The sequence below is a fragment of the Hetaerina americana genome, unplaced genomic scaffold (assembly GCF_022747635.1).
Source record: "Hetaerina americana unplaced genomic scaffold, ioHetAmer1.1.p SCAF_106, whole genome shotgun sequence".
Taxonomy (NCBI): domain Eukaryota; kingdom Metazoa; phylum Arthropoda; class Insecta; order Odonata; family Calopterygidae; genus Hetaerina; species Hetaerina americana.
The window spans coordinates 917,235-1,061,413 of record NW_027286137.1 but is presented as its reverse complement, the minus strand read 5'-3'; the positions used below and the strand labels follow the sequence as shown (position 1 = coordinate 1,061,413).

Sequence of the window (144,179 nt, the reverse complement as noted above, 5' to 3'; positions counted from 1 at the left end):
CAACCAGAAGTCCTAAATTATCTAACAAGCCGACCTGAAACACCAACCTACAATGAAAACTTTGTCATCGGAAGAAAATTATTATCTCATCGAATACCGGTTCCTTTCGTGACGGAAATGAAGTTTTGCGACGTTTAAATTGAGATATGCAAGGCCTTCCACCGGATATCGTCAAATTATTTTTCCCATGACAGAAGAATGAGGAGAAGAACAAACATGACAATATGGCAGTTTTTCAATTGAAAACTTGTCATACATTTATTTGACGCTTGATCCATCTGCACCGAGAATACTAGTTTTTCAATTACATTACAAAATTCAATGTCGACCTTTGCATAGGTAGATTTTCAAAGTCATTACAACGTCCACTCCATTAAACGGTGGGCCATTTTTTGTAGAATTGGGAATGCTAAAAGTTTTACTCACTCCCATCTTCGGGATTTATTACCATAACTGTTAATGTCCCCTTCCTCTTAACTATAACTACATGAAAATGAAAAACAGAGACTCGAAATTAATACGTCCCAGAGCGTAATCTGGCATCTGCTCAGACTGTCAGAACAGTTTTAATTCGAGTCCAGGTATGCAATTAAAGTAAGATTTAAGAGTTGATTTATTAGGGGTAATTGATATTTTAAAGAATACACAGAACCAGCAATCATAGGATTCATGAGAGTAGCAACGCTTAATGCACAAATATTCGGTAAGTAATGAAGATGCTTGTTTTGAGCGACATCACCCAAAAGGAAGAAATTATTAGCCATTATAATTCAGTGTACATAAATGTTTTGGTAAGTTTAAACGAAGTGTCTAATTTTTACAAAGGCAGAGAAAAATATGATGGCGAAGCGCAACGTGTTTTGATTAGCATTTTTTGAAACACCTGAGATGCTCTCCATCCTTTTGTTGATGATCCTAAGAACCACTTTAGATATATAGGAAATCAAACATTATTGTTCTGTAGTCCTCAAATGATGCAGCCTTTATCTTTTTCGGAATAGAAACTAACACTGATATCACAAAGTATTCCAGTCAGATTCATTCCTCACAGATGCCACTAATCAGTCCATAAAGACTCTTCCTCCCACATTTTCCTAAAACTTTTAGTAGTTCCGCAGGAATGTTGTCTACCCCCACAGCCTTATTTGATTTCATCTCCCTTAATGGCCTTTCTATCTCATCGTCTGGTATGCCTGGACCTGAGCTATCTTCCTCTGCGTCAAGTTCCTTTTCTATGTCTAACCTTGTTGGCCTAAGTTCTTTATCATACAATCCTCCTATATATTCCTTCCGTCTCTCTTGGATCTTTCCTGTGTCAACTTTCATCTTACCCGACTTATCTCTAACTGTTAGCACAGATCTAACCTTCTTACTTCACAGTTATGTTTTAATCTTCTTGTACAGCGCACCAATTTCACCCTTCCTCTGCAATCCTTCCATATCCTCGCACTGTCTTTTCCACCACGTTTATTTTGCTCTATTTGCTACACGTCTCAATTAATTATTAAACACTTTGTACTTCCTTCTGCCTCACTCTGTGTTTACATTCTTCCATTAACTTCCCTCATCTGTCTTTCTAATCATCTCATCCTTGATCCATGGTTTATTTGTCCTCATCCTATTAACCATTCCCATAGTTTCCTTTGCGGCTTTCGATATCCTTTTTTGATATAATGCCATTTTTCCTCGATAGTACTCCGCTCTTTTCCCTTGCACATGTATTTCTCCACAGCCAGCAGATACTTCTTCCTGTTCCTTCCAGGTAACGCTTCTACACCCCATTTCCTTACCCGCCGCCACTGCCTCATCTTTTTGAATCGGACGCTTCACTTAATGAGCAGTAAATTGTGATCTGAGTATGCATCTGCTCCCTGGAAACTGTGCGCATTGGTCACGCTGGTCCTAAACCTGTCTAACCATAAGGGGGATCGAGATGGGGCGGTGGCTATCGTACTGGCTTCCAACCCAGAGGGCCCTGGTTCAAATCCCGGCGGTGTTGAATATTGTTCAGTGGTATCTCGATCCCTACTTGAGGTGCTTTGTGGAGGGCACTTTGAGTGAGTTCGTTGTCCGTCGGATGGGACGTTAAGCTGCGGACCCCTCGGCGCCTTTCGCAAAAAGTAGGCTAATGCCGACGCCGGGTTTCTCTCCACCCTTCATCCTTTCCAATCCATCCCTAATGTCGCAAATGACCTCAGCTGTCGGTCGCCTCCCCTAAATACTACTACTACTACCCATAATTTAATCTAACTGATGCCTTTCTGAGTCACCTGGCATTTTCCCTGTACACCCACGTCTTTTGTGTTGTCTATACCAAGTGTTTGTGAAGACTAATCCCTGTCTCCTGCAGAACTCAATTGTTTTCTCCCCACGGTCATTCCTCGTACCCAAACCGTGGTCCCCCACCTCATCACCACCTCTTCCTTCGCCTTCATTCCAATCCCACATCACTATCAAATGTATCCCTGCATGGACACTCGCAATTATGCCCTCTAACTGATTGCAAATCCTATCGACTTATTCCTCCTTATGGTTGCTCGGAGGCATGTATACTTGAGCAATGGCCAAATTCGTCGCTTCTGCTTTTATATCTACTATTAATATTCTGTCTGTTACTTTCTCTATGTTGACTACGCTTCTTCCTACCTTTTTTCAATATTATGTATGGCAACCCCGAGTTAGCTCTCATTCTCTACGCTGTTAATTACTCCATAACTTGTACTCCATTAATCCCCGCTATCCTTCATGTTATAATATATATATATATATATGTATATATATACACACATATATATATATATATGTGTGTGTGTGTGTGTGAGTATATATGTATATATATATATATGTATGTGTATATATATATATATATGTATATATATGTATATATATGTATATATATATATATGTATATATATATGTATATATATAATATAGTTAAAAGGATTATTAAAAAGTGTTGAAAACACATATGTATATTTAAAACGAATGCACAACTAATATTAATATATTGTCTGAAAATTTAATAACTGACAATCAATTAAATTAAAATGTTTGAAAGAGTTTCAATTTGTAGGAAGTTAATGTATGCCATATCTCAAATACAAAACCACCAGGAAAGTAAACAGTCACTAAGGTTTGCAGCTGCAGCTGCAGGTGCAGTAGTATTTGCAGCCTAATGAGTTGCAATAACAGTCAATATGGATATCATGGATTTCCCGTATAACCTGTGGATCATAGGAAAAGTTAACGAAACCTTTACAATCACTCATACAATGTAACTTTTGAGGTTTGTGCCTTATCTATAGTATAATTTCAAAACAAAAATTACACACCAATTCAAAGATCAATAGATTAAACCAGACAAATTCAATCTAATCTGAAAAGGTCAGAACCGCATATACGTTGATGGAGTATCACATTCTCGCCATCATTTTGCGCAAGCAAATTACATTCATCAACGTGTAACGATCCATTTCCACGCCATCGCTCCTCAGGAAATCTTGTGAGACCATGGGCACATAGCTCACTGTCTGAGGCCATAATTATCATCAGGTCCTCTGCCGTCATCCGTAAGAAGGTTAATGAACTCCCGCGAGATGGTTGACTAGCGAGGCGTGAAAACTCGGATGTCGATCACGTAACGAACATTCCACCATCCTTCCTCAATGAAGTTCATCGTCTTTCAAGAATATCAGAGGAGAGAAAAGCCTTGAATTTGAAGCCCGGAGGAAGGATTTCCGGTGGTGATCTACGTTTTTTGGGACAGCATACTATATAGTGAATACTCGTATTCCGGGTAGTTCGGTATTACAAGTAAACGTCCCTCTATGCATAAGAACTCCTTTGGGATGCCTATTTGACCCGGGATTTATGAAGCGAAAAATTACAACATAATTGATTCTAAATATCAGTTAAATGAAACCGTATAGTATTTCGCGAATTCACATTTAAAAAGACCAACCTCAACAAGAATCAACTCTCAAAATGGTACGACACCGCTCTCCACTTGACTCTTCTAACCGGCATTTTTCTATTCATGAGTTAATATTAATTTACTTCGGCGGCTTTCATGACTTATTTCATGTATAGCATCCGGGGTCTCTTTAGTCCTTTCCTTTCAATGTGCCTTTCACAATTGTCACAAGCGCGCTATGGTTTTCGGTCAGCACATCCTTTGTCACCTCAGTGATTTTAGCTGTTAACTTTCTTCCCTCATCCTTCTTGGGAATTCATTGGTTTCTCACTACATCTGTGCCACTACTCTTTCATCGTTTTCCTGCGCCACCACATTACAATTTCTTTCAATATTCTTTATTCTGCTGCTATTCCATGAATAATTTCTCCAGAGAGGTAGATAACATATGCATAACCGAGTTTTCTAATTACAAAGTTAATGCTTTGTGTCATGAGTAAATTTTTCTTCTCATAGAATATCTTCTTGGTTAGGTCTTCACATGACGCTTCAGATGATGAAGATAACATTACTTTACAGTTTTTAAATTTATTTAAGAAATTTCACTCGAAAACTTTACTCATTTTTTATTCCTTATCTTAGGGTATTCAACCAACAAAAACATTAGACAGACTTTTCTCAAAGTCAACCTTATCGTAAGGGTGAGGCGTTTAACAGACCAGGGCGCCGGCTTAAGAGGAACAAGGTCCTTCGCCTTTTCGGTTTCGTGACCAACTATAGCGTGAAATTGCGAGAGACGCCGTAATTTGGAATGAGTCCGCCATGAGGCAGGGGTGGCAAAAATATATTTCGCCTAGAGCCTGGAACTTTCTACCACCTGGATGAAGTCGCCCGATACCCACCTCTTCCATGCTATGATCAAGGAAACTTCGGAACGACATCGCAATTTGCCACGTGCTTTGATCTGGCAGCGTCCTGATTGTCCAGATTTTGCTCGTGTTTCGCTTTTGAGCCTTATAAATTTGGTAATTGAAAGGCATCTTCTTCATCATTCCGCATCCTAGTACTTTGAAAACATTCCTTACTTGTGCATTTGGGTATACGAACTAAGTTGATATCTTATTCTTACATTTAAATTATAAACAAATTTATAAATTGATTTAAAAAATTAAACTTTAAAACTAAATTCTAAAAACTCTTAGTCTTTAAATTTGGAAATAAAATAAATTCCTTAGTTCTTGAAATAGATTTGTATTTCATTTACAAAGCGCGAAAAGTGAAATTAACCTTGATCATGGAAGTAAAACAGGTTTCTATTGTAAGAGGGAACAAATCGGATTGAATTATTCTGCACGTGATAAGTTTTATACTTTGAGCATACTTAATGACTAAGTGATTTCTATTTCATAAGTAAGACCAAATGCTGCGAAACGCATTTCTCAAACTTGATGAATCATTGCTCGATGTATCCTCGCCTTTAGACTTATTAAAAAGTAAAGAGAGAGTATTGAAATTCTTTCTAGTGAATCCGTTTCCTTAGACATTATTCCCAAAGAATTACAACCACAATATAGGGCACATCATCCCTACACGAGTACCTCCCGCCCATTCCGCTCAGGAAATCATTCCTATAAATCCCCAATATGTGAGCGTGCATTAATATCAGTCTTTAAATAATTCATGAGCGAACGTAAATCATGCAAACGAAAGTGCTCTTCAAGCAATCTTCGAAAATTACCTGGTATTGAGTGCCATAAGCCTTATTGCAATGTCATCATATCAGCAGTTATCCATCCGATGACTGGTTTGCTGCAGCTCTCCACTCTCTTCCTTTCTCAGCTTGCCTATTCCTTGCTTTGCTAACTCACTACAATATCATTTCTCTAGATCTACTTAGTGCATTATACTCTTGGTCTTCTCCGGTTTTCACCCTTTCTTCATCCTATTATCATTTGCAAGTGGTTTGCTTCACTTTAAGAATATGTCCGATGACTTATAGTTCTTCTTCGTAGCAGTTAACAGATTTTTTCTTCATTTATTCTTCGAAGGACTTCATCATGAGCGATAACCGCTGTCATTAGGTCTTCGCAATTATTCTGTAACGTCACATTTACATTCCCTGCAGTCTTTGCTTCCCTAACGATGTTGATTTCCCTAACTAACAATTAATGTTCTATATAAGAAAACATAGCTATCAATCATCCATCGTACGTTTTCTTTCCATGGTTGCACGATTAAGAAATTGGTAGCAATAGAATTTATTCTTTGGAAGAATACCTTCTTTCTGCTTCCTTTTTGTTACTTTGTTGCTACTTTTATGGTAAAGAATATTTTTTCTGAGATTAAAAATATTTTACAATTATTCCAGTGCCCTCATTTCTTCATTGCTAAGGTTTCTCTTCTTTCATTATTTCCAAAACTTTATTTTAATTTTTTTACAAAAACTTAATTCTTTTAAAGCCCCTTTATATATTTGCTACACTCTTTACAACATTTCTATGGGCGTTAACCCATCAGGTAGCATTTGATATGGTACGCTTTAAATCCCATAATGAAACCAATGCAACAGCAAAACTTTAAATGCCTTCAGGTGAATGCTTTGTGGCGTCAAAGAGGAATCGCAGTGGATCTAATTGTCGATCTAATTGTCGAGATGACTACTACACTAGATTTCAACACTGAAGTTCAGGGCTGTAATGATAACGGTGGGGCACTATCCATTGCTTCGATCTCTAATTCTGTTCTGTGAGGAAGTTTTCTGCGTCCACTAGTGCGGTAAAACTTTGGTACTCTCGAATAATTTTCCAGACTTATCTTTGATTGACTGCTCTAGAAATATATGATTTTATTTATTTATTTATTTATCGACTTAATTGGGCGAGGTTGAGACTAATAGTCCCTTCTACCACCTAACGCAGCTGATTAAAGAAGATGAATGGAGTCATGTTATATATTACGGACGTTGACAATGGGAATGATAAATGTAACTATATTTAGCACACTCGTAAATTCTAAATGTCTAGTTTTAACTATGCAATGCGGAATACGGAAAGCTAGTGATAACATTACTTGGCGATTTAATCCTTCTATTTATAGTCTCGCGTATAATTTACTATCGCCGCACACATTAGAAAATTACTTTCAACGCGGATTCCGCTAGGATATCTTTAATTCAAAAGCAAAACTTGGCGATACCTCTGAGTGCATCTCTGCATAAAAAAATAATAAGTTCTATTATGTTTTACCAAGCTTAAAGACAAAAAATGAAGAAAATTATAACTACATATTATTTTAGAGCAATATATCCGAAACTTATTTATAGATCTGCAGCTAATTCTTGAATCAATATTCAAGTGAAATAACAAGCCCTTCGTGGATTCCCTGCTTGCCTTGCACGAGAACATATTATCAGAGAAGCATTACCACACTGATAATACGAAGGTGGAATTTATTATTACTCTACGCTAGATAATTATTGATAGCAGCGACCTTCGCCCTCCAAAAATTATTTCATTGTATTAATATCAAACTTTGAGGCTCTCAATCTGCCCCCACGTATAACTGTCTTGACAAGAGCATTTGTCTTCTCTGAATACCTGAATATGGGGAAATATTATCGACGTAAATTATTTGACGAGCCACCACAAGGGAATGTCATAACACCTATATCTCCAGCACCTGAGCCAAAGGCCGTTAATGCGATATGCACGCAAGATGTGTAGGGAAATATGGTAGAACATTCATTGTAAAGTTTATTATCTAAGCGAGGAGAAGAAAGTAATTATCGAGGCTGATTTATGCATCTAAAGAAGTCTCCAGGGGTCAAAGCATCAATTTATCATTACTTTATCCACAACAAGGTCTCGAGAGTCAACGTCCTCACTATACAAGTAATGTATGAAACAATAATGTCGATTAAGTTCTTCGGCGAACGTTTTGAACGGTTTTGAGAGAATATGCAGCAACTATGGAATGCAATAAATATCATTCGTTAGAATAGCAAGGCAAGTCTAAGAGTGAATAGGACCTGAGTGCCTGTTTTCACATTAATCATGGCGTGAAACAAGGATTCGTGATTTCATCATGACTGTTTAATGTGACAATGGATTAATTCACAAGTTCTATGAGACAACGATTATGTACTCCTGGTGAGAACACACCTGATCTAAAAGGAAAATTGACAGCTTCAGTGAGCTAACAGCGAAAATGGCATTGAAGGTATATGCGTCCAAATGAGAGTAGTTGTATTTAATAGGCAGAATGGGAAGAATAAGTGTATGTATATTGAGGTTAAACGGTGAAATTATTGATAATTTGACTGTATATCTTGGTACATTGACCGAGAACGATGCAAGGGTCATCATCATCATCATTTCATCATCAGCATCAGGATTTCCATTCTAAGATTGGTTCACTGGAAACATCCATTTCTCTCTATTTAGCGTTAATTCCCTCGCCACCTGATAGCTTTTCTATGTTATCTTCTTCTTATTTTGTCATGTGTACTTGTTTATCGGTCTCCCTCGCGGGGTCTTCACTTAAACATTCCGTTCTACTATGTTTCTATCTAACCAATCGTGCCTCAAAGGGTGTTCAACTATAGTCCATCTTCGCCTTAGAGTTCATCGATGTTCTTTTTCTCTTCTACTTTTCTACATAGTGCTTCATTTCCTCACTTTGCCTCTCCACTTGATTTTCAAATACATTAGGATAGACGAGAACAAAAGGCGTGAAAATTCCAACAGTAACGATGCTGATATTTTGCGCAGTATATAAAAATCGAAAGTTTGTATAGCGTAGCAAAAATCTGATAGCAATAAGAATATCTCCTAAAGCGTTTAAGTGTATACCTTACCGCATTACTGCATGCCAATTAAATTTGGGCAAACCAGACTAAGAAAAATGTCAACTAAATGCGATAGGTATGTTTTTGTCCGTTTTACCATGCATTTGAGGCGTGTTTGCGTTAAAAAAACTATAAATAGGGTGAGAATTAAGTGGGTCATGAAAGAATGTCGAAAAAGAAAATGGATGAAAGTAAAACATCAAAAGGAGATATGAGAGGGGAGTCAATAGTAGTTTGAGAGGAAGGAGCACATTGGGGAAATCATGGTGGATATAATCGAAGGTTCCCGAGCCGAGAAATATCATAAGTCTCCAGAATTGAACAGAATTTATGAAACGACTTATAAATGTGAAATAGACGAAAGGAATGTGCAAGGATATATAAGCATGGAAGAATCTGGTAAATGAGTACATGTATTCTTGTGAAACTTAAAATTCGACTTTATGACTTTGCCTTATCCGAAAAGGAACTGCGATAAGTTGAATACTTGAACAGATGCATACGTATGAAAGTAGCTGTTCACGTATTCATGCCGCTCTCTCCGTTCATCTCAGTCATCCCAGATGGTGGCGTGCCGAAAGAACCAAGTCACCCTCTTGAGGAGTTTTAATGGTATGACAAAACAAACCACAGACCCCACAATGACATGCGGATTGGGGGATTTTTCGAAAATTTCAGTCACCCCGAAGAAGACGCGAGTTACCCAGTGAGTGGAGCATTTCGTGGAACGGCAGACATAAAATTTCACGACATGCTTTGCAAACGGCATAACTCCATCGAACCCACATCACCACAACAAGAGTTTCATAATCAATACATGTTACGTTCTCCTTTATGATGAAACAAAAATATTTCCATAGAGACTAATCCAAATCCCTTAATAGTTGGGAAACTTTAAACCAAGCATAGACATATTATTTATTAAAGAAGAAGAAACGGACACGACGAATAGGATAGGTCAACAGGGCCTCTCAATAACTCCACGAAAAGTACGACAGTATTGCCTTCTGTAAGCTAAAGAAAAGGAAATATTTCGGAGAAATGGGTATAGAAGTACCCCTGCATACAAATTGCTCTTAATTGATAAGAGCTAAATTTGAGTACCTTCTCCGTACCTTTCCATACCCATACATCAAAATCATCATGAATATGGTCATCCTTCTCTCTAACGTTTTCAGAGTCATGCAATACTCCGCTCTGCATTAAACCTTATCTAACCCTTTTGCCCTTGCCATCTAATTCCTCCTTTTCGACAATCCTTCTCCGAATTTCGTCATTACTACGCCCATCTTCGCACAAAATGTGAACTCTCCTATCTGATACAATCCATGCTTTCCCGCTTCAATGCTCCATTTGCATTCCTGCCTACTCATAACCTCGTTATTTAATTTTCTTAAGATTTTCCTTCATTCCATACATGTGACGGTAATCTCTAGTAGGTGTGTGGTCTATTTAGCAGAGGGATAATCTAGTAGGTTTGTAGCGGGCAGGATATTCGGGCGCTGCAGGGCGTTTTTAGATATAAGTGTAGAACAGCGTGAAGGTCAAATAGTGGTCTCTAAAGTCCACTTAGCCAAATAATTTACCCTTAAATGAAATGAGGATCAGTGCTGGAGATGCATACAATTGGTCAATTAACGTGAATCAGATAGCATCGGACAGAAAATATTATAACAGATTGGATATTAATAAGAAAACGTTCCCCGTTAAATATTCAATCTTATCTTTCGATGGTTAGGTCTAGTTTAGGAAATGCTACTAGTAGCCGGCCTCAGTGGCGGCGGGGTAACGTCCTCATCTGCCAACACAAAGGTTGTCGCGGGTGCGATTCCTGCCTGGGTGGGTTTTTCTCCACCTAGGGCTTTGGTGTTTGTAATTGTGTGTGTCCAGTGTTATATTTTTCATTGTTAATGTTCCGAAGTAACTGCCAAAAGGGCAGTTTTCAGATTCAAGCTAAATAAAAAGCTAAAAATACATGAGATCCTCATTAACTTGGATCGATTGCCGCATTAGATCACGTGCAGTGGAGAGGAGCCACATTTGTAAAACATTGTTACAATAAACTGAATAACGCATCAATATTAGTATAGAAGCTGGGTTTAAAATCACTCACGGAGTAAGGATTAGATAACAGATTGAATCTCTAGCATAAGTTGGATGTCTCTTTGGCAATGCTGTTGAAGTGTATCGTTGGCCCCATCGTACAGGGGTGGTAGAGATCATGCCCATAAAATTGGAGAGATTATACCTAGAACAGATAGATCTCGTTAAGATGTCATTTGTCCCACGACTTATAAAGGATCAGAATAACATTGTCCGACTGTGCTAGGGGGAAAAAGTATTTGCGTCCAAATTAGCTTGCTGTGGAATCATACCCTGGCGGTGGCTTGCGAGGTATTATGCATGCACGTATGCAATAAGGAAAACTCTGATTAATAAGCAAAAATATCTGAATAACATTGGTGAAGTGAAAAGTATGCTAAACTCTACTCGGAATCAATATTTAAAAATCAATAGTCTCTGGTGCCAATGATCTATTTTATGGCTCAATTTAAAACTTGTACGTTGTGAGGGTTCTTGGAAACTAAATCATGCTAATAAAAATTCTTGTAAAAATCTTTTTTTAATTTTAATTCTTTTTCAGGGAAGTAATCACCTTGTAAAACTTCACCTTGCTGAGAAGGAACAGTAAAAAGTCACGCCAGACAAAGAATATTTTAGCGAAGTATTGACCCAGTTTTGTAAATTACAAGCTTCGAGTTCTCACGCAGGGAAAACTACCAGTCTCATAAAACATCGCTTGCCGTGCACAAATACATCTACCATGATGAGTAAAGGAAAGGAAATCGCTAGGCTCATCAGTGACATTCATTATCTTTGTGTACTATACAGGAGATATCGTAGAGAGATAGAGAGAGAGAGTAAGATCGCCGAATAAAAATTTAATTTTGTCAGAGCCCTAAACCCCTAAAATGTATTCTTAATTTCCCTGTATTCTTAATTCCGCCCCCGATTTAGTCACTCAGAGGTGAATTGTTCGTAACTATTTTGACATTCCGCATCGAGGTAATAGAGAGCTCGATCAAGAGCATCAAAAAATTCCCTTATCTTTGCCGTGGCTGGGATTTTTTTAAAACTTTCTTGAATAAGATATCGTTATTCCGTAACCCGTATTGCATGATAAGTAAATTCAGCTCATATTATTCCAACAGACTGCCTCGAGATAAAAGGGAATTTTTTTATGAATAATATATATGATACAACATGGTCATCGTGGCTGTTAAATGAATATATTAAGCGACAGAAAAAACTCGCATAAAGTATTCCAACGAGTGACCATCAAAGAATCAGGGTGTAATTATTACACGTAAACCTACATGAAACGAATCGTTTCACATTTTGCAGTTTTAAAAGCGTGTCCATTTAACAAAAATTTGAAGGGGTGATGTATGATATAAGAGAATAGCAGTTGACCCAGCGTCCATGACGATTCGTAATCCATCCGAAAACCTTCGTGTTGCTTTCCACACTTACAACCTGCCATGAATTCGAACACCCTGCTCGGAGTAATTTAAAAGTCAGTCTAGGAATCGCTAACGTACACCTTGGTCCTTCTTTGCCCTTTTGTCGAGGTGGGTTCCATCTTAATCTTTCTCAATAAATTAAGTAGCCGGCTAGATACTTTACCTTCTCGTTTCCCGCATATACCCGCTCGATCTTTTAACCATTTTTGTGCTCAGAGTGCATGCAACTTAAAGAAGGTACAGACAACAATTATTGGATATTCTTAAATATAGCTCGCTCTAACTATTTTTCATTATTTTTAAACGATAAATTATGCCTCCTCTTAGGAGCGGACAACGTAGCAACGCCAAGAAGTAAAAAAACTATTGCGGTATTAGGTTTAACTTTCCTATTTATATGCTAAAAACTATGCAGGCCACGATTAGTAAGCCATTTGCCAAGAGTAAGAATTGGTGAAAGGAAATTTATCTCAATCGCGGTAAAATGGAAATTCGCTGAACCTTCTCAATTGAGCCATTAGACTTGGCATTATAGGACACACTGGGACCCTTACAGTTTGAAAATCATACGGAGGACAAATAAATATCGTTTCAAAACCACCGGATCAGTAAGATATTTTTTTATATTAATTATGATTAATGGTGCAATCGAAATAAACAACAAAATAAATTCCTTCAAATCCATGGTCTGGAATCATCGAAAATTCTTCCAAATTGGCAACCGAGTTTGTGAGCCAGGAAGTGAAACTGCTTCACAATACCCGCGACATTGTTAGTCGCGGTCCGGAAAATTCCCGCCATGAACTCTATTAAAATAACGGAACGATTGAATCCCAATCGAACGGAACAGGTCGTTGTCTATGTCCCACGAACCTTTAAACGGTTTTATCTTCTGTGCGATTGGTTGAAAATAACTCGGGGAGGTAATTCCACCACAATTTTCCATGCAATCCCCTGTTCGAGTGGATTGGGTGTATGTCGTCTGTGCCTATTCGTTCCCCGACGCGACGCCCAGATAATTTTTGGTTAGGGTACATGCTCGCACAGGGGAAACAATACAAATTGATCGTTGAAGGCGCCTCTCTGCCTCCTCTAGAGGGAATGAACCATTCAGCGATTCTCGATTCAATCTCCGAGACCCATTACCCTACAAAAAACCTGGAGACCCATTGTGGGTTCGTACACATGACACGCCATTAATTTATCAACGAAACATTAGCATCACATGCAAATGGTTTGACATACTGTCTGACTTGTAGTTGAGCTTAAAGCCATTGAGTGCATCCACTGAATTGACGATTATGGGACAGCCTCTCACAAGACGCTGGCTGCGAAATAGTTTCTGTACTCAACGAATATGCAGTCACGAACAATGAGCGGAGGGTCGCAGGAGACTATCTTCAAGTGAAATTACTTAAATGCCACCAAATCCAATTAAGGTTCTGTGAATTGAGAAGTGGCTTCCGCTTATCAAAGTAATTGGAGGAAGGGGCAGTAACCTTCCCACGAGAGTGAAGGTGGAAACTGCGGTGGTCGATACAGCAACATTCACTTCACGGTGGGCGTGGTGAAAATTACTTTGTCCCCTGCATTGCCGGAAAATTAATCAATCCAAAGAGTAGCAGCTTATCAATTCAAATTGGATGGATGAAAGACAACAGGACATAATATCCTGACTGAAAACACTTCACCACCCTAACAGACTGTTACCAATATCATAACAAAAACAAAAATAAAGAAGAAAAAACTAATACGTATCATCTATCCACTTCATCTTCGCCCTCGTAATCCCCTTTATAATGCCTATCATCCATTAGCTATATACATATACATACATATATGGATATTCTTTTTATTACCACCATGACTAAGTCAGGTTCTCAAATGGTCAAGCAACAGTGAGTCGTATGGCCACGGGATTTCAGTTATCATATAGTACTTTAAAGGAACAATGAGAGAAGTATGGGATAAGGATCAACCACAAGAATTCAAAAGCAACGAAAATATCGAGAAGTAGGAAAGCTAAGTTAAACATTAAAATAAGAAGGAATAAACTATAATAAGTGGAGCAGTTCACGTATTTGAGCCGTATTTTAGAGGAAAAGGGGAAGGGGAAAAGGCATAACGGTAGGGATAATAGGGGGAGAATAACATTAGTGAAGGAAGCATTTACAAGGAGAGAAGCGATGACGACTACACTGAGAAAATATTTTTTATTTTTGATTTAGTACGCTGCAAGCCACCGCTAGGGTGTGCGGCAGGAGAAAGATGAGAAAAAAAATATATAAAGACTTTGATTTAGAGCGAATTGCTCTATGGATGAGATATTTGGTCTTTGAGACAAGAGGAAGAGGATAAAAGGAGGTTTTAAAATGCGAATGTGACGGAGAATGAAGAAAATAAGTTTGACAGAAAGAAAGATAAACGCCGAGGTTTTAAATAGGGTGGGCAAAGGGAAGAAAATGCAGGGGGGAGTCAGAAAAAGGCCGAGGAAATGGATGGAGGAAATGTAATGTATTGGCAGTGTTTATGTTGAAAGCCGTCGTACAAGGGATAATGTCTGGTAAGCGAGGTAGATGAAGGATGATGGTAGCCTATTCAGAAAGAATGAATGGAAGCAGACGTTACGAAGTAATGAAGAAAAAATAAGGGGCAAATAAAGCGGAAGTTATCGCAATATTTAGAAATAAATACTTGTGGACCGTCCGAAACCTGCCTTAAAATTGGTAGAATATCTTTAATGAACGAATTACCTACGTCACTACCGCTTCCATAAATACCACGTGTAAGTACGAAAAAATAAAGTATCGATGCGATCACTCACAAATTATCAGAAATGTGTGAGTCTGACTTTACTACGTATGTGTACCAAGAAATCGAAAGTCGACAAGACCAATTCAATAGCTTTCTGATGTGACGAACCAGTGATTTTTTCAGAGGTTTTTTGGGTTGAGGGTTGGGGCTTGTAAATGCCTTTCCAAGTAATCTACCCAAGTAATCTACCACAATATAGGCACTTGTGTTTCGGGGACCGCGACAATGACACAGACCACATATTGGAAGCGCTCGTTTTGAGGTCACGGCGGACTCAACTTCGAGTGATCGATTCTGATGCGGCTGTAATTATATAAGTAGCGTGTGTTTAGTATTTCCTATAGATTTGGAACTCGTTTTCAACAGAACGAAACCTAAGAAGTCATATCTCAGCAGGGAATACTTCCAGTCACCCATCTAAACCACATAACAATTAAATGCTAATTTCGTAAAAAAATTTCTATTACGTTCCCCTTTCAAATGACGCTATTTTCACAATTTTTAATGTATTATATAACGTATTAAAATAAAAATAATATAAAAAACTTCGCGTGAAACTTGTAATAATCATGCAAGTATTTATATACAAGCATACATGTGTCTATATAGTAAATTGAAGTCATTTGAGAATTTAACAGCTAATGCAGTTTTGATACAGCGACAATATCCTCAACGGCGACCGATGCTACCGGGAATCTTGTAAACCACTAATCCTCCTTAAGAAAACGTATAACAGTTACTACATGATGGTAATACGAGGGTCATCCGGAAAGTAGTACCCGTTCGTGAAATAAAGACACAAAAGTAAATATTAACAAACATAAAAAATTTTATTTGAAAGAGGATACTTTAAACTACTTCTCAACATAATCTCCAAGCAAATTAAGGCATTTGTCATAACGTGTGACAAGTTTCTGTATTCCTGCTGCATAGTCCTTCGCCGCCAGCTCATTGAGATACGCGAGGGACCCATCTTGCACAAATTTTTGCATAATGCAGATGGTGTTTAACAATTTCATGAACAATTGTTCGAGAAACATTGGGAAAATGCTCACAGATGTCATCAATTGTGACGCGCCGATCGTTCCTCACGAATTCGTCAACTGAGCTCACCAGTTGGTCTGTAATGACAGACGGTCTCTCCGAACGCTCATCGTCGTGTGTGTTCCCCCTCCCCATGTTGAAGTTGCGACACCACCGCCGAACAGACGACTCGTCCATTACATTGTCTCCATACACCTCCTTTAATTGGCGATGAATATCACATGGGCGAACGTTTCTTGCATTGAGGAATTTAATCACTGCCCTCACTTCACAACTGGCGGCGTTCTCAATTTTTTTAAACATTGTAAACAATCACAGAAACAACACAGGCAATGCTAGCGTCACGCAACTTGGCTCAGAGAAGGCAGACAAGCCACTGAAGCTATCTGACCTCGTCCAGCGGCTACTCGCGTCGTCAGCACTTCTTGCGGCACGAACGGGTACTACTTTCCGGATGACCCTCGTATATAACTGCTGAAACATAAGACTGACTCGTGAATCATTTGGGAGTTTCCATTCTCAGTGTGTTTACTTTGAAAGACGCGGAACGAAATATGATACCAAGGAAGACGTTATCTCTCTTTTAAGAATAACCCATGTTTTTGGTGACATGATTATTTTTGTCAACAGCAATTCCCATGATTGTTCTATGAATAGGCTAAGGGAATATACAAATTTTAATGGTATTATTTATGGAAATAATCACAACACATTAAAGTCATTACAGCTCCGTAAGCATTCGTTGCTGTTTTAGTTTCGTCTTTAGAAGCTAGAAATGTGAGGATATCTCACGATATCTATAACTAAACTATCTAAGGCTAAGTAGATTCCACCACTATCCTCCATCATTAAACGGAGTTATAAAGAGTGTAGGCAGATTTACTGATGCACAATTATTTATTTTCAGTTGAGTTTAATTTACGTTTCACATTTTGTACTGAGTGCATAATTAAATACTTGGGGCAGAGAGTGAAAAATAAGTTGAGCAGAAAAAATAACTTCTATGATAGAGATAACAAGTGATAATCCATGACAGTGATTGCATTTCCCAACGTCATCATGTGATTGTTACTATTCTTTTTTAATTTTAGTTCCAGTAAAAGAAAAGTACCTTGAATCTAGAGGCCGAAGCCCTATTTTCGTATTGGTACTACCACAGCAACGACACGCAAACCAGTTATGAAAAAAGATATTCAGGTGTGCCTACTACGCTCCCGCTATTATTGACATCATCTCAGTAAGCTTTGCCCTCCATTCTGAATATTTCCTTTCGACGGAAAACTTAATAATCCCACTGAATATACTAAGCGTTCGAATATGCGTCGCAAAATCCCGGCACCTCCAACGGCACTGAACAGTAATGTCCCTCTGGAAGTTTACCTGCTGACTAATGCCCGAACCCATGACCGATACGTTGACTAAAGCAAGAAAAATCACTAATTCAAGGTAGTAACGACTCATTGGCGAGAGGTAAGACGGTGAATGAGCTTCGTAAATGTCGTACCAATTAGAGTCTAAAGAGGTTTTTGCGCTCGGCCGTAACTTTCGCAACCACTCAAACAATAGTGGCTTACAGCCTAGCTGCTTGCCGACGCTCGGGTTCTGTGGGAAGAACAAACTTCCTCTTTGTCTTTGCGTTGCAACACCCAACTTCCTGCATCCGTAGCCGAAAGCTAGCGGTTCATCCAAAATGCGTGGGTCTCCGGCATTTTCTCTCAACCACCACCACCCTTACTCTCTCGCTCTTTCGATCGCCCGTGGGGTCAGATTAGACCTCATCCCATTCAGATGGAAGTCACTGAGCACGGCTGACGAATCAGAGAAGGATCGAGGTAAGCTTGCTTGGTACCGAGAACATATTTTTTTAATTACTCAAGCGTCTAGAAAAATCCAAAGATCGAAGTTTCTATTTTATCAAATCTCCTCTTTCCCCTTCTTTCCTTTTCTCCCCTTCCCCGTGCCAAGTGACCGATGTGAAAACGGATAGTTTGAATCGGTCTGTTCGGTTTTACGGTCACGTTACGAGACGCGGAAAACGGTAAGGATGTTGATTAATGAATAAGGAATGGCCATCATTTTATATTCATGAAGTCTCCTCTTAAAATGCACTTACTGACTATATCCCCAGCCTAGCACACATACGTACATTTGAGAAATCTTTCGACGGATGCGCTAAGATGCCAGTTCAGGATATGCCATTGATTCGTGAGTGTGCGAATTCAAACGTAAAATTACAACATTAGAATACTACCTTGATCAAAAAGTTCCCGGAATAACCACCGTGTGGCGCTCCCATCGTTCCGATTTGAGTTCTGTTTTTTTGTTAAATTGGTACATCTGTTGTTGATATTCCCTTTAAATCTTAGTGTCATAACTTGACATTTGCAAAAGTTACGTAGCCAAGAGTACATCTATCTCTGTGTGTGTTGGCGATTTTTTACAATTGCAGAAATGGATTTAAATTTGCAACAACGAACTTGTATTAAATTTTGCGTAAAAAACGGATTTAGTGGCGCACGGACGTTGGAAATGTTGGAAAAGTGTTTCGGCAACGATTCTCTAAAAAAAAACGGTCGTTTACCAGTGGCACGAGCGGTTCAGAAGTGGTCGTGAGTCAATCGAAGATGATGAACGCAGTGGCAGACCATCGACATCGAAAGTCGGTGAAAAAATTGATAAAGTAAAAGAAATGTTGGTCAATAACCGCAAATTAACCATCAGAGAAATAGCGGAGGACTTGAACATTGCCTATGGATCCGCCCAAGACATTGTGGTTAATGATTTGGGTTTCCGTCGTGTAGCAGCAAAGTTGGTGCCAAAAGACCTCAATTTCATGCAAAAAAGGTACCGTGTTGACGTCGCAAAAGACATGATTTGCGAGGCTGAATCCGATCCCACATTCATCAAAAGGATCATTACTGGAGACGAGACGTGGGTTTATGAGTACGACACGCAATCCAGACATCAGGCAAGTGAATGGCGTTCACCAAATGAGCCGAGACCAAAAAAACCACGTCGTTTTCAGTCAAAAAAGAAGGCAATGCTGACGGTTTTCATGGATTACAACGGTGTAGTGCATCATGAATTTTTGCCAGAAGGCCAGACAGTAAACAAAGAGTATTATTTGGGCGTTATGAGACGTTTGCGTGAAGCAATTCGCCGAAAGAGACCAGAAATGTGGGCAGAAAACTCGTGGATTTTGCACCATGATAACGCACCGTCGCACAGTGCTATCATTATTCGTAATTTTTTGACGAAAAATGCAACAAATACCATCCAACAGCCACCGAATTCACCTGATTTGGCTCCCTGTGACTTCTTTCTGTTCAATCGAGTTAAAAAACCATTACGGGGAACGCGTTTTAGCAGCCGAGAGGAAGTAATGGAAAAATCGCAGGAAGCACTGATGGACATACCGAAAACCGAATATAAAAAATGTTTCGAGGATTGGATCAAGCGCTGGCATAAGTGTGTTGCAGTCGATGGGGATTACTTTGAAGGGGACAATATAGATTTAGATGAATAAACTTGTATTTTTAATTTTCTGAATAAATTCCGGGAAATTTTTGATCAAGGTAGTATAAGCACCCGAGGAAAAGACTTTCTTGAGGACTGGCAATTCAAATGCTGGATGCAATACTTACACCTAGTAATCAAAAACCATTAGATGCTCCACCTTTATTTGATATGTTACAAATTATGAGGATTTCACTAATGAATTATGAATTTAGTCTTTAATGCTGCTATATCTTTATCAGCCCTGCCATTACACACCCGTAACCATTCTGGAATGCAACTGAAATATCTTTAAAAAGTTACGCGAACTTGTATAGAAAATGGCAATGGCTCAGAAAATGTTCGCACCCAAGCGTAACTTTTACCTTCAGAATACAAGTACTGAAAATGCTATTCATTAAGGACTGAAAATGAAACTTTTGAATGCAAAGCACGTACTAAAATCGATGAGCCACTCCGTCTAAAATTGCCTGACTCGCTAAAAATTATGGATAACACTTTGGCTTGATTATTATCCTAATCCTTTAACAAAAGTTGACAACAACTAGGTTTAAAAAGCATTGTGTGTTTATACACGTGTGTGTATACATACACACACACACACACACACACATATATATATACATATATATATATATATATATATATAAATTTATATATATATATATATAAATTTATATATATATATATATTTTATTTATATATATACAAATATATATACATATATATATATAGCGAGAGCAAATTCAAATTTATATTATTGCATTAAATATAGTATTGATGGGAGCTGGGAAAGGCCTATGGGAAAAAGAAGCCTTCCCCTTAAATTTTTCGCCTTCCCACACCGCATCCAAAATTTGCAACGAGGTCATTCCCATAGGTAAAGCCTCATTTCGTGCACTACAACGGTATTCGTGCGCATACGAAGAATCTTTCTGTGGGTCGCAACACTTTCCAGCTCGATAGGTTATTCAACTCCATTTTCGGCCTAAAATTAACTACCCCCACCTTGAAAGCAGCATGTAAGCCTTACCAAGATTGCAAGTCGTTGACCTTAAACAAGAACCACTAACTGTTTTTTTTTTAAGATGAAGGGTACAATATATTACAAATAAATCGATAAATAAATATATGAAACTGCGGTAGGAATATGAAAATTAATTTAAACTGAAAATAGTAAAATTATAATATCATATCATTGGCTAAATTTCCTCTGATTAGAGCGCTATGGAATTAATACTCAAATTCAAACCTTAAGAATAATAAATAGACTTTTTATCTTGCGAGAGCAACAGGCTATATTTTATTTTCTCCAGCAATCTTCCTTTATCTGTCGATATTATCAGAAGCAAACATTTCTTTTTGTCCAAATATTTTCTCTGAAAATGAATGACCTCAATTAGCCTATTGAGTCTCACCTACATTATGCCGGTACAATTTGAGCATTCATCTTGCTCATTAAAAGCATATCAACCATTCATCAAACGACTTAGCAACTTTACTAGGCGATGATGATAAATTTAATTTTCATATTTGAAAGAGAAAGCTTTTGATTCTTAGTAATAATCTTTAATTACCCACTTCTCCATAGGACACGCGCCGCCATGTCAGTTTCTGGGCAGGCCTCTCAAATTCCATCAACCTTTCCCTAATCGATGGTCGATGGATTGACAGTAATTTTATGATCAATGACCATACACTGAAGTCTTTTCAGGTAACTGAACTGAGGTAATTGTTATAGTGGCTTCTGAGAGCATAAAAGGGTTCTATTAGCGAGAAAACAAAATCACATTCAAAGCCTAAAGGTTATCACCCATTTTTTTCGCGGAACAAATTAAATAATAAAAAAATGTCCGGTGAGCAAACCTTGATTTCGTTGTTGCGAATGGAGGGGGTTCTTCAACTCATGATGACGCTCTTGGGAAATTCATAAAACGGACCGGTATTCAAAAATTGAGTTGGTGTTAGCAGAGAGAAATCGGGTTGAACCCATTGACAACGTCACAGGTGACGTGGACGGAGGACCAAAAATTTCCTCCACGAAAAAGGAGACGCAAGAGATTGGGGATTCCACACACATTATCGTCTGCCAGACGCAATATTTGCTCCCAAATAACGCAGGTGATTTGAGACATTTCCGTTTATCTTTGGAAATTATATCTTAAAACTGCAGAATTCAGATAACGCTGGTGATTTCTGATCCAGGAAATTGACATTACAGTTTCCGGAAGTGAACTCCGCTATGCTGCTGAACAGTGAATAATGGATAAGCCTCCGCCAAAATTAAATCCTTCCTACTTCCATGGTCCTTCGATGAAAGAGATAGCACAAGTGACCTGGGATGAAAAGGTTTTGATGGATGTATTATTTTTACAGAAAACGAAATGATGGAGTGGAATTCGCAAATTTTCGCTAATGTTCCAGCATTGAATGTCCCAAATCCCGCTTTTGGGGCAATAGCAGGATGGACGTGGGAAATTATTTTTTATCGGCTCTAAAAATTCACCGATTGGTCGTCATTTTGACATTATAGCAAGAAATACGCACTCATTATGCACCTTAATGCGTTTATTTCGTATCGGTGCAATAAAACCATGATGCTGAGAACATCGTGAGCCACTGTCAACCATTGGTAACCACGAAATCCCAGAAATTTAGTGGGTTTCGGGAAGGAAAATTTTTGGCGTCACTCATTTAAGCCCAACCGGATTGCCCTGGCAAATCTTGTTCTCGTTTCAGATTGGGAAGTCAGTAATAATTAGTATTAAAACGAATAATGTTAGCCTCTAAGGAGAAGGAGGTTAAAGCTTAGACTTGCTATCCTTGAAATTCTTTCTTTCCCATGATATTTATATAAATTGCTCTCCTGAACTCCTCATCTCAATCTAACTTATCAGCCAGTCTTTTATCCCAATGGCTTTGGGATAAACCGCACCCTGTATGTGTCCAACTGTACAGTTTTACGCATTTCAATTCCAAACCTTCCAATTTAGAGTATTCCGGGCTGAAATGGTAAAAATTTTATGTAAGATGAACGCGAAAAACGTGAAAAAAATGAGTTTCATCGACCTAGAAAAACGGGGTACAGCGAATCATCCAAGAAAGAAATAAAGTCAACTCCTCGCAACATGATCATGCGAACCCACTTTCCGTCTGCTACTTTCCGTCATCTACACGTAGTGGATCACCAAGTGTGGTTCATGGATCAATGTATTCCAAGAGATTTTTAGGTGTATCCACTGCCGGCTACAACATTAACAGGTTGTTCACTTATTGATACGGTACTAAGCTACATCGATCAAACTATGCAACAATGAGAGGATTGCGAAGCTTAAAAAAAAAACTTAAAATAAGTATTTCTAAAATTCATGAAAGTTTGGGTACTTGAATTTTCAACATATTTGGATTTTAATCGTTCTTCTCCTGTCAATTAATTTTGGCTTTGTTCACTCTGAGATTCTTTTCTCGTTACTACCATTTTGATCAGCACCCAGTGTAATACTGTTCGCCCTCATTGTTGCGATCCAATTGGATACAAAATATCTGAAAGAAACTATCCAAATGGTGCGCGGAGTATTGATGAGAATCTTGAGAATATCTAGCATCGGAGAAAAAGAATACCCTTCCGAAATTCCAGCTCATCGCATTCGAGGAAGGCACGGAAACATAATTAGATCGAAAATTATATTTTTTAATCGCATCTACAATATCTGGAGTTGAGGTTTAAGAAAATTCCTCATTTATTTTTTCGAAGGCTGAAAGTAATACGGAAGACTCCGGAACCAATGCTCATGGAAGTTCATCATATTCCGAGACGGTTTGATAACCACAGGTCTGGAGCGGAACAAGGGTGGGGAAGAAGTCCAATTCTTTTGACTTCTTTACACGAAGAGCGTCGGAAATCGGCCCGACGCTCCTTTCTCGGAAAGAGGCGTTCCATTGCTCACGCGCCAGCATCGGGGAAACTTCCCCCGCGTGGGGTGCGGCGGCGCTGCCCTCCTCACCCCCCCCCCCCCAATCCATCGCGTCCGTTCCCTACCCCCGCCCTCTCCCCCGCTCCTTTCCTTCGGCTTTCCCGCTTGGCCTTGGTGCCGCCGGCATTAGCCGCCGCCTTTGCTGGTTTTCGTGACGCAACGGTGACTGAGCATTTTCCGGGGGCAGGGCATAAAAGGGAGACGGAGCCGGCTTCACTTCCCAGACGCAAAACACACGCCGCTCAGACGCTTGGTCAATTTGGTGAGTGCCAGTTATTCTCTTTTCGCCACTCGGTGGGTCTCTCTTCTCCATGAACGGATTTTGACAAATTACACCTTTGTGTGGAAGGGAGTTGATGGAATTGTGGCCGAGAATTGTGATATTTTGTTCCCGAGACAAGGATTTATTCCGTTGGCTCAGTGCATCGGTATTCTATTTCGTGCCGGTGACTTGGATCGGCATTTCATTATAATATCAGTGAAGTGATGACTACCCCGGGATGTGATATTTCCGCATTTGTTTTAAATTTGATAAATTGAAGTTTTGGTACTGTAATTTACTGAAATTGTTGGTAACAGTCTTCCCGCCGATATTATTTCCGCCTTTGCCCTGGATAATTTTTACTCAGAAACTCTGCATCAACTTATTCCATAGACTTGGGTATAATTTCCTTGTTCATCCTTGATTTAATGCAAATAGACGGACAACTTTCCAAATACTTAATTCTACCAGTTAATTTCCATTCTACTATGTCGATTCTAATTAAAAGTTTGCGAATAATACTTAAATGGTGGCTTTTGAAAATAAAATCCTTAGATCCGTCACATTTAACCCTACAAAACTGGTTTCCTATCAACAGGTTAACCCAAGAACTCCAGAAACTTCACCATAATGGCCCCCTCCTTCAAGCTTACCTACTTCGACGTCCGCGGCCGCGGCGAGGCAATCAGGTTCATCCTCCACCAAGCAGGAGTTGAATTTGAAGACAACAGAATCTCAAAGGACCAGTGGGGTACAATCAAACCAAGTAAGTCACAAATCACCAGTAAATCTAGACTAGAGGGCCTTCCGAAGGAGTAAGCGATACGATAGAAATGTGTTGTTGAATTATTCGGGGTTTTCGCGGGGCAAAATAATGGAAGGGGATTTTTAGAGAAAAGCTATTGAAAAAGGTTAAAAAATAAACCTGAGCAGATCATTACGAAAATTAGGTCGTAGATTTTTTCTTGAGCGAAAGACAAAACCTAGGTATTTTATATTGTCAACTAGAACTCTTTAATTTCGCTAAATGTTCGTGCGATGAGCCTTTTATACTTATTTTGTACTAGAAGATCGGCTGCGAGACTCGTAATTCAGTTTTATTTTATAATAATCACCGGCACGGATATAATTCTTTAAGGGATGTTTTGCCAAAGACACTTCACGTTGCCTTATTCTTAATATTTTGACATCCATCCAACATATCATCATTAACGTGCGCAGAATATAGTCGCAAAATTATCTCGACGAATAAATTTTCATTAATAGATGTCCGGAAAATGCGCTGAAAAGTTCTTTGGCGGCTCTTTCCAATGGCGATTAATACGCCTGCGACAAGGAAATGCTTTCGTTTGACTTGTTAATTGCATTTCTTCTTTTCGTTGTCTTTATTTCTTCTTCCGTGATCTAGGCCGGGAATGGAGTGCGATACCTCGGTCTCCTACAAAGGGGTCTTTCTCTTATTTTGGCCACCCGCCAGAGTGACGCTTGAAGGAATTCCCTTGTCTCGAACTCGCCTCCCTCCCGCTAATTTCCGAGGCCAAATCCCAAATGAAGACTTTCACTTAGGAGCAGAGCTATAATGGCCAAGGTATCCAGGAAAATTGCATTCGCAGAATGAAAATTCACGTCCGTACGGCAGTCGGTCGCACCAATATTACTGCCTGTTGGCTTAAAAGGGCGTCATAAAAACGCTTCCCGCTATTGCCCTATTCTATTCGGGAGAAAAACAGTCAGAGTACAAATGATGTATTTGAGGGTAGAAAAGGCGTGGGGTACCCTCTCTAAAAATTAACATTTTTTACTGCTTGTCATTATTTGAATATAGATAATCTTCAGACGCCAGACTAGATTCATTCCACGGTAACGTTTCACTTGAATAGGAAGAGAGAAATCACTTCCGTAAGAGAGAAAGGACTTCGAGGGATTAATACTTGTAAGTAGCGCAATCGATATTCTACAGAAAAAAAACTGATAGTCCTAACAAACTTTGTACTAAGATTAACGCAAGGAAGTCTGATTTGAATTCTTGTTGTATTCAGAAGCTGCTCGAAATGCCTCCTCGTGGAAATGAATATTGATCATAGATCATATTCTCTTATTTCGATGACCAAGGCTGCATTTGTGCTTCTTACCCGTTCAACCGCGTTGGCGTGACTGACGCCATCCCAAAAAGAAAATTCCAGTTCATAAAGACGGAAAAGAAAAAAATGCGGCCGCGATCGATATTGGGTCTCCGGTTCGCCTCCATTTTCATCCGAACCCTCCTGAAATCCTTCAAACGGGGAAATGAGTATATCGTTTAAAAATATTTTATTTAACTCCCTCTTTCGTAAGTAGCGTGTTTGATAATTGTTGGATTTACCTTTCAATGGCCTCTTCAAGGAGGAGGTACTTGACGCGAGATTAATGGCAAAATTTTGAAAGTTTCTTAAAAATAGAATCTCTTCTACACTATGAAAAACTCTCCCATTATTGTATCCCATATATTTTTTCCATGAATCAGTTAATTTCTAATAATAGTATTAAATCTGGAAAAAAGTAGATTGGGGAATCTCATTTGCCAACCCTAAAACCAGGTTGTTCGTAACTTTACCTTCCTCGGAAGAGAACGACCTGGAGTATTCATTTAATAATACTTCAATTGGGTCTTAAGCTCCCGAGGCAGCAACCGTTAATCGTAGGCACATCTCATCAGCCTTATTGAGAATTTAAAAAAGCTTTACCGCTTATATCTGTATAATTTTGAAACATTTAAAATCTCTTTAAATTCTAAATTAAGTTAAATTTTCCATTTCATGGTAAGGCTGATATTTTTTCAGTCCCTAGTTGCTTTGTGCATTTGACTTTTTGATTCTAATTGATCTAGCCATACCGGAATTAGTTCGAACGAATTCTTTCAACGAAGCGATTGCTTCGCGTCCCCCTAGATTTGATCTTCATCGGCCCTTTCAGTCGGTCTCTCTCTCACTCAGCGGCGTCCCTCATACCGCTTTGGCGTGGGAAGGTCACCTTGGAACTACCCGAGTTCGACGAACTGTTGAGTCTGCTGGCGCACCCTCGCGCAAAGTTGGAAAACTCTGGGAAATAGACATAATATACAAAGCAGCGACCGTGAAACGGATAAGAGTAGGGGGGGGGGCATAATGTGCCACCTGTCGTTGGTCAACCTACAGCGTAAAAAAAAGGAAGCTATGGGGAGGTGCGCCTAACGTATGGGGTTGCCATAGTAGCCTCGCGTTGGTGTTCTCGCAGATTGCGCCTATACTTTAAATGAGTATTCGTTCGCAGGTCTCTCTAAGGTCGTGCTTTCATAAGGATTTACAGCTAATTAACTAAACAAAAATGTAGCTGATATAACTGAAAAACATGAAAATGCTTTGCCCGATAGAAATTTCGCTCGGACGTACGAGCTCGTAAAATGTTAAGACAAATTATCTACATTACATATATTATTGGATGACTGATACGTACCTGGAAATATGTGACACCATCAAATAACAGTCAATAAACAAGTAGAATATCATAACTAACTCAGGACTTCATTATTTTGAAAGATTAGGGTGTGGCTTTCTACTTCGCCAGGAACGACTTGACAACCCTCTTAACTTTCCTTGTTAACCGCTATGCAATTTGAGTCTGACACGATTGCTTTAAAATCTCAAATTTTAGTTGATCGTGAAGAATTAAAAAGTTTTCTAGGCTATGTGCGAAAATTGTTAGTCGGTATGTTTAAATACTGAAAAGTGCTTCTTTCCAGAAAATAGACAAAAAATAAGCGCTTATCACTGTGACGGGATGTTTGTGGGAGCTGAGGTGGGTTGAGAACTTCCGCTTCACATTTGGGCACTAGTGTCCAAAAATCCTCATTTCCTCATAAATAGAATACAAATGTGTTAATCCAGAAGACAATTCCAGATTTAAGACTCGTTCTGATTCCATATCTTGCTCGGTTTTAAAAACATAACACTTATAGGAAATATATTTTCTCTAGCTTATCGTAAATAAAAGCCTAGAATTATTAAAATTAGTAAATTTGTGAACTTCTCAAAAACTGCGTATTCAACCTTATCATTTCCACCACACATCACATTCCACCTTGTTTAAAACAAGCACCATCCTCTTTAAGTGTTCACTAACGATTGCACAGTCATCACCACATTCAAATGTGCGCAAATGAAACATTTGGTCTCCATAATCACATATGAATGAACTTTGGAAACGGTCAGAAAATTCTTTCAAGATAAGCAGATGACTCGATCCAGCGTAAATGAGCTTGGGGGTTTTCTCTCAGTGAAGAAACGGCTCGGAAAATTATTCATAAAAGGCGTGTAATTCCAGCGAAGTTTGACTGTAAAAAATTCTCTCTCGCACCTATTATTATACCGTAAAAATAACACGCCGTGAGATATTCATCTTTATAGTTCCTACACATTTGAAGGAAACCATTAGTACACGGAAACGACCTGCACTAATGAAACTGTGACTCATATTTCCTTAATAATACTCGCCACCTAAAACGGCATTGGCCGAGTCATTAAACTGAATTTAATTTTTAATTTGCGCATCTATAATGACCTGAAGAGTATAATATCCATCGATATCGTGTGAAAGGTAGAAGGCACATAGCGTGCGAGCACATACTCGAATTCCTATTGCGAGATAATGCATGAGTTTCTCCCTCTAATATTACTTCAGAATATTACTTAAAATATTTTCCGCGTTTTCCTTTTATCACATACTCTGAACCCGAACTGATATCCGAAAAATTCTGACTCTAAAAATCCGGAGCCACATCGGAGAGGCAAGTATATTCGGAGTTGAAAAAATGGCAGGATAGTACGGGGGAAATATAATAAGAATACCACGTCTAAGGATCGAAATTTAACTATAAGGTTTGTCGTCCATCGGTTTTAAGTCCCAGAAGTCCAAGATACAACGATTAAATTGATAATCTTTTCAATCCTTATTTTTAAGAGATCCTCAGTAGTTCAACCACGTATTAGTATTCATGAAAGTAATTTCGTGTTTTGTTATTTTGATCGACTCAAATATTGACGGAAACCTGTGGGGTATGTATTGCTTCTGGTAGGCACGTCCTATAAGTGGTAGGTATTCTGTATCGCATTCAGTTCTTACCGCCGAATTTTTTTCACGGGCAGGAAGAACTGGTATAGCAAACCCATACGCCAGACGAAAATTCACCTCCCTTCCCCGGCCAGACGCTATACTACTCTTCCGGCCTTTCAAAATTCCTCAACGGCGAAGCATTCCTGCCCCGAGGCACGACAAGTCTCTTATTAAGTTCGCCCTTCGACAATCCCAGGTGGAAAAATAAATCGCCCAAAGGTAATATTCACGTGAGTCACTCGTTGGTATGCACCCCATCCTTCCAATGCACCGTGTGCTGAGTGATTGCGTTTACTTCTCTCCCACTCGACGAGAATTCTTCGCGCGGCCAATAAGAACGGCCCACGTCCGCAAGCCACCCTTTCACGTCTCTCTCTCGCACCTTCCCCTTCCTTCCCCCTCTCCGTAAGTCCGTCGGAACAGACTGTAATAAGACCTTGATCCATCCATCCATCCATTCTTCTTTACCTGACGTCCTCCCTCACTCAACCATCCCGCCAATTCCCCTCCCAGTTTTTCGCGCGGTTCGCCCACCCCCTTCCCTCGCGACGCTCATTTTGCTGCCCTAATGGGCCGGTGCGTCGTGAGAGAAGGGTTGCCTTTGGGGAGGGGCGGTGAGATTTTTTCTTGAGCGGATGAAGTGCGAAATGAAGGGTTGCGATGGTGGGAAGAGAGGAAGGGGGGCAGGGTGCATTGAAGGGCGAATGCGACGGTGGGTTGGGCGGGCGTCTAAAGTCGATGTGGGCTGTGAAGGGAAAGTTCACTTCTGCGAGGAGGGGTTGAGAGTGAGAGGGGAGGGAAATAATGAGGCGTCGTGGGACTGGGGATGGAGTTGTATGCACCTTCCCTTGCGAACGGGGAATGAGGGGGAGGACTCGCTGTCCTTGGGTACAGAACCAAACTGGGCAGGATGCCGCCTACGAGTCCGCACGTGGACAAGACATGCGTGTACAGTCTTTCAAGTGTGAATACAACGGGATTAAATCTTGACTGTGACAATGTCCACACACCCGCCTCCCTTCGCCAGTCGAGGGAGGGAAGTTCGGCGCGAAAACTGAAGTGAGGGCAGATAGAGTCGCTGCGGGCTTCATCGCATACTTTGAAAATCGAATGCAATAAAAATTTCGTCGGGGTGGGAATGATGAATACTCATTGCCTACATAAAAAGTTAAAAGAAAAGTTTTTAGCGTACTTAAGGAACGCTACCATCATCCGATAGCGCAAGGCCGTCGAGCTTGTCTTATGCAAGATCACTTGCTCCCCTAATCGACGGCCAACAGCAGGAAAGACGTAGCGGTTGGATTATTCGAGGGCGGTGAAAAATACAAGTTTAGCATGTGTGCTCTGATAAGAAAGTTAGATTTCATAAGAAAAGATTTAGGACATCCCTGATCAAGAGCTCTGGTTACCCCAAGTTTTTAGGTACTTTTGGGAGTGCCTAATACTTGAATATTTTCCCTTGTACACATGACAGTAAAAATAAGAAAGTTCCTCCTGATTTACCATCATTTGAAAATCAATCTTTGATGAATCCATCAACTTAAGTATGAGCCCCCAAGATAGCTGGTGGAAAGAAATGTAATATCATTCATTAAGAACCATGGTAGGAGGATAAATCCTATTTTTCAGTTCATGGCTCTGTTATTTGAATAGGCAAATGAGAATCCTGGAGACTTCTATGTGCTGAATAGAATGTCTAATTCATTTCAACAAGGAACTTTTACAATCAGTCAAATTTTACCATTTGAATATGTGCGCAAAACAGCAACTTTGAACTGTAGCTAATACTATGTTCACCTTCTTGTTCTATAGCCACTCCCTTTGGAAAGGTGCCCATTCTTGAGGAGGATGGCAAGCAAGTGACCCAGTCCCTTGCAATTGAGCGCTACCTTGCCCGCAAGTTCAAGCTCACCGGCAAGGATGAATGGGAGGCACTGGAGTGTGATGTTGCTGCAGAGACCCTGGGTGACCTTCACACCCGTGAGTATCTCTCTGATATTCCTACTCTACAGAATGAACTAATGACCTTTAAAGTGTATCTGCCATAAATATTAAGGATACTTGTTTTGAAAAATTTAGTTGATCATTAAAAGAGTAACTTTTAATGCCATCATTTGGACACTATCTTCAATGTTGTAGACGCTGAAGACTAATTATATGAAGTTTAAAAAAGAAGATTTTATGAATCTTAATCTCTTTCAATTTTCATGGACTTGCAGCCGTGGGAAAACTAACATAATTGTAAACTACTACTATGGCAAAAACTAATATACACTTTTGCGAAACTTTTTCCATAGCATAGTGTCAGAATACAAATGACTATTTAGAAAATATGGGACAAGATATTTAATGGAAAACATTCAATTTTGAACAGGAAAATTAGAAATTCGGATTTCCTTTTATTAATTGGAAAGTCTTAGCTTGTCATGTATAACTACAATAGAAAATTACACATGTGGTATCAACCTCAGTGCTGGGGAAAGCTATGTCCTTAGGGTTCAGTTCAGTTAATGCTGGTATTAATTATCCCCATCCTTGGCAAACAAGTGATATGAATCAGCTTTTATGAACTGCAAACTGGTAATTTATTTGTTTGCACACTGGCTCAGTGGAACATCTTATTAAATAATTTGCTGGTAAGACAATCATTATGAAATTTTTAAGTAAAAACATCTTCCTTGGATCTGACCATTGGAAATATTGAATCACTATGATAGCTGCATTCTTGGTAGATTTCTCAAAGATAGAATAGTTCCACATGATACCCTTGTTTCAGGTGTTCATACATATCCTTATCAGATGACAAGAAAATGTTAAGGATAAGTCACATTTTGTCTGGAAAAGTATTGCGAGGAGCTCTCATTGGCAAAAAATTTTGCAATCAAGTTTGAGAGGAATAAGGGTAATTCTGAAGTTCATGTATGTCTGAGGAGGACTAAACTCTTTCCCCATAGCCATGACTGTGACAGCACATGTAGTCCGTAAATTAATATGTTCTTACAAGACTATTTGCAGGATATTGCATTAAATTATTTTTACTAATATGAAGTGAAATACTTCTAAGAGAAGCCATAAATACCTTTTGGCTTGCTTTGAGTGACAACCCCTCCACTGTCAGATTCCTCATATCAGTTTTGACATTTTGAATTAACTGAAACCTTGTTCATCCCACAGAGGTTGTTCAGGCTTTCTTCAACCCTGATGCTTCCAAAAAGGATGAACTGAAGGGCACAATCATAAAGGATCAGGCACCATTCTACCTGGGAAAATTTGATGAGCAGGTGAAGAAGAATGGTGGTTTCCTAGTTGGTGGACATGTAAGTAAAAAGTCTTTTAATATTCTAGCAAAGAGATTTTTCTGATAAAACACAGCAGTAAAGTTAAGGACCCAAGAAAATGGAAACAGTATGAATTTTTGAATATTTATAAAAGATTATATTTTATGGCATAGTTTACTACTACTGGAAAAAATATTCTTTAGGAAGTCACTAATTTTGTATTGGTTATTGTGACTCTTCCTTTCACGTAATAACGCGTAAAAATTGTTTTTCATAGTGTCACCTTGCCTCTTTGAAAATCTATAGAAAGGAAGTTAGAACATTTTGCAATCATAACTAACACTATTAATATTACCCTAATTTTTCATTGCAGTTGACATGGGCCGACCTCCATTTCGTGGCCACCCTTCAAGTTTCGTGTGACATGCTTGGAAGTGATATCGTTGAATCTCATGCCAACCTGAAGACCCATCGAGACATGGTCCTCAACCTTCCCAACATCAAGGCTTGGGTTGCCAAGCGACCAACAACACCATTCTAATTTAATATTCCTACACAAAAATTTAGTAGTCAAGAGCAACAGGCGTGCATTAAACATTGTGGATGTCTAATTTGACTTCTGCAATATTGAGGATTCCTTTTGGCTGCACAACTACTTTGAGACAAACCTCTCTAAGACTAAGTCATCTTCAACCATTGCGTCTATGAAAAGTAAAGTCTGAAGGATGAAGAAATTCAATAGAAAATACTGTCTTTTGAATTTTAGCATTGTCACCTATAGACTGCCTTCTCCACGAGTATTATTTTAAAAAGCATCATTCACGTATTCAAAACATCATCATGTTCCTCACTTTCGTAAAAATGTCACTATAATAAAAAAAATTGTTAAATAAAAACTGCTTATTTGCACTGCATTTATTACCATTGTCCTTGCAATGTTTTTTGTGATATCAGTGTAATAAATATTTGGACAACTAAACCAGTATTGTCTTAATACCATTGGTAAGTCCTTGGTCTTTCTAAAGTTTTTAATTGATTGAAAACAGTTTCTTAAAACACCGTTGTGGGTCTGAGAACAAAATAATTGGCTGGTTATTCATACAAATAACTGTTCCATCACATACAAAGTTTTAAATTTTTGACTCAAGAAAATGTGAATTGAAACAATAATCGGACTAATCACAGGTCAGAAGTTAAAATCCTGTAACAAAAGCTCATATTTAGCAGGAGAAGGGGGTTGGGCCTTAACTCGGAATCATCTCTAGCTGAATTCTAAATACAGTAAAACCAATCCATGGCTTGATTAGTGAGGCAAGCAACACTTGGTTTGAACCTCAAAAAGTGCTCAACCATGATATAATGAAACCCATAATTACATTAATAATAATACATTAAAGCTTAGTCCAAAGTTTTCATTTGTTAACTATACATCAATGACTGGGGAAAAGACATTTCGATTTTGACAATGAGTATTTAATTGATGCAGAGAAGCTCTGATAAAAACTGCACCAGATCAACACATTTTACAGTTCTTTGTGACTTGGGGGAATTTGAGAATAACATAGGACAAGAAAAATCTGTCGCCCAAGAATTAACAGAAAAAAATTGAGAATTCATTATATTGTACATGAAATCAACTACAGTGGGTAGAGAATACATTTTTTTATTATTTTTCTACAAATATCGTAGGAAGAAGGTGGAATGGAAGTTGAGATCGAAGTGATCTGAATGTGGGCAAATACTCCAATCTGGGAAAGGAACTACCTTTAAAAGAAAGCATGGCATATATAGTGAATTGCTCGGGTAGAAAGGTGTATTTACGAGATAGTAAGATAATTTTAGTCTGGATTCCAAATTAAAATTACCTCACCTTGACCACGTCTCATTATGAATTGATTTGAATTTATTGTGAAAATGAGGTGGGCCTTGTGGCCACATTCATGAGGATTCCACCAACTTTTTCTCCCTTGGCACTGGGAGATTTTTTCTCTCTCAAAAGAACAAACTTTTTTAAAGTTTAACAACAACTCTATATTCTTTGATGGCCTTATTATAGAAAATTAATTGTACATTAAAACCAAGTTAAATACGCATAGAGATGAATTGTGGTCAAAGCCATGGATAATCAAAATCTCAGAGAAAATAATTTGAAGGATCATTAAATTGAACAAGCAAGAGAAAATGATTGCCTAGAATCATTTACACATTAAAGATATGACCATTAATGTGGGAATAGTGTGAATTTGGTAGAAATAATGGATGTATTACAGAAGATAATAGTAGACTGGAGGGATAGGTGATTTATCTGCAAGCTGTTAAAACCTGAAGTGTGTTTGGGGGTGTGTTATGGGAGGAGAGTTACGATGGGCATTGGGATGGACAGAATTAAGGCCATTATCACTTTTTCTTTTCAACATGTATGTGGAGGAAATTGTAAAATGGACATGATAAGATTTGGAAATAGTAATGAAAGTAGTCGGGGAATTCATAACATTTTATATTAATTACATAATAAAATATACTATACACGGTAATTTTTATATTACAGTATGCTAATACTTTATCTATGTAGTACTACATAGAATTAGAGAATGTTGAAAATACTTAAATAGCCATCGAATATAATGCCATGTATTGGCACTAGGGATAACAAAATCCTAGTCGAAATATATGTATGATGTTTCCTAACATATAATATCAAAACTAATACAATATTAGACATGTTTCAATAAGAGCATTTATATTAAGATGCAAAACAATAATGCTTTTTTGCAGCTTCTATCTTTTATTGTTCAACATGTTGCAGCTTTTTAATACAAGTGACTCTTAAGTTAATTGTTTTGGATGGTTTGAATTATTTCCATCATATTGTCATCCTGTCCATCAATCCTCATTATGGCTACACTGCATTAAGATGGAACACTGAGCTTAAAAAGAAAAAAAATACTTTGAAAAATGTACCTTGTACTCGGTTCATGCCAGAGTAAATTTTAACATATTCCCAAAACATTTTATAAACATTGATTTAAAAAACGATTGTCATTAAAACAACCAAGATCTAAAAGAATGAACCACGAACTTATTTCAAAACATTTCCTCAAGTAACCCAGAATTTGTAATAGAAAGGGCTTAATATCATTGCTTCATCATTAAACGTGACAGCATAGAATTATTAATGGACTACAGAATCATATATAAAATTTTAGATCTGTCCAATCATTTCAGAAAATTAATTTCCAATTGCTAACATAATAAAAACTCAATAATTATTAAGATTTTTATTTTTTACGGCTGTAAAAGTCATGGCAAAAACTCTTCAGAATATACTTAAACTTGCATTAAAAAAAAAGCTGCAACATGTTGAAAAATAGAAGAAAGAAGCTGCAAAAAAGCATCTAGTGTTTTGTATCATAATATAAATGCTCTTATTGAAACATGTATAAGATTGTATTACTTTATGTATTATATGCTAGGAAGCGTCATATATACAACCTTGATCAAAAATTTCCCGGAATTTATTCAGAAAATTAAAAATACAAGTTTATTCATCTAAATCTATATTGTCCCCTTCAAAGTAATCCCCATCGACTGCAATACACTTATGCCAGCGCTTGATCCAATCCTCGAAACATTTTTTATATTCGGTTTTCGGTATGTCCATCAGTGCTTCCTGCGATTTTTCCATTACTTCCTCTCGGCTGCTAAAACGCGTTCCCCGTAATGGTTTTTTAACTCGATTGAACAGAAAGAAGTCACAGGGAGCCAAATCAGGTGAATTCGGTGGCTGTTGGATGGTATTTGTTGCATTTTTCGTCAAAAAATTACGAATAATGATAGCACTGTGCGACGGTGCGTTATCATGGTGCAAAATCCACGAGTTTTCTGCCCACATTTCTGGTCTCTTTCGGCGAATTGCTTCACGCAAACGTCTCATAACGCCCAAATAATACTCTTTGTTTACTGTCTGGCCTTCTGGCAAAAATTCATGATGCACTACACCGTTGTAATCCATGAAAACCGTCAGCATTGCCTTCTTTTTTGACTGAAAACGACGTGGTTTTTTTGGTCTCGGCTCATTTGGTGAACGCCATTCACTTGCCTGATGTCTGGATTGCGTGTCGTACTCGTAAACCCACGTCTCGTCTCCAGTAATGATCCTTTTGATGAATGTGGGATCGGATTCAGCCTCGCAAATCATGTCTTTTGCGACGTCAACACGGTACCTTTTTTGCATGAAATTGAGGTCTTTTGGCACCAACTTTGCTGCTACACGACGGAAACCCAAATCATTAACCACAATGTCTTGGGCGGATCCATAGGCAATGTTCAAGTCCTCCGCTATTTCTCTGATGGTTAATTTGCGGTTATTGACCAACATTTCTTTTACTTTATCAATTTTTTCACCGACTTTCGATGTCGATGGTCTGCCACTGCGTTCATCATCTTCGATTGACTCACGACCACTTCTGAACCGCTCGTGCCACTGGTAAACGACCGTTTTTTTTTAGAGAATCGTTGCCGAAACACTTTTCCAACATTTCCAACGTCCGTGCGCCACTAAATCCGTTTTTTACGCAAAATTTAATACAAGTTCGTTGTTGCAAATTTAAATCCATTTCTGCAATTGTAAAAAATCGCCAACACACACAGAGATAGATGTACTCTTGGCTACGTAACTTTTGCAAATGTCAAGTTATGACACTAAGATTTAAAGGGAATATCAACAACAGATGTACCAATTTAACAAAAAAACAGAACTCAAATCGGAACGATGGGAGCGCCACACGGTGGTTATTCCGGGAACTTTTTGATCAAGGTAGTATATATTTCTTCAAGGTTTTTACTTATCAAGTAAGATTTTTATATGATCAGATAATCAATCATTAACCCTTAGAATAATAACTCAATCGTAACAATATTATAATGATATTTAAATAGTTTCACTTAACTTAACAGCATTCATCAATGTCACAGAGTCCTCAACATTGAATGATGTTCAGATGTCAATGTTGAATGATGATGAATTAGTACTAGAGTTATGAATAATCTTCAGAGAATGCCTACTTATAAAATGAAAGTTTTCATGCGTCACTTGAACTTCTTTCTTCACACAGTATAGCAGATAGGAAGAATAAGTCCTGTAATTATATTCTAAAACTCTACAATACTAGAAAATAATGCATTAAAGTGAAGTTTACAATGAATCTGGTAAATTAAACCTAACATAGGAAGCGTTTCTTTGATAAAAACCGCCATTTACCAGAGCGCTTTTGCGAATGAAGCGGAGAGAGAGGAAATTTGTAATAACAATAGAAGAACGATATTGACTAAGTCATATTTCAAAACGTATATAATTCTTTGGTGCTTGGTACTAATAATTTCTAATGTTTGCGTGTTTTGGATTGACTTTCAAATAAAGCATTAGTATGTGATAACGACATAATGTAATGTATGACGTCAGCTGCAGGTATTGAATTTTCTAAGTGTACGCGTCTTATTATCTGCTGAGAATTCCTAAATATCGAGTTGTTTTAAGAGAGTGAAACATCTAACCTGCTCTATTGTAGTATCCTCTTGTTACTTTCCCGCTAGAAATGTGTTTCATATATATCCAGCATTCCCTTCTAATGGTTCAAATATAGTCATCTACATCTACATACATAGTCCTGTGAATACCTTCTTTCCCGGTGCTTTTTCATGAATATTTAGCATCATTATGCATTGTAAAATGTTAATAGATTTACTTTACATCAGTTAGATACAATACGTGCATGTAGTACACAAAATTAGAAGATTACAAAACATTTGAACATATAATGTCCACTTAGTTTACCTTCGTTCATTTTAGCTAGGGACATTTTCTAGTGCACTAAACCAATTGTATTTGCGTTTTGGCTGTTGTGTAGATGGAAAACGTACAATAATAAAATAAATTTATATTTAGTATTCTTGGAAAAAAATGCTTGTTATATATCTACTTCTCAATTTGTGTTATTTTCGTATTATTTTTTCCTAAAAGTTATTGTATGCATTCTAATTGAGTTCATACCGCGAAGCTGTGTACTTCTCTTCCCTGTTATAAAATGTACGTTTAATGTTTCCACCGTAGACCTCATTCATTGTTTTTCACTCAAATGCTCACTAAAAAAGTAGAGCAAAGCAGTTGAAATTTTGGAATTGAGGTCTAAGAGAGCAGGATGAAAGTTCGGGTCCGGGAATTATCATTACCTGTGGCATTGTTCATAACACAGCAAATCTTTTTATTTTCTGGAATTATTTTTTATCTTTTTCAATACTATGCTTAATAAAGTTGAAGTCTAGATTTGATGATGTTAAATATTAATTTTATCCAAAGAGATTCTTGGGCTGAGCACATTTCAGAGTAAACAGCAATATCTCAGGACCTAAAAATGTATCCATTGTTATAACTCTTCACTTAGGAATAAAACACCAAGACATCCCGAAAATGCTTTGAAATTTAAAAATTTCACCTACAGTACATACGATTGCATCATGCAGTGTGAGCCAACCTCATTTTTAAAACGTAATTTCTTTTGAAAATTGTCTTCTATCACTCTGCATTAAGTATTTTCTATTCACTACAGTATTCATGGAGCTGATTAACATTGATTGAATCAGCTAAATGTGGCCTTATCTTGAACCCCTTTGGAGTGTATCTATTAAATGCATGTAAGTATGAATATTCTTCCGAGTAACTTCTACAATATTAATATACAAAAGATATTTCTTTTTAAGGTCACCGTTTATTAATATATGATTAAATAATTAGTTATTGGTTGTTATAATACTGCAATGTCAGTTACCATAATGGTTCATATTTGTAACAATTGAAGCCACAATTATTTGTCATTATTTAAAACTATTTTGGTGACATTTACACATTTTATTGTATTTCAAAGTATCACCTTAGGCTAACTGACATAAACTGTAGCATGATTACCACTGGGAATGCGTAGGTTTCCTATTTGAGCATTATTATTTTCTGGCAAGACTCACGACACTTCACTCTCATGAAGGCCTAGGGAATCATAGTTTCATGAGACAAATACAACCCTTAAGCCCTAGATACTTAAAAAATGTCAGCATTTGGTTGAATCTCCTAATGATTACTACAGTTAATAGGTAAATATGTTGGTTTCACTAACCTAACGTCAAGGTAACATGTTACCTTGTCATGTTATCATCTCCAAATTTAAACTTGTACATAAGCTTTTATTTTTTTGCAAGTAAGAGCTAAATCATGGATACTGAAATTAAACTACTACTAAATAATTTATTTTTATGATAAAGTTTCATTTTCCTAAAATATATAATTTTCATGAAGGGTTTTTCAAGACAAATAGAAGTTTTAGATTATAGGAATAAATGATTGAATAAAACCGTGATGTCAATAACGTTAGCAATGCAATATCAACGGTGAAAACGTCGAATAGGCTTAAAAATTTTGAATTTTTTTCTAAGTTTAATTTCGCTCATTGCCAGCCCCATGTGAATACCTTTGCTCCATTTACTGAACAACAAAAAGAGGAAAAGTCCCAATTAATAATAACTGGGAAGATGTAATAATTATGGTGACTTCATTGTATGTTATCTAGTTGGAAAATACAGTTTTATATGTGAAATTTTTGTTGATTTCAATAGATTTTCACCTTGTAAAATTTCAGATCTATTCAGGTTTTTTTATTTGGTATTAAGTTGCATGTAGTAAATGTTAAGAGTTTTTAAGTAATCATTGCCAAAATGTGATCAAAGGGCAAGGATGAATAACTTAAATGAGGTTCCTGGTTTGTTGACGAGTTATTTAAGTGCCCGTCAATCTCTATTTTGGTTCTATTCACTGGGCACGTTAAATTCTGTACTTTTTAATGTCTTGCTCCTAAATTAATCTATCTATGAGAAATGTTTAATTGGTAGTGATAATAACATTTTTATTCAGACGATTTATTGTACAAAAACTCAATTTTGCTCTATCATTTGCTTAATGTGGTAAAAGTTTCATTGATTTAACTCTATGTTGCATCAGTGGGTGCTGTTACAGGTCAAAATGTGTTTTTTTCTCCTATGCATGCTTCTGATGATGAAGCATGCTTTCCACAAAGGTGTTTTTTCACCTTGGGAAATTGAAAAATAGTCCCAACGGTGTAGGTCTGGACTGCAGGGAATATGAGGAGCACACTTCTCATTGATTATGATGAGATATTCAGCAAATATATTTGTAATGTTGCTGCATACGATATTTCAAGGTGGATAAATTGATCTCCTAATAACCACCATGCCATCCAATTTGCCAAAATTTGCATTCTGTTATTTATTTTCTTATTCAACCTCATTAGCTGTAAAAAATATCTTTTCCAAAGATAGATTAAATTTAAGCAAAATCAGTTTTTCCTTGTATGCTCTTTAGATGGGCTGACACAAAAAAGGTGAGAAAAAAGTTGATTCAGGCTGTTGGGACTTGTTGAAAATGGCACTATAAGTTTTCAAGTAAGGAATTGATTCATGCAAATACTTGCAATTTGTATGTTTTCTCTCGTAGACAGAGGTGAGAAAGATGGAAGGGAGATCTCCTCCTGATGAAAAATCAGGGTCATTACCAGATGTCCTTGAAAATCACTTTGTTGGCCTGAGCATTGGGGCCAGAAAAAAGACACCCCCTGGCAGACTGCATAACAAGTATGTAATGGTGAATACATGAGTGATTTACGTTCACAACAAAGTCAAAAATGACTCATTAGTTAAACTGGGTAATTTTTATCAAGGCAATCGATTCCATTCAAAATTTAAAATTAGGCATGTTTCAATCCTTGACTTATTAGTCTTTGGGTACTGCATATGTATTAGATTCTTTCATAAATCAAGCCCTACAGTAAAAAGGCATTTTGAGGCCAAATGAGAAGCTAACTGATGACCAGGACCTTTGAGAGCAGAGTATCTGCTAATCTGTAAACTATGAAAACCACAGGATAAATGGGGAAATTGGTTTGCAAAAATTCCAGAAAAATCATTTTGGACACATTTCAGAAAGAACTTGGATGTGTCTGTCATCTTGACCTGATAATAGTTCAAAAAAATAAATCCAGATGGCATCTAAGTATTCTGATGACAACTGTGATATGATCCTTTAGTTTCTTTTTGTTCAATTTATTTTGACCCTTCAAAACATAAGTAGTTTGTGTTTTTATTTGGAGGACATAGGCAGTTTTGAATATTCTTGTACTAGTTGCCTAAATATCATTCTCTTATACATTTCAGTAATATTGAGGATTTTGGTTGTCTGAGGATTGTATGAATAAATTATTAATACAAGTGTGTATAAATGTTCATTTCTTACTGCTGTTAACAGCCCTGTATGGATAGCAAAGCATGCAGAACACCCTTAAAAACTGAAAAAGTTCCTATTGTAAATAAAATTTCTTACTCACTGGATAGCTGATTTTAATGGTTCTATCTTGAAAAAACCTTCACTATTTTCTTAAAAAAATTTGCAAATTTCATTGTGAAATGGCAACGTAAATGTATTCATATTTTAACCAAATTTTTCTTAGGAAAGATGAACAATCAGTGGAAGGTGATAATGCTCTTCAAGACATTAACATACTTGAACAATGGAACTCACTGGATAGAATCACTTTTGATGACACTGAGTCATCTGATTGGGAAAGAAGCAATTCGAGTTCAATGTCTTGGTTGGATGTGAGAATAATTTTCAAGTTTGTTCATTCAGTTACTATATGAATCAAATAAGTTATTTTTATCCCTGCACTCAGTGATACATGTGTGTACTATTCTCCAATGTAATTACCAAGTTTAAACATGGATGCACATATACTGCATGTGTTATACTGATTTCACTTTGAATCTCATTCAGCACATGCACATATATATGTATTTGTTTCACCTCACCAACCAGCATTTATACGCAACTAAGTATAAGTTAGAAGTTAGTACTTCAGTAGTTAAAAAATTGGCTTGATTGTATATCATGGTAAATGCCCTTTCATTTCTTTACCAATGAGTCCAGTTTGTACCAAGAAAAAATCACTCTACAATGTTTTGATTGCAGTGCATAAAACATTATTTATCTGTTTTTGTACATGTAATTATATAATCAGCAACTGATTTCAACAGCCAAACATCGCTGCTATCCCACCTATTTACATCCAAGGGTATTCGGCAAGTTGAATGGTATTAAGTCACATTTGGGTTACTCTTTGGCTATGTTCTGCATCTGGAAATTTAATCTTAGATCCTTGACCAGCATATGAAGGTAGGTAATTTCTAATTCATCGCTATGCAGTCATTCAGTGAGGATGCATTTTGCAGCAATCATATAGCATTGCAGGTGATTTCTGGAAGCTCAATTATTTTCTGTATCCTTGGGAATCAAACAATTTTTCATTTCAAAAGCCAGCTAACACAATATTTTATTTTTCAATGAAGATTTGTCACAGCAAAAATGGATGTTGGGAACTTCTTATAGTATTGGCCCTTGTGTGATCATGAAAGTCTGAAGACAGTTTTGAATTTCATTATTTGGCCATCTTAAGGATCACTCAGAGGAACATGGTTCTGTGCCAATCAGTGATCACCTGACCACTAGTTAGAAGATACCTCTTAAAATAAAGGTAGACCTTGTCTTTTGTGGGGGTCATGTTCCTAATCACTAGCTCTGTAAAAGACAAACATGTGAAAGAGAAGTCATTAATGAAATGAGAATGTAAGGTTTGGTTCTAACCTTAGCAGGAAATATTTATTAAGTGATTTTTTTTACTTTTAATGGCCTTTTCAGAAATAAGGGATAGTGAAATGTATGCCAAAGAGGAAAAACTTAGACAAGACAGAACTGTATGAAAATTAATCTTATTTTGTATAAAATGTTTGTTAAACTATAGTTATGGTGGTTGCCTATCCCATGAACTGAATTACTTAGAACAAAATGAAAGATAAAAATGCCTTCAGGAAAGAAACAGTAGAATTGTTTTAAATAAATGAAATTGAATCAATATTGTAAAGCTCACTACCAGCAAAATTTGTGATAATGTGGATAGAGTTGTTGGTGATAGTCTTTAACAGCGCCACTATTTTATTGTGTATTATTTTTTTGGTTAATGTTAATTTTTTTTATATTCCAAGCATTCTTGGATTTATAGTTCAAAAGCAGAAAATGCTATATAAATTACAAAAGAGTGAAACTATCACAAAAGAAATATCTAGTTGAAAATGATGCATTTAGAAACAGTCAAGCATGTGGAAGAGGAGGCATGAAAGACAAGGTCTACCTGTATAAAGTTAGAAAGGACTCAATCGGAAGTGATCTCATACTGGGCAAATGTCACAATTATGGAATGCTTCTTAAAATGACCAAAAACTAATTGACCCCAATGAAGTTAATCACTGAGAAACACATTTTTGTGTATAATTCACTGCATTCATCATATTCGATATTTTAAATACCTTTTCATGGACCAATGTTCATTGCATAGGAAAGTGAACAGGAGACCACCCTCAAGGTAAAAACCATGATGGACAATATCGAGAAAGTGCTCTATGGGGAAGCGCATGAACCTGTTCCTCGAGTTGTTGCAGAGGAATGCCAGCAATGGAAGATGAGATTTCCACATTTAAGGTAAGATCTCCGAGTATAAAACTCTGATTATGATTGAATTATATCGGTTTCTACAGTTTCGTGCATACACCCATGTATTTTTATTTGAGCAATTGACACCAAGCATCAAAGGTGGGAGATCAAAAAATTATGAGTTCGTGACTTGGAAGAGCAGTCAGAGTTTTATAGACAAGTGAAGAAATAATTATGAAATTCAGTTGCTTAACTTGTAGAGGTATTCTAGATTGCAGATCCATCCATATTTATTTAAATTTTCAAAAACTAATTGAAAAATTTGATAGAATACAGGGAAAATTGGTATCCTGTTCATGAAAGAACTGTTATGTATTCAAGTTATGTGGTGGTCAATGCATGATCATGAAGCAGACCTTCAAAACTGAACTTGTGACACAAATGGACCATGTCACTGTCATGATTGTATTGATGTAGATCCGTAGTGAAATGAGGCCACCAAAGAATTTAAAGACTGCTTTTGAGCAAAGTTAAGGGCAAAATATACATGGGAACAAATTTTCCAAATTTTTTCTATTCTTTAATACTGACTAGTTTCAGTGTACTATGCCATTTTCAATTTCCTTTCTTTGTTTCTATCATAGTGAAAATAATAAATTTTCTGTATCTATTCCAGTGTATTTTTCATAGCATAATGGAGATTACTTTCTGGGCAGCCCTCGTAGTATCAATAGCTATTTTCTGTACCTATTCCACTGCAATTTTTATAGCATAACGGGGATTACTTTCTGGACAGCCCTTGTAGTATCAATAGATACACAGTGGAATACTAAAGTCTTCATACCTAAGTTCTTTCCTTAATACACTCATGTTTGTTCATCTGTATATGTATGTTAGTTCATGTATGTGTACATGCCAAAATGTGTACATATCTATTTCAATGTTGTACACACCTATCTGTTTTCAATTTTAGTACTTGATAGAGAACCTATGATATAAAATGAATACACATTGCACTTAGGCCCATTCACTCAATCTACTGTGCACCTCTTTTTCCTCATCTATGAATCTAAGTTCGTTCCTACCCAACACATTCTCAGCTAACTGACATGGCTGCAGAAACGGACAAACAGGAGGAAAGTTGTCAGAATCATCTTAAACCTGTAATAGTTAGTAATTTTTTTAAAATATTCGTTAATAAAAGGAAATAGTTAGGTTCATATCAGGAAATAGAAATTTGAAACAATTGGGCTAGATTGTCATTTTAAATTGTATTTAGCTCTTAGAGACCATAATAAGTCAATAAACTAGAGTGTAAGACATTTAAAGATGGCATATTCATCATTCATTGATGAATTAAAAAAATTAAATTGATTTTATATTGATACATAGTTGTTTCTAATGTTTTGTTTACAGTAAAGTAAAATATTGTTTTATGTGATATGGTTAATATTGTTTTCTTGTTATTGGTGTAAAATTTCTTAGTTAATTAATATTTATTTTGGTAAGCATTCATCTAAACTCTTTGATGTGAAGAAAGTAATTCTTTTGCTTACCTCAGTTTGGAGTATTTTCATTTGCAGAAATTGTATATCAATATTGGGGCTAAAAGGTAGCTTGAGCATGATTTAAAAAGTTCAAGAAATATAGTATAACTCTTTGGTAACATTGTGTGTGCTTCCTTAGCACTCTTTCAGAATCCTTCTAATAAAAACTTAAATATCTATTTAAGTTGAGTTATTCATTCTTTTAATATAGTCGACTGCAGTATGAATAATATTGAAACTTTTAATATTTCAGAAAGCAAAATAGTAATTACTCAGCTTTACCATTATCTATCTAAATATTTCAGGGATACCAATAAATTTTAAGTAAATGTAAGTTTCTTTTCTGCAGGGTGGTAGGCAAAGCAGTGGACATAAATTATATGGAAATCCTGAACAATAACCACTCATACCTAGAAAAAGGGTCACCAGTTCAAGATGGAAACTCTGGCCATTCATGGTAAAGTATGTTTAGCTAAAAAATCAGTCCAGAATAAAATTTATCTTCATTAATTAATGATAAAAATAATAGTGGACTCATGCCTTTATAGAAAGCATTTCTAGTCTAATACAGTGAAATTGAAATGTGAATCTAAAACACCAATAAATATATATATACATATATATATGTATATATATATATATATATATATATATATGTATATACATTATATATATACATTATATATATACATTATATATATACATATATATATATATTTTTTAAAGGTAATCTACCGGTTAAGGTAGATTTTTGGATGGACACAACTACCAAACAAATATTTTATTATTCCCAACAAAACAAAAAATCCAGCATCCTACTCTACATCAGGTCCCTCTTCATCTCTGAGTACTTCCTTCCTCCCTTCATCCTGTCCAACATCCCTATCCTGTTCCTTCCCTTTCCTCATTTGCCTAACATTCTCCCCTGTATTACAGTCTTCAACATCCCGCTGCCGGTCAACACCCCCTTCATCCACTTTTCCTGCCTCCATAGGATTGCTCCCAACAAACCCCTCTCTTCACCCACCATACCAAGTACTTCCTCATTTGTTTTCTTCTCTGTCCATTTCACCTTCTCCATTCTTCTCCTCACCCACATTTCAAAAGCCTCCAATCTACGTCTATCCTCCTGCTTCAATGACCACGTTTCCGCACCGTACATAGCTACGCTCCATATCAAAGTTTTTACGAGTCTTTTCTTAACATCCTTACTCAACGTCCCTGTCATCAACTCCCTCCTCCTTGTGAAAGCCTCTTTGCCTAGCGCAATTCTTCTCCTTACGTCCCTACTACTTTGATCGTGTTGGTCCAAAACACTACCGAGATACGTAAACTGTTCTACCTGCTCTAGATTTTGCCCTCCTATTTTAATGTTCAGCTTGGCCTTTTTCTTTCTAGAAAATCGCATAACCTTTGTTTTATTAATATTGATTCTCATCCCATACCTGTTGCACTGAATTTCCAATTCACTCAGCAATGCTGGCAGCTCCTAGGCTGACTGACAAACTAAAGCTTGGTCATCAGCAAACCTAACTGATTTTACGAATTGCCCGCCCACTTTCATTCCTACCTCGAGTTCTTCCCATGCCTCTTTGATCATTTCCTCTGCATACAGGTTGAACAGCAACGGTGATAATGGGCAACCCTGCCTTACACCCCTTCCTAACACTGCCCATCCTGACTCCCCGTTTCCCTCCCACACCTGAGCAGTCTGAGACATGTACAGGTTGCGGATTAGCCTCCTTTCCCTCCAGTCTATTCCTATTTTCTGCAATATACTCATTAGTTTTTCCTAATTCACTCTATCAAACACTTTTTCGAAATCTACGAAACAGGCAAATAACTCCTGGTTGTGTTCTATATTCCTCTCGATTAATAATCTCATTACTGCAATGGCATCACGCGTACCTCTCCCCATCCTAAACCCGAACTGATCATCCCCTAAGTAATCATTTGCCCTACTCTCTATCCTTTTGTTTATGATCCTGAGAACAACTTTAGCTGCGTGGGATATCAAACTAATTGTCCTATAGTCCTCACATGACGTGGCCTTTACCTTTTTCGGAATAGGAACTAAAACTGATCTCACAAAGTCTTCCGGCCAGATTCACTCCTCATAAATACTACAGATCAGCCCATATAGCCTCTTCCTCCCACATTTTCCTAAGCATTTTAAAAGTTCCACGGGAATGTTATCTACCCCCACGGCCTTATTTAGTTTCATCTCCCTTAATGCCCTTTCTATCCCATTGTCTAGTATGCCTGGACCTAAGCTTTCTTCATCTACGTCATTTTCTTTTTCAATGTCTAACTTTGTTGGTCTGAGTTCTTTACTAAACAGTTCTTCTATATACTCCTTCCATCTCTCTTGCATCTTTCCTGCGTCAACTATTACCTTACCCGCCTTATCTCTAACTGTTAGCATAGCTCTTCCTTTCTTACTTCCCGATAACGATTTAACTATGCTGTACAGCGCACCGATTTCACCCTTCCTCTGCAGACTTTCCATATCCTCGCACTGCGTCTTCCACCATGCTTCCTTTGCTTTGTTTGTTGCCCGCCTCAATTTATTGTTCAATTCTTTGTACTTCATTTTGCCTAATTCTGTATTTATATTCTTCCATTTTCGCCGCTCATCCATCTTCGTAATCATCTCATCCGTGATCCATGGTTTCCTAGTCCTTTTAGCGTTAACGGTTCCAATAGTGTCTTTTGCGGCTTTAGGCAACCCTTTCTTGATCATTTCCCATTTTTCTTCGATAGTACTTAGCTCTTTACCATCCTCCATGATTTTCTCTACCGCCTGTTTGTATTCCTTCCTTTTCAACCCATTTAATGCTTCTACATTCCATTTTCTAACTCGCCGCCCCTGCCTTATCTTTTTGAAACGTACGCTACATTTCATAACAACTAAATTGAGTCCGCATCCGCTCCCGGTAAGCTGTGGCAATTTATCACACTGTTCCTAAACCTGTGTCCAACCAGGATATAATCTAGCTGATATCTTCCTGAGTCACCTGGCATTTTCCATGTATACCTGCGTCTTTTGTGGTGTCTAAACCAAGTGTTGGTGATGACTAACCCCTGTCTCCTGCAAAATTCAACTGCTTTCTCCCCGCGGTCATTCCTCGTGCCTAAACCGTAGTCCCCCACCTCATCACCATCTCTTCCTTCGCCTACCGTCGCATTCCAATCCCCCATCACTATCAAATGTTTCCCGGCAGGAACACACGCGATCATGTCCTCTAACTGATCGTATATCCTATCGACCTCTTCTTCCTTATGGTTGCTCGGTGGCATGTATACCTGAATAATAACTAAGTTCGTCGGTTCTGCTTTTATCTCCACTAGTAGTATTCTATCCGTTACCTGCTCTATGTTTACTACTTCTTCCTACCTCTTCATTTAATACTATGGCAACCCCTCGTTGGCTCTCGTCCCCGCCGCTGTATATTATTCTATACTTATCACTCCAGTAATCCCGCTATCTTTCCATCTCACCTCGCATAGACCTAAAATATCTATATTTCCCCTTTCCATCTCTCGCTTAATATTCTCCAATTTCCCTAAAATCATTGTCCTAACATTCCACGTTCCCATTCTAACTAATTTGGTCTTCTTCTCCTGAGTCTTCTGTCCTGCTGCTGCTGGTTTTCCCTTGCAAGGGTTTCGTGGGATGACGACCGCGGAAGCCTTGCCTCCCCCGCTGCCGGGCACGACACACGGCCGATTGGGCCGAGCCCCGTGGTTGCCAGGACTCAAAATATCTCTATTGTCCATCATATTTTTCTTCGGAATGATAATTGAGATATTAAATATATATATATATATATATATATATATATATATATATATATATATATATATATATATATATATATATGTATATATATCTCATTATATACCACTAACAATAGCATTCACAATCATTATAGCAGGACCTGCAGTCATCTACATGTGAACTTCATCAGAACTCGCAAGTCTACATTTTCCCCCCCATAACATGGGACTCTTATTATATAATAACCTTCCTCTGGTTATCAAGAGCATAGAAAAAATGTCCACCTTTAAATTCAAAGTGAGGGACTTTTTCATGCTACGCTTATTCTACACTATTGATGAGTTTCTGAATATGTAACAATGTAGTGTATTTTACGTTAAGATCTTTGACGTGCCGTATATCTTGGAACATGAATGTACCCAGATCCTCAGGCAAATAAATAAATAAAAATAAATAAATAAACAAATAAATAAATAAAAATAAATAAATAAACAAATAAATATATATATATATATATATATATATATATATATATATATATATTATAAAATTTATTAATAATCATCTCCAATAATCATTTAATTATATATCTTGTTCCAGTAGGACGTTAAATTAAAAACTAGCTATTCATTTAAAATATTGAATCAATATTTTATAATTTTGTATGGTGTACACCTCTGCAATTTTTTTAGAAGAATTAAAGAATTATCTCAATAAAATCGGAATGCTTATTAAAGTGGTATAATAAATAAACCCTACCTATGGACTACAGCCGTGATATAGTGAAATTGCTTTTACCTTCTGACTCCTAGAGGTATACTGGCAGGAGCAGTGATATTTGATCTTGGCAGGGTCATCTATGCCATATAATTCGAAGGGTAGGAACCAGATGAAAAATAGTCCACTCTGTGTCAGTTCCTCAGGGAGATGGCTGCAAAGGTGTTTAACCCTAGTGGGGTAGTAATTTTAACATTACACCATTGAGTGATAGTGTCATGTTAGAAATACTGTTTAGGAAGACTATGGGAAACCACTTCAGTTATTTATCCCAAGACTTCTAGGATGGGCGCTTTAGTGCAATTGAGTCCTGAAAACTCTGAGACTCAGCCCCATCAGTGATGTGTCATGCCCATCAGCAAGGGAGGTAAGGCTTCCATGGTCACCATCTCATGAAATCCTCTTGATGTAATTTATTCAGTATGAAGTATAGCGTATGATTCATAAAGATAAAGCAGGGAAGATGGTTTGGGAAATGGAATGTGCAAGCACTAACATGATAGACAGTAAGGTGTATCAGCCAGCTGTAGAGAAAATCACGAGTGAGTAAAGGGAACTGGATACTGTAGAGGAAAAATGGGAATATACATATGTATCAAAAAAGGGATATTGAAAGCCACAAAAGAAACTATAGGAATTGTAAAAAGGAAAAGCACTAGGAAACCATGGATTACGGACAAGATGATTAAAAAGATAGATGAGAGAAAGAAATGTAAGAATATAAACACTGAGGTTGGTAGAAAAAAAGTATAATGACTTCAATAATAAACTAGGCTTGAAACTAATAGTGTGGAAGAAGTGTGGTGGAAGATGCAGTGCAAGGATGTGGGAAGTTCACTGAGAAACAGTGAAATTAGTGTGTTATACCAGAAAAAGTATAATGACTTCAATAATAAACTAGGCTTGAAACTAATTGTGTGGAAGAAGTGTGGTGGAAGATGCAGTGCAAGGATGTGGGAAGTTCACTGAGAAACAGTGAAATTAGTGTGTTATACCAGAAGTAAAACACTGCCAGGTCAAAAGGGAAAATTGTAACAAAAAATCAAATATAAGTCAGGAAAAATGTTAGTTAAACCAGAAAATATCCAAGAGAGATGGAAGGAATGTATAGAACTGTATGGTAAAGGTATTAGACAGGTAAGGTTAGGTATAGAAATTGAGTATGATGTAGATGAAGATAGCATAGGTTCGAGCTTACGTTATGGCAAGGTAGAAAAGTCATTAAGGGAATTGAAATCAAATAAGGCCATGGGGGTATGCAGCATTGATTGGGCAACTTGAGAGATCGCGGATAATAATGGCACATGGTTGTTGTTATCATTTTATTTCATTATGCTGCTTAAACTCTAGAACTTCTAGAACTCTAGCAGAGCATGGATGCCCCTTATACTACTAGAATATAAATAAGTACTCACACAAAAAAAGAAATGCACTGCAATAAAGACCAAAATATTTTGGCAAAAGCCAACAAGAATGGCTGCGGTAATATCCCCCTAGTGGTGGCTTGCAGGGTACTAAAATATTTTTTAAAAAGTAACTATACATTCCCACAGAGTTACTTAAAAGTTGAGAAAAAGGTGGGAGGAAAAGTTTTTATGGACTTATTTGTAGAATTTATGAGTACTGCAGGAATTAATGAATGTACTGCAGAAAATGAGTAGGTCGGCAGGATTTGAGATTTAGCTGCACCTTTACATGTCACAGACTGTACAGGTGCTAGTGGCAGAGAGTTGGAATGGTAGGTGAGGCAGTGTTAGGATGGGGAGTACGACTGGTGTGTCCATTATCACCTGTTTTGTTTATTTATTTATCCTTAGTTCGAAAACAGCACTTTTTGGCCTTTACATCAGACTATTAACAGTGATTACAAACACCCGAGCCCTGGGTGGAGGAAAACCCACTCAGGTGGGAATCGTACCCGCGACACTTGGATTAGCAAACAAGGACGATACCCCGCCACCGGGGTGATCTTTAATGTATATGTGGAGGAATATATTAAAGAGGAATTGGAGGTAGGAATGAAAACCAGAAGACAATCAGTAAAATCAGATAACCTAGCAGATGATCTAGCTTTATCTTGTTAGTCAGCCAAGTGGTTGCAAACTCTACTGAGTGCCTTTAAATGACAGTGTGATAGGTATAGGATGAGAATAAATGTGAATAGAACTTAGATTGTGTAATTTTTTAGAAAGAGAAAGGTTAAGTTAAATGTTAAGTAAGGAGAGCATAAACTAGAGAAGGTGGAAATTGACCAATTACGAAGTGTTTTGGACCGAAATGGTCAAAGTAGTGGGGATATTGGATGAAGAATCACATTAGAGAAAGAGGGTTTCAGAAGGAGGAAGGAATTAATGACAGGGAATTTGAGTAAGGATGTTATGAAAAGGCTCATCAGAACTTCAATGTGGAGCATGGCTTTGTACCGTGCAGAAACAGTCATTGACGCTGTATGATAGGTATGGATTGGAGGCTTTTGAAATTTGAGTCCGGAAAAGGTGAAGTGGACTGAAAGGTAAACAAACTAGGAAGTGATAGGCATGGTGGGGGAGAAGAGAGGATTACTTGGAGAAATCTAAAGGAGACAGGAAAGATGGATTCAGACCATTTTGATTGGGAATGGGATGTTAAAGGCTGTGATTGAGGAGAGAATGTTAGGCAAATGAGGAAGGGGAAGGAATGAAGACAGGAAAGAAGAATGCAGATTTGAAGAGAAACTTACTGTTAGAGTTCAATTTCAGGCTGCATTTTTTGTTTAGGATAGGCAAGTAAATATATGTTGCAGAATTGGATAGGCTGAGTCCATCCAAATCCTTAACTGGTAGAATGCCAAAATAAAACTATAAAAAATTAAATTGTTAAAACCAAACATTTTTATGGGGCTCTATACCAGTTTTTATTTTGAATTAATGGTGGTGTAAAGAAATAATTTAGATGTGTTTGCTACATTATTTCAGATTTGAAATTTAACTGTGCTTCTCTCTCAGCTCACCTATGCTATGGTGTAGTGGGCATAACATTGGGTAGTAGATAGAGAACTTTTTTAAAGTTTAAGAACTTCACAATTCATACTACTGCCTAGTCTGCTTCTTGCCTCTTGTGACGTGCCATCTATGTCTCAGAAATAAAACTACTACATTTAGCCATTTCGTTGAGTGTGATAAATATTTTATTTGGTAAATACCAGAGAAGTACATTCATTGAAATCCACAAAATTGATTATATGGCCATTATTAAACCATTGCTAATGTTGTGAGAGATCATAAAATTCATAAAATCAATAAATATAAAATTGTCACTCTTTTAATGTCAATGACATCTTTTTTAGAAACCTAACCTTGTTTTAAAGTATGACTGTCTGTACTGATGTTTCTATTGTTTTATATTTGGTCCCGAAAGACATCAGTGGTTGCCATGCATGAAATTTATCCCTAATGTGTACTTCTAATTTTTAATTTTCTACTCTGCAGTAATAATGAAGATGAGAGTAATAAAGTGGAAGAAGACCAGGAAGAGACTTATGCAAGCCACGGAACGATTGAGCACAAGCCACTACTTTCTCATGAGTTTCATCATGCAACTGAGCCAATTATAAACAGTGAAAGTAGATTGATGCATGAAGCATTGCTTGATGAGTTGACGAAGCATGTTTGGAAAGAAGTGGTAGAGCTAAGAGTAAAAGAATTCTTGGAGAAGTTCAGCAAGAAAAACCAGGATGAAAATACCCAGAGGTCATCAAACAAACAGTGGCTCTCTGGAGTAGATGTAACTGGAAGACTTAAGGACTTAGGAAAGCATGATAAAGACCAAAGCATTTCACCTTTTGACACTCAAATACAGTTGCCTCTATCTGCCGGAGAAATCGATCATACAATGACAGTTCTGTCTTCCAACAATGAGCACTTTGAATCCCACCGTAGACATAGTGATCAGATATCGCTTAGCTACAGAAAGTGTAAGAATAGACAGGCTCCTTGCAAAATATCTGAGGAGAGCGATGAAGGTGAGGAAGTGGTAATGAAGAATCCTGAAATTTACTGGAATATTTTGGAAGATGAGAAAGGAGTGATATTTAATACAAGAATGCCCAAAATAAATGACTTTCAAGGACATACTTTAAAGAGAGCAACACCACAGGAGGAGAGATTGCAGTTTGATTCTCCAAGATGTTTAAAACCCACTGAAGTGACTGAGAAACTAAGGCTTCGAGAAAAATCAGGCACATCGAATAGCTTAAACCTTAGGTAATCCACTACATTGTAAATAACAATTAAATTTACTTAATTATATATTAGTGGGTAGTAGCTTTCTCTTTTTCAAGGAAAACTTAATTCCATTTCTGCTCGAACTATCATATTATTTCTTTTATTTTTCATGGTAGGGCTTCTTTCATGCAAAATATTACGTATTATACATTTCAGATATTTTGCTGTATGCATTGAAGGATAAAAAAATGATGTTGCATTTTCACAACTTGGAATTAACTGCCTACTTAATATCATACAAAATGAAATAATGTAATGTTTTTGCATTTTGATAACTATCGTTTTTGCAAACCATTTATTTTGTAACATTTGTATTTACTTAAAACTTCTGCATGCATAATACATGAGCATTGTATGGATAATTTAAACCATAATACCGTGTCTAAGTAGTTAAATTAGTTTGAAATACATAATTACAAATTAAATTCAACAAATCAGTGAATGTATAATAAACATTGCGCTTTGTACAGATAAACACAATTGGTAAACCACATTTTCTTCACCTACTTTTTCCCCTTCACTTGTTAGCACAATATGACCAAAATTATCCCGTTCTTTTAGATTTAGGTAGACTCCCTTTCATTGGATGCCTTAAATGCAAATTTCTTTCTTCTTCACTATTGCCATTATGTGTACATTCTTCTACTACTATTAGTCCTAGCACCAAATTTGAGCTAAAGCCAATTTGCACAATATCCTTGGCAGTTGCAAGCCTCCTGCCCAATTTCCAGGAATTATGATTATATTAATCTGTACAGTGCATTTGTAAAAGGTGACCAACACCATCCCCCCAAACTATGATTTGGTAATTTTTTCCCATTATCATGGAGACCTCATAATCAAATTTGGCTGAGGTACATTTTATTAGATCTTTTTAGATCCTGCTATAGCTTTTCACTCTCGTGAGTGGAGTCACTGTATTAAAATTGGCTGTAGCAGTGACCATGGAGTGATAATTCTACCATACAAGAAATATTTTATCAGTTTTATCAAAAGCATAATCTAAAGTCCCTTTCATACCAGATAAATTTAGTGGACACTTAAGAAATTCTATTCACTCAAACTGTGCAAAATTATGGTAACGAGTGCCTCTCCCCTCAAAGGAGAGAATTGCTAGTGAAAAAATTGTCAAAAAATAATTTGTGATTCTTTGGAATGTCAGCAACTTTTTAGTTGATCTCTTTTATTAGAGTTGTGTGTCATTTGCTCTCATAGAATCAATTCTTTATCAGGTGTTTTAGCCTGCCAGTCACTGTTATGTGCATGCGGATCAGTGAGAAGCCACTGAAGCATGCAAATATCAGTAGAACAATGAATGAATGTGAATATAAATCATTGGTGCTGACAAAAAAGCAATTTCTGCTAATTCTTAAGGTGCTTGTTATCAACTCCCATATTTTTGTGCATAATGTAATTTTTCTATTAATGTCCTTACTTATTTGCCCACCTCCTTCTAAAACACTTTCTAAATAGGTGAATTGTTCAATCTATTTTAATTTATATTCCATAACACCGATGTTTATCATAGCCTTCATACTTTATCAGAATCTCATTACCTTCATTTTATAGTGATTACGTAACTCTCATTCCATGCCTATCACGCTGATTCTGCAATGCATTAAGTAATGATTTTAACCATTTGGTTAGCTGACTAAATAATGCTTGATTATCCACAAGTATAATTGATTTTAAGAGTCCTCTTCTCTTATCATAATGCCATTACAAATTTTTTTTCATCTAAAGCATTTTAAATGAATGCCATTGCTTTTGTAAGAGTATAAAGGATATATCAGCATTTTCCATAACCTTATTACTATTACTTAACTATTATTCTTATTTAAATAGGTAATTAATATATTGAAATATAATAATTCATATTATCTTCCCTTCTTTTCTCGGTTTGGTCAGCATTCTCTCTCTATCATAGCTGTCCGCACCCAACTACCTCTTTAATATCTGCATACACCTATTCTTACTTTTGCAAAACTCACAATAATTTTCTCTTTTCCCCCACTATGTTGAAAGCTTTGTTTTTAATCTTACTCTCTGGCCAACATTTTTCCTATCCATTGAAATATAACAAGCCATTATTTGGTAAAATTCTATTTGAAAGTTCATTTCATGGAGTAAATGAGCCACTTTTACAGTTAAGTCCTGAAAATGAAGTAGGTAGATTCCAAATAATTATGTTGTCTGGTTTTCTTTCAGAAGTGGAAGGAAAAATGAAAGTATTAAGTATTCAGGAAAGCATTATCCTCAAAGTAAAAGTAGGTATGTGAGACTTCCAGCCATCCAAGACCATAAATGGTTGACAAATAATGAGGTAATGAGAATAAATTACTCAATATTTGTAAATTATAATCCTAAAAAAATATGTATACCATATTTTTCAATTTTTGCAGGCAAGTAGCTCTTATATGTATGGGCGATCTTCATCTGCATTACCTAAGCTGACTCCAAAAACATTAAGACCTACAATGTCCTCCTATAAAAATATGGTATGTAAACAAAATTGAATACCCATGCAGTGGATTTAGACAAGTACTTTATGTAGCCTATGAAGTATTTCACTAGGAGAAAGTAGAGTTGGATGCTGGGGTTATTTGTTTACAGCGGTATATTCATTAAAATACTTGTTGAGTTAATTGCAAGGAAAAATTTTGGCTTGTTGGGATGCAAAATAATTATTTCGAACATGCAGGGTAATAGTGAAATAAATACAATCAACTATAATTTGGTTTGATAATACAATCAAGTGTAATAAAAGTCAATAAAAAGCTTGGCATTGTAAAAATTGAAGAATAACTTCCTTGAGAAGGTTTTCTGCATGTGCATATACATATTTAAGAATTTCTCACTTCTTTCATGTTTATATCATGCCAACCTTTTTAAAAAAATATTAATCAGTAATAAAATGAAATATCATTCAAATGGGTTAGTCAGAAAGCCTGGTGTTATTTCAAGCAGTTCAGAAAAGCCACTCCTTAAAATAAAAGCATGTTTCAGAGTTGATGCAGAAGAACTGTCACATCAGTTATTTATACTACCTTCTTATCTTAAAAATGCTCTATATTATGACTACGAAACCAACTGTTACCATGCCAAACGTAATAAGGGAACAAGTTAATGTGGCAAAGTCACAACTAAAATCTGATCTTTGATAGCATGGGGAAAGGACAGCACCAAGAAAGCACATGTCATGTAAGCGTGAAATAAGTCCAGTTAAAGATGAAATGGATGTCTGCTATAATAAGATGAACAGAAGTTGTAAGTGTTCTCTAGGTAGGTGATCAAACCTGGAAATATTAGCATTTGCATTTAGCTAGGCTGAAAGAAATGACATTATGGCTTTTTCTTATTAATATTTCTTATTTCCAGTTCAATCCACCATTGGTGGTACCATACTGAAAGCCAAACAGGAAAAACTAAAGAGAGAAAAAACTTAGATCCCTGAACTGTGTTCACTAAGTCTTCTCCATATTATGACCACCTACAGGAGTGGTGGCTGACTCATGTAAATTCTTTCATGGAACTGATATGGAAAGAAATTTTCTCTTGGTACTTAGCAGAGACCCTACACTGTTAGAGAAGTGCCATCATACATATATATTTTGCACATGTTGACAAATGTTTTATGAATATCACTCGGCAAAAGCAGATGACTGTGATTTTGACTTTTGTTATGTATCAACATTGCTTGAATATTTTTAAAATGTAATTTTTAAAATAAATTATGTGTCCTCAGATATAACCTTGTTGTAATATGAAAAATTAGTGCCTGTACATGCAATATACTACCTTGATCAAAAATTTCCCGGAATTTATTCAGAAAATTAAAAATACAAGTTTATTCATCTAAATCTATATTGTCCCCTTCAAAGTAATCCCCATCGACTGCAACACACTTATGCCAGCGCTTGATCCAATCCTCGAAACATTTTTTATATTCGGTTTTCGGTATGTCCATCAGTGCTTCCTGCGATTTTTCCATTACTTCCTCTCGGCTGCTAAAACGCGTTCCCCGTAATGGTTTTTTAACTCGATTGAACAGAAAGAAGTCACAGGGAGCCAAATCAGGTGAATTCGGTGGCTGTTGGATGGTATTTGTTGCATTTTTCGTCAAAAAATTACGAATAATGATAGCACTGTGCGACGGTGCGTTATCATGGTGCAAAATCCACGAGTTTTCTGCCCACATTTCTGGTCTCTTTCGGCGAATTGCTTCACGCAAACGTCTCATAACGCCCAAATAATACTCTTTGTTTACTGTCTGGCAAAAATTCATGATGCACTACACCGTTGTAATCCATGAAAACCGTCAGCATTGCCTTCTTTTTTGACTGAAAACAACGTGGTTTTTTTGGTCTCGGCTCATTTGGTGAACGCCATTCACTTGCCTGATGTCTGGATTGCGTGTCGTACTCATAAACCCACGTCTCGTCTCCAGTAATGATCCTTTTGATGAATGTGGGATCGGATTCAGCCTCGCAAATCATGTCTTTTGCGACGTCAACACGGTCTCTTTTTTGCATGAAATTGAGGTCTTTTGGCACCAAATTTGCTGCTACACGACGGAAACCCAAATCATTAACCACAATGTCTTGGGCGGATCCATAGGCAATGTTCAAGTCCTCCGCTATTTCTCTGATGGTTAATTTGCGGTTATTGACCAACATTTCTTTTACTTTATCAATTTTTTCACCGACTTTCGATGTCGATGGTCTGCCACTGCGTTCATCATCTTCGATTGACTCACGACCACTTCTGAACCGCTCGTGCCACTGGTAAACGACCGTTTTTTTTTAGAGAATCGTTGCCGAAACACTTTTCCAACATTTCCAACGTCCGTGCGCCACTAAATCCGTTTTTTACGCAAAATTTAATACAAGTTCGTTGTTGCAAATTTAAATCCATTTCTGCAATTGTAAAAAATCGCCAACACACACAGAGATAGATGTACTCTTGGCTACGTAACTTTTGCAAATGTCAAGTTATGACACTAAGATTTAAAAGGAATATCAACAACAGATGTACCAATTTAACAAAAAAAACAGAACTCAAATTGGAACGATGGGAGCGCCACACGGTGGTTATTCCGGGAACTTTTTGATCAAGGTAGTATATTAGGGTTATATCAGTTAATATTGTGTGTGTGTGTATATATATATATACACACACACACAGCTCTAGGGGTCATCGGAACGCACAAGCACTTCCACCACGTCAAGGTAGTATATATATATACACTCCCTTGACGTGGTGGAAGGGCTTCCGTGTTCCGATGAACCCTAGAGCTGTGCTGGCGGTAGTAATAATCATTGCTCCAGGTAGGGTCATCCATGCCAGAAAAGTCGAAGGTTAGAAGCTAGACGAAAAGTAGTCCATGCAGCGTCTGTTCCTCGGTGCAGCGGCTGCGAGGGGCATCTGACCCCAGTTGGGTGGGCAGTGATTGATGGTGTCACGTTAAAAACACTATTGAGGAAGGCAACGGGAAACCACCTCAGTTATCATTCCCAAGATTTAAATGATGTACAATACAGAGATTTTGAATCCTGGCTACTATGGGGCTCCGCGCAATCGGCCATGTGTTGTGCCCGGCAGCGGGGAGACAAGGCTTCCCCAGTCATCATCCCACGAAACCCTTGGAAGGGAAAACTGACAACAGCAGGACAGAAGACGCAGAAAAAGAAGACCAATTTAGTTAGAATAGGAACTTGGACTATTAGGACAATGTTGAGGACAGGCAAATTATGGAATTTTAAGTGAGAGATGGATAGGGGAAATATAGATATTTTAGGTCTATGTGAGGTGAGATGAAAGGATAGTGGGGATTACTGGAGTGATAATTATAGAATAATTTACAGCGGTGGGGACGGGACCCAATGAGGGGTTGCCATAGTATTAAATGAAGAGGTAGGGAGAAGCATAGTCAACACAGAACAAGCAACAGATAGAATATTACTAGGAGAGATAAAAGCAGAACTGACGAAATTGGTCATTGTTCAGGTATACCTGTACATGCCACCAAGCAACCATACAGAGGAAGAGGTTGATAGGATATATGAACAGTTAGAGGACATAATCAAGTGTGTTGCTGCAGGAAAACATTTGATAGTGATGGGGGATTGGAATGCGACGTTAGGCGAAGGAAGAGATGGTGATGAGGTGGGGGACTATGGGTTAGGCCCAAGGAATGACCACGGGGAGAAAGCAATTAAGTTCTGCAGGAGACAGGGGTTAGTCATCATCAACACTTGGTTTAGACACCACAAAAGAAGCAGGTATACATGGAAAATGCCAGGTGGCTCAGAAAGGTATCAGCTAGATTATATTCTGGGTAGGCACAGGTTTAGCAACAGTGTGATTAATTCACACAACTTCTCGGGATTGGTTGTGTACTCTTATCACTATCTGGTTGTTATGAAATGAAGCATCTGTTTCAAAAAGATAAGGCAGGGGTGGAAGGTTAGGAAATGGAATATAGAAGAATTAAATGAATTGACAAGTAAGGAGTACCAGCAGGCTGTAGAGAAAACCATGGAGGATGGTAAAGAGCTGAGTACATCAAAGAAAAATGGGAATGTATCCAGAAAGGGATATCGAAAGCTGCAAAAGACACTATAGGAACTGTAAAGGGAAAAAGGACTCGGAAACCGTGGATCACGGATTTAGATGATTGCAAAGATGGATGAGAGAAGAACATGGAAGGATGTAAACACAGATTTAGGCAAAATGAAGTACAAAGAGTTAAATAATGAATTGAGATGGGCAACAAATAAAGCAAAAGACGCATGATGGAAGATGCAGTGCAAGGATGTGGAAATATTACAGAGGAAGGGTGAAATTGGTGCTCTATACAGCAAGGTTAAATTGCTATCAGGGAAGTAAAGGGAAGATCTGTGCTGACATTTGGAGATAAGTTGGGGAAGATAATAGTTGAAACAAAAAAGATCCAAGAGAGATGGAAAAAATATATAGAAGAACTGTATCGTAAAGAACTTAGACCAAGAAAATTAGACACGGAAAAGGAACATGGTGTAGAGGAAGATAGCTTAGGTCCAGGCATACTTGACGATGAGATAGAAAGGGCATTAAGGGAGATAAAACTAACCAGGCCGTGGGGGTGGATAACATTCCTTCAGAACTACTGAAATATTTAGGGAAATGTGGGAGGAAGAGGCAATATGGACTGATTCGTAGTATTTATGAGGAAGGAATCTGGCCGGAAGACTTACTGAGATCTGTGTTAGTTCCTATTCCAAAAAAGCTTAAGGCTACATCATGTGAGGACTAAGAACAATAATCCCACTCAGCTAAAGTTGTTCTAAGGATCATCAACAAAAGGATAGAGAGTAGGGCATGTGATTACTTAGGGGATGATCAGTTTGGGTTTAGGAAGGGGAGAGTTAAGCGTGATGCCATTGCAGTAATGTGATCACTAATCGAGAGGAATATAGAATACAATCTGGATGTATTTGCCTGTTTTGTAGATTTCGAAAAAGCATTTGATACAGTGAATTGGGGCAAACTAATGAGTATATTGCAGAAAATAGGAATAGATTGGAGGGCCAGGAGGCTAATCCGTAACCTGTACATGTCTCAGACTGCTCAGGTGTGAGTGGGGAACGGGGAGTCCAGAAAGACAGTGTTAGGAAGAGCTGTAAGGCAGGGTTGTCCATTGTCACCGGTGCTGTTCAACGTATATGTGGAGGAAATGACTAAAGCGGCATGGAAAAAACTGGGGGTAGGGATGAAAGTCCGCTGGTAATTCGTAAAATCAGTTAGGTTTGCTGATGATCACGCTCTAGTTTGTCAGTCTGCCGAGGGGCAGCAAGCATTGCTGAGTGAATTGGAAAGTTACTGCTGCAGTAATGGGATGAGAATCAATATTAATAAACAAAGGTTATGCGATTTCCCAGAAAGAAAAAGGCTAAGCTAAACATTAAAATAGGAGGGCAAAAACTAGAGCAGGTAGAACAGCTTACGTATCTCGGAAGTGTTTTGGACCAACACAAACAAAGTAGGAGGGACATAAGGAGAAGAATTGCACTAGGCAAAGGGACTTTCACAAGGAAGAGAGAGTTAATGACAGGGACGTTGAGTAAGGATATTAAGAAAAGACTCGTAAAAACTTTGATATGGAGCGTAGCTATGTACGGTGCGGAAACGTGGTCATTGAAGCACGAGGATAGATGTAGATTGGAGGCTTTTGAAATGTGGGTGTGGAGAAGAATGGAGAAGGTGAAATGGAATGAAAGGAAAACAAATGAGTAAGTACTTGGTATGGTGGGTGAGGAGGGGTTGGTTGGGAGAAATTCTACGGAGGCAGGAAAAATGGATGAAGGGCGTATTGACTGCCAGTGGGATGCTGAAAACTGTAATAGAGGGGAGAATGTTAGGCAAACGAGGAAAGGGCAGGAACAGGATAAGGATGTTGGACGGGATGAAGGGAGGAAGAAGGTACACAGAGATGAAGAGGGACCTGATGTAGAGTAGGTTGCTGGAGTTTGTGTTTTGTTAGGAGTCACAAAATATTTATTTGGTAGTTGTGTCCATCCAAAAACCTACCTTAACCGGTAGATTATCGCATAGTAATAAATAATATATATATTTGTAGTACCCTGATTCTATGGCAGGGAGATAAGGTAAGGGAGTTGTTTCACTGACCAAAGGAGAAATGGACGACACATGAGGAAAGTACAGTAGGGAAAGCAATCATACTGTGCCATAAAGAATAAGAACAGTGCGTTTTGAGGCAGGTATAGGCAGAAGAAGGAGATGAGCCACATTGGCCACGTACATATTCAAACACAAAAACCCGCCAAATGGCAAACAATTATTCATTCACATGGAAATATATATAAGGAAAGGGATAGGAAAACACATAAAAGACAAACATTGGAGAGATGGGGAAGGCGCAATCAAGCAGATCACAAATGCAAAAATATTTCCTTGACCGGGACCTGAACCACGGATCTTTTGATTTGCTGGGCCAATGCTCTAATCCACCTTCCCCACTTCTCTTGTGTTTGACTTTTTATGTGTGTTCCCATCCCTTTTCCTTATATCTATTTCCAAGTGAATTAATATTTGTCCGCCATATGGTGCAGTATTTCATCAGCCATTGCTGGATGAAATATGATCAAGGTCAAATTAATTTTCTGCACAATAAGCTATATGAATAAAAAAATTACCATGATCAAACGATGAACACCTTATGCAATGGCTCTCATACATGGTGATGACATGATACAATGGATATCCAAATGTCCTAATATTCAAAAAAATGTAAGAAAATCAACTACTTTTAAGTTGTCCTCAGCCACCTATTTTACAAAAATCTCTTAAAGTATTGTTGAATCATAAAAATTAACCCCAATTTGCAATAATTCAATGTGCTCTTGCAAGTTCATGTGAGCATAGGGGAACCTATAGATGAGGGAAGTTTTGTGATTTGAACATGTAACTTCTAAAAACATAATAAGAAGACTTAAAAATTGGGAATGACTACAAAGAATAGGGAAATACTTTGAAGTAAATTCGCATACTTCCCTTTTTCAAACAAATTGTGCAGTAAAGTCAAGTGAAGATAGTCACACAGAAGATGCAATGTTAAACAAGAAATAATACTCACTGGCTGAAAAATTCCATTATAACATAATTGATGCTTCATGTACTACCAACCATCACATTCCAATATTGCGCCACTAAATATGTTTTATCTGTAACATTTACTGTTACCAATATGAACAATAATAAAATCACATTATTAACTTCAAATCTAGATTAGATTTATTAATGTTAAGTAGGTAATTATGCTAAAACCATTATACAGTTCCCAAATTGGAGAAAGTATAGTTTAAACACTTGAGAAGTTTGAATAAGGCTGAAATATGAAATGGATTATTCCTCCTGCACTTCGGACATGGTCAATTAGTTGATTTCAGCTCTCAATTACTTTCAATCCGATTATGGTTTCCCTAATTAATGATAGCTCACCTTTATCACATTTCCTCCCCATCAAGTTAGGAAATTCCTGTTCTTTAGTGGATATCTGCTTCACCGGAGCAATAACATATGTCAGAGCTATTGTCATACGAATCCAATTCAAATAAGCCTGCAAAATCGTTTCTTCCTTCGTATGTTTATAAGAAACAAATGACTGCCGTTATCCGCGTAGAATGTAAATTAAAAGAATATGTATGTTTACATTTTTTTAAAGAGGTAGAAGTTGTTACTTATCTCTAATATTTTAATGGCTGCCATTGATAAAGTAAGAGTAATAGTTGTTGGAGATTCAGGTGAGAGAAATTTTTAGAACCTTAATGTTTTTCAGAAAAGAATAAGAGCTAATTCAAAACTTATTTTAGGAGTAGGTAAATCGTCTTTGACGCATTTAATATGCCACAAAGAGCCCATTAAGAACCCATCCTGGACTGTGGGTTGTTCAGTAGAAGTAATGCTTCACGAATATAAGGAAGGCACTCCATGTCAGAAGACCTATTTTGTCGAACTTTGGGACATAGGCGGTAGTAGTAGTCACAGGAATACGCGATCAGTCTTCTATCAGCCTACCCATGGTGCGTATAAATATGTATTGAGTAAATAACGAATAATCATAATAATGGGATTTTAATGTTTATTTCGAAATTGACCTCGGAAGGTCTGTTAAGGTTGACACGTAGGTGGTTAAAGCGGATGATTATTACTACTTAAGATCTAAATGTGTTGACTTCTTAGCCTTGTACGAGGTTGTTTCTGTAACATCTCTATAAAATACTGTCAAAGCACATTGAGGATTTTTTTAATTGGATTAAATTAGTGCCTAAGGTACTTCCATAAAAATAATTTATGGTTAAATTTGAAATTATAATTTAGAAAAACATTCTTTGAAGACTAAATTCACCCCCTTGTAATGTCAACAATCGCTCGTCTTAGCAGAACAATATTACATATGGATGATACATCATCTATGATTGATTCAAGTTGTACCTGGGATGTAAGACTGGAATACCCCTTTATAAAAATATATTTTATTTTGTCAGTCAAATCTTCTTTTGAAAAACGATGGAAGGACAATCTAACTACATTTTTACAAAATCATGATTCTCAAGATCTTTGTTTATAATTTACTCTGAGGAATTCTAACATGGGTATAGCGCCTATTATAGAGTTATTTGGTGTTCACCATATTGAAAGTGATGCCTATTCACAAAGTCCTTAAATTGGTTTTACGAACATGCATGACAATTTGGTCTGTAAGAATAAGGCTCGTTATACTGCTAGATTCCTTTTTCAAAAATGTCAACATGGTATATACTTGATAGGTGAGGGTAGAGGTTACTCGTTAGGTAATGCCCTAACAGTAAGTTTGTAACATGCGAAATCCACACAACAAAGTATGGGAATTCTTAAGAATGTCCATTCAATTGCCAAAGAAGCTACCAGGTGACGTAAAAATTCTTTGTAACTGTTGCTAACTTTTAGAATTAATTGGAGGCTCTCCCCAAGAAGTCCCATCATAACCAAAAATATTTCCTTAACTATCTAAATATGTATTATATATCTCTAGTATGGAGATGTGGTGGTTCAGTGGGTTGATTGCATGGCTACTTATCAGAAGGCCTGGGTTCAATACCTTTTGAACTACTCAGTGCAACCTCAACTTCATCCAAGATGTGTAAGGTTTTGGGTACCTGATCTTTCGGGGAAATAGTAGATGGCACAGGGAAGGGAACTGGTCCTTTTACCTTGATGTAAGAATTTCTAGCACTGCATAGGACTTAGTATTAGGTGAGCTCTAGCCTAACCTGTCAAGTCATCCTTAGGGCTATTTGTATAGGTGAATCTCTGTAGTGCAAAATATTTTACCTACAATATGATTGTTGTTAAAAGCATGAAGTGAATGTTTAAATTTCTTATGTTCTGAACGTTTGCTCATTTTATTTCACTTTGTTAAAAGGAATAATACTAGTTCATGATCTCACAAATCGGAAGTCACAACAGAATCTGAATAAATGGTTGGCTGAAGTGCTGAATAAAGACAGCAATTCAAAGTCTCGATCAAGTGGTTTTGATTCATATGATCCTGAACAATTTGTGGGATCCACTCAGGTAAGTGCTTGACATAGGTTGCTTTTCTTTACTCTTTACAATCCTCATTGATCATGATGATTTATTTTAGATACCAATGCTGGTGATTGGTACAAAATTGGATTTAGCAGCTGACATAAGACCCAATATCACCAGAAGATGCTCATCTATTGCTGAAGAATGTGGTGCTGATGAAATTCTGTTGGTAGGGATAACAAAGCTCAATGTACTCTTAACATTTAACTGCCAATATTTTTAAGTGCCGACTCATAATCTCTTAACGTTTTTGTTTTACTGAGTTAATTGCCATTAGGCAATAATTATCACACAAATTGACCTGGGCATGTTTGTTTTTAGGATAGTCATCAAGTGAGATCACTGGCAGCAGGGTCTGGTTCCGCTGTCAAATTAACAAGGTTTTTTGATAAAGTGATTGAAAGGAGATACCAAAGACAAGGTGATAGGTTTAGTTCATGCCCACCTGAGCGCCGAAGACCAAAACTTTATGTTGAATGATATAGTTGATTTAATAGGTTGTAACTGTGGTACTATTTTAAATATATTTGTACATAAATTTCATCAGTGTAACATTCTGTAAAATTACTGACTCCGATGACAATATAAAATACAAAGTCTTTGAAAAATATATTTCCTGAAATTATTTGATACAGATTTCAATTCACTATAAAGGAGCTCTCTTTATTCTTTCAGTGGTTTTTGATGTACATCTGTCATGCAATAATCAATATGTTGTCCTTAATTCAATAGTATGAAATCAAATCCCTATTGGCCACCATAAAAGCCTATATGTGTCCTATTTACTAGGCACAATTGACCCTGGTCAAGAGTTAGCGCAGCGTTTCCCAAGAAGTTATTATGTTGAACTTGTAATGTTGTTGTGAAATCACTCAACTCTGTACCCTTTACTTTGACCTGGTATGAATGGAGAATATCAGTAAGCAGCCATCATGAAGGTCACCTTTTCATTATGTCTGCATAAAACTTTTCTGCTTTTCGCATAAAATGTTATGTATGCATTCCTGGGGATTTTTTCTTTTAATGATATTATTAAAGCAACAAAATAATACACATTTTATAAATGTTGACATTTTCATAGCACATGTATTTGACAAGAATTTTTAGGAACACTTCCCCAGTATGAGATGTAACATTAAGTAATAGAATGTTATCAACAGGATAAAATTTGATGGAAAAGGTGTATCAAAATACATTAGAAAAAATGTTATGAAATTTATTTTCAAGCTTGTACACAGAAAATATTTTATATCAAATTTCACATATATTGACAAGGAAAGCCCATGTGAGACCATAAAAATCAAGAATATTTATTTTAAGATAGCATGTTTCACTTAAGCACCAACATTCAAGGTTTTCAGCCATTACCAGATTAAATGCTTACACAAGTCGACTTCAAAAATCTCACTTTCCAACACACATAATGAAGTGACAGGAGAAGTCACAAATGACATCAAGCCTCTTACAACTTAAAATGATCATTCAGTATCTATATATAAATGAAGTACAAGATTTTTCATTCAGGCTAAAAAAATCATTTGCCCTAAAATAAATAAATTTATAATCTATGAATTAAAACTTATTATGTTATTAAACAAAATCAATTTTTTCAATTCCACGTTGAAATGGAATGTTTTAGTCAGCCAATTAAGGGCCACCCAACATGAAACAACATAAGGTCATGGTGATACAAACAGCTGGCTCCTGATTACCACACCAAAGTTCACTTTCTACAATGCCAGTTACCTCCTTTGGCATACAAAAGAAGCTTACTTTTAAATTACCACAGCCACACCTGCAATGTAACAGGAATAAAACTCATTGGAAAAACATGCATATGTGACTCTAAGAAATGTTTAGTGAACATAGCAGCCTATTTTAATGTCACAAAGGCATGCAATCTTCCACTGACCACTTCATGAATGTGCCTTGTTCAAGATCAGACATTAAATCATTCTATTATTTTTCTAATAACACCACTTAGTCTGTGAAACTAACTCCAATAACAATTATATTCTCCTTAAAAATTATAGTAAAATCTTTAGCAACCTTTTTTATGAGAGTAACCAAACACACAAACGTGAGAGGTTCTCACTCAGTCTCCCTTATCTGAGCCTGTACTTGAATAAATTGCCACAGCAACAGCTAGCAGTGCCACAGTGACTGCAACAACAAATACCACAGCATTTCTCATATCTAAAGATGATATGGAACCTAGTCGTCTAGCATCTCCCACTGAAATTCCCCCCTGATCATCACATGAAGAAAGCACATTTCTCACAGTATTCACAAGCATGTGATGGCTGATTTCACTCGAGCTGCTCCCTTTGCCTCTTGAAGGCTCCACCTCTTCCATTGATCTGTGCATCACAGAAAATTCTGAAGCATCTGAAGGAAACAAATCACATAATCCTTATAAAATATGTCACACGAATTCACAAGCATTTGATAGACACATCACTACATTGCCCAACAACAAATGTCAAATGCTTGGCCAAAAAAGAAAACCTAAGTATCATATAACATACATGTATAGTTAAACCAACATTCATTCTGACCTTGCAAAATCTTCTGTAAATCGTAAATTTAAAAAATGCATAAAATGAAAAATTCATTAATAAACAGCTTCACCTACCATTAAATCATCGAGCACTTAGGATAATCAAACATAATTACTATTGTTACAAAGAATGAAAGGTTATAAATCAAGACATTATTAGATAAAACCTCTTTGGTTAACATAGGTATACATATCTACATGTTACCTGGAAAGCCAACAAGAGCATATAAAAGCCAAAGTGAAAACGAGACAAAAACCAAAATATGAATAACTGATAGTAGCACTATTACAAAGACAAATTTATTTCACGACCGAGTTTCAATGTATCACATGGTCATAAAATAAATTTTATCCATTGGAATACGGCTACTATCAGTTATTCATTATGTTCAATTTCCACCACATCACGCCTGAAACTACTCAAAAATCAAATGAATGCATAATTATATAAAACTGGGAATATGAATGCTTTTTACATGAAAATTTAACACACAATGGGCTTGACAGCTATACAAGTTAAACAAGAACTGGAAGGGCAGCTAAAAATGGTTCACTGGATCATCAACAAATAAAAGCTTTTTTTAATGATCCTGAGAAGCACATTAGCTGCATGGGAAATCAAACTTATTGTTCTGTAGTCTGCAAATAATGGAGCCTTTATCTTTTTCAGAATAGGAACTAACACTGATCTCACAGTCTTCCGGCCAGATTCCTTCCTCATAGATGCTATGAATCAGTCCATATAGTCTTTTCCAACCAGATTTTCCTCAATCTTTTAGTAGTTCCACAGGAATGTTGTCTACTCCCATTGCCTTATTTGATTTCATGCTTAATGCCCTTTCTATCTCATCGTCGAGTATGCCTGGACCTAAGCTGTCTTCCTCTACGTCATTTTCTTTTTCAATGTCTAACTTTGTTGGTCTGAGTTCTTTACTATACAGTTCTTCTATATACTCCTTCCATCTCTCTTGGATCTTTCCTGAGTCAACTATTACCTTACCCGCCTTATCTCTAACTGTTAGCATAGCTCTTCCTTTCTTACTTCCGGATAACGATTTAACTTTGCTGTACAGCGCACCAATTTCACCCTTCCTCTGTAAACTTTCCACATCCTCACACTGCGTCTCCCACCATGCTTCTTTTGCTTTATTCGTTGCCCGCCTCAATTTATTATTTAACTCTTTGTACTTCATTTTGCCTAACTCTGTGTTTCTATTCTTCCATGTTCTTCTCTCATCCATCTTTGCAATCATCTAATCCGTGATCCACGGTTTCCTTGTCCTTTTTCCCTTTATGGTTCCTATAGTGTCTTTTGTGGCTTTTGATATCCCTTTCTTGATACATTCCCATTTTCTTTGATAGTACTCAGCTCTTTACCGTCCTCCATGGTTTTCTCTACAGCCTGCTGGTACTCCTTACTGGTCAATTCATTTAATTCTTCTACATTCCATTTCCTAACCCGCCACCCCTGCCTTATCTTTTTGAAATGGATGCTGCATTTCATAACAACCAGATAGAGGTCAGAGTCCACAACCAATCCCGGGAAGCTGTGCGAATTTATCACACTGTTCCTAAACCTGTGCCTACCCAGAATATAATCTAACTGATACCTTTCTGAGTCACCTGATATTTTTCATGAAAACTTGCGTCTTTTGTGGTGTCTAAACCAAGTGTTGATGATGACTAACCCCTGTCTCCTGCAGAACTCAATTGCTTTCTCCCCGTGGTCATTCCTTGGGCCTAACCCATAGTTACCCACCTCATCATCATCTCTTCCTTCGCCTAACGTCGCATTCCAATCCCCCATCACTATCAAATGTTTTCCTGCAGCAACAAACTTGATTATGTCCTCTAACTGTTCTAATATCCTATCAACCTCTTCCTCTGTATGGTTGCTTGGTGGCATGTATACCTGAACAATGACCAAGTTTGTCAGTTCTGCTTTTATCTCTCCTAGTAATATTCTATCCGTTGCTTGTTCTATGTTGACTATGCTTCTCCCTACCTCTTCATTTAATACTATGGCAACCCCTCGTTGGCTCTCGTCCCCACCGCTGTATATTATTCTATAATTATCACTCCAGTAATCCCCGCTATCCTCCCATCTCACCTCGCATAGACCTAAAATATCTATTTTTCCCCTTTCCATCTCTCACTTAATATTCTCCAATTTCCTCGTCCTCATCATAGTCCTAACATTACACGTTCCTATTCTAACTAATGTGGTCTTCTTCTCCTGCGTCTTCTGTCCTGTTGCTGCCGGTTTTCCTCCGCAAGGGTTTCGTGGGATAACGACCACAGAAGACTTGTCTCCCCGCTGCCGGGCACAACACATGGCCGATTGCGCGGAGCCCCATAGTAGCCAGGATTCAAAATCTCTGTATTGTACATCATTTAAATCTTGGGAATGATAACTGAGGTGGTTTCCCGTTGCCTTCCTCAATAGTGTTTTTAACGTGACACCATCACTTACTGGCCGCCCCACTGGGGTCAGACGCCATTGCAGCCTCTCACTGAGGAACAGACGCTGCGTGGACTACCTTTCAGCTCTCTCCTAACCTTTGACCTATCTGGCATGGGTTACCCTTCCAGGAGCAATTTTCATAACTCCAGCCTGCATAGCTCTAGGGGTCATCGGCATGCACAAGCCCTTGAACCACATCAAGGTTGTAGTCCATGGCAGGGATTGTGCCAATTATATATCTGAAAATTGTTCCTCTCACAGGTTTGTTGAATGGCAAATTCAAACATTTATGACATATACCACAAAGGCATTAATTATTATTAGTAGGTTGGGTTAGTTTTGGACGGACACATGATATGCAATGGTACACCGTTGCCTCTCCTACAAAATATAACTTGATATTCAACATTCTATTAAGCCCCTCTTTAATTCCGAATACTTTCTTCCCTCTGTAGTTCCATTCAACATCCCTATCCTACTTTATGCTATCAAATGCTTTCTCCAAATCTGTGAAACAGAGAAATACATTCTGATTGAATTCTATATTCCTCTAAATCAGTGAACTCATTATGGCTTCCTCATCAGTTGTGCCTCTCCCCTTCCTAAACCCAAACTGACCATCACCTGTGTAATCACTTGCCCTGCACTCTATCTCTGTATTAATGATCCCGAGAACCTTTTCAGCCTGGCGTGAAATCAAACTTATTGTTCAGTAGTCCTCACAAAACGTTGCCTTTTCCTTTTTTGGAATAGGAACTCACACTGATTTGACAAGATCTTTCCACCAAGTTCTGTCATCATAAACGCTGCAAGTCAGTTCATAAAAACTCTTCCTCCCACCTTTTTCTAAAATTTAATGTAGTCTTACAGGAATGCTGTCGACCCCCACAGCCTTCTTTGATTTCAATTCCCTTAATGCACTTTATCCACTCATTTAGAGTTTCGACCAAAGCTAAACTCATCTACATCATATTCTCTTAACATGTCTAACCTTACTGGCCTAATGCCTTTACCATACAGCTCTATACACTGATTTAACCAATATTTTTCCTAATTGATCTTTGATTCTTTGTAACAAATTTCCCTTTTTATTATCTGATAGTTCTTATAGAAATAGGCAGAATATCATTATTGATTAAAAATTGGCAATTTTCCACAAAATAAAATTTAATACGACTGGTTTCAATGTAACTACATCATGGTCAGGTAACAGTCATCACTCTTTGAGTCCAGTACATATGCTGAAAAGCAAGTAAGGGGAGGGTAGTGGAAAAGAGGGGAAGAGGGAGGAAAGGTGGAAGGCAGCATGGGTAACTATGCATGTGAGTGGGAGAGGGGAAGGGAGTGGGGAAGACAAAGTAACTAGGTGCAAAAGACCTTCCAAGTCCAGAGAGAACATCGTAGTTGGATGGAGGGGGATTTCCCGTTGGATGTGTCCCACGGAGCGGTGCCAGACTCCTAGGGCCGCGGAAAAAGCGGGTGAGGTTAGGGGTTTTCCCCCATGGTAGTTGACTGGGCGCATAGTATCAATACACAAAGAACCACTATGCACAAAGGGTACCAACTGGTAATTAGGGGTTTGACAGTACTCGTATATTATGGTTCCAAGGGGCATTCCCAAGCGAGGGTTTGTGGAAGGGTGGAGGGATTTTTCTCACTTTAAAATCGCTAAGGAGGGATGGGGGCCTAGAACCTTCCCTCCTGGTCCATGAAGAAAGAGGGTGGATAGTGAGGACTTCCTTCTTTTGTCAGGAAAGCATCGTCTCCATATGCACAGAGGAGGTGGGGGAGGAATTCCTATGAGTAGGGACAAGGGATCATCATATATCACATGTACGTCGTGGGAAGGAGATGGAGAGGAGGGGAGAGGGTGATGATAAAAATTGGACTTCACTGATGAGCGCCAAGTCCTTGTGACGTATGATTTCTAGTTGTTCCTTGGCATCTAGCTTCTTAGGTAGCTAGCTAGGATTAAGGAACGAACCTAGATGCCATGGAACAACTAGAAATCATATGTCACAAGGACTTGGTCGAAGGCAAATAGATGGGATATTGAACAATGGGTTTCAATCAGCTCAAGTCTCAAATATACCCCTAATGCAATTTATTCTTGTAAAGAGAAACATGCACTATAAATAGCGGCAAGATTTCAAAGCGGGCTTGATAATTTTAGATGTCAGCTAGCTAGAAAGATATAGTCAAAGTTATATATGATCATTTAAAATTATTAAAGGCAAACTGAAAAGGGCAAAAGGTGATCCCAACAAGTTGAATAAATTGAGCAAATTGGAAGATGATATCTTGGTGTAAAAATGTTGATAGCCACGCCCTAAAAAGATTTTTTTGCTTGGGTTAGACAGTTTTCATTATATTACACCATGGGAACGTATATTTATAAAGTAACTGCACTGTGGAGTACAAACAGCAAGCAAAATGTTTGCATAATAATATATATAAACATAATGCTATGACTTCATTTGCTTTTAGTTTATGAAAATTATCACTTCACTTAATTTGTACCCTACAAAAACATGAAAATGGATGTGGTTGCATATTTTTTATCCCTGAAAGTAAAATACATTAAGCTTTCGTCAATATAAATCACTATATCAATTTATAAATTAATTTATTATTATTATTATTACAATTTATTAAAAAAATTTAATAATGCCCAGATCGAAGTTCTGTGATGATATTTTGCATGTTGCTTAGCAATTGCACCACATGAGATGATTTTCCTGAGCATATTCAATATTAGTATGGGATTACATTCATTGTATAAAATTATACTAATACTAGACACACCTGCAGCAGGCTCAACACATTCATGCACAGCAGATGACTCCACATTCAGTGAAAGTAGTTCTCGAAGTGAAATCAGGGCTTCTGAAGGACCTTCTCCGGGGAAGATGTACTCCAATAATTCTACTCGACCATTCCAAGCTGGTAGAGACACAAGCACTTTCCTTGGGGGCTCATGAAGGGTCAATCGATCTGAAAAACAATGTTTTTACACTAGAAATATATTTGTGAACATACTGATTAGAGCTCTTTTGTGGAACAACTTTAAGTGCACATTCAACTAACACATTATGTAAAGCAAGGTAGAGGTAGGAATGAGAATGGCATTTTTGGATGAAATTATGGGAGGTAGAAAATATGCAAAGCTAAAAAATATAATATATATATTACAAAAATTGTAATATATACTACAGGGTTTTAGTTTTATTGTGTTACGTTCATTAAGACTCGATGGGCACAGAAGTATGTACTGTCAGGGTCCATCAAAAACCTACCCTAAGTCAGTAGACTACTATCAATTAAATACAGTGTACCCCATAATTTACCCTTTTCATGGAATCCCAGAAATAAGGCATAAACTGCAGGTAAAGAAGAATTTTCACTTTTACATGGTTGATTACTGGAGTCAAAGTAAAAATAAGAAACAGATATTTACTGGAAAAGAGCAGGATTATTTTATATCTCTTAAGTTATAGCTCTCTTCATTTATCTATAAATAAAAATAACAAAAACACATTAAAAATTATTATTATTATTAGGTAATCTACTAGTTAAGGAAGGTTCTGGATGGGCAAAACTACCAATAAATATTTTGTTTCTCCTAAGAAAATACAACCCAAAATCCTACCCTATAACAAGCCCCTCTTCATCCCTGTGTACCTTCTTCATCCCTCCATCCTGTTGTTCAATTCAGTTCATCAAAGTCGAAAAAATAAAATGAAGCCATCAAACTAAAATATAGTGTACACACAATATATCAAACATTTTTCAAGACACTCAAAATAGAAGGCATTGCTTTTTATTTTGCTGGCCTTTGAATGAGAACTTGGCTATCAAAATGTGCGGACCTAACTGCTATTGGTTACCATAAAAGGTATCATAAAAAAATTATGGTACGAGGGTTGCTATTTATATTTTGAGCTTTGACAACACTTAGCGCTTTAGGTGCAATCTGACGTTTCCATCTGAAAGTTTGACCCTTTTAATGCTGATTTCCTTCAGAACATTTTGTGGTTTTATCATAAATTGTGTTGTTTAAAATGACTTGAATATTTTGTCTCAGCAAAAAAATAGAGTTAACTCGTGAACACTTTTGTGCGATAATTTTTTATGACTTTTGATGTGGATTATATAGACTGGAGCACATCGATCAACTTACTTCCACTTATGGCGATGAAGCCCCATCCTTAGCCACTGTGAAACGCTGGTATAACGAATTCCATCATAGCTGCTGTTCACTCAACGAAAAAAGTTGTGAAGGCCATCCAAAATCAGTTGTTGTGACAGAAAACATTGATACTGTGCAAGAACTAGGGAAAGAAAATCGTTGTACTGGCTTCCCACCCAGAGGGCCTGGGTTCAAATCCCAGCAGTGTTGAATATTTTTCAGTGCTATATTGATCCCTGCTTGAGGTGCTTTGTGAAGGGCACTTTGAGTGAGTATGCCGTCCATCGGATGGGACGTTAAGCTGCGGACCCCTTGGCACCTTTCGCAAAGAGTAGGCTAATGCTGATGCTGGGTTTCTATCCACCCTTTATCCTATCCTGTCCATCCCTAATGGTGCAAATGAACTCAGCTGTCAGTGGCCTCCCCTAAATACTACTATTGGGAAGATCGTCAAGTGACTTATCGTGAGATTGAGGCATCCTTGGGGATTAGTATGATGAGCATCAATAAGATACTGCATGAACATTTAGCTGTGAAAAAAATTTGTTTGCATTGGATCCCACATAATTTTACTAAAGCTCAAAAAAAAAAAGCTTGTGTCAATTGGTGCAAAGAAATGCTCAAGAAATACAATCGCGGAGCATCAAAAGCTGTGTAGAACATCTACATAGGTGACAAATCTTGGATCTATGCATATAAGCCCAAAACAAAACAGCAATCTACTGTATGGGTCTTCCAAGATGAGCCAAATCCAACAAAAGAGATTCGTGCACGAAGCACTTCGAAGCAAATGATCACCTGTTTCTTTAGAATAACTGGACATGTGGCAACTGTACCATTAGAGCAATGTAGAACCATGAATTCAGAATGGTACATGAGCATTTATCTGCCACAAGTGCTAGGTGTAATACGGAAAAAGAAGCAGCAATAAAGGATCATTCTTCATCATGACAATCCAAGCTCTCACAGATCGGCTAAAACATCTACCTATTTGACTGCAACGCAACAATTTCTGGGTGCACAAATCATTTGCCTTGACCGGGATTCAAACCCGAATTCCTCGATATCCAGCCAAGTGCTTTAGCCATTTGAGCTCTCAAGGTGACCTCTTTAACTCTGAAATTTTGGGGGCTTTAAAGGAGCAAGATGTTGCAATGAAATACCATACATACAATATCAGAGGCATTCATAGTCGCACACGATGTGCCACAGTCCACGAGGTTAAAGCCAACTTTAAACACTTAAGCTGTTTATACCTTACACAAATTCCAAGAAACTGCGGGAATTGCCGCAAGAGTAACTTTTAATGGAGTCATCCGTTAATATGCATGTCAATGCAACAATTTCAAAGCGTAAAAATCATTTGCCTTGACTGGGATTCGAACCCGGATCCCTTGATGTCCAGCCGAGGGTGCCTCGATAGCTTAACTGGCTAAAGCACTCAGCCAGAAATCGAGGGATCTGGGTTCGAATCTGGGTCAAGGCAAATGATTTATACACTTTGAAATTGTTGCATTGACATGCATATTAACGGATGACTCCATTAAAAGTTACTGTTGCGGCATCTCCCGTAGTTTCTTGGAATTTGTGTAAGGTAGAAACAGCCTTAGTCTTTAAAGTTGGCTTTAACCTCATGGACTGTAGCAAGTCATGCACGACTACGAATGCCTGTGACATTGTATAACTCTGAAATTGTTGCATCGAAATGCATATTAGTGGATGACTCTGTTAAAAGTTACTGTCGCGGCATCTCCCACAGTTACTTGGAATTCACCTATTTCACTGGCCAAAACGTCTAATTGATGGGCCATCCTCCATACAGCCCTGATTTAGCACCAAATGACTTCTTTTCATTCCATTTATCAAGAAATTGCGTGGCTAACAGTTTTTGGAGACTGAAGAAGCCTTTCAAAAAACATGTTTTGGAGGCACCTCAAGCGCAGTGGAAACAGTGCTACGAAAATTGGTTCGAGGACATGCAGAAGTGAATTGATTATCATGGAGAATACTTCAAAACACAATAAAGCCATTTTCAACAATAAATTACTGTCTTTTCATTATTAGGCTCAAAATATAAATAACAACCCTCATACAGTACAGTATAAATATTAACTATTTACAATCATCTTTAAATATTGAGATTTTAAAAAATTTCAAGATGGCCACCAGTAGTAGAACACGTGTCTCTCTCAGTCCTAAGCTTTTCTACTTTTGTGTCGTTAGTTTGCTACTTTCTCCGAGTTTTTCCACGCAAATTCTTGTGCATATATCCAGTGATCATTATCAATGTGAAGATATCCCAGTTCCTCAAGATACTTTCAGTTACAGAAGTTTTTACTTTTCCGCCTTCGCATCAAGTGGTTTATCCCCCTGTCGCCTCCGTTTCCCCGTCAGCCTGTCTACTGGCGACTCCTCGGACCCTTGCCGACTGCCTCGATGCCACACTCTCGCTGCGGAGTTGTCATCCTGCTTCTCATCCTGCTCTCGGGTGATGTGAGCCTTAACCCAGGCCCTCCTTGTGCCCCCCCAGTGCATGTGTACTACCAGAATGTGAGAAGTGTTAAAAACAAACTATCAATTTGTGACTCCCATGCGCATGAAATTGCGCAATTTGATATAATTGCGTTATCCGAAACTTGGCTGTCCCCCTCAATTGCCGGTGGTGAATTATCCTTCTCGGTCTCACACAGAGTTTACCGTCGAGATCGTCTGACTGGAGGTGGCGGGGTGCTCCTTGCCATTAATTCCAAGTACCCCTCAAAGCGACGCAAAGACCTCGAAACTGCTTGCGAAATCGTTTGGAGTGAAGTCTCTCTACCCCATGGTAGGCATTCAAAAGTAAATAAAATCTTTGCTGGCTGTTTTTACCATCCCCCAAGCAGTGATATCTCGGTTCTCGAAAACTATCTTGATTCTGTGTTTAAAACTATTAATCTTGGTCCAATTATTTTAGTTGGTGACTTTAATTTATCCATTCAATGGGACACCCCAACGCATGGTACCCCTCTCAATGGTCACCACGAATTCTTCATTGAACATTTTATAAGTGCTCTACAACTTTCGCAATACTGCACCCAACGCACCCGAAACCTGGCAACCCTGGACCTTCTCCTCTCGTCCGTTCCCCCTGAGGCTATTACCCCGGGAAGGAATATTTTCAACTCTGACCACGAGTCTCTGGATGCAGTTTTCCGCATTAGTGGTTCCCGGCAACTCCGCGGGGATCCCCCTGCCCCTATGAAGCCTTTCCCTGCCTGGTTGAAGGTCCGCTGGGAGGACGTTAATTGCTGCCTTGACCTTCTCCCCTGGGGTGTGCTTACCGCTTTGTCTCCTGAAGAAGGGGTAGACTTCCTTTACGTTGTTATTGAAAGTGTGATTAAAGATTTCGTCCCTCTTGTGAAACCCAAGTCAAAGAAATTCCCGTCGTGGTTTAAGCCGGACACTGTGCACCTTCTGGGTAACAAAAATCGTGCTTGGTACCTGTATAAAAATTTTCCGAACGAGAACACTCTGCATTCTTTCACCGAATTACGTCGCTTTTCCAAATCTCTCATCCATCGCGACTACAAAGAATATACACTAAGGCTATCATCGTCCATCACATCTGACCCAAAAAAATTCTGGTCATTTGTCAATCGTCGTCGTAATCGCCCGCAGATTCCCGTTGCTGTTTCTTATGGCAATGCTAAAGCTGTGGGACCTGAAAGACCGAACTTATTTCTGAAATTCTTCACGGAATGTCTGACTCCTGCTTTCAACCCTCCCGTCTCCAGCGATCTTTCCCTCACTCCAAGCTGTTGCTACTCTCTATCCCAAATCCAAACCGATTCCCGGGAGGTTTTTAAATTCCTTTGTAAAATCCCCCTCCGTCGCTCCCCTGGCCCCGATGGCATAAGTCCTATATTTGTACGCAACTGCGCTTCCTCCCTCTCTCTTCCCTTAAGCCTCTTGTTAAATCGCTGCTTTTCCCTCGGTACTTTCCCCCCCCAATGGAAATCCACTAATGTTATCCCTATTCTTAAAACTGGAATTAAAAATGAAATATCTAACTATCGCCCTATCTCTTTACTACCTATTCTTTCTTCTGTTTGCGAGAGGATTATTCTGAACAGACTTTATTATTTTACTTCCCCTTTTCTGTCTAGCAACCAACATGGTTTCCTTCCGGGCAGGTCATGCTTGACCAATTTAGCACTTTTTCAACACCACGCTGTTAGTGCGATAACAAGTAAGACTCAATTAGATGCCATCTTCTTGGATTTCTCAAAAGCCTTCGACTCCCTCAATCATAACCTCCTCATTAATAAACTCAGTCAGCGTTTTAACGTTCATGGAAACTTTCTTAAATTATTGACCAGCTTTCTTTCGAATAGAAATCAGCGAGTAATACTATCTGGCGCCTCATCTCCTTGGTCCTCTGTGACATCTGGAGTTCCTCAAGGTAGTATTCTCGGACCATATCTTTTTAATCTGTACATTGATGACTTAGCTTCCCTAGTCCCAACCTCCCTAGCCCACACGTTACTATATGCCGACGACTGCAAAATTTTTAAGGAAATTAATTCCCCCACAGATTGCTACCACCTTCAGGAGGCTTTAAATAAAATTTCAGAATGGTGCAGCACATGGATGCTAAATTTAAACTCAAATAAATGCAATACTCTAGTTCTCTCCCTAAAAAAATCTCCTCTTACCTTTAACTATATAATTAATTCAGTTCCTCTGAATCGTGTTGCTTCTGTCAAGGATCTTGGTGTATTAACTGATCGCAAACTAAATTTCTCAGGTCATATCAAAGCAGTTAAATGCAAAGCCATGTCTCTTCTAGGTCTACTTTACCGCTACACAGCAATAAAAGATGTACAATCTCTAACCGCATATTTCTCAACCATTATCTTACCAGTAGTAGTTTTGAGGGGAGGCGACCGACAGCTGAGGTCATTTGCGCCATAGGGGATGGATAGGAAAGGATAAAGGGTGGAGAGAAACCCGGCGTCGGCATTAGCCTACTCTTAACGAAAGGCGCCAAGGGGTCCGCAGCTTAACGTCCCATCCGACGGACGGCGTACTTACTCAAAGTGCCCTCCACAAAGCACCTCAAGCAGGGATCGAGATACCTCTGAAAAATATTCAACACCGCCGGGATTTGAACCCGGGCCCTCTGGGTGGGAAGCCAGTACGCTAGCCCCCGCACCATCTCGATCCCCCATTATCTTACCATTAATTACCTACTGCTCCCCTATATGGTCCATGTCTGCCCTATCTAACCTTAATACCCTTAACTCGATAACAAATTTTTTCAGTAAAATTGTCAAGTACAGAGTCCCCCATCTTCGGGACTCTCCCACTGAATCACTTCTTTCCTCGCTCTCGATTTGTAATCTCTCCACTCTACGTCTAAAATCCGATTTAAAACTCATGCATAACACCCTTAACTCCATTAACGACTGTCCTGAACTAATTTCCCTTATCAATTTCAGATTTCCCCCCCGAGTTACCCGCGATCACTCTTTATTCCACCAACCCGTTCCCAGATTGTCCCTCACCAAACGTTCCCTTTTCTTCCGTCTCCCCGCTTTACTGAATTCCCTTCCCGAAAGCATTGAGCCCCTCTCACTCCCAGCCAACACATTTATAAACCTTTCTCTGACACATCTCTCTCGAAAGAACTAGCACAATCTCTCCTTTCACTCCCACATCCCGGTTTTGTTCCTTTCTTTCACTGTTTTTGTTATTTCTATGAAAATTTATCTCTAATAACTGCTAATTATAGTCTTGTTGATGTTTGTATGTTTGTGTCCTTATATGTTGCTGTTATACGTGTCACTATAAATTGGCAATCCTGCTGTATGTGCACAATCTTTACTAAATAAATAAATAAATAATTTAAATTGCAAGTAGAACTTTTAGTCAGCATAAAACCTCTCATATACCATTTATTTAACACCAAATAAATTAATCATATTAATTATTCATCATCATGGTAGAGAATAAGAGAGTTCAGAAGCCATGGGAGTGATGCTTTAGAGGATGGATGAAAGATGAAAATGGAAAAATGTAAACATGGAACCAGAAAGAAAAACTTACTGAGAGCTAAGCAATTAACATGGGCATGAAACTGAGAGAGAGCCAAGTAAATGTGGTGGAATGATTAGTACTATAATATGGAGAAATTTCAGATAAAGGGAAGAGTGGAATCATTTTAAAAGAAGCTAAGGGAATTGCCAGGACATAGCACGGAAAAAACTGTACCCATCACACAAGTGAAAACGAAAGTTATTAATTGAGAAAAAATAAACAAAAATTGATTTCGGAAATGGAAAATTCCCCTCCAACCAGCTACGACATTCTCTTCGGACTTTGCACCAAGTTACCTTGTCTTCCCCATCCCCTTTCCCACTCACACAGTCACCCATGCTGCCTTCCACCTTTCCTCCCTCATCCCTTCTTTTCCACTACCCTCTCCTTACTTTCTATTTGTAAAAATATTGGACTCTTGAGTGATGACTGTTACCTGATGATGATGTAGTTACATTGAAACTGGTCGCAATAAATCTTTTAAATTTTGTGAAAAACTGCCAAATTTTAATTAATGCAAGGGATTAATTGAATTTATATCCATTATTAGTGTGGGAGGAATATGGGCAAATAATTTCTTATGCCTGCTTTGATCCTGAACCTGTAAAAGTATAAAGATTATGGTTTCATTCCTTCATTAATTTCAACAGCAGCAAAGTTTCTAAGTTCCAAGACTCATCAATAGAAGGTTACAAAACAGTGCAAACAACTACCTAGAAGAAGATCAGTTTGGCTTCAGAAAGGGAAGAGGAACGTGTATGCCAGTGAAGTGGTGAGAACATGAAGTGGTGAGAGCATTAGTAGAAAGGAGCATAGAATATGACCGGATTCATTTGTGTATTTCATGTACACAAATCAGATTAGGGTGGGGTAGCAGATGAAAACTGAGATGAGCAGTGACTAGCAGGGGGATGAGACAGTTGTACATTATTTTAGGTACTTTTCAACATAAATGCTAATGAAATGTTAAGGGTAGCATTGAGAGGACTGGAGCTGGGAATAAAAGTGGTCAAGTCAGGTTTGAAGATGATCAAGCAATAGTCAGACAGCCAAAGGATTTCAGTTTTTATTGAGTGCTTTACAGATAGAATGCAAGAGGTATGGGATAAGGATTAGAAAACAAAAAAACATAAGTTATTAGATCCTTGGGAAGTGGGAGAGCTAAGCTAAATATTTAAGTAAGATGGGATTAACTGGAGCAGGTGAAGTAGTTTAAGTAATTGGGCTGTATTTTAGACGAAAAGGGGCATAGTAGTGGGAGAAGTATTGCATTAGCCAAAGAGACATTTGCAAGATGAAAGGATTTGTAGACAGATATACCAAGTAATGATGTGAAAACAAGATTAGTGAAGACTTAAATATAGAACATTGTGTTTCATGGATGTGAGAACTGATCGTAGATTGGAGGCTTTTGATGATATGGGAGTGGTGAATTGTTTTGAGAGGAAGATAAATGCAGAGGTTTTAAAAAGAGTAGGTAAAGAGAGGAAGTTGCTGGGGGAAATCTGAAGGAGGTAGAGAAAGGATGGATTGGTACTGAAAGGCAGTGGTATGTTGAAAATAATGTACAGCAAATAAAGAGAGGAAGTTTTAATGATACTTAAAAATAATTAATCATTAGGGACCATTAAACCAACTTAGAAAAATGTAGGATAACTTGACAGACTGACTCAACACTCAATTATTAGTACAAGATTATGGTTTCATTCCTTCATTAATTTTGTATAAACAACCATGTGAAAATTGCTAGTTAATGGGAATCTCCCAGGGAAGCAGGACCCTGGTCCCTTCAGTTTTTTAATCAAAAAGGCATCCTTTTTCTGATTTACACTTTTCATGATTTTGAACTTATTCATTGAGACTCCTTAAAAATAATGAAGTAAACCAGAAAAGCCATGATACTGCAGAGAAAATGAAAAAGGGAGAATTTCCAGGAAATATAATCTGCAAAGAAATAAAAATTGATGGAGTAACCCCCTTGCATGTACAAGGAACCATCTTTATTCCATTTATCTGACAATCTTGGTTTCATCCTTTTAATTCCCTGTACCTTTTATTGCCTTCTTATCTGTAAACTAAACTCAAGTTCTCACAATGCTGTGTTTTGAGTTTGTTTACATGCATTCAAAATTTTTGTCATTAATATGCAAAAAACTAATTAAAATATGGACACCATCAAACATTCATAGTATTAAATTAAGATCAATTAGATCATTTCCAAACTTCTCCTTCAATACAGCAAATCAAGTTCACTCACCCTCAGGGCATCCTTGCTCCTCTTCAATCAACGAGTCCCAGTGCATTTCAAGGCGTGAGTATAAGGAACGCATTATATCAGTCTTCACTGCCTGTAAATATGAATTAATTTTGAAAGTGTTAATGTCATCTACCTAAAATTAATTGACCTACACACAAAATATACAGTTGACAGCAAAGAAAGCCATATTTATGAGTGTCTCATGCTCTCTTGGCAAAATATGCATAAATTGACTAATGTATCAATTTAACAGGGATTTCTCTATTAACCATAAGTTTGTTATTGAATGTTTTCAACTAGCTCTTCATCTTTGTTACATGTTCAGAAAAGTTTAAGTGAGTTGATTTTGATTGTATCGTATTTGTTTTTTTTCTGTCTGATAACACAATACATACAGAGAGGCATATAACTACTATTTGACATACGACCAATAATAAAATTTTCCGATACTTTTCACAGGCGGTGGAAAGTTATAATTACCAGTCATTCCTTATGTTCCTCTTATACCATACTACCTTGATCAAAAATTTCCCGGAATTTATTCAGAAAATTAAAAATACAAGTTTATTCATCTAAATCTATATTGTCCCCTTCAAAGTAATCCCCATCGACTGCAACACACTTATGCCAGCGCTTGATCCAATCCTCGAAACATTTTTTATATTCGGTTTTCGGTATGTCCATCAGTGCTTCCTGCGATTTTTCCATTACTTCCTCTCGGCTGCTAAAACGCGTTCCCCGTAATGGTTTTTTAACTCGATTGAACAGAAAGAAGTCACAGGGAGCCAAATCAGGTGAATTCGGTGGCTGTTGGATGGTATTTGTTGCATTTTTCGTCAAAAAATTACGAATAATGATAGCACTGTGCGACGGTGCGTTATCATGGTGCAAAATCCACGAGTTTTCTGCCCACATTTCTGGTCTCTTTCGGCGAATTGCTTCACGCAAACGTCTCATAACGCCCAAATAATACTCTATGTTTACTGTCTGGCCTTCTGGCAAAAATTCATGATGCACTACACCGTTGTAATCCATGAAAACCGTCAGCATTGCCTTCTTTTTTGACTGAAAACGACGTGGTTTTTTTGGTCTCGGCTCATTTGGTGAACGCCATTCACTTGCCTGATGTCTGGATTGCGTGTCGTACTCATAAACCCACGTCTCATCTCCAGTAATGATCCTTTTGATGAATGTGGGATCGGATTCAGCCTCGCAAATCATGTCTTTTGCGACGTCAACACGGTCTCTTTTTTGCATGAAATTGAGGTCTTTTTGCTGCTACACGACGGAAACCCAAATCATTAACCACAATGTCTTGGGCGGATCCATAGGCAATGTTCAAGTCCTCCGCTATTTCTCTGATGGTTAATTTGCGGTTATTGACCAACATTTCTTTTACTTTATCAATTTTTTCACCGACTTTCGATGTCGATGGTCTGCCACTGCGTTCATCATCTTCGATTGACTCACGACCACTTCTGAACCGCTCGTGCCACTGGTAAACGACCGTTTTTTTTAGAGAATCGTTGCCGAAACACTTTTCCAACATTTCCAACGTCCGTGCGCCACTAAATCCGTTTTTTACGCAAAATTTAATACAAGTTCGTTGTTGCAAATTTAAATCCATTTCTGAAATTGTAAAAAATCGCCAACACACACAGAGATAGATGTACTCTTGGCTACGTAACTTTTGCAAATGTCAAGTTATGACACTAAGATTTAAAGGGAATATCAACAACAGATGTACCAATGTAACAAAAAAAACAGAACTCAAATTGGAACGATTGGAGCGCCACACGGTGGTTATTCCGGGAACTTTTTGATCAAGGTAGTATATCTCCTAAAAACTTCACAATGGAACACACTATGATTGTTTCAACTTTAAGGAATGCTTTTTAAAAATAATCTTTCCTCATCATCTCCTGTAAAAATGCCTTTGATATTTTGACCCATTCATACTAATTTGTCAATAATGAATTTACATACTTTCACTGTTTCCTTGGGAAAATTCTTGAATAAATGAACTTTAAGATCATTCATCATTACCCGAAAGAAGTTCTATGTGTACTGACAAATTATAAAAGGTACATTACACTTTTTGATTTCTTTGGGATTTTATTCCCATTAGTTTTATAAGGACCAAGGCCTACATTTTTCAGAAATGATCCTCATTTTAAAATGAGATTTCATTTAAACTGCTTCTGAATCCTCATCTTGCTTGCTTGGCAAATAAAAAATATAGAGAATGGTTCCTATGGTGTATGCTATGTAGTTTTTTACTTTTCCTGAGGACACCAAACCTTGGAAAGGCTATTCTAAAATAGAATAATTTATTGCGCTACATTTCAGCACACCGTGGGCCAGGCAAAGAGCAATTATTTTCAACACAACCTATGAGTTGCACAAGTATTGAGTTAATTTTTGAGCAGTCTTTTTTCTGGAAAATATTCATGAAATTCATTTCCTTTTCATTGCCCCACATCATTCTGGAGCTAAAATTAGACAGTAGAAAAGAAATGGCGACGAAAAGAATGGACTGTATTATGCAATCAGATAGCATGGTCCTGTAATGCCTATGTTTTCCAAGGGGCAAAACCTGAGGTACTATTAGTTTCAAAAAAGATACATTTGTATTAGCCATTTGAAACAGGGGAAGCTTTTTTAACTTTAAATTGTCTCTTCTCTCTTAAGGTAAAGATAAAATAAACAATTTAAAAATAATCATAAAAACATTAATAATTACATTTAATTAATATAAAAATTATATATAAATGTCTTACAATTAAAAATGAATAACTAAAACAATATTAAATGATGAAAATACTCCAAATAAAATAATTGCAAGTTTTTAAGCAAGCACCAATTATGGAGAAAAATTATTTACAACTAAGCAATCAAATAGGGAATTACTATATAAGTGTTTCATCACCTTTTCTGCTTCTTCTACAGTAGCCTTTTGATGAAGAAACACCCTGCAAGCTAAAACACCAACCAATCGCACCTCACCACAGCAGTCAATTGTTGTTACTCCAGATGAATCATTGCAATCTTCACTTGCATTCTGTTGAATGAATGAGAAATATTTAATGTGAATCCATGAAGACCAAGAAATTTTTGAAATCACACCTTGAAATTTTATTTGTCCTAAAGATGTACAGAAGTACAATGCAACACTCTCAAGAGTGCAGTGGCATATGTTCGTCACAGTGGTACAGAAGGCAGATTACAAGGGTGGGTAAGATATGGAAAGATGTGACTGTTTGCAAACACTGTTCCCATATTACATACTCTAATCTTCAGTTCATCTCCAAAGCTCTCATTCCTGACACATTTGACTAACGTTTGCAATATGAGGATCAATGAATACATTTTAAATTTAAAATGAACCTATCTACGGTTGTGAACCAATGAAAAATAAAATAGCCAAGATGGTAAACTTGATTGGCACTAGGTTTATTTAAGGGGTTGATTGGCACTTGGTTAATTAAAAGGGGGGTTTACACCCCCAAGTGCCAATCATGTTTACGGTCTCGGCTATTTCGTCTTTCAATGACTACATTCAATTATGCAAAATGTCGAGCACTAGGCATACAACTTAAGCGGTTATGAGTGTTAATTGGCTAAGGCCCAACACATAACAACCAGTCAGCATTTATTTACTCAATATTAAGATCACTAAGAGCAGACAATCGGATAATTACCAATCAGAAAGTCTAAGATTAAATAGAAATTAATGCATTTTTATGAAATTTTTACATCAAGGTAATTAAAACAGATATGTACGACACATTTATTATTTTAAGGTATACCGAAAAATAAGTGAAAGAAACCAAATATCTTAATAATTTTGTAGTTACAGTAAAAGAAGAATAAATAACATTTTGATACTCACACAGGGCATGAACAAGTTAACCTCCAATGGAAGAGTATTCTTTTTTGCTGGTGATGCCTGAGGAGAGAGCGACCCTTTATTTTTTCTTCTTGGAGCAATTATAACTTCTTCATCCTGAGAGTCTCCACCTATACCTTCAACAGGATCAGATGCATCCCTTGGTTCCCCTTCAATGAGGCACTGGGCACATTCAATTTCTTTACTAATGTTACCCACGATATCCTGAAATAGAAAAGTTAGTGTGTTTTTCTTAAAATATAAGCTACAATTTTTAGGTAGCAGATCTTTGTACAACCTTAATCAATTTCCAAAGGCACAAACTTCTAATAAGTTATTCTTCAAATGTCTTGTACATTCTTGAAACATTTCTCATATGAGGCCATCTTAAAATTAATATACTTTTACATATTTATTTAATTTTTTTTACACATTAAAACAAGAGTTTTAAATAGAGTATCAGGCGAAAAGTACAAGTATTGATGAAATAAAAATTTTCATTACCAGGAAACATTACAAATTTTCAATCTAATTTAAAATTAAACTCAGAATTTGAAGCTGAAACTGCTTTGTGTCAAAGAAATACGATTATCTCACCCTTTATTTTGTAATGTTTGCAATCATGCACACATGTAATATTAATTTCCACATGTGTTTAATGGATATCAAATTATAGCCTGTGTAAATACTATGTCAAAATCTGTGAAAGCCTGAACAGTGTTTGACTGAATGTTGGTGGGATGTTGAAACATATTTGCAACCAGTGGCATATGAGAGAATCAACATGAAAAGAGACATAGGTGTATGACAGAACTTTTTTTTTCTTTTTGACAAAATGTCTTAATTCATTTCATATTAGTGTTCAATTTTTCAAACAAAGATTATGCCTACACTATTATATGAACAACATTATGACAGAGCTCTTTCACTGTCTCTTGCAATATTCCTCCCGAGGCAGAAATCTCAATACCACTGCAATTACATAAGCTCTTATGCAAGATGCCGACTGATAGCACCAAAAAATCCAAATTTTCAATAGAAAATAGACACAACAAATAGAGTCAATAATTTACACTTTGTCTGAGAGCATTATTTTTGATAGCATAGGAACATAGGAAGAAAGTATTTGATGGTTTCTGGCTCAACTATGTGGAAGTTCATGTTCATGGAATAAGTAGTAGTAGTAGTATTTAGGGGAGGCGACCAACTGCTGAGGTCATTTGCACCATAGGGGATGGACAGGAAAGGATGAAGGGTGGAGAGAAACCTGGCGTCGGCATTAGCCTACTCTTTGCGAAAGGCGCCAAGGGGTCTGCAGCTTAACGTCCCATCTGACGGACGGCGTACTCACTCAAAGTGCCCTCCACAAAGCACCTCAAGGAGGGATCGAGATACCTCTGAAAAATATTCAACACCACCGGGATTTGAACCCGAGCCCTCTGGGTGGGAAGCCAGTATGATAACCACCACACCAATCCCGATCCCTTTCATGGAATAAGTGGCAGTTATAAATTAACTAGTAAGGACTGCAGTGCTATCTACATAGGCCAAATGGGGAGAACACGAGCGGAGGAACATAAACACCATTTTAGAAAATATGACCTAGTGCAATCTCACTTTGCCAAGCATCTGTTCGGAGAAAATCAAGGGAGCGATTTCAACACAGCACTGATACACCAAACGGACAAAGGAAGGAGGATGGACCAGTGGGAAGACTTGGAAATCAGAATGAATTTGAAAAAGGGCCATTTGCCTCTTGAGTTACAGCTTGAACACCTCTCCCCAATCTTGGAAGCATTTCTTTCCTTCACGGAAAGACCTAACTACCCTTTCCCCCATCCTGAACTGACCCGTAACACTCCTCTCCTCCTCCTCATCAACGCCGATCACAACCCCTCCTTTTCTCCCCCTCTCTTAACCACCTCTCCTCCACAAAAAAAGGTATATAAATGAACTGCAACTTGAGAGATTTGTGCTTGATGATGATGCCTAAGTGCTAAAACTAGTAGTACCAAAGAAAAGAACAGTGGAAAAATACATTGTGCTTTTCATTCCATTGACATGGAGAAAGATAAGACAAATTCTTTCTGAATGCTTTTCTTGAGAGGTACGGTAGCAAATGCTAACCTTTAGCCAGTCTTCTGCATCATTCCATTTTCATGATTACAGCTTTGCCAGCATTACAATCAATGCTATATCAGGAAAAATGTCAACACAAAATAGTTGGCTACCATCTTCATAATGTGGTGAAAATGTATCATTGAAATATTATCATGCACTGCATGACAAAAAAAATTAATTAGTTTTTTCTTTGACCATACGGGTGGTCAGTAATCATAATACTGATATGACTCGTACATGCCACATTCAAATTCTTTGAACAAAGATGTTTGTAGAGTTGATAATTCCTATTGTGAATTTTTGGAGCTGCTCCATTGTCCTTGGAGAGCTTATTTGTATTATAAAATACTACCTTGATCAAAAATTTCCCGGAATTTATTCAGAAAATTAAAAATACAAGTTTATTCATCTAAATCTATATTGTCCCCTTCAAAGTAATCCCCATCGACTGCAACACACTTATGCCAGCGCTTGATCCAATCCTCAAAACATTTTTTATATTCGGTTTTCGGTATGTCCATCAGTGCTTCCTGCGATTTTTCCATTACTTCCTCTCGGCTGCTAAAACGCGTTCCCCGTAATGGTTTTTTAACTCGATTGAACAGAAAGAAGTCACAGGGAGCCAAATCAGGTGAATTCGGTGGCTGTTGGATGGTATTTGTTGCATTTTTCGTCAAAAAATTACGAATAATGATAGCACTGTGCGACGGTGCGTTATCATGGTGCAAAATCCACGAGTTTTCTGCCCACATTTCTGGTCTCTTTCGGCGAATTGCTTCACGCAAACGTCTCATAACGCCCAAATAATACTCTTTGTTTACTGTCTGGCCTTCTGGCAAAAATTCATGATGCACTACACCGTTGTAATCCATGAAAACCGTCAGCATTGCCTTCTTTTTTGACTGAAAACGACGTGGTTTTTTTGGTCTCGGCTCATTTGGTGAACGCCATTCACTTGCCTGATGTCTGGATTGCGTGTCGTACTCATAAACCCACGTCTCGTCTCCAGTAATGATCCTTTTGATGAATGTGGGATCGGATTCAGCCTCGCAAATCATGTCTTTTGCGACGTCAACACGGTCTCTTTTTTGCATGAAATTGAGGTCTTTCGGCACCAACTTTGCTGCTACACGACGGAAACCCAAATCATTAACCACAATGTCTTGGGCGGATCCATAGGCAATGTTCAAGTCCTCCGCTATTTCTCTGATGGTTAATTTGCGGTTATTGACCAACATTTCTTTTACTTTATCAATTTTTTCACCGACTTTCGATGTCGATGGTCTGCCACTGCGTTCATCATCTTCGATTGACTCACGACCACTTCTGAACCGCTCGTGCCACTGGTAAACGACCGTTTTTTTTTAGAGAATCGTTGCCGAAACACTTTTCCAACATTTCCAACGTCCGTGCGCCACTAAATCCGTTTTTTACGCAAAATTTAATACAAGTTCGTTGTTGCAAATTTAAATCCATTTCTGAAAATCGCCAACACACACAGAGATAGATGTACTCTTGGCTACGTAACTTTTGCAAATGTCAAGTTATGACACTAAGATTTAAAGGGAATATCAACAACAGATGTACCAATTTAACAAAAAAAACAGAACTCAAATCGGAACGATGGGAGCGCCACACGGTGTTTATTCCGGGAACTTTTTGATCAAGGTAGTATAGGATTTTATACGCTGGATTTGCTAATATTCATCTATATATTTAGAACATTTCTGCTTAAGTTGCAGAAGATATCATTGGTCAGGCATAAACATATGAAGATATCATTGGTTCAGTAAGTGTAAAAAGAGCATGGTTACCTCTTGGCAAACTGGAGGGCGGAACTACGGAAAATACTGCTGACAGCTACCTGAGAAAGAACTTTCCTCACATCCCTACAATGGTGAGTAAGCTTGAGTCTAAGGGTGTAAATGCCAGCTTTAAAATTACAAAGCCTTTTCATACTTGAGACAAAGTACTGCACAGTGATAAGTGGCCATGTGACCTGACCCTGAGGCATTTTTTATTCAAGTGCCAAACTGCAGTGGAACTGAATTAATACGAAGTGGCAAAGATAACAAACCTCATTTCAGTGGGGAGAATAAGATCAGGATCCTAGTTCTCAACATACAATGTCTTAATAATAAGCTACAAGACCTTGAAGCATTAACTTTAATGGACAAACCAGACGTAATTTGCCTCTGAGAGCATTGGATGAGTGAACTGGATGTCATAATTCCAGGATATGTGATAGAGGATTTTTAAGGTCGAAAAGTAAAACGCCATGGCAGAGTGGTGATTTAAATAAAAAACACTACTGCACATGAAAATCTGAAGATAAATCTGCAGTCCTTGAACACTGAACAGGTATTTGAATGTTCATTGGTAAAACTTACTGTCAATGAGCAAATTCTTCTTATCTTTGCATTATATCGATCTCCTGTAGGATCCTTTAGTGACTTTGTTGAAAAATTGGACAACTTGGTCTATAACATGACAACTTATTCCAAGAGGCCTGCAATAATTCTCACAGGAGACTTCAATTGTAACCTTCTCACTGATGGTAATAATCAAAGAGAACTGCTGTCTCGATCAGCCTCCTATAACATAAAACCCTAGGTTAATAATCCTACATGAGTTAGAGCTAGTTTAAATTCCCTGTGGGATAACATCTTCACAGAATATCCAGAATCCCAAGTTAATACTGCTGCTTTTGACCCAGCTCTGTCAATTCACTGTGCAATTATGTCTGTTTTCGATGAGTCTGAAATTAGCAAATCGGCCGTTGCCCCTACCATATTAAAGAGGATCTTTAGGGACTCGGAATGACAGCCACTTTTAATTTCTCTTGAGTCAAGAGAATTGGAAGTCGTTGAACGAGAAGAACTCCCTGATCAGTAACTTTGACCTGGTCTACAGAACATTTTTGGAAAAACTGGATCACTCTGAGAAATTTGGCATTTTTCTAGGGTATTAAGAATTAAATCACAAATAATATTTCCCTTACAGATAACACACTGCAGCACGAATATACTAGCTTAAAAAAGCTGTAACGTAATATAATTAAGAAATCAAAGAGAGAATATAATGATAAACTCATCTTAAATGCAACTAATCATACTAAAATGGCATGGCATATTATTAAACAAAATTCTACCTATAAAGTAGTGGAGTGACCAAGAAAGCCTCTACTAATATAAATGGTATATCAGGAAAATAATACATAATTTGGTAGATAAGATTTCAAGTCACTTATTCGCACTTGTAAATCAGAGTCTGAGAGATAGTATCTATCTTGATGCCCTCAAAGTATCCAAGGTAATACTAATATATAAATATAAAGGGGAAAGAAATCATGTGGGAAATTATCGACCATTATCAATAATCCCTTAGCTCGGAAAAATATTTGAGTATGTATTCAACAAAAGACTAATGGAATTCCTCGAATTCAATAACCTGCTTTCCCCTAAACAATTTGGATTTAGAGAGGGAAAGTCAACAGAGCATGCAATTTTCAATGCAGTTGACACCATCAAACAATAAATTAACTCCAAGAAAAAGTAATGTATTCTTTGACTTGTCCAGAGCATTTCATGAGGTTGAACTCTGGTACAAATGTGATTTAATGGGTCTTAGAGGCACAGCACAGAAGTGGTTGAGATCATACCTCAAAAAATCGTCAACAAAAGGTAGCTGTCCAGAATGATGGGATAACTTCTTCTTCTCACCATTAAGGGTTGATAAAGGTGTTCCTCAAGGATCAGCGTTGGGTCCAACTCTATTTCTCATTTAAATTAATGATCTACCTAGAAAATTATTCATAAATCCTCTCAGCAACTATGCCTTGTTTGCAGATGATGAGAGCGTTGTGCTGTATTAGAAATTCTTTGAAGATCTGATGACTTAAGGTGAATCCATTATTCATGACATGGGCATGTGGTGCTATTGGAATAACCTTATTCTTAATGAAACTAAAACTCAGGTCATAACATTCTCTGCAAAAACCTGCCATTCTGATAAAAGTACTTCTCAGCTTATGGCAAGTAACTGTAAAGTTGTTAATGACTATACATTTTTGGGAATATACTTTGAGAAATACTTGCAATGGGACCTGCACATTACACATCTAAGTAAAAAATTAAATTCTGTTTACTATGTTCTTTCAATTCTGAAGCATACTGTTAGTATGGATGTTTTAAAAACACTCTACTACGGTCCATTTTATTCTCTTGTATCATATGGTAATGTAATCTGGGGAAGTGGGTTATTGACTAGGTTAACTAAAATATACAGGTATATTACTCAAAAGAGATTGCTTAGGTCCATACGCAATAAACCCTAGAGAACCCACTGCAGATCACTCTTTCAAAGCCTTGCCATATTAACAGTCCCCTTGCGTGTTTCTTTATAATTCAGTAATTTACATAAAAAAGGACATGGCCCCATTCTCATCAAATAATGGCACAAACACCTATGAGACTAGGACAAGAAATCATCTGTGTGTAGAATCTGCTAGTATGACAATGATGACCAAGGGACCTCATTCTCTGGGTATCAAAATGTTCAACAGGCTTACCATTAATTTAAAAAATGAGCTATCACTCTCAATTTTTAAAAAGAAATTGTTTATTTACTTTTATGAAAAATGTTTTTACAGTGTCAATGACTACATCAATTCTGGGTAATACTGAATTTTATTTTGTGCACATAATTATGCACAAGGATCATAAACAAAAGGATAGAGAATAGGGAAAATGATTACTTAGGGGATGATCAGTTTGGGTTTAGGAAGGGGAGAGGTACGCGTGATGCCATTGCAGTAATGAGATTATTAATCGAGAGGAATATAGAACACAACCAGGAGGTATTTGCCTGTTTCGTAGATTTCGAAAAAGCGTTTGATAGAGTGAATTGGGAAAAACTAATGAGTATTCTGCAGAAAATAGGAATAGATTGGAGGGAAAGGAGGCTAATCCGCAACCTGTACATGTCTCAGACTGCTCAGGTACGGGTGAGGAACGGGGAGTCCGAATGGACAGTGTTAGGAAGAGGTGTAAGGCATGGGGTGTATCACATTATCACCGTTGCTGTTCAACCTGTATGTTGAGGAAATGATTAAAGAGGCATGGGAAGAACTAGAGGTAGGAATGAAAGTGGGCAGAGAAATCATAAAATCAGTTAGGTTCGCTGATGACCTAGCTTTAGTTTGTCAGTCAACCAAGGGGTTGCAAGCATTGCTGAGTGAATTGGAAATTCAGTGCTGCAGTAATGGGATGAGAATCAATATTAATTAAACAAAGGTTATGTGATTTTCCAGAAAGAAAAAGGCTAAGCGAAACATTAAGATAGGAGGGCAAAAACTATAGCAGGTTGAACAGTTTACGTATCACGGTAGTGTTTTGGACCAACACGGTCAAAGTAGCAGGGACGTAAGGAGAAAAATTTCGCTAGGCAAAGAGGCTTTCACAAGGAGGAGGGAGTTGATGACAGGGACGTTGAGTAAGGATGTTAAGAAAAGACTCGTAAAAACTTTGATATGGAGCATAGCTATGTACGGTGCGGAAACGTGGTCATTGAAGCAGGAGGATAGACGTAGATTGGAGGCTTTTGAAATGTGGGTGAGGAGAAGAATGGAGAAGGTGAAATGGACAGAGAAGAAAACAAATGAGGAAGTACTTGGTATGGTGGGTGAAGAGAGGGGTTTGTTGGGAGCAATCCTATGGAGGCAGGAAAAGTGGATGAAGGGGGTGTTGACCGGCAGCGGGATGTTGAAGACTGTAATACAGGGGAGAATGTTAGGCAAATGAGGAAAGGGAAGGAACAGGATAGGGATGTTGGACAGGATGAAGGGAGGAAGGAAGTACTCAGAGATGAAGAGGGACCTGATGTAGAGTAGGATGCTGGATTTTTTGTTTTGTTGGGAATAATAAAATATTTGTTTGGTAGTTGTGTCCATCCAAAAACCTACCTCAACTGGTAGATTACCTAATAATAATTATTATGTAATACGTGTAATTTTATTTTTTCTGGCTGGTAATTAATAAGTTACTGTACTTCTTGACGTACCCTGTATGAGTACATGATTTGTGATATTCTGTACCATACTATGTATTTGTCAATTGGGGAATTAAATTATTATTATTATAGGTCTTTGCTAAGGTTAATATGCTTCTTTTATTAGGAATCTGTACAACAAAAGTCACTCTGGAATAGGATAACATTCAAAACAAATTTATTAAGAGTACTCAACTAGAACTTCAAATTAGGAAAAGCTCTGAGAGAACTGAGTCACAATCTCCTATTCTTACTGTTTTACCATGTAATTTGGCACTAAGACTAATGAAGAACGTTGTATAATGGTTTAAATCTGATAAATAATTATTATGACTCAATACAACTAAATGGGCACAGCAAACTTACTTCACACATCAATAACCAGTACATAAAATGCACTTTTTTTCATAATACAATCATTCTTATCATGGCCTCTCCATTTTTTATCCCAAACACCCATCGATATATACATATGTATGCTTTTCCTGCCAAACCCAAGTTTCTTTCAAATAAATCAATTCGAGAAGGAGTTATCTGTTACACATTATTGTTTTGCTAATTTTGACAAAAAATTGTTTTTATCTCCCCAACATTAGGCCTTATATTGACAATGAAATTATCTAACAATCCATGCCAATATTTCAGTAGTCAAGAATGCCTCTCCTACCTATATTTATAGAAACCATTATTAGATGACTAGTTGCTTTGAGATTTGGCTACAAGGGGTTCAAGGGAGTATTTTGTAATCGAGATATAATTACAAGCTAATTATTTAAACAAATATAGACTATGATTTATTGAAAATTTCCTTACCATAATGAGCCTCTTCAGTGGCCTGACAGATGATGACTGTGGCAGTGGAAACCACTGATCAAAACCCATATGGCATTCGAGATGATGCCACTTCGTTGGCGAAGAATGAATTTTTAAGTCAGCAGGACGAAACATTGTTGAATTTAAGTCCACTGATCGGCAAACAATCCTTAAAGTTAAAACGCAACAATTTGAAAATAGTTCTTGATAAAATCAGCAACTGCAAACCAGCTACTGTTTTCCCATACCACCAAATATACGAACTTAACGTTTTTTGACTACGGCTAAACTTACTTTTGGGAAACAGTGTTGTAGTGAAGAGCAAGTTTTTCACTGGAAGGCCCATCACCATGCAAATAGCTGTGCTTAACAAAATGCTCCCGAATCTGGACAAGAGCACATCTGACACGATTTCTATCACTGCTGTCTTCATATGGATCAGATTTTCCCACAGTAAATATACCCAGAACCCACATCCCACCTGGAAGCATTCTGGTTACCTGAGAATTTAATGATGGTTGGGTAAGTTTTAATTAGTTGATATGGCTAATGGGAGTTATATCGTAATTATATAATTATACTATTCAGTTTTGGTGAATATTAATAATGACAGACGTTCTTGAATTAGACATTCAAGATAAACATTAACACAATCAAAAAAGGATGTATCTAGAAAAATCCAAACAACTTTTCGGTCACATCACTGGATGTAAAAGTGAACGAGTAGACGTATTTAAAGTAATGCAAATAGGTGACTTGGTGGTCTTGCACGCTCACTACCTCAAATCTGAGGCCATGACGTTGAATCAAAATATCGAATTTATTGACACACCAAGTTCACAATGAAGTTTAAGTGCGATCCCACAGCCATGTACTATGTTTAATATTAATTAATCCACACTCAATAGCATTGATGCATTTCTGCATTCACTATAGCGACTGTCATCCTACATATAGGCCAACACTAACATGCTTAGCATGATCTGCAACCCAGTTTTCTTCGAGATCTTTCATTGAAGTGATAGGCTTTTCAGTTGTCTCCTTCTCTTTGTCACCAAATGGATTTGTTTCTATGCTCTCTTCTTCGATATCTTCCTTTGCTGGGCGTGGTGTCCGAGCAAAATGAACAATGTAATCTCTCTGCCCAGCACTCTAATAATAAAATTTAACAATATGAACACAAATGATATGCGAAACTTCAATAGCAAGACAAATACACCCTACCAACAAACCTGTCCAAGAATCAAACCGACAGCATAGGCATTCGGGCTAGCAAATTTGGAAATGTATGGAATAAGATTTTCCTCGAGCACAACCGTCCTACCCATTTCGTTTGGTCAAATAAATTCACTTCAAAATAATATATAAATATATTTGATGTTAAGAATCAAAACCACTTGAAACACAACTGATGCTGGCATCAGTGACACATGGACAGTTAACAGCAGGTTGAGATACGTTTTTCATTAGTTTTCCTTTGTTTTAAGTTGAACACAAGGAGCCATACATTGAAAAATATATAACTAAATAACAAGACAGAAGATGACTTTTTTCACTTGAATTTCAACGTCACCCACTGCGACAAACAACAGATTTCACCGATTTCAACCCAACACGCAACTCTGGGTTCAATTTTTTATGAAGCTGGACGGGGATGAAATAGAACTTATGGACGAAACACAGATGCTCAAGTAATCAAAAACCTTTCCTCGAGTGTTGCCTTGGAATTACAGCCTTTATCATTGTATTATAATGTTCCTTTTATTCATCATTTGTAGCTGAAGTTAAAAATTCTGCAACGAAGCGCCCTAACAAATATCCCTTTTATTCGATACGGCATCACTCTCAACCATTAATTCGGACTTTAGGGGTAATTGCCAATGGATAATAGAAATTTTAAAATTAGAGGAATTCCTGAATCAATTTGGACAGTTGCATTATAACCTATCCCAGCCGGCTAATTTGGAGTTACGAACAAGTCGCCCATCATGCTATTTATGAAAATTTATTTCGTGCCGCTGTCATCGAATATAATGTTTGCTCTAAAAGTGCGCGGAGCTGGCTAAATATTTCACCTCGGTTAACGCTAGCTCAATATATGACAATGTGTCATTACGGATATTCAAGTACTCGATTGTTTGACCGGTTTTGGCCGTCCTTTGCGGGTGAATGTAAAACACAATTTTTCATGCTCAAAATAGCAACCCCCCATGACGGGTGAAAACTTTAGCTACCAGAATACTGCGAGTGAAATAACTAGCTTGGGAAGAAATAACTAGCTCGGGTGAAAACTTTAGCTACTGGTATATTGCGAGTGAAATAACTAGCTCAGGAAGAATAGCAAGTAGGTTACTCTGTCTTAGCTCCCGAAATGACCGATATTGTATGATACTACACGAAAAAATTGGAGGTGTAAACAGAAGTTATAAAATTCAACATAATGGATCCTAACGATGGCAATTTGTAAGTATGCCCAGTGTATTGACTAGTGGTAATTGAATTCAGCTTAGTTTACAATGTGTCAGAATTGTTCTTCATATTTTTACTAAGAGTCGCGAAACGATGTGTAAAAATGACCAAAAAGCAAGCGGCAATTTTGGTCGATTTCATGGAAACGCACCAAGACTTCGCATGTGGTAGATATGAATCTCCTGAAAGGAAGACGATTATGACTAAAATGTGGAACGAACTGAAAGGCCTCCTTGACATGCATGGAGCACCGAAGACTTTGGAGCAATGGAGGAGGGTGAGTTTGTGGCTCCTCTTGGCATTTTCTTCACTTTTTTATTATCAGAAGGGTGCCGGACCGAGGTGAACATTTGAAGGTTGCGGATTTTCATTTAGCCCCACTTGTGAGATTTTTTGTTTTCGCTGCCGAAATGAAACTCAGTATTTTGTGCTTTCCAACTTAAGCATCAATCTAAGGTATTATTTAAACATTTAATTAATGCAGGCTTGGAAAGACCTAAGGGCCAAAACTCGAGCGAAGAATGCGCGTCTTCTTGCCGAGAGGTCAACGACGGGTTATGATGAGGTTAGAAATCGCCTATTTCCAATAATTATTTTAATTTTCCAGCGTTGCCACTTTATTATAAATTCTATTTTTTAGGATGGATATGCAAGCCTGTCCAATTTAGAGCAAAGGGTGCTTGAAATTATCGGAGCAACAACTACTGCGCCTGCACATAAGCCACCACCTAACTTTGAAACCTCGCTGCCAGGTACACCATCAATGTATTTTCCCTCGTGTGTATTTAAACTGATCGGCCTACATATGAGTTGGCGGAAAAATTTATAATGAATTTGAATTTTTTGAACAATTGTAATATTTTTGTTTTCTATAAGGGCATTTGTAAGTTTTCTTTTAAGAGTAAAGTTGGTTACTCCAAGTTACTTTTTGGATATGAAATAATTATTGTTGAACATAATATTCTTAATATTTGCATATTTAAAAAAATATTGATTTGCTGTTAGATTTAACACTTTCTGTTAAGGGAAAATTTAATTGTTATAATGTGGGACAGTTTGATTAATATGACGAATGTACATGTAAAAACGTCATGTTTTATTTTATTTCAGTGAGAGTGAAATGTGTATCCAGTGGTGGAAATGTTGCCACAGAGCTATCAGTGTCCAAAACACCTACATTTCAGCAGTTTCTTACTCGGGCCACAATGAGATCCACAAGCATCCCACAACAAACTGTGATTTCAAAAAAACCTGATGGTATGGCAAGCATAAGATTGACGGGATAGGAATATTTAGAATTGACTGTGATTCCTTGTCTTTATAGTAATTGCTAGGAACTAGAAGGATTATTACTGGTTTGGATTAATGTTGATGTTATGTATTAAACCCCATGGAAATTTGGGTTTAGGTCTAGTGGCCTTGCTATTGGACATTACTAAGATTCACTTCATCAAATATCCATGTGTTCAGTACAGCACTCATACACTCGCAATCATTAAATGAAAGACTATCTAAGTAAGCAAAGTAGACGAAAGATGATATATTCTTATAATGCCAAAATTGTGTGACCTCAGGCGGATCATTTCCCCATTTCTGGATGGCTTAACCATTCCATTGGTGCTGATGGCCTATGGGTGACACCAAAACTTTAACACACAAGCCACCACCACCAATGGAATGAGGACTCCAATGGTTATTTAACTATTTGGAGTTGGCCAGGTGTGTTTAGGAAACAATAAATCTTTTACTGTTATTTTGGTTTGAGAAAATGTCCAATGACCTTCTCTGTTAAAATTTAAAGAATAAAAATTGATTTTAACTTACCAAATTGTTATTTAAGGGTTGAACTTTTCATCTGCAGTATCAAGTTAACAAAACCTTAATGATATGGCTAACTGTTAAAAAAAAATTCTTTTGCTGTCATGAACACAACCACTATACTCCATTACCTCTATGTAGATAGAGAGTATAGATTTGATCCCAATTTTGCCCGGATAAAGATGTTTATCTATCTATGTCATGCTCCTATGAGCCTTACACACAAGTCTCCTTATAGAAGCTATTGCACACAATGAACTTTACTCACATCATTATGCATATTAAAGGGAATAAAACTGAGTAAAATCACCCAAAGAAGAGTCAATGGGTTTAATGACTTTTCTGGCCAGGGATAAGACAAATTTTGTAAAATTTATTAATGCTGTACTGTAGTAGGTGGGGAAACCGATAGTACCATATAAATAAATATTTGGTGAATTTTAAAAGTTCTCTGATTCCTCAAGATGCTAGTTTACAAGGTTGAGCCAGATACGATTGAAATGGATTTTCTGCTGCTAAAATTTGAAAGCAGTGCTCAAGTCTAAAAATTTCGAAGTAAAAAAGATGATGAAGTGGGAGAAGTTAAAGGATGGTTGCTAAATGTAACTTTTGAACATAATATTTTAACATTCAGTCTCAGCTACTTTGGAATAATAATAAAGAGGCAACATTGGCATTTTCTTTTGAACTTAGGACACTTTTTTTTGTTGTGCATTCTGTAAACAGCATAGGTCAGAAGAGAATATTATTATCAGTTTTTGGACCAAGTTAAAGGGAAGCATAAAGGCTGAGGGAGAGGTAAATAAGTTATTTTAACCAGTTTTTCAATATACCTTATTCTCATTACCAATCAAATTATCATCCGAGCTGAGGAGCACACTCCAATGGGAGCACAAACACATAATGAAATTAAACTGAAAGGTAAAAATCATAAAAATGTAACTTTACACACAATGTTCTTATTCTTCACAAGTTCCTTTTAAGTGTAGGCAGTCTAATAAAAACCCTGATTTTTTCGTAGTTTCATGGGGCTTCCACCCTTTTATTAATTTCCTCCACTCCTTGTCCTCTCCTCTATTCTCGCAAATTAAGTGATCAATTTTAAGTTAAATTGTTCAATCTGCTGGATTTGCAAACCTCAATGATCACTTAATATAACCTTACGTATGCAAAAACATTTTACCATTTACTGTCACTTAGCCATCACTCTTCTTGCCATTCTCCTTATCAAATACAACTATATTCATTTTGGACCTGTATACCCTCCACAATTAAGTTAGAAAGGTCTCCCTGTAGATCCGTACAGTATATGTCAGCAATTCTGCATTATTAACATATTGGAGAATGGGCATTTATTTCCATGCATCAATCCCTAACACATCTGTGTAAACATTGACCATTGTTGATCCTTTTTTCATATCACTCTGTATTTCAAACCAGACAGTCAATACTCCATTTACTCACCATGCTATGTTTACACTCAGTTTTTTTAGCATTCTATTGCTACTTCTTTACTACATATTCTCTTGAATCCTTCAACAACGATGCAATTCTCAGACCTCACTTAAATTTTGATTATTGAAATAAAATTCTATTGAGATTTTATAGGGCAATGGGTTATAACCATATTTATAATGTGACCTGCAGAAAAATAAAATATGAGGGTAGTACAATAAGTCCTTTTCACCACTTTTTGGGCTTTTTTTTATTTTTCAACATAATCTCCTTTCAACTCTATACATTTGTCCAAGGGTTTTCCAAGTTTTTTAAGCCATCTAAAATGTAGGATTTTGGAAGCTCCTCAAAATAGGCATTTGTTTGATCCATTACTTCCTCGTTAGACGTAACCCTTCGTCTGCCAAGCCATTTCTTCAAGTCTGGAAATAAGAAATAGTCACTGGGGGCCAAATCTGGTGAATACGGTGGATGTTGTAAGAATTGGAACTTTAATTCCATAATTTTGGCCATCGCAGGTGTGCACCCGTGCATTGTCTTGATGAAAGAGAATCTTTTTCAGATGAGGACACTTTTCCTTGATTTCTTTGCTCAGTCGTTCCAATAATAACGCATAATACTCTCCTGTAATCGTTGTTCCCTTTTTCAAGTACTCAATGCAGATGATTCCACGAGCATCCCAAAAGACCGTGGCCATAACCTTACCGGCCGACTTGACCGCCTTTGCCTTCTTCGGAGCCCGTTCACCTTCAAAAATCCACTGATTTGACTGTTGCTTTGTCTCTGGAGTGTAGTGGTGTATCCTTGTTTCATCAACAGTTATATATCGATGCAGAAACTCATCAGGATTGCGACAGAAAATCATCAAAATAACCTCAGAATTGACCTCACGATTGCATTTATTCTCTGCTGTGAGTAAACGCAGCACCCATCTTGCCGAGATTTTTTTCACGCCCAATTTTTCATGCAAAATTGAAGCTACTGTACCTTGTGATAAACCTATGGCTTCTACTATTTCCAGCTCTTTGAGTCTTCGACCACTTAAAATCATATCGTGGATTTTGTCAATCATTTCAGCGGTAGACACTTCCACAGGGCGTCCAGATCTGCATTCATCTTTTGTGGATGTGCGACCACGTTTAAACTTAATCACCCAATTGTCAACAGTTGCAAAAACAGGAGCAGATGTGCCATGAACTTCATCCAACTCAGCTTTGATTTCTTTCGGCGTCAACCAATTCAAATACAAGTGTTTAATCACTGCTCGAAACTCATTTCTATAGACAAATTAAAGTTGCTTACTTCAATCGATGACAGCAATGAAACTTATGATTGATGTAGCTGAAACTTTAACAGCTGACTAGTTAGGAGTGTTATTCAATGGAAAAAATTCATTTTCGATTCTACAAGCGGCATCTCTTGGATTTTCTAAGGACTTATTGTACCACCCTCGTATTATTATTATTAACAAATTAGATTAACTTTTCCAACAAACTCGTTATTATCATGAAATGCATAACATGGAGCATGGAATCTCTTTCAGAATTGGTATATGTCTACAGACCATGACTGCAGATTAGGTACTTATTATACTAATTTGGATTGTGGGAAGGTGTACCCATTTTAGGTGCCTTCAATTAAAAAAATTGGAAACCAGTGACCATTGGTAATTATCTGGTAAAATATTGAGATTTAATTCTGAACATGTCACAATACAGACATCAATGGATCATATGATTGGGAAAAATCTTAATAAATTAGGTAAAAATCATCATAATATGTCACAGTCAAATTTTAAATTAACCCTCTTCTAATGACTGCTTCAAAACCTTTTTATACTTGGTGATAGAGTTTTTGGATGAGAAACCTGATTTGCCATAATTTTTTTATGTACATATTGATGTTTTATGTATAATGAATTTATGCATGAACTGATGACATATATGGCTGTGCATGACTTTTTTGACAAAAAATGCTGTAGTTATTTTGTATCATTTCAGACAAAGCAAAGGTTATTCTCACCAATGATAGATTGGATGATATTCTATCCAAACTGGAATCATACAGGGCTGAAAGCCTTGATCTAATGAAGGTACTATTTTAGAAGTTATAACTGTTTTAAACATAAAAACATGGACACCTCATTTTCTTAGCCAAATTTTCTGCTTCATGTTTCACAGGTAATTGCTAATGGTATCGCAACAATCGCCGAGGGCCAAAGAGATATATTAACTATACAGAAAGAGAGGTTAGAATTCCAGAGAGAAGTATTGAGACTAGAGAGGATGAGAGTGGAGAATGAAGTCAAGATGAAAAATGTTGTGATAGAAATTTCAGACTGTCAGAGGAGAATGGCTTCTGCTCAAGAACCAAGAGCCTTTTGTGACCTGGATGGCCCAAAGATTTAATCATTCACACACTGACCCATGGCAAATCTTGTTGTTATCAGCACTCTCATCGTTGTACATATAATATTCATACCCATATTATTTATGTTCAGACTTTTTTTCAACATGTAGAAATAAGAAAGTTAAATATCATATGGGAGAAACAAACCTGTTCTAAGGTGAAATTTCTAAGTTACTTTCAATGTTATGAAACCCCCTATGTGAGAATACTTTGGTGCTGACAATGTATGTAGTATGTATGCATGCAATGCATTTCATGTATATATGCACATAATACATTTCCACACCTTATTTTTTCATTGTCTCAGTCATAATCGGTAAAATTTTCTATTCGCAGATGTAAATATTTCTAACATACATGTATATTCTTCGTTGATAACTCATCTCCATACTGTTATCTATGTGAATAAATGCCATGATTTTATCTATTATATGGTCTTTTTCACCATTCTCAGAATTATGCCCTCTCTTGAGTAGCTTTTGGTACCATTAGCTAAATTTCTTTTTGATTTTGCTTCGTTAAATATTTCCCCTGCCAACCTATCCTTGCATTCTTCTTTCCCTTGACTTTATTGATATATGAGGGGCTATTAACATAGATGACAGAATATGCATACTAGCCATACGACTTAATTCCAGACTGATCGACCAGCTTATATATGGGAATGAGCATCTGTCCTTCGGCTAGTGTTCTCTGAAAGACAAGAAAGTGCTCCGGAGGAGCTTTCTGTCCTTGACACTATTATGATTACAACAGCAATAGAACTAGAGAAATGTGTGAGCAAGTGTCAAGATGAGTTTTACGCTATGGCTGACAAGGACATAATTGTAAATTAATTGTAATTGGGTGTAAACAAAATATGAGAAAGTTATGTTGTCCATTGTGCATCATACTAACTGAATACGCAAGTGAACATATTAAATGATTCCAGAAAATAACATCATCTCTGATAACCATGACAATACATGGCTCTTTATTGAGTTATTAGTCAGAAATAAAGACATCCCCAACATTGCCCTCCTCTGTGAGACATGATGATCCCAAAAGCTTTGTTGTTCTTGAAATGGTCCTTTCAGAATCATGGAACCATTGATAAGAGTTTTGAAATTTGTTTCACTTCATGTGTTGAAAAACACTTAAGTAAGCTGCCTTCCTAAGTAGTGCACTTTTTCAGTACGAACACTTAATGGAACTGATTAGTATCTGGCTAAAAATGCTTTTGTCAAACCTACATATGCTTTTTTTCAGGGAAAGCTGCTTGCTTGATATTGATGATAGAATAGATAATTACATAAGATGGGAGAGGAAGGGGAGTTCATATCATATGGATCCTAACGAGGATGTTGGGAAGGTTAAAAAAATAAGCCAAATAGGTCTTTGATAATTTTAGGATGGCCCTTTATCACTATAAGGATATGCCAACATGATTAAGTGGGCATTCCAGCTACATAATATTACTATCAAACAGCTCTCACTCTGATTATAGCCAGGCAATCTGTGGAACCTGTGTATAAGTTTTATTATGTAAAAGCCTGGAGCTCCTCCAATGTTGCTACACAGCTTGAAGACAATGCCAACAACATTGATGAGAAATTTAAAGTATAAATGATAGTGTTGACATTTTTTCGAAGGAATACTCCAACCCTCAGACTTCACTTCATAGGATTGTGAAAGATTCTGAATCGTTCTTTAATCTTGGAATCCTTTATATCTCCATTGGAACAAAACTACTCGGAAAATCCTGCGTTGACTCTACACCCCCTTATCACGTTATGCCCAATTCAAGATGAAAGTAAAACAGTTGTTCTTACTGCAAGACTTCAATGCCAATTCTGCACTATGGTATACCATATGGAATGAGAGAAAACTCAGCAAATAGCCTACTTATTATTCTCTGCTCATCTTTCTTGTTCAGCCATATGCCTCTTGTTGTACAGATCGGACAAAGGTCAATGCTACTGGTGAGCATCTCAATGGGATATTCATTGCTGTGAAAAGGTAAACGAAATTTCCAAAGACTTCAGGGCATATTTTATTGTGAAGATACTCTTAACAATTTTGTCAGAGAAAACTTTTCTTGGTTAAATCTTAATCCAATTTTTACCGTGAAAACAAATTGAGTGGATCCAACAAAAATATTGCTCAACTTCAGGTTTAAAAAATATGGAAAAAAGGCTTCTTTGTATTTTTGCTAAATACATGGTTCATCAATGAAAGGTATTCCTTTTTATTACTTTTAACATGTTAACCTCCTAGTTGTCAAAAGAACATTTCAACAGATTTTTCTGGGCACATGGGGTCAAAAGAAAGTACAGTATTTGATGGCATAAAAGGTGCATCTCCATTTCTGTAGGGCATACTCAGGTAAACCAGCCTACAGAGTCTATGCATGGAGGACGCATGGGTGATTTTTGAGCCATTATATGCTGGAAAAAAGATGCATATTAAATGATATAAAATACATTATTTTAAAATAACTGCTGTTGGATTTTTAATTCAAATTCCTCTGGACAGATGATAACTATTCTCCTAGCTGGGCACAAAGAACGAATTTAAAAAAAATTCTTTTCTAAATAAAACAATTGTTGATAGGAACACCTTAACTGCAAAACTATTCAAGCCTTTTCCTAACAGTGTATACTTTTAAGAAAATATCTAAGGAATATATGTAATAATTTGATTGATGGGTGGTGTATTGTATTATATGTAATAGCTTAATTTTTTTAAATTTATCTTTTTTTTCTTGCTGATTAATTGATGTAAATGAGATGGGGATTCTCTTGTTTTGTTACAGAGATTTGTGTTTGGAAGTTTCCTTTAAGTGTACTTTTGTTTTACTGACTGATTTTATCTATTATCTTTTGTGATTACTAGGGACTTGTGTGCCACCTGACACTATCAGAACATGTGTATTTTTAATAATAATATTCCCCCCAAAAACACTAGAAACTCATCCACACAAACAATAATGTTGGTAGGAGTACAATTTTGTACAGAAACTTTCATTTTCATTCGGGAAACACCCACTATAGTTCGGTTTTCAGTTCCTGGTGCATGCACAGAGACCCTTTTTTGGCCCAGGCTATTCAATTCCACAGAACTATGGTGAAAAGTGTGTGTGGGTGAAAGTGAATGTTGACCACCCTTGTCTTTAAGTTTCCTGAATTGAGGGAAAGATATGCCTTCCCCCTCCAATCTTCCTCCCCATCTCTGGCTGCATTTCCATACATCTAAAGACCAGGAACTTTCAACTGACCAATTTTCATATACAGCACATGCAGTCAACAAACTTGTAATCAATAAATACATCTTACCATCTTTCGCATAATTCTGCCAAGATATTAAACCATCCACTAGCTCAATTTTACCATTTCTTGTTATACAGTTTTTCTCTTCATTTTCCTTGACAAACAACTACTTACATATTGGGCACATTTATTATGTGCTGTTTCAATTATGTAATAGGCATTCTATCAATATTCAAATGAAAAGATCTTGGTCAAGCTACTACCAGGCTGTAATGAATATACAATTCATTCATATACAATCCTAGTTTTAGGAGAGGCAGTCGACAGCTGTGGACAGGAAAGGATTACGGTGGAGGGAAACCCAGCATCAGCATTAGCCTACTATTAAAGAGAGGCGCCAAGGGATCTGCAGCTTAATGTCCCAACCGCCGGATAGCGTACTCACTCACAGTACCTTCCACAAAGCACCTCAAGTAGGGATTAGGATACCACTGAACAATATTTGCCACCACCTGGATTCGAACCCAGCTTCCCACCCCTGGGTGGGAAGTTAGTATTTTAGCCTTCACACCATCCTGATCCTCCCAAACCAATGATTCTACCTTGAGAAGGACCATCAAAACTTGAAAAATGAGTAAAGGTATGCAGTTAAAAAAATTCCCATTCATTATATTGAACAACACTTTTAGCTGGAAAAATCATGAAAAATGTCCAATTAACTACAGTTGGTAAAGGCTGTGGATTGAAATGGGTATTCAGTATGACAGTTCCATATCGAGAACTTTTCTAAGCTAAGATTTAAACCCTTCCTCACAGAGTAAGAAGTTAAACTTTGGATCCAAGGTAATTTTTTACTGAACAATTCAAAATTTGCCGGCCCCGGTGGCGGCGGGGTAACGTCCTCGTCTGCCATTCCAAGGGTCGCGGGTTCGATTCCCGCCTGGGTGAGTTTCCCTCCATCTAGGGCTTGGGTGTTTGTAAATGTGACATTGTTATCGTTGTTAATAGTTCGATGTAAAGGCCTAAATGTGCTGTTTTCGGACTTATACTGAATAAATAAATAAATGTACAATTTTTTTTCATGTGACTTTTAAGAGATAATAAGTGACATGGAATGAAAAAAATGATTTCTCCATTTTGAAGAACATTCTACATTATCTGATTTGTACTTCCTCATGATTGACCCAAATTTAACTCCAGTGGACCACTAGAAAAGGCTAAAAATATATGAAATACATGAAGCCACAAATGCCCCAATGATTACCTTAACTAAATGTTTTCCTTCCATAACATAATCAAGTGATCAGAATGGAAAATATATTTCTGAGTAAAGTAAACAAAGATTTCAAAGCAGTAGCTTCTTAATAGACAATTCTTTGTACTATTTATTCATGGCCATTCCATTATAATCACATCACTCAAAAATTAGAATAGAATGATCAAACTTATTACTTTATAATTCTTCACATAGAAATAGTTAAATAAAAAAATAACAAACTAAACAGTGGTAAATTATACCAATAAATATTTAGATACAGAAATATTTTGCACAATCAATACACAAAAACTGCATGATAATTAGATTTGTCACATTTTATCAATTTTCATTAAAAACACTAAAAATTAAATCAACAGTAATATATAAATGCATTAAGTTTACATTTGTGACTCACAGTCAAGTACATATGGTGACACTTGATGATTAACCTTCACACAGCAGTTCCTCTTTCAAGATTCTGTTTTATTTCAGTAGTGTATTCACCATAAAATCTCTCCAATTTTGCATTGAACTTCATGTTTCTTTCATTGATATAATCTATGTCAGCATCATCATTGTGCATTCTTCGTCGGCTGTACTTCTCTCGCTTGTTAATTCTGTAAAGAAATTTAGTAAAGTTGGTATTAAAGTTCAGAAATTATCATTATTATTATCATTGTACATTTCATTTTTGGCTTAAAAGCAATGGAATAGTACTCACTGTTTTTCTAAATCTTTCACCATATTATCTATTCCTTCCTTGCTGTCCTTATGGAGTCCTTGGAGAATTTGACTTTCTTCTGCATAAAATGCTTTCTCTCCCACTTTATTTTTCTGCTTTTCATACATTTCCATATTTGGCTTTATATTCTTTGCTAGTCTGTTGTACTGCCTGAAAAATAAATGTTTAAACATATATATGCCACTTGGATTCATGCCAAACTCTTTCAGGTTATGTTGAGTAAAAAATTAAGATTTTAATTTTTTCAGGTGACATACTCTCTTTTACTAATTTCTTTCACAGTATCCTATGCTTACATTCATGCATTCAATTAACTGTGAAATTTGGTAAATAAAATAATTCAGGTACCATGCTTTATATTTCCCACAACTTTCAATGCATCTTTAATCCTCAGGCACAAAATGTTTCACATGAAATAATAGATGTCAAGAAATATTTTTCCTTCCTTAGAAAATGAATCCTTGAAAAATTCTTTGGATGAAACAAATTGATACTGGTAACTGGATTTATCGATCTACCAGTTCTTAACAGCAAGTTTTCTCCAGACTTTCCAAAAGTTATCATCAATATTTTCTATCAACCAACCACTGTGGATTATCACACAAACTTACTTTCCCTGTCCCTTCTAATTTCATTTAGTAGTCAGCATCTTCAGATCCAATTTGGACATGAAGATGCTGATTGTAATGCCAATGAAACTGTTACTCAGCCAGATGTTAAAGCATTGGAGTACCTTAAAACATAGGTGTTACATTACTCTAAACATTAATTATTCAGATAGGTTGATGGCCTTGAAGACATGTACGTCCCTTCACCATAAGAGAGTGGGACTACCAAGACTTTCCTTTGTTGCATTGAACAAACTCAAGCAATCGTCAATCTTTCAATGACAAGTCCTTCTCATGGACTACAATCTTTGTGAGGAGAAAGACATTACATATTCTGATGATGCCTGGGTTTGGGCTGGTGGGACCAATGAAAATTGCTCCTGCTTGGGTTACCAATGCCAGATAAGGCAAAAAAATAGGAGTTAGATAAAAGGAAGTCCATGTTCAACTGTTCCTTAGTGAGGTGGTTGCAAAGGCATCTGACCTTGGCAAGGCAGCCATTTCCTGATGCATCATGTTAAAAAAAACTATTAGGTAGGCAATGCCTCAAACATGTCTTTTAGGAACCAATAGGCAATATTAAGTAGGCTACATCAATTATTTACCCAACAATGATGGAAACACCTATGGCTATACATCCTGACAACTACGAGACTACACCAATATGGGTAGGAGCCCTGATAGAATATTAATGGAAATTAAAGCTCAACCAATGAACTTGATTCTAATTCAGGCCTGTAGTCTGAAAAGTCATGGAATTTGCTGGACATTTTGGTTGAATAAGTTGAGTTAAATGACCATCCAAATCATTTACAGAACCCTCCCCTAAGTGACAGTCCGGATAAATGGAGGAAATTTCTATACCTAGGAAAATTGCCCCTCCTAGCCACCAAGTTCCTCTGGAGACACCATATTGGAACTGCCTTCTACAACAACTTGAACACAAGGAATTTTTTCTCCAAATCTACGGACACTATCCCAAAGCTGGAAAGGAGCAGTGTACTACCTTGATCAAAAAGTTCCCGGAATAGCCACCGTGTGGCGCTCCCATCGTTCCGATTTGAGTTCTGTTTTTTTGTTAAATTGGTACATCTGTTGTTGATATTCCCTTTAAATCTTAGTGTCATAACTTGACATTTGCAAAAGTTACGGTCGGTTTTCGGTATGTCCATCAGTGCTTCCTGCGATTTTTCCATTACTTCCTCTCGGCTGCTAAAACGCGTTCCCCGTAATGGTTTTTTAACTCGATTGAACAGAAAGAAGTCACAGGGAGCCAAATCAGGTGAATTCGGTGGCTGTTGGATGGTATTTGTTGCATTTTTCGTCAAAAAATTACGAATAATGATAGCACTGTGCGACGGTGCGTTATCATGGTGCAAAATCCACGAGTTTTCTGCCCACATTTCTGGTCTCTTTCGGCGAATTGCTTCACGCAAACGTCTCATAACGCCCAAATAATACTCTTTGTTTACTGTCTGGCCTTCTGGCAAAAATTCATGATGCACTACACCGTTGTAATCCATGAAAACCGTCAGCATTGCCTTCTTTTTTGACTGAAAACAACGTGGTTTTTTTGGTCTCGGCTCATTTGGTGAACGCCATTCACTTGCCTGATGTCTGGATTGCGTGTCGTACTCATAAACCCACGTCTCGTCTCCAGTAATGATCCTTTTGATGAATGTGGGATCGGATTCAGCCTCGCAAATCATGTCTTTTGCGACGTCAACACGGTCTCTTTTTTGCATGAAATTGAGGTCTTTTGGAACCAACTTTGCTGCTACACGACGGAAACCCACATCATTAACCACAATGTCTTGGGCGGATCCATAGGCAATGTTCAAGTCCTCCGCTATTTCTCTGATGGTTAATTTGCGGTTATTGACCGACATTTCTTTTTTTTTATCAATTTTTTCACCGACTTTCGATGTCGATGGTCTGCCACTGCGTTCATCATCTTCGATTGACTCACGACCACTTCTGAACCGCTCGTGCCACTGGTAAACGACCGTTTTTTTTAGAGAATCGTTGCCGAAACACTTTTCCAACATTTCCAACGTCCGTGCGCCACTAAATCCGTTTTTACGCAAAATTTAATACAAGTTCGTTGTTGCAAATTTAAATCCATTTCTGAAATTGTAAAAAATCGCCAACACACACAGAGATAGATGTACTCTTGGCTACGTAACTTTTGCAAATGTCAAGTTATGACACTAAGATTTAAAGGGAATATCAACAACAGATGTACCAATTTAACAAAAAAAACAGAACTCAAATCGGAACGATGGGAGCGCCACACGGTGGTTATTCCGTGAACTTTTTGATCAAGGTAGTATATATACTTCAGGGCGAATGCTCAGTAACCTGTATTGAGCAGACTGGACAGAAGTTCAACGAGAGACTGAAGGAACACATGTCTTCTTATAACCTTGCACATTCAAATTCCACCTTCCCAAAGCACCTGTTAGACAAGAGTCACCGAAGTGATTTCTCCCTAGACACATTGCAATTTGAAGGCAAAGGCCCCCAGCAAGACACTCTCGAGCATGTGGAAATTTTGAAATCTTTAAATGCTAACCGTGAAATATTTAATGATCTGTTGTACACTTCCTGCTCTTCTTCTCCTCAGCCTCTCCATCTTTCACTATCCACCCACCTTACCTTTGCATATCCTCAGTTTTTCCCCTGCTTCCTTATCCTTCAACCAACCTTCACTACTGCAGGTAGCCAGCTTGGGAAGCGCTAGCTCTTCCTACCTCCTACCCTCACATTCCAGAACCTTGGCTCTTATCCTCTGGGGAAAGACCTCCCCCCACCCAACCCTACCTACCCACTACTTCCTCCCACCACCTTTTCCTGCTCTCTTTAGTATAAAAGATGTTGCACCAAAATGTATTACTCATCTGATGATGACATTAATCATCAAAACCATGGTCGTAGGCTATTAAATTTCATTGTGGAATTACAAAATGTACCTTAATCAACCAAAATTAGTTACCATCCCATAAAAGGGAAAAGCAATCATATGCAGGGCTTATAGAACAATAAGTTTGATTTAACATGCAGCCAAAGTATTTCTGAGGGTAATCGACGGGTGGAGAAGAGGGAATAATACTGATGATCAATTTAGTTCCAAAAAAGGAAAAAATACACATGCAGCCATGGTATCAAAGAGGTCATTGATAGTAAGAAAAATGGCATACAAAAAGACATGTTTTTGTTTCATTAATTAATCATGAGAATGTGTTCAACAGAAAGACCATGGTAGAATTAACTAATATACTAGAGAAAATAGGAAGAGACTGGTGGGATAAGTAAATTATATACTAGATTGAAGGGTACCCAAAATCTGTTTCTCAGACTGCACAGTTGCAATTTCAAATCAAACTGGAACTTCAATTGAGTCAGTGTAGTCAGGAGGCTAAGCCAAGGCTATCCAATATTATACTTGCTTTTCCACTTATAATGATGGCAATGGAAAATGAAGCATGAGGAAAACTGCAGATAGATATGAGAGTAGGTTAGGAATTTACAAAATCAGTTAAATTTGCAAATGATCAAGATATAGCTAGCCAGTCACCAAGAGGGTTAGTCACAACTGGGTGTCTTATAAAATTGTGTAATACGTCAAGGATGAGAATTACTGTAAGAAAAATATATGAGTATATAATAATAATATAGTATTATAAGTTAAAATATTATCATTAAATCACCATCAGGTTTCATTAGCCACACAGTAATCAATCGATAATAAATATTAATTGCGGCATTCCTGTTTTTCATTTTGCCTGTACAAATGAAAACTTTTCCTAAGTAACAGCTAAAATAATTTCATATATTCAAGTGTGGTTCGAAATTTGTGGGTGAGGAAATGTTTCTCATGGTATGCCATCAGAGTGGATAACTTCTTCCTTTCCTAATTGTTGGAAGGGTTTTCAGCGACGGGCAATTTTAATGCTGAAGAAACTAGCCATTTTTTTTGTTGCCCCTTCAGCAAAGACTTAAGCATTTATTTTTGCACAGTATTCTGGTGGGAAAAATCAAAAGAGCATTACATTTCAAAATTTAGAGATTTGAAATGGCAGACTGACCTTTTAATAGGTATCCAATGGATACATTACATGCTTTTAAGACATTTTTTTAATTGTTTGGTGAATAATCATTATTCCATATTTCTTGGGGATCGAGATGGTGCGGGGGCTAACGTACTGGCTTCCCACCCTGAGGGCGTGGGTTCAAATCCCGGCGGTGTTGAATATTTTTCAGAGGTATCTCGATCCCTACTTGAGGTGCTTTGTGGAGGGCACTTTGAGTGAGTACGCCGTCCGTCGGATGGGACGTTAAGCCGCGGACCCCTTGGCGCCTTTCGTAAAGAGTAGGCTAATGCCGACGCCGGGTTTCTCTCCACCCTTCATCCTTTCCTGTCCTTCCCCTATGGCGCAAATGACCTTAGCTGTCGGTCGCCTCCCATCAAAACTACTACTACTACTTCCATATTTCTTGCATTGATGGCTGTATATTTCTCAATATCCACTGCAAACCCTTGCCTGTGTTATTAATTCGTGTCCTACCTATAGAGCCTAATAATGTGAATTAATCACCTAGCTACCCACTTTCATACTATGATCAAGATCTTCACATTCCTTCAGCATACATATAAAAAACATCAGTGATTAGGGACAGCCCTGTCTTACTCCTATCACTGCTTCTCCCTTTAATACCCTCATTTACGTAATCTGCTTTATATACAAATTTTGAATGAGTTTCCGACCCCTTCTGTCCACTCTTAGGTTCCAAAATAATTCTATCAGCTTTGAGATCTACTCTTTTGAAAGCCTCTTTTATTGTCCATGATCCATAAAAATTGATTGCATTCGATCTTCTTCTCTATTAATGTTTCAATCATTGAAATCCCTTCAAATCTTCCCCTCCCAAAAGCCAAACTTAACTCGGCCAATGTAGTTTTTTCTGATATTATTTTTCATTAACAGAATTCGAATTTATGCAAGTGGGTTTATATATTATCATCCAAAGATCCTCAGATCCTGTTGTTTTACTCTACTTCTGAATAGGCAAAAATTCAATTTATGTCCTTCGTCCAATTTTTTTTCCTAATAAATACTAAGTATAAGCTCAAATAATCTCTTCCTTCCATATTAATTAAAACGCTTTTGAAAGTACAGAGGCATCTTAATCTTCAGCTACGCGGCGTAATTATTCAGGTAGCAGAGATTTTCTTAGGGCACCATAAGTAACACAGGGTAAGGACAGGGTTCCATCGACCATGATATGTGAATTTTACTTGTTGAGATTGGAATAAGGCGAAGTACATCCTCACCTCACCTAGTCCCGGTGCATTGCTAATATCAGGTAGAATGAACGAATTTTTGGAATAATAAATCATAATGTAATTGTAATGACATATACAATTAAATCTCAGGGTATTTTTTTGAATAAGTTGTTCCTAATGATTTGAAAATATATTAAGTTGTACTCTAGTTCACCGTAAGAATGAAATAAAATTAAACTAACCGAATAGTGGCTTGTTGATAATCAGCAAAACCGTGGTCAGGTGCCTTCTTTTTTTTCTTCCTCTCAAACAGTTCGGCTTCATCAGCCCCCACATTTAATAACTTAACTCGGTCATAGTCTTCCCCCTGAAAATATGGATGATTAGTTAGTCAAATTCAACTGAATGAATTGTTTATTTTTGGGGATATCCAAATTACTGTAATAGATATGAAAACATGAGTTAAAAATAGAAAATTTGCACCTCAGCCTCTGCTGCTTCTCTCTTTTGCTCGTCCTCTAGGATCCATTCTGCACGTCGCTTGCGAGCTTCCCAGTTGGAAGGAAGTTTATTACGTTTATCTTCCTCTATAACTTCCTTATGGTTTAGCTGTCGAGCTTCATTCTGTAAAAATTAAAATGACACAGATAACTTAATTCTAGAGCGGGTAATTACTGACGATTCCTCAGCAAAACAGGGATTTTCGTGAAGTAACATCAAACAGCCTATTACCCAGGAATCTCCAAAATTACTCACTAAGATGAAGATCAAAATATGGTCCTCGAATTCAACTCACCCGTTTCGTGTGCAAGTCCCTCAACCTTTTCATTCGCTCGCCTTGTTTTTCTTTGAAAGAAAGAACTCTGTCGGTCGAAGTGCCTGGTTGTGTATTAGCTTCACTCATGTTTAACGGAATGTAGCTCCAATTAAATAGTAATTCACAAATATTAGCTGAATTACAATTTTGCAGTGCAGAAATATATCTTTTCTGCGGCAATTAGTTATTTCAACGAATCAGTACCTATATAAATAATGACGTTAACATGGGGTAACTGGGCAAATTAGACAGGGTTGCCAAATTATAAGAAATGTGCGTTGCCAGATCATTCTCTTTTAATTAAAAAAACAGTGTACCCATCAATGATATAAATTTATCAATATTTATTTCAAAAAAGGTTCTTGGTTATTATCAGGATTTTTAGAAATAATTCTTTCTGTTTGTGATTTTGAGATCGACTGTTGAAATTCGACAAAATTGTCGATAGTTGTCAACATTTATCTGCAATAGATCGAAACATATCGAAAGGCGCAAGAGTGGTGTTGTGAGGTTTCAGACACAAACTTTGACACATGAATGAAATTTAATACACTTCGAATAGTAGTATTGGTTCACGGGACATTATTTTTTAAGTTCTTAAATAGAGATATATTGTATATAACGCCGATTGTTAGCCATTTCCACATTGTAAATTGTTGAATCTTCTCATTTTGTGGAACTCTTAACGCCGGCAAATAAGGGTGCTGCCGCCTCATTTTCTTCTTGTAGGGCGAAAAACATCCTTGTATGCTGCAATAATATTTTTGTTTCTCTGGATTATGACATTTATCCTTTCATCTAAAACCCATCGTCGAAAGATACGGCACCGTCACTCGTCTTTGCCAATTTAAAATTCTAACTCTCTTCTTAATAGGGTAACCAGCGAAGATGAACTTTCATAGAGGGAATTATAACCCATTTTTTAGAGGAAATTTCAACAACTTTCCTAGGGGAAATTTTCATAAGCGCCCACCTTATAGAGGTCCCATGCGTGGTAGAGTATATAAGAGAAGAGGACGCCCAGTGCAGAAGAATTTCCCACCACGAAAGTATCCTCCTGTTTCGCCTAGACCAGACTCGGAACCGAAGGAATTTCGATGCAGCGAAGCCGATGTTGGAATTAAGCATTACATTGGTGAACATCAAGGGTTTAGTGCTGTCATCAAACAAAGGTTGGATTATAACTTGCTAATTTGTTGAAATTGGGATTTCCATTACGAAAGTTATCACGATGCTGTTATTTCTGTAGGTACTCAGATTTCCATGTCAGTGAAATTGATTTAAAAGGCAATATTGTTCAGTTGACAACATTGGAATGCACCATTGGTGATTCTGGTAGGCACATTTAATCATATTTCCTTCTGAATGACATACTGCCTTGTTTTGGGTCATCATTATTTATGAAGTGTTCACAATTATTTCACAGTGCCAGCCGGTGAAAAAAGATCCTGCCTGCAAGATTATAATGAAATTTTATCGAAAGAAGTTCAGGCCAAATTAATGCTACTCCACGGAGCTGATTATCCAGAGGTAGAAATTGAGGTAATGCTGAGACAGTTATAAATTTATATATAAAAGGGTTCGACTGTTTATATTGGTGTCATTTATTTAAGACTTTTCAGTCATCATTAAAAATTTCAATGTATCTCATTCTTATGCTATCGCATTGATGTTCAAACTTTGTCATTTTGGGGCAAGGTTATTTTCAGAATCGCAATCTAGGACATTTGATTACACCCCTTTCGTAGTTGTGCGTTTTGCACTTTTCATTAATTTAAAAGGATGATATTTCGGTCCTATCGTGAGAATTCGAAAATGCTATACTTCTGGACATATGCGATTCTGTTATGTCCTTGTTTGTCAACTAATTCCCACCAGCTGAGCCCATAATATTTACGTCTAGTTTCGCGAAATAAATTTGCTTTTTGTAGAGGAAAAGTAAACTTCCAAGAAGGCCCTACGTATTTACCTCTGATCTCGTACCATTTAATCTTTTTCATTTGCCTAATCACTGTTGCAGTATGTCCTTGTGAGTGGCCACCCAGTCGGGGAGCACGGAGAAATTCTGAATTTCCTAGTTTCTTGGGAAATGATCAAAACATTTTAAGAGGGACTTACTATGAGAATATTTCTATCATTTATTGTTTTGCCATAGGCCATTGGTCGTGCAGACCATGGAAAATAGCAACAGCACCAAACAATTTATGTTACCAAAGTCTTACCGACTTCTGTAGTTAAAAAAAGCTTTACCAGCGGTGAAGGTAATTCCACCAGAAAGGCTAAATCGGATTCAAAACAATTGGCAAATAGGCGGGCATGTTCGTTGGAAAAGCTGCCGACTGCAAACTATAATATGGATAGCACCCTGTCTTTTAGTTTGCATATTTTTTTCAGGTGAAGGAATTCATTCCCGTGCAAGTGTAATGTGATTTTATTTTCATAATTATTTATGCAAAATCCGTGTAAATAATTAATTATATGAAAATCTTCGGTTTATTATTGTAACTAAAAATTCAAGGTCCTTGATATGCTCATGTCTCAGTTCATAACTGAATGTAATGAGCACATGCACTTTTCTAGTAATCTGAAACTGCTTATTACTGAAACCTGTGTGTCGCTGTATGAGGCAGTAACATAAAAAACTGGTAGCAGCTTACTTCACCACTTATTGTATTGTAGCCTTATAAACTTAGACTGATATGGAAAGTTTGCAGAGGAAGGGTGAAATTGGTGCGCTGTACAGCAAAGTTAAATCTTTATCGGGAAGTAAGAAAGGGAGATCTATGCTAACAGTTAGAGATAAGTCAGGTAAGATAACAGTTGTCGCAGGAAAGATCCAAGAGAGATGGAAGGAATATATAGAAGAATTGTATAGTAAAGAACTTAGACCAACAAAGTTAGACTTAGAAAAGGAACATGACGTAGAGGAAGATAGCTTAGGTTCAGGCATACTCGACGAAGAGATAGAAAGGGCATTAAGGGGGATGAAGCTAAATAAGGCTGTGGGGGTGGATAACATTCCTGCGGAACTACTGAAATGTTTAGGCAAATGTGGGAGGAAGAGGCTATATGGGCTGATTCGCAGTATCTTTGAGGAAGGAATCTGGCCGGAAGACTTTGTGAGATCAGTTTTAGTTACTATTCCAAAAAAGTTGGGGTTTAGGAAGGGGAGAGGTACGCATGATGCCAATGCAGTAATGATATTATTAATCGAGAGGAATATAGAACACAACCAGGAGGTATTTGCCTGTTTCGTAGATTTCGAAAAAGCGTTTGAAAGAGTGAATTGGGAAAAACTAATGAGTATTCTGCAGAAAATAGGAATAGATTGGAGGGAAAGGAGGCTAATCCGCAACCTGTACATGTCTCAGACTGCTCAGGTACGGGTGAGGAACGGGGAGTCCGAATGGACAGTGTTAGGAAGAGGTGTAAGGCATGGGGTGTATCCCATTATCACCGTTGCTGTTCAACCTGTATGTAGAGGAAATGATTAAAGAGGCATGGGAAGAACTAGAGGTAGGAATGAAAGTGGGCAGGGAAATCATAAAATCAGTTAGGTTCGCTGATGACCTAGCTTTAGTTTGTCAGTCAACCAAGGGGCTGCAAGCATTGCTGAGTGGTTTGGAAATTCAGTGCTGCAGTAATGGGATGAGAATCAATATTAATTAAACAAAGGTTATGTGATTTTCCAGAAAGAAAAAGGCTAAGCGAAACATTAAGATAGGAGGGCAAAAACTATAGCAGGTCGAACAGTTTACGTATCTCGGTAGTGTTTTGGACCAACACGGTCAAAGTAGCAGGGACGTAAGGAGAAAAATTGCACTAGGCAAAGAGGCTTTCACAAGGAGGAGGGAGTTGATGACAGGGACTTTGAGTAAGGATGTTAAGAAAAGACTCGTAAAAACTTTGGTATGGAGCGTAGCTATGTACGGTGCGGAAACGTGGTCATTGAAGCAGGAGGATAGACGTAGATTGGAGGCTTTTGAAATGTGGGTGTGGAGAAGAATGGAGAAGGTGAAATGGACAGAGAAGAAAACAAATGAGGAAGTACTTGGTATGGTGGGCGAAGAGAGGGGTTTGTTGGGAGCAATCCTATGGAGGCAGGAAAAGTGGATGAAGGGGGTGTTGACCGGCAGTGGGATGTTGAAGTCTGTGATAGAGGGTAGAATGTTGGGCAAAAGAGGAAAGGGAAGGAACAGGATAGGGATGTTGGGCGGGATGAAGTGAGGAAGAAAGTACTCAGAGATGAAGAGGGACCTGATGCAGAGTAGGATGCTGGATTTTGTGTTTTGTTAGGAGTCACAAAGTGTGTTTATATTAGCTGTGTCCATCCAAAAACCTACCTTAACCGGAAGATTACTTCAAAAAAAAACTTAGACAGTCCTTAACAGAATGATTTTCTGTTGTTAAAGGGAGTATTCAAGTAATGACGATGGATTATTGATCGTGTTCATTGTCATAGCATTTAAGTAGTAAAGAGAAGTAGGAACCATGGTAAGGATATAAGTAGTGTTTATAAGGAACACTGGGAGGGATAGCTGTGCAGGAAAGAAAATAAAATTTTGTCAAGGGTTTGATCATTTGCTGGTCAAGTGAATTTGTCTGCTTCATGTGTAATTTCATTTGGCCACTGAAAAAAATTGGAAATTGGGTGCAAACTTTGCTATCGGCTATTGACCTCAAAGGTCCATATAAAGGAAAGGATTGAAATACTTATGATCCATCTTCACTAGAAAAGAAAATGATTTTGAATAAATGCTCAAATGAAATAAAGGAAGAAAAATATCTCAAAATTCCTGTTTTAATTTTGTTGTACCTGCCCATTGAGTACAAAAAAATATATCCACTTTGCATAGACCTTTTTGCAAGACAACAGCTGATTCCCTTGGTCATAACACTGAATTGGTCCACAAAATCTTCACAAATAAATCTTAAATTATTATTTTTAACAGCACTTAATTATTTTCAAACAACATATACTTTTGCTGGAGGTCTTTCTCCAATGTTCCAACTCCATGACAAACACATCTCCAACACTTTTAAAGTTTTAAATTGAGACACCATTTATGTGTAAAAAAAAAAAACTCCAGAATTTGCTAAATCGTGTTTAGGTCATGCAAGAAAGATTTTGTGAATCTAATGAAATACCAGTTCCTATTAAATTGTGTCAATAATTAGCCCAATTTGAATGTTATGTGCCTAAGAATTCCATCCTTACAAATTTCCAGTCACTGACTGCTCAGTATCTATCACTGACTTTAAAGAGGCCCCAGTATTTGTTTGGTTATGGCTCTATGGTTGAATCATCACATTTTGAATGTACAGTTTTCCCAGCATCACTTGAGAAAATGGTGTCATATCATGCAGCAGCATAGCCTAGGGATTACATACCAACTGAGCTCTGAATCTGGTTGTTGAAGGGGGATGTTTAGGAAAATAGAAGGTAGAACAAAAGGAAAATGAGATTTTCAGTATTGTGAATGACTGTGTTGGTTGAAGATTGACATAAAATTAACAGGGCTGTGCAGAAACACCTTTTTTGGTTTTAGGATTAAGGGATGGAATGCATTTGGGATATTAGGTAGGAATAACATGTGGCGGTGCTAAGGCATGTATTCCAAATGATATGATGAAATTATAAAAATTTATATATTATTTAAAGGCTTTCTGATAATTTGAAATGAGCAATGCTATCTTGGAAACTGTACATCTAAGTTACAAGAAATGCTAATTTCTTGTAACTTGAATTTAATTAGAGTTTCAAGAAAATAGTCAAATGAAATGCAATGGATGACCTCGTATCAAATTCACCTTTGATAAAATATCATCCAGTAGAATGCAGAAATATTATCACAGAAAATAAAGTTAAGCCTACATGTTCACCGTGATTGGTTATGTGACCGTAACACAAAAATTATGCAATTTTGCTTCCAATGTCTATATTATGGTGTTGATGCTCATGTTCTGTAAATTGTGTGAATGACAGGCCACTTGCTTTTGAAATTAAAGGAACATATGGCTCCCCGAGGGTGTATTACTTATAAAATTGAATATAGCATCTCAGATAGTGCACCACTGAATTACAGAAAGGCCTCAGCACATGTGACTGCTAATTTTGCTAATTCCACCTGTCATCTTCACCAGCTGAATCTTCATCTGAGTAGATATGTGAATCTTGAGGATCTAACATAAGTGGTCAACACAGACTTCATAACCATCTTACCCTGGGAAAAAGAACTTAATGTCTTTTAAACCAATCTCCAAGATAAATAATGAAACTACACAATTTCATGAAGAATAGTTTGAAGTTAAAGTTATATTTTCTCAAACAAACCAAAAGTTTGTAAACACAACTTGATCAGAAATTTTTTTGTTCTAAACAATATCCCATCTCAAAGAATTTGATTTGGGTTATCACATGGGAACTGCTTTGTGGTGTATGGTACACTTGGCATGAAATTATAATTTATCTTGGCAGGAAAATTATTCATTATTGCTTGTCCATTAAACTATTGGAATTGATCTATTATTCAATAAATAACTACTTCATGAGCATTAAATATGCAAGTAGGAAGTATTCAATTAAAAGCATGCACTTTGACTGCAACACCATTTCACTATCACCAGCAACCATTGCAATTGCTCATAATAGAATGTTACCTTCGAATGAGCTCAACCAAGCATGTGTGTCAAAGTAAACTGCAATGGTATACTGGTACATTTGCAGACATATTTGATGCAAATTATTGGCTCTAAGGTTTTACTTTGCAGACGTGGAGCTTAATCATGCATGGGAATAATTTTCCATGCGGTTTGGCTGTCATATAGCTTTGGTGGTTGACTTGCATCATTTTGAGGTTTTACATATCACCTCACTGTGCTCATGGAGGTTGAGTTGGTGTGTTGGCTAGTGTACTGACTTCTGAACTTTGTTGGATCTGAGTTAGCATGGCGGCGATGGCATAAGTTTTCAGGGTGATCCTGATCCCTACTTTGGCTCCATTTGGAGAGTGTAACTCAAGTAGAGTAAGCCATTATTCAGATGGGACATTAAATTGAGTACCCCCTTGGTCCTTTTTAATATGAGTATGCTAATGCTAACCCTAGGATTCTCTAGCCCCTTCTGCTGTTCCTTCAGATCCCACTTCCAATGAATGACTCTTATATCTTTAATAGTGTTGGTTTAATCATTTCATCTTGTTATTTTACTGTAGTAAAATATACAATATGTCTTACAAAGCAAAAAAAGATTATATTAAAGTAATGTAGAGCTTGTCTTATCGCGACATTAGCTGATGGCCTTATCTGTTGTTTATTTCCCCTAATAGCCACTACTTTGTGTGCATGTGTGGTTATCTACCAAATTGAAAATGAGTAATACTGTTTGGTCTAATTCCCAAGGTGAAACTCACTAGCTGCCATTGATGTTTTGCCATCAGTCATCAAACAGCATGTATTCAGATTCAGGTCCACACAGTTTCACCCCTTTTTCAGTTTTCCTTACACACTTGAGCTACACATTTTTCAGTCTTCCCCCTATCCTCTCCAAATTTCTCTCTTCCTTCACATTTTTCTCAACTTTTTTCTCGGCTAGCCAGCTCCCTCTCTTTCACTGTGATTCCTCTCTCGTGAAATATGTTGGCTTTTGCAGCCTCTTGATATCGAGTGCCATGTAATTATGGCCACGAGATCAAAATTATGACATGGTCCATATCCTCTTCTTTTCTTGAAGCCTCAGCCCTTGCATTTCTCCCTAGCGGTCCTTTTTATGCCTAGTCTATTCAATAACCTGTGACCACTGCTACTTCCACTGCATATATTCACCTTCGCTCGGGTTCAGCTGTATTTCATCACCGCCACCAGGTTTCCCAGGTCAATGTCAGTAACAAGTTCAACGAATGATCAAATTTCAGAGTTGCTACTCCTTTTTATTCCCTCCCCTATTCATCTTACGACTTATTTTTACCTTATCTCCTTATGTCACTGTTAATGAAGATTAAATTGGGCTATGCACATGTTTTAATGGATCTGTTATGGCCATATTCAGATGAACTGCCATATTCCCATTCCCAAATACTGCCATTTTTTAGGCATGAGTAATGAAGTTAATCTGAGCCAAGTAACTGCTGAAATAAGGGCTTGATATTGTGACCTTTCTATATTGCAAGGCTGTATGGTGGACAGGTTTCATATCTGGTTAGATTATTTTATGATTTCACAGAAAAACAAGGTCTTAAAACTGATTGACCATAATAGTTTCATTTAGGTTATGATTCCATTTTATCTATGGCTACCAAGGATATTTTTTCTAAAATAATCATAGCTTTACACTATAAATTCTCTTATCAATCATTAGTTGATGTCGCTATATATTTGGTGAATCCATGATTATAAATGGCAGATAATAATAATGTATTAGTTGAAAAATATTTTTCTTGGGTTTGAATTCTATTCTTCCATTGTTTTCAGGTAACTGAAGTGAGTAAGGATGAAAGGAAAAAAATTCATGAAGCTGTTAAAAATTGCTTTGGAAGCAGGTTGGTTAGCAACACTATTGACAGAGGTGACAAAAAGTTCATGGTCATTGGGAAGCCCAAAGGTATTTGGCTGAATAATTTATTTTATTTTTTTACTTCAAAATGCAGTTCTTAACGGTCAAATTTTTTGCATAGGAAAGCAAAGAGTTGATGGCTGGCCACAAGGTTTGGGGAAATTTGTTCATTTTGTGCTGTACAAGGAAAATTTGGATACTATGGAAGCAGCTAATGTTATTGCACAGAAACTTAGGTATGTTAATGTTTTTCTCTACTTAGCTTGCTTTTAAGCTGTTCATGCTTGTAAAAGATGACTTTATTTTATAACTTCATGCGCGTGCATGTCAGTTCATTTATTTATGGAAACGTAGCTTTTTGGCCCTTAATACTTTTTTTTCTTTTAAAACCTTCCTTGTCAGTAAAACAAGAATGCCCTGTACTCGGGTGACAAATATTTAATTCAGTCACCATTTGATTAATGATAAGGAAAATTTGAAAACAATTCAATATTAATTAATTAAGATTACGAATTACATGTCTGTGTGTTTATGTATTACTCTACTGAAAATAGCACTTTTGGCCTTAACATCAGACTTTTTTACAATGATATAACATTGAAGTCTTTAACTAATCCCCTAGAGGAGGAAACTCACCTATGTGTGAATCAAACTCATTACCTCTGGGTGGGCAGGTGAGGACTTCACCCCATCACTACTGGGGCCGGCATGTTAAAGAGTGAATACTAAGAGTACTGAATTTGACATCGTTCATGTGAATATGGGTTTTTGGCAATAATTGTATGATGACTGTTGAATCTTTTAACTTACATTGGGACTGCATGCAATATTCTTCTGATGTCAATATCATCTCTTGTGGAATTGGTTAATGGAGACACTTCGCACTCTAAAACTGGAGTAGTTTTGAAATTGTGTACCCATCTTCTTACCATGTGCTATAATGGCTCCTTGTACAGCCCCTGGTCCAATGATGTGTCCTGCCTGAGGTGTCTAATTTATTGCTTTATAAATTTATGTGGAAGAACTCTGTGAAATAAATTGCTTCATTAATCATTGTGAAAGAAAGTACCATCCAGGCTCCTCAAAGTGTTGCCTGGATGGTACTGATGGAGATAAATATCTCTCACCTCAGTCAGATGTATTTCTGCCAGAAAACTTTATTTTTCACAACATTGTACAAAATGGTCCCTGCAAAAGAGGGAAACTATCATTTAGCACCCTTAAGATGTATGGAATGTTTGATTAGCTTTAATGGGAATAAAAAGTAAAGCTTGCTAAGAATCATTTCTAAAATTGAGAGTGAGGGTAATAGGATGGGAAATATGAGGAATGGCAGGAAGGTCTTAAAAGACAGATAAGAAGAGGTGCAGTGGAAACAATAGGAAAGGGATGAGAAAAGATTCAAGAAGTATTGGACTGCAGAAGTGACGCAAGAGAGGAGAAAATGGTAGAATATGAAAGATGTTGGGAAGAAGAATATGTGTGGTGGTTTGAATTCTAAACTTGCCTCAAGAAACCAATGGATTGAACGAAGCATTCCAGAAAGTAACTGTCATAATGTTAAGGTTTCAGAGAAAGACATGTGGACGTGCCAAACAAGATCTTGGTACTTGTTAGAAGCTGAATAAGGAAAACTTACCAACAATGAGACATAAAGCAGGAAAGTATTAATGAAACTGATAGATAATCAGGTTGGTGGATAGAATATGCAGACTAAGTTTTTGGAAGAGATTAGTTGAATTGTATGAAAGACAAGAGTGAGACATGGTTAGAGATAGCTTGTGTCCATGAATACCAGTCATTGGCAGGATGCAGCTTGAAAGCTTGATGCAGTAATTGAAATGTTCCTGAAAGAATATGGTTCATTGGAATAGAAATATGAGTGCAGCGGTGAGTGAAGATAGATAGGAGATATGGGGGTAATGTTGGGAAGGCGTGATAGGTCAACTGACCAAGTTTCAACTTGCAATGGCTGCTACTGACAGCTGGTGTCACATCAATGAATCTTGCACCACATACAGTGCATAATAAGCTAACAATATTTATTTAAGAATTACGTTGCAATTAGGCGATTTTCCTGGTGGCAATGGTCAAGTTTGGTCAATGATCACTCCTACAACAAAAAATACGTACATACACGCACTAGAAAAACAGATAGGAGACTAAATATTCTAACATACAATGACACTTCCACATCACATACAAAATGCTGTCCACATCACATACAAACAATATTTTAATAACTACAATGAAGTTAATCACCCAATGGCTGCTTTACATTTATACTTAAAACTTCTAAAATTGAATGGAAAGGGCTCTAACAAACCTCCAGGTAGCTAGTTCCAATCAATAATTGTTCTATTTAAAAAAGAGTATTTTTTCTTATTTGTTTTTTGCATCCTTATTTTTATTTTGAAACTATGGTCGTTTTTTCCCATAAAGTTATGTCTTTCCATTAATCTTCCTACGCTTCGTCATTTTTAACAATTCTATGCATCACGCCTAACAGAAAATTAAATTTATGTAACAGAAAATTAAATTTTTGCACGAAAAGTGATGCTAGTAAAAAATGTATGATCACTCCATAGAACTGTGAGAAATGCTAAAACAGTTCCTTTAACAGAGGTTCACTGATGTGCCCTGAGGTGAAGGAATTGCACATAGTAAAAATAATCCCAGTAAAGGTGAATGGTTTTTACGCTGAAATTGCTTTGTGTAATCAGACTTGATTCAACATGTCAGGTCTATTCAGATTTATATGAACTTAAGTTTTAAAGAGTAACTACTCCTGTCATGTTTCCCTTTGTAAAATAAACAGTCTTTAAAAAAATAGACTATGCTTAGATATCCATTTCTTCTTTAAGATTTATATAATAATCATGTTAATTCATATTTCATATTTAAATATCTTTCAATAGGATACCAATTGGGAAATTCACTTATGCCGGGACTAAAGATAGGCGTGCTAAAACAACTCAAATAGCCTGCGTACCTCGTGTGCACCCCAAGAAAATAGCTGAACTCAATGGCACTATTAAAGGGGTAGCAGTTGGAAACTATGATTGCCACTCAGAGCCAATTCGATTGGGAGATTTGAAAGGAAACAGATTTCAAATTGTGCTTCGGTAAGTCTTAATACAATTATGTATTGCATGTGCTAATACATTTATTTGAAAATTAAGTTATGTTCATTATGTTACATAGGTAAATTTATCTAGAGCAATATACACCCCTTGGCCCATATTCATTTAACAAATGGCAAGATGGATGAGCATTATTGGTCACTATTCTTAACATGCATTTGCGAGTATTCTGTGACTCAACTACCTGTTATAGTTTGCTATCAAAAATTCATTATAATGCTTTATGATTATTAATTACCCCATATTTATGAATTTATTACTGTAAAGGGTGCTTTTGTGTGTCTATATTTTTAATTTCAGTGAAATTATAATATAGAGAAAAATAAAGGGAGGATTTTCCTGTTCAAAAATACAATTAATTTTCAAAAGGTTTCTAGCTATACTTACATTTTCTATTTAATGGAAGTTTCGTCTGCTTTTTTTCAATTATCCATCGCCACCATTAGTATCATTCAATCATAAGATTGTTTTACTTCAGCCTACCAGGCTTCTCTGTTCTGTGTTAATCCTGTCATAATCTAATCCCTAATCCCCCCAGATAGCATCTCTGTATTACCATAAAACTGTCGCGTGGACATAGTAGGGTTGGGTTCGTGGAATCAAAGAGTGGCTTTCATTACTATACATTTATTGGACTTACTACACAAGGAGCCCGGCCCGGAAGGAAAGAGGAAGCGTAGAGACAACAGCAGGTTCGGCCTCCGCAAGAGAGTTCCACAACCTTTAGTGTCTCCGGGGAGGGAGCAGCGTAGAGACAGCAGCAGGTTCGGCCTCCACAAGAGAGTTCCACAACTTTTAGTGTCTCCAGTCACTGCCCTGCTTTGCTTGGGGCGCTCGGTCTTTGTACCCGGGAATTCATATATAAACCCCGAGCGCCCCAAGCAAAGCAGGGCAGTGACTGGAGACACTAAAGGTTGTGGAACTCTCTTGCGGAGGCCGAACCTGCTGCTGTCTCTACGCTGCTCCCTCCCCGGAGGCACTAAAGGTTGTGGAACTCTCTTGTGGAGGCCGAACCTGCTGCTGTCCCTACGCTGCTCCCTCCCTGGAGACACTAAAGGTTGTGGAACTCTCTTGCGGAGGCCGAACCTGCTGTTGTCTCTACGCTTCCTCTTTCCTTCCGGGCCGGGCTCCTTGTGTAGTAAGTCCAATAAATGTATAGCAATGAAAGCCACTCTTTGATTCCACGGACCCAACCCTACTATGTCCACGCGACAAAACCATAAACATAGTAATCAACCCAAATGTCGGTTTGGTAGGTGACAGTAGAGCGCACCCAGTACTAAGCCCGACGGCGTGTGAAATTCACACATCAGGGTAAGGGGGGCCAGTTCCTTTTCCTGTACCGGTTATGGTTTCCCAGGAAGACCTGGTATGCGAAAAACTCTGTATCACATCCTTTGTTATTTGTCCTATGTACTTATATCTTGGTCTTCTTCTAATGGCCATCTACTATTAAATATGCATAATAGAATTTTTGGTATTATTTACGTTCCAATAAATTATAAAAGAATCTATAAATACCTGTCCTGCATTAATTTCACCAATATCAATTGTCAGATAAGGGTCTATGCTATAATTAATCACATCAGTTGTGCAGTTTCACTACTTATTACTGTCTGCAGACATTATTAATAAATTTTTTTGCTGTATTTTCTCAGCCATTATGTGTATGATTGTAAATATATGCAGGAATGTTGGAGTATCAGACAGTGTTGTGGAGGAAGCAGCCAAATCCCTGAAAGAAAAAGGATTCATCAACTACTATGGACTTCAGCGATTTGGCAGTACATCTGTTCCTACTCACCATGTAGGAAGAGCTCTTCTCTTGGGGAAGTGGAAAGAAGTAAGTGATTTTCATACTTAAATGTTTATAATTAAGTGAATTCAGTAAGTGTCAATTATTCTGAGTTGGCATGAATATTGGAGTTTTGCAGGATTTTTATGCTTCATAAGAAACACATATTGTGTGAACAAGTACATTTATATGGAGAGAAGTATCGACAGATCTTGATTCCCTGGAGTATATGGAAATCCTATTTGATAGTAATCAGTGCCAGTGCCTTTTTTTTAACCATTCAATACCCACACACATGTACATATGCCTGTAGTTTTTCAGTGAGACTTCATACCCTTCTCTAACTTTGGTCAGTCATTAGTTTAGTAAATATTTTGTTCTTTCCCCATAGTTTTCAGAACCTTGTTTTTGATGATTTAAAAGTTTAACCAAAACTACAATGAAAAGCCCTAAGGTTGGTTACATAGCTGTAGAACTCACTTCATGCTAAACGCAACAGCATGTGAAATTCACAAGGTCTATTGTTCCTTGGGTTTCTCAGGAAAATTTGGAAGCCAAAAAATCACATAGCTTGGGTGAAGCTGAGGGTGGATAAAGGCTTCACTCTGAATCAAATCTGGGCCCAAAATTCATATTCCAAAAATAAGAATAAAAGGATTCGCAACAAGAGAAACTACCATACATATTTAAAGTATTTCTAATACCTCAGTGTGAAAAGGATATTTTGAAAGGCTTCCAGTATCACCACCAGATGATAGTGCTAGTGCAACAAGTTTTGCGCGTAGTAATAGGTAATCCTTTATAAGTAAATGCATAACATGCCAGTGCTCTAGAAAGAGATTTGTTGTGAGGATGCCTCTCTGTGGTTATTCCCATGTGGTAAACTCTGAAACACCTTCCCCTATCATAGTTTTCGGTATAAGTTGGCTCTTGAGGTCAAATGGTAAAGAGCATGCCTTTGCTGTGGCAGCTATTGGGATTTCAATGAAATATAATAGCTCTGGGTTACTTTACAGGCCAAGTGTTTATTATTCAGCCATTTTGCCTCTGATTACACACCAATACGGGAAAACACTGATGAAAAATAATGAAACAGTTATGAAAAGTGTTTTAATTTAATGGTGTGGACCATTTTTTTGTTATTCAGGCTGTAGAACTGATACTGAAACCACGAAAAAATGATGGTCTGCATGCACGGAACAGGAAAGTTGGCCAAACATTGGAGGCCACCCTAGGGGCAGCTAGGAGAATTTGGTGGGATACGCGTGATGCCAATGCTGCTCTGAAGGCTCTTGACCGTCGACCGAGAGGAGTTGAAGGTCACCTGTTGTATGGGCTAAAGCATCGTAGTCCCAATGACCTGGTGAATGCTTTGGAGAGTGTAAGTCTCCTATTTAATTTTGCAGAAATTTAATTATTAATATACTAGCAATGAATATGTGAGACACTAATTCACGTCTGCTTCTGGGACTAAATTATTATTGTCCCCCCTTTTGGGAAAGGGGAAAGACTGAAGAAATAATTCTAGTATTATGGGACATGGAGATATGTTGATGAATAATAGAATGTCAGGACTGATATGCTGGGAAAAGTGCATAGTGAAAGAAAATGTTTTGTTTTTTTCCAATATGAAAATATTAATTCACTTTCATTATTTTTTGTGTACTTGGTGATGATATAGAATAATTGAAAACAGTCAAAATAATTAAATATTCATGAGATTCATGTGCTGTTTAAGAAGTCCTGAAATTAAAATAGAAAAACATTATTTTTGGTAGATATTTTTAGACCACATGATTGCTTTTGCTCTCCCCTGAGAGCAAATGTGGTACCCATCTTGCCAAGAGTTTTTTCTCACCCAATTATTTGTGCAAAATTGAAAACATTCAACCTCGAGATGGCTGTGGCCTCAACTATTTTGGAAACATTGATTTGTCAATCACTGAAAACTATATCTTGGATTTTGTCAATCATGTTTGAGAAAGTTACTACCATTGATGTCCTGATGGATGTTCATCATTTATAGATGTATGGGCATGTTTGAACTCATTGTTTGTAGCATATATCTGCCTCTATGTTTCAGACTTTGAAAGTCTCAAACACAGGAGCAGATGTTCCATGAACTTAATTCAACTCAGCTTTTGATCTCTTTCAATGTTAAGCCTTTTCAATTAAAGTGTTTAATCACTTCATGAAACTCATTTTTTTAAATGTTTTAATTCAAAAGGTTAATGCTTCAATCAGATTTGAAAACTAAACCATTTTATGGGTATTACTTAGCCTTTAACAGCAGTCTGATGTGAGATAAGGCTTACCAAAAGAAAATCTTTTCCAATTCCAAAAGTGCCATCTCTTTGACTTCCTAAGGAGTAATTGAATGACCCATGTAGAAAATTCCAAAAATTTCTTCCTTAATTCAGTCATTTAATGTCATATTTCGTGAGAAAATATAGACATAATGCTCTTCAGTTTTGAAAGAAGGGATTTTATTGATGAACTAAATTCTAATCTTAAATTCTGACAGAAATAAGAACTGCGTATTTTCTGTACAGCAGCTGGAATATCATAAGGGAGTAATATATTATGTGCAGGTTGTTCATTGTTGAGTAATGTGCTTTTTTAAATAACATCATTTATCTATTAAAAATTCTCTGGTTTTTTTCTTTGTAGATTCCACTCAATACAAGGCTTATGTACTTGCACTCTTACCAAAGCTATATTTGGAATCATATCACTTCAAGACGTCTGAAGGAGTTTGGTCATGAACCAATTGAAGGGGATCTTGTTTTTCTCGATGGAGATTCTGAGAAATCATCTGAAAGTGTTGAAGGAGAAGAAGCAATATCAGAAAGTGGACCACTGCCAACTGAATTGCAATCTGAACAAGCAGAGCAATCAGAACAACCAGAGCAAGGAGATCAACCAGACCAACCAGAGCAAACTGACCAAGAAGAAGAAGACTTTGTGGAAGGAGACGGTAGGGCAGTGATTCAGATGGCTTTTATTTTGTGCTTCCTCTTCTTAAGTTTCTTTTATTTTTCCCTATTTTTTCAAAGAATTAAAGTAAACTTTTGATTTATTAGCCAATTAAAGGGGAAAAGGAACAAGTAATGGCAAACAAAAGTACATTTTCAAGTGAAAATGTTGAAAATTACATGGGTATTTTCATCATTTGAAAACTTTTATCAGGTATGCGGTGGGAAAAGTCTTTTTTGCAAATGAAGTCCATTATTTGTCACTTTTACATTTTAGTAAGAAAAGGGATCCTAGAAAAATAATAGAACATTGTGTGAATTAATTCAGTTAATATACTCCATCTAATGACTTACGATGGGAAGTGGAAATAGAAAGTGCTTGAAATATTTACCTTTTTTATTTTATGTTCCTGATCTTGCATGTTTGCTGGGTCCAGCTGGGCTGGGAATTTCACACTGAGTTAGAGTGGAAAAAATGTTGTTTTGTGTGCTTATATAGGACTCGAGACACCTTGGTAGGAAGTGCTGGGAGAGGGGGGAAGATGGTATTTCTTCTGAAGCAAATAATGTTCATTGTCTTCTTGCCCTTATTGGCTGGCAAAATATGTACATGTAATTACTTATTTGAAATGAATTATCACAATCTTTGATAGTGGGAGCTGTTTTCTCATATTTTACCAAAAACCACGATGTAAAAGTAGATACCATTGATAATAGTGCTGGTAGTTGCAATTTGAGTTATTAGCTGGAGTAACCTTTCTGCATGGGATTGCAATATTTCAACTAGCCAAAGTTCAGTTTTTATTAATGGAAATAGTTACTGGAATTATACATTTTCATAACTTTTTCCAAGGTCTAATGGGTTTAGCATAAATCATTCCTGTACAAAAATGAATAGAGTAAATATTCTAGTTAAATTCTCATGTGGTGTGCGTAGCTACAAAGGTTAAGAGGAGCAAGAAGAATTGGTGTAAACCTAATTTTTTTGGTGGCCTTGTGAGTTAGAAAGGTGCATGTGAGGCAGGAGTTCACGTGTTACGACCGGCCTAATTTGCCCAATTTTTGGAAAACACATTGTATCATGAAGTAGTGAAAATTATTTAACTTAATTTAAATTCATTTTACCAATGATTCCTTAAAATGTAGAGTAGAAAATAGTAGTCTATCATCACACCATCAGTGTACTTGAGCATGTTGGCTATGACTCCTATGCTTACTGCTTTACTCATGTTTCCTTTCACTTCTCCCTTTCCCATCCTCATGCTCTTGGTCTCAAACTGTGATGATGGTAATGGTGTCCTTATCTATCATATGGTGGTGGTTCATTCACAGTTGCCATCATGAACCTATCTAGTTTTCCCCATTGAATTTTACAATCTCTGATTTGAATTTTATAATTCTTAGGAGTGAATCGCTTCCATTCTTAAATTTAGCAAATTTCAGTTGATTAATTTAATGATAAATCCATCCTAAACTAATGTTGAACCAGGTTCTAAATAGTGAAGCTGGGATAAAAACATCAATGAGGAATATTAATTTGAAAATTTAAAGAAAGTATCCATTTGTTCCCTGATCCTTCATGTAACTTAAATCATTAATTAAAAGCATGATGAAGTAAAAAATAGGTCTCTCTAGGTAACTAAACAAGAAACTTTTTCAACTAAAATGGAATATTTTCAAATTTCCAGTAACATTTCCAGTTTCAAAATGTGAAGTTTTTAGACAGAAGGAGACTTTATGCTCAAACTTTTCTAACACAAATGTCTTGGTTTTTACTCTTGGTATTTTCTCAATAAAATCTCACATATTTTGTGATTAAAATTTAAATACCTAATGATGATTTGATTATATTCACTTCCATTGAATGTTAATTAAACTTTATGCTTCTTTTATTCCTTTCATGCAGTTCGCTGTGAAGCTAATGTCGTGCCAAAAAGCTCTAGGACCAGTTTGCCAAAGGTAAAAACTCTAACAAAGAAGGACCTTGAAACAGTACGAATTGAAGATGTTGTGCTTCCTCTTCCTGGTTATGATGTCACATATCCCAATAATGTTGTTGCTAAGTGGTATGAGGATATTTTGGCTTTAGATGGACTTTCTTCTGAAGCCATGAAGCAGAGTGTCAGGTAAGATTAACATGCATCATGTTTTTCATGTTATGTAAAATAAAAAGTCAACTCTTCATAATTAGGGTATGAAGTTTCCTTTCCTCAGATTTTTAAATAACATATTGATAGCGCATAGGGATTGAACCTAAACTTTTGATTGCTGTGTACACTCGTATACAGGCCGAGCTTTGAATTCAAAATTTCAATGAAATATCAGTTTTGGACCTGTACGTAAGAGAGTTATTTGTATTAGTTTAAAAAAAAATGTTATTTAAGATTTGAGTGACACTTCTATAACGTTGCATTCTGAAATTCGATGCCATTATCATAATGTAATAATAATATCACAGTTATGAATTCTCTTGCTGCAAAAACTCCTGCTGCCTGCTTGTTGCAAACAATTGTAGCCATTCCATTTGGGCAGTACTCAAGGCTTTTTGAAATACACTCAAAATCTAATTATGGATAATAATGGTACGCTTGATCACTGAAATAATCATAATAAATATAGATCATTTACATTTTGATTATTACCATTAAAAGTATTAAATGATACTTCTGTATCTTATTACTTGAGAAAATGCATGTAATAAAAGTCCGCAAGTTTTAGTTAAAATTAAATCGCTGGGATTAACTTCGCAACATTTAATACTAATGGAAAAAACAGTGTTTGCTTAAATTGTTCCTTTTTACGGTTGGTGACCTAACACCCCCCGCCACACGCCCTTATGGCGGATTGCAGGGTATTATGTAGATGTAGATGTAGAAATGTAAAAAAATTATGCATTAGATATGTAAAAAATTAAAATTTTAAGTAAATATTCTAGGATGTACCTACACACAAAGTTAGCCGATGCATGAGTATATGCAACATGTTAGATTTTTTTGAGTTCTTAAATTCCCCAGACTTAACTTTAAGCCTGCCATTATGAGGGTGAGCAAGTGAGTCATCTAGTGGAATTTATAAAGGAGGGTCTTAGTTCAATATTTATTTAATTTTAATATGAAATTGTTATGCTGCTTCATTTCAAACTTTAAGCTCATAGTTATTGTCCCACCCCTTTGTTTTCAATATCATTGCTTCCACGCACATAGCTCTAGGAGTTATCAGTCCTTTCACCATATCAAGGTTTTAGTGCTTGGGGAGGGTTAAAATTGGATAAATTCTGAAAAAAAAGTCTTGAACTGAAGTGAATCACTTCGTCCATGTAAGAACTTTTCCGAAAGATGGGAACTCTAGATGGCTGTTGATTTTAGAAATATTTAAATCAATGAAGTTTAAAGGATTGTTATCTTCTGTTTTGCAAGTTAATTTCAATTTATGACTCCATTCAACTTAGGAGAAGGGATCTTTTTCAAAATAGTGCATGTGGTTATCTGCCAGAAGAGGGGACAAGGGGAGGCAGTGGCTAAACCATTGGGCTGTCAAAATATTTTCCATTGACCAAGTAATTTTGTGAATTATGTGCATGTGTTCAGAAGTTCATATACTTCCCAGGTAATGGGATTAGGCTCATACTTCTGAAAAATGATGGTTTTCTGACATGTTTAGTGCAACCTTTGGTGGGGACAGATTATGCACATCAAATGACACTAAAATACACTCGCTGGAGATGAACATTTTGGAGAGTCAGTTATTTAAATCAATGGAAAATAAGTGAAACTGAAACAGTATTGTATGGAAAATTTATAGTTTTGTCTGGAAAGATTAAGTTTTCTAAATAGTTGATTATCGCGGGCCATCTTATTTGAAATAACAGGTCTGATTGGGGAATCCAGGTTTGTATCTTTGGAAACCTAGAAATAGGGTACTAAGGGTTTAATATTTAATTTTGTTTAATATTCACTCCACACTGCTTAAATATCACTGAACATGTTTTTAGTATCCTTTTACACTCTGGTGGAAACTTGGCACAGGTCTGATTTTAGTTCATTAATCCTGTTCATTTCAATGAAAATTTCAAGTTTCCCCCAGTAGTCATAGTTATTTACCATTGCATGTCTTTCATCAGCTTTTTGAATGATTAGGTTTTCAGCCCTAAGTTTCAAACAACCAATTACAAGTTACTTCAGTTAGGATGTTATGTATTTGGAATGTTAAGGATATAAAGGTGGCTTTTTTAAGGAAGTCTTGATATCTCAAATGAAATTAATGTTTTAACATCATCATATTTTTTAATTTCCTCCCCCTTAGTATTTCCCTTCCTGCTTCATAGAGCAAGTTACATACCTTCAGAAACAAAATCCCCCTCCCAATCTTATTTATTCCAGTTTTTCCCCTCTACTTTTGGAGAGTTAATATTCTATACAGTGATACCTGGGCTTGCAGACATAATTTGTTCCTTTCCATGGAGCATACCTTGAAAAGTTAAAAAATTAACACCCAATTTTCCATTTTACCTTAATGGATATCAATCAATCCGTTCCCAGATTTAGAAATTTTGGAAGAAATACTAAATTGTGAATAAGTATGGCATATTTTTATTTATGAAATCTTTCATGTTACATGCTTTCTATGAAAATACTCTTTCATTAAAGTGGACAAAATTAGTTGCGAAATGACTAGTTTTGTAGTTTGGTTTTTGATTAGCTGTCATCAGTTCTTCCTAACATCTCCTAGGTATAAAGAAAATCATAACTAATTTTGTTATGCCTTCACCATACGTTAGATGCAAACAAAGTGACTTCTATCTGATGCAAGGTTTTGTGCTTATATGATCCAATGTGGGAGTTGAACAGCAATGATTTACAACTACAGTGTAACCTTGCTTAATGAGTAACTCACACAGCAAGTAATTCAGATAAAGGGCAAAAATTTTGGTCCCAAATATGACTGCTTAATCTTTGACTTTTTGCATCATGAGTGACAAGGAGAGGGGAATTCCCTAATTCATTATGTGCTTGCTACTGCAGTCTGTCTCTAGCATCTTAAGGTCGCTAGTTATCACACATTTTTCCCAACTTGTGTTCAAATATATTATTAGTGGTTTTTTTTAGTAAAGTTTAATAATATTATGTGCATAGTTTTAAAAATTACCCCCAAGAAAAATCCCGTAAGAGGAAAACCAGAGGAGAATAAATCTAATAGAAGAGATGAACAGAAAAATCATTGAAAATCAGGAAAAAGGTGTGAGCGTGGCTGATCTAGTACTCACATCAACAATCGGTTGACATCAACAATTGGCCTTTTCTTGTAGAACACGGATAAGCTAAGGAGATAGATGCTTCTGAAAGAGTGACAAGAGTATCTACACACCAGCTACGTATTCTGACTGATGCTGAAAGGTTCCTTCTCATATGCATAAACGAAAATCAATCGCAATGCGACACCATTAATAAGAATATCATTTGTGAGATAGGGAAAGTGATTTTCTCATATGCACAAACGAAAAGCAATCGCAATGTGACACCATTAATGAGAATATCATTTGCAAGAAAGGGAAAGTGATTTTCGCTGACCTCGTTAATTAGATGTTAGGATCATCAATGGCCGAAAAGTACTTGTATTTAAGGGAAGCCGTGCATGGTTCAAGAAGTTAACAAGAATAACCACCATCCACGGCATCGTGTGGTATGGTGAAGCAGCAAGCTCTGAATCAAAGGTAGCTGAGAACTGCATCATTGACTTCAAAAAGCACGTAGTTTCTGAGAGTATCCTGACAAAATTTTTTGTAATTGTGACATGATGGTTATCTTCGGGAAGAAGATACCGAAGCAAACCTATGCATAACAGTAGAAGACAATACATTGCCTCACCACAAGGCATTGAATGACCATCTCACATTGCTATTTGGACAAATGTGACCGGTGATTTGAAAATCAAACTCCTGCATGTTTACCATTCAGAAACTTCATGAGCCTTCAAGAAGTGTTAAGTGCAAAACAGGGGGCTAAATGTGATGTGGAAGTCACAGGACACTTTTGCATCACAGGAGTTGCATATTTACCAAATTTTGGTTCGTCAGCAAAAACGATGTCTTTAGACAGCTATCTAGTAGAAAGGAATTAGGTTCATATCATAAATAATTATAATAAAGTTTGATTTGTTTTGCTTTTACAAATCGAGTTCACATTTGCGGTTGCTTCATTCCATCATAGAAAAATAGGTGAATGTGATCCATGGACCTAAACCATGTATACATAATTTTCTTTGAATAAATCTTTTGCGTAATTTTTTTGCGCCATGGAAAGCATTTATGTATTTTACATTAAGTTAGGTACAAAAAGTTGTTTCACTAAACGAGTGTTTCGTTTTATGAGAATGATCGCAGATTGGATTTTGCTCGAATTATGAAGTTCCACTGTAATAATTTATGGAAGGATGAAAGGTTAATTTTTATTAGAGTGGTGTGTAATTCAAATATTAAGTTAGGAAGCACAAATTGTTGAATGCTTGAAAACTGCAAATATGCAGTATATGCGTACAGGACAAGTGATTCCGAATTATATTAGTGCTAGTAACTACCAGTAACTGCAACTACATTGTCAGGTCACTTGAAGCCAGTTTTGATTTCATTCCAGTCATATTGATTGTAATTGAATCAAAACCGGATTAAATTAAAAGCCATACATTTGGAGAGTTAGCATGGTGTTTAGGTAATTGCAGTCAATTTTAGTTTTTAATTGAATTCATGATGAAATTATATTATTTCAGAGTTCTCATCATGATCATTTACTTAGATTGCATAGACAACAGTATCACTTGTAGGACTGCTGGAAAACCTGGTCAATGCCACAGCCTGCCTACTGCCATATACTAACAAAGAGTTTCATATGCTGAAATACTCTTTTTCAGGAAATACTCCCTTAGAGGTACTTACAGAAGATTGGTTGAAGTACCGAAGCAGTTCTCCTGGCGCAGTGTTCATTACAATGATGTCACTGTAGAGCTCATACAGTCAGACTTACAGAAAGTCAATGGAGAAGACATCCCTCCACCGCTCAATGGTGAGTTTTTATTACTTTCAATGTAGACAGTAATGGTTATTGTTTACTTTATAAAAAGTGTTGCTCTTTATAAGTATACACATGCAGTTCAAATTTATTTTGGTTTATTTCCATAAATTTGATGCTTGACATTGGCTAGTTATGGGTCAACCAAGGAGTAATAAAGGGAATAAGCAATTTGGAGAGAAACAATTATTGTGAAGACCCCCTCTTTCATGCCCAACCCTTAGTACATTCCTTACTTGTATAACATGTGCTCATTCCGCTGTAAAAGTTGGTAGTTTTCTCAAGTCTGCATGCTCATATGATCCATTGTTATTGCTCTGTGTTCCGTCTTCTTCAGTTATCTAATCCATCAGAGCCATATTCCTGCTACATAGATACAGTAGTCTCAGAGGCAACTCAAGATGATCTCCTGATTATGTGTAGACAGTAAACCCATGACTAATGGCCACTGACAATGTCTGCACAGATGATATTAAAAAAATCTTTCCTATCTCCTTTTCAATTGAGAAAGGACAACTGTCTCATAATAAGATCCCATTGTATTTATTAATTTGCATATTATATGAATTGGTTCTAAAATTTTGTAGGCATTGAGAAATTGATATTTTTCCTTTTTAGTTTCATATTCATTGTTTGCAATTTCTGAGTGTCCACCTTATCATAGCAACTTTCCGTTAAACTGATTTATTTCAGAGGGACGTTATAAAGGTGTCATTGTGGACATATGCCTTCCTTCCTCATCATATGCAACAATGGCCCTGAGAGAGCTTTTAAAGTGTGATTCTTCACTTCAGCATCAAATATTTTTGAACAATTACTATTCCTTGAAATGGGAGGAGAAGACTGAGAAGAGAAAAAAGGAAAATGACGATGAAGGTGAAGGGCCCAAGGCCAAAATAGCTAAAATGGAAGGTAAAGAGGATGGCAGTGCAAATGATAATGGAGAAGGGGCTGGTATTGTGGAAAGCACAGAATTGAAACTGAAGGATGGGGTAGAAGGCACGGAAGGGGATGGCGAAGTGACAGTTAAGGTGGGATCTGAAGGTGAGCAAGGTATTAATGAGGTAGAATCAAAATCGGAGGCAATTGATAAAATGAATGAAAATTTGGTGGATTCTGTTGCTGAAGAATCCACTACCAATGAGCTTCAAGGGCTGGATGCTACAAAGAGTCCTGTGGAAACAGAAAGGGTAAAAGTTGAGTGTAACAAATAAGGTTGAATGTCAAATGTGAAAACTTTTTGGATTAAAAAAATCAATGTTTTAGTGTGAAGTAAATTTGGTTTAACTATTTCAAGAACTTTGAAAGAAGGTAATATGAAAGTGATTCAGACCAGACAAAATAATCAATGAAGATATTGGTATGGTGTTTGAAATATTATGGTATAATGAAACCTTTATGGGGTGGATTATATTAAAATTGATGTCTGTTAAAATGTTTCCTTTGTATCATTGTAGTCATGTTAGAATTAGAGGGGCTTATTTCCTGTCATTGCCATCATAACATTTTTTTATTTCAAACTACAACATAATCAGTGAAAGTATGAAGGTAATTATTTGTGAAATATCAGATGGTGTAAAATTGTTTTCCTTTTAATCATTGTAAAGTCATGTTAGAATAGAAAGGCTTATTTCCAGTTATTTCCATCATAAGCTTTTTTATTTCAAACTGCGATATAATCAGTGAAAGTGAAGATAATTCTTTGTGTAATATTAATGCACTTAAGAACTGTCATACCATTATTATTGTAATAATGTTTTTTCACATATTAATTTGTGTGACTGATGAAATTAGTGCATTGTTGGGCTGAAAATAGAATTACAAACTTACTCTTTCAATTTTAATACCTATTTGCTTTTGTAAATGGAACCCTAATTTTTTTTGTTCTTGTTGTAGCTTAAGAGGGTAAGTAAAAAGTGATTAAAATTTAAAGAGAGTTCTTCCTGAGCAGCTGAAAGAAGCGTGCAGTTTTCACTCAGCTAATCGCCCTGCTTTCACATCAACACATTCCTCAACTGCTTTACTTTGTCACGTATAAAATTGGTTTCCATCACCATTTTCAAAGTTATACTTATAAAGGGGTCTTGCTTCCTCCAACCTTAACTTATTCATATCATTGCCCTTAAAACCAGTTCATATTGAATCTGAGAGCATAAATTAAGAGCATCTCTTAACCTGAGGCCATGGACACAATCAAATCACCATCAAGTTAATGTCTCTGTTACTTCTTCCAGTTCTTAAACAACTCTGTGTACTTTATCACATGGCTTTTTATTTTCTAATCAATAAATAGTGAATCTATGTTTAATGTCTGAATTTTATGTAATTGAACTTGATTTTAATTCTAATAGTGATGTTGATGTGCAATAGGTGATTGGTTTTTACTAGTTAATTTTTAAAAACAATATGGTTGAGCAACTGAACAACTTGAAAAGGGATAACAGGCCATCCATCTTTTTTTCTGTGTTCATTACTTGGTGACTGCTTCTGTTTCCATGTGTATGCTCAAATCTACCATCCTCAGTTGTTTTGTCTTACAGTTGATACAAAGCAGTTTTTAATCAGACTATTCAAGCAACATGCCCGTTCAAAAACCATGACCATGTTGTGTGGTAACCCTAAATGAATTGTTCTCCCCTTTCAACATGCAATATTGTCAACCTTCCCTCTACTGATCTAAACAAGGACAACAATTTCAGCTGTCTAATGGCTTTTTTATTCTCCTCAAACTTGATATTTACCTATTATCCCTGACACTCAAATTTTTTTATAATCTTATGTAGTGTGTGTCCTCCAGGAAAAAAAACTACCCAGTCTCAGGTAACTTCTCACTTCTCTCCTTAAAAATTGAAATGCTTCTATTCAAATTACTCCATTGAATAGTTCAGTAAATCATTCTGAAGCCGAATAAATTCTTAACTTAGTTTAATTATTAAAAAAATTCCCCATGAGAATCCATGTTATGGGAATGCTCCTGTCTCAACATTGTTACGTCTCCTATTGAGATGTGTTATGCCTTTTATGGAGGGTAAATCTGTTGTGATCATGAACCCTGATAATAATTTGGAAACCTTCCATCAATGCAAAAATATGTATCCTTCAATGAACCCATTCCTTATGATACCAGTCTTTAATAGAAATCTAACCTCATTCATCAATCTCATGACTCCATTAAGATGACAAAGAATCAGTATTTATATCCTTTCTCCCTCATGTCAACGCATCTAAACCTTCACCTCTAATCTAAATATGTACATAAACTAACAAAAGTTAACAGGCTACTTAATAAATTTACACCCATACTGAATTAAATCCAAAATATTTTTTCTACATTAGGATTCATCTCCTCCATTATAGTCTGCAGCTGCACTTGGTTGAATTGCTTCATAGGAAAAACTTCAACAAAATAGTTAAGACTTTTGGGTGAACTTGGAAGTCAGGGTGTGTCTTGGTCACAACAGTTACTCCAGCCGTACTGCTTGCATCTTCAGGTCAGATGTCTTCTAACCTGAAGATGCCAACAGCATGGCTGGAGTAACTGTTGCCACCATGAAACACCCTGACGCAGGGGTATACTCGAAGCGCCAATGACCTTGGCTGTTGCTCGCCTCCCCTGAAACTACTACTACTAGGAATGCCCACAAGCCTTAACCATTGTGGATAAACGCTGCGGAAACCTCCGATTCCAAATATTATACTTTGTAATTTTCTACACTAGTTTTTATTGAGAA

The 144,179-nt window shown here is 37.0% G+C and overlaps 7 protein-coding genes across 10 annotated transcripts; 5 read left to right on the top strand and 2 right to left on the bottom strand.

Annotated features, from left to right (window-relative positions):
- The first annotated feature begins 23,785 nt into the window (after window positions 1–23,785).
- Window positions 23,786–33,277, top strand: LOC139700678 (glutathione S-transferase-like). Its single transcript, XM_071599140.1, has 5 exons — window positions 23,786–23,893; window positions 24,492–24,659; window positions 30,833–31,000; window positions 32,195–32,337; window positions 32,672–33,277. The coding sequence occupies exons 2-5, from the start codon at window positions 24,524–24,526 to the stop codon at window positions 32,837–32,839; spliced, it is 615 nt and encodes a 204-aa protein (XP_071455241.1). The 5' UTR covers window positions 23,786–23,893; window positions 24,492–24,523; the 3' UTR covers window positions 32,840–33,277.
- A 4,358-nt stretch (window positions 33,278–37,635) lies between these two features.
- Window positions 37,636–57,966, top strand: LOC139700664 (uncharacterized). 4 transcript variants are annotated; one of them, XM_071599120.1, is made up of 11 exons: window positions 37,636–37,765; window positions 38,904–38,988; window positions 40,856–40,992; window positions 41,865–42,012; window positions 43,803–43,945; window positions 45,794–45,901; window positions 53,470–54,243; window positions 56,473–56,587; window positions 56,667–56,762; window positions 57,429–57,546; window positions 57,643–57,966. In XM_071599120.1, the coding sequence occupies exons 2-11, from the start codon at window positions 38,983–38,985 to the stop codon at window positions 57,708–57,710; spliced, it is 1,713 nt and encodes a 570-aa protein (XP_071455221.1). In that variant the 5' UTR covers window positions 37,636–37,765; window positions 38,904–38,982; the 3' UTR covers window positions 57,711–57,966. The 4 variants fall into 4 exon arrangements, with proteins under 4 accessions (XP_071455221.1, XP_071455220.1, XP_071455223.1 ...); XM_071599119.1 differs by lacking the exon at window positions 37,636–37,765 and adding an exon at window positions 38,604–38,818; XM_071599121.1 differs by lacking the exons at window positions 37,636–37,765; window positions 38,904–38,988 and having other exon boundaries at window positions 40,927–40,992; window positions 43,808–43,945.
- A 6,480-nt stretch (window positions 57,967–64,446) lies between these two features.
- LOC139700663 (rab-like protein 3) lies at window positions 64,447–66,978 on the top strand. The gene is made up of 5 exons (XM_071599118.1): window positions 64,447–64,565; window positions 64,635–64,844; window positions 66,227–66,378; window positions 66,449–66,562; window positions 66,715–66,978. The coding sequence occupies exons 1-5, from the start codon at window positions 64,520–64,522 to the stop codon at window positions 66,871–66,873; spliced, it is 681 nt and encodes a 226-aa protein (XP_071455219.1). The 5' UTR covers window positions 64,447–64,519; the 3' UTR covers window positions 66,874–66,978.
- A 550-nt stretch (window positions 66,979–67,528) lies between these two features.
- On the bottom strand, window positions 67,529–98,729 carry LOC139700676 (protein odr-4 homolog). The gene is made up of 9 exons (XM_071599138.1): window positions 98,045–98,729; window positions 97,782–97,964; window positions 97,107–97,312; window positions 96,813–96,981; window positions 87,834–88,055; window positions 86,871–87,002; window positions 83,942–84,032; window positions 74,223–74,411; window positions 67,529–68,781 (listed from the first exon to the last, which is right to left on the bottom strand). Exons 1-9 carry the CDS (start codon window positions 98,138–98,140, stop codon window positions 68,489–68,491), a joined length of 1,581 nt encoding a protein of 526 aa, XP_071455239.1. The 5' UTR covers window positions 98,141–98,729; the 3' UTR covers window positions 67,529–68,488.
- A 144-nt stretch (window positions 98,730–98,873) lies between these two features.
- On the top strand, window positions 98,874–105,851 carry LOC139700677 (uncharacterized). Its single transcript, XM_071599139.1, has 7 exons — window positions 98,874–99,275; window positions 99,363–99,558; window positions 99,766–99,846; window positions 99,922–100,033; window positions 100,392–100,538; window positions 104,555–104,646; window positions 104,735–105,851. The coding sequence occupies exons 1-7, from the start codon at window positions 99,253–99,255 to the stop codon at window positions 104,960–104,962; spliced, it is 879 nt and encodes a 292-aa protein (XP_071455240.1). The 5' UTR covers window positions 98,874–99,252; the 3' UTR covers window positions 104,963–105,851.
- Window positions 105,852–109,268: 3,417 nt separating this feature from the next.
- On the bottom strand, window positions 109,269–117,198 carry LOC139700675 (pre-mRNA-splicing factor SYF2). The gene is made up of 5 exons (XM_071599137.1): window positions 116,903–117,198; window positions 116,590–116,730; window positions 116,349–116,473; window positions 110,191–110,361; window positions 109,269–110,086 (listed from the first exon to the last, which is right to left on the bottom strand). Exons 1-5 carry the CDS (start codon window positions 117,008–117,010, stop codon window positions 109,921–109,923), a joined length of 711 nt encoding a protein of 236 aa, XP_071455238.1. The 5' UTR covers window positions 117,011–117,198; the 3' UTR covers window positions 109,269–109,920.
- Window positions 117,199–117,392: 194 nt separating this feature from the next.
- On the top strand, window positions 117,393–143,230 carry Pus7 (pseudouridine synthase 7). Its single transcript, XM_071599135.1, has 13 exons — window positions 117,393–117,668; window positions 117,798–118,095; window positions 118,173–118,258; window positions 118,350–118,465; window positions 125,393–125,522; window positions 125,596–125,710; window positions 128,393–128,599; window positions 130,307–130,460; window positions 131,560–131,793; window positions 133,083–133,389; window positions 135,294–135,513; window positions 140,291–140,442; window positions 141,142–143,230. The coding sequence occupies exons 2-13, from the start codon at window positions 117,812–117,814 to the stop codon at window positions 141,660–141,662; spliced, it is 2,526 nt and encodes an 841-aa protein (XP_071455236.1). The 5' UTR covers window positions 117,393–117,668; window positions 117,798–117,811; the 3' UTR covers window positions 141,663–143,230.
- Window positions 143,231–144,179: the final 949 nt, after the last annotated feature.

Coding starts and splice junctions, on each gene's coding strand:
- LOC139700678 (XM_071599140.1), top strand. CDS start 24,524: ATGGCCCCCTCCTTCAAGCTTACCTACTTCGACGTCCGCGGCCGCGGC. Junction 24,660..30,832: donor GTGGGGTACAATCAAACCAA/GTAAGTCACAAA, acceptor CTTGTTCTATAG/CCACTCCCTTTGGAAAGGTG. Junction 31,001..32,194: donor CCTGGGTGACCTTCACACCC/GTGAGTATCTCT, acceptor TTCATCCCACAG/AGGTTGTTCAGGCTTTCTTC.
- LOC139700664 (XM_071599120.1), top strand. Junction 40,993..41,864: donor CCTGGCAGACTGCATAACAA/GTATGTAATGGT, acceptor AATTTTTCTTAG/GAAAGATGAACAATCAGTGG. Junction 57,547..57,642: donor AAGTTGTAAGTGTTCTCTAG/GTAGGTGATCAA, acceptor TCTTATTTCCAG/TTCAATCCACCATTGGTGGT.
- LOC139700663 (XM_071599118.1), top strand. CDS start 64,520: ATGGCTGCCATTGATAAAGTAAGAGTAATAGTTGTTGGAGATTCAG. Junction 66,379..66,448: donor AATTTGTGGGATCCACTCAG/GTAAGTGCTTGA, acceptor GATTTATTTTAG/ATACCAATGCTGGTGATTGG. Junction 66,563..66,714: donor GTGCTGATGAAATTCTGTTG/GTAGGGATAACA, acceptor GTTTGTTTTTAG/GATAGTCATCAAGTGAGATC.
- LOC139700676 (XM_071599138.1), bottom strand. CDS start 98,140: ATGGGTAGGACGGTTGTGCTCGAGGAAAATCTTATTCCATACATTTCC. Junction 97,965..98,044: donor TCGGTTTGATTCTTGGACAG/GTTTGTTGGTAG, acceptor TTTTATTATTAG/AGTGCTGGGCAGAGAGATTA. Junction 84,033..86,870: donor CTGTAGAAGAAGCAGAAAAG/GTGATGAAACAC, acceptor TCATATTTACAG/GCAGTGAAGACTGATATAAT.
- LOC139700677 (XM_071599139.1), top strand. CDS start 99,253: ATGGATCCTAACGATGGCAATTT. Junction 99,559..99,765: donor CTTTGGAGCAATGGAGGAGG/GTGAGTTTGTGG, acceptor TAATTAATGCAG/GCTTGGAAAGACCTAAGGGC. Junction 100,539..104,554: donor GATTTCAAAAAAACCTGATG/GTATGGCAAGCA, acceptor GTATCATTTCAG/ACAAAGCAAAGGTTATTCTC.
- LOC139700675 (XM_071599137.1), bottom strand. CDS start 117,010: ATGAGTGAAGCTAATACACAACCAGGCACTTCGACCGACAGAGTTCTT. Junction 116,731..116,902: donor GGGACTTGCACACGAAACGG/GTGAGTTGAATT, acceptor TAATTTTTACAG/AATGAAGCTCGACAGCTAAA. Junction 110,087..110,190: donor GTGAAAGATTTAGAAAAACA/GTGAGTACTATT, acceptor ATTTCTTTACAG/AATTAACAAGCGAGAGAAGT.
- Pus7 (XM_071599135.1), top strand. CDS start 117,812: ATGAACTTTCATAGAGGGAATTATAACCCATTTTTTAGAGGAAATTTC. Junction 125,523..125,595: donor GGTCATTGGGAAGCCCAAAG/GTATTTGGCTGA, acceptor TTTTTTGCATAG/GAAAGCAAAGAGTTGATGGC. Junction 135,514..140,290: donor GCCATGAAGCAGAGTGTCAG/GTAAGATTAACA, acceptor ACTCTTTTTCAG/GAAATACTCCCTTAGAGGTA.